The sequence below is a fragment of the Mus musculus genome, chromosome Y (assembly GCF_000001635.26).
Source record: "Mus musculus strain C57BL/6J chromosome Y, GRCm38.p6 C57BL/6J".
Taxonomy (NCBI): domain Eukaryota; kingdom Metazoa; phylum Chordata; class Mammalia; order Rodentia; family Muridae; genus Mus; species Mus musculus.
Genome location: NC_000087.7, coordinates 59,805,867 through 59,950,045, shown reverse-complemented (window position 1 = coordinate 59,950,045; position 144,179 = coordinate 59,805,867). Strand labels below are relative to the sequence as shown.

Below are 144,179 nucleotides of genomic sequence, written 5' to 3'. Positions count from 1 at the left end.
AATGCGTTCGCAGCTTCTAACGAGATGATCATGTGGTTTTCGTTTTTAAGTTTGTTATATACTGGATTACATTGATGGATTTCCGTATATTGAACCATCCCTGCGTCCCTGGGATGAAACCTACTTGGTCAGGATGGATGATTGTTTTGATGTGTTCTTGGATTTGGTTAGCAAGAACTTTATTGAGGATTTTTGCATCAAAATTCATAAGTGATATTGGTCTGAAGTTCTCTATCTTTGTGGGGTCTTTTGTGGTTTAGGTATCAGAGTAATTGTGGCTTCATAGAATGAGTTGGGTAGAGTACCTTCTGTTTCTATTTTGTGGAATAGTTTGTGCAGAACTGGGAGTAGATCTTCTTTGAAGGTCTGATAGAACTCTGCACGAAACCCATCTCGTCCTGGGCTTTCTTTGGTTGGGAGACTATTAAGGACTGATTTTATTTCTTTGGGGGATATCGGGCTGTTTAGATCATTAACCTGATCTTGATTCAACTTTGGTACCTGGTATCAGTCTAGACACTTCTCCATTTCTTCCAGGTTCTCCAGTTTTTTTTGAGTATATCCTTTTGTAGAAGGAACTGATGGTTTTTTGGATTTCTTCAGGATCTGTTGTTATGTCTCCCTTTTCATTTCAGATTTTAATAATTAGAATGCTTTCCCTGTGCCCTCTAGTGAGTCTGGCTAAGGGTTTGTCTATCTTGTTGATTTTCTCAATTAACCAGCTCCTCAATTGGTTGATTCTCTGAGTAGTTATTCTTGTTTCTACTTGGTTGATTTTGCCCCTGAGTTTCAGTATTTCCTGCCGTGTACTCCTCTTGGGTGAATTTGCTTTCTTTTGTTCTAGAGATTTTAGGAGTGTTGTCAAGCTGCTAATGTATGCTCTCTCTAGTTTCCTTTTGGAGGCACTCAGAGCTATAAGTTTTTTTCTTACAAATGCTTTCATTGTGTCCCATAAGTTTGGGTATGAGGTGGCTTCATTTTCATTGAACTCTAAGAAGTCCTTAATTTCTTTCTTTATTCCTTCCTTGACCAAGATATCATTGAGAAGAGTGTTGTTCAGTTTCCACGTGAATGTTGGCTTTCTATTATTTATTTTGTTGTTGAAGATCAGCCTTAGTGCATGGTGATCTGATAGGATGCATGGGACAATTTCAATACGTTTGTATCTGTTGAGGCCTGTTTTGTGATCTATTATGTGGTCAGTTTTGGAGAAGGTACCATGAGGTGCTGAGAAGAAGGTATATCCTTTTGTTTTAGGATAAAATGTTCTGTAGATATCTGTTAGATCCATTTGTTTCATAACTTCAGTTAGTTTCACTGTGTCCCTGTTTATTTTCTGTTTCCTTGATCTGTCCATTGGTGAAAGTAGTGTGCTGAAGTCTCCCACAATTATTGTGTGAGGTGCAATGTGTGCTTTGAGCTTTACTAAAGTTTCTTTAATGAATGTGGCTGCCCTTGTATTTGGAGCATAGATATTCAGAATTGATAGTTCCTCTTGGAGGATTTTACCTTTGATGAAAATGAAGTGACCCTCCTTGTATTTTTTGATGACTTTGGGTTGTAAGTCAATCTTATCAGATGTTAGGGTGGCTAGTCCAGGTTGTTTCTTCATACCATTTGCTTGTGAAATTGTTTTCCAGCCTTTCATTCTGAGGTAGTGTCTATCTTTTTCTCTGAGATGTGTTTCCTTTAATCAGCAAAATGCTGGGTCTTGTTTGTGTAGCCAGTTTGTTAGTCTATATCTTTTTATTGGGGAGTTGAGACCATTGAAATTAAGAGATATTAAGGAAAAGTAATTGTTGGTTCCTCTTATTTTTGTTGTTATAGTTGGCATTCTGTTTTTGTGGCTGTCTTCTTTTAGGTTTGTTGAGGGATTATCTTCTTGTTCTTTCTAGGGCAAGATTCCCTTCTTTGTATTTTTTTTTCTGTTATTATCCTTTGAAGGGCTGGATTTGTGGAAAGGTAATATGTGAATTTGTTTTTGTCATGGAATACTTTTGTTTCTCCATCTATGGTAATGGAGAGTTTGGCTGGGTATGGTAGCCGTGGCTGTAATTTGTGTTCTCTTAATGGCTGTATAACATCTGTCTAGGCTCTTCTGGCTTTCATAGTCTCTGGTGAAAAATCTGGTGTAATTCTGTTTGACTTGCCTTTATAAGTTACTTGACCTTTTTCCCTTACTGCTTTTAGTATTCTATCTTTATTTAGTGCATTTGTTGTTCTGATTATTATGTGTAGGGAGGAATTTCTTTTCTGGTCCAGTCTATTTGGAGCTCTGTATGCATCTTGTATGTTCATGGGCATCTCTTTCTTTAGATTTGGGAAGTTTTTTTCAATAATTTTGTTGAAGATATTTGCTGGTCCTTTGAGTTGAAAATCTTCATTCTGATCCACCCCTATTATCCATAGGTTTGGTCTTCTCATTGTGTCCTCGATTTCCTGGATATTTTGAGTTAGGATCTTTTTGCATTTTCCATTTTCTTTGATTGTTGTGCCGATGTTCTCTATGGGATCTTTTGCACCTGAGATTCTCTCTTCCATCTCTTGTATTCTGTTGCTGATGCTCAAATCTATGGTTCTTTTTTTCTTTCCTAGGGTTTCTATCTCCAGTGTTGCCTCACTTTGAGTTTTCTTTATTGTGTCTACTTCCCTTTTTAGGTCTAGTATGTTTTGTTCATTTCCATCACCTGTTTGGATATGTTTTCCTCTTTTTCTGTAAGGACTTCTACCTGTTTGATTGCGTTTTCCTGTTTTTCTTTAAGGACTTGTAACTCTTTAGCAGTGTTATCCTGTATTTCTTTAAGTGAGTTATTAAAGTCTTTCTTGATGTCCTCTACCATCATCATGAGATATGCTTTTAAATCTGCGTCTAGGTTTTCGGATGTGTTGGGGTGCCCTGGACTAGGCGAAGTGGGAGTGCTGGGTTCTGATGATGGTGAGTGGTCTTGGTTCCTGTTAGTAAGATTCCTACATTTACCTTTCACCATTTGGTAATCTCTGGAGTTAGTTGTTATAGTTGACTCTGTTTAGAGATTGTTCTTCTGGTGATTCTGTTACCGTCTATCAGCAGACCTGGGAGACAGACTCTCTCATCTGAGTTTCAGTGCTCAGAGCTCTCTCTGCTGGCAAGCTCTCCTCCTACAGGGAAGGTGCAAAGATTATCTTGTGTTTGGACCTCTCCTGGCTGAAGAAGTGGGCCCAAAACAGGACCTTTTCCAGAAGCTGTGTTGCTTGACAGGTCCCAGAAGCTGTCAGCTTCTTTGGTGCACACTCTCACCTGTGCAGACTAAGTTGCTAAGTTCGGTGGCGTCATAGAACCAAGGTGGCATCCGCTGCTCCTGAGGCTGAGGCCTTCCGAACCAGGCAGATACCTGTCCTTTGGTTGGGAGGCTGGCTGGCTTTCTATGGCCCGAAAAGGGTGCTGCCTCAGCGGTTCTGTGGCTTGGCCTGTCCCAGAAGCTGTCCGGTTCTGTGGTGCACTCTCTTACCTGTTCAGATTAATTTCCTAAGTTCGGCATAGTCCCTGAACCCCCACTATTATAATTAAGGCTGCTGTAAACACTGAAGGTTTACTCATGATATGGTAGAGCATTTTGGGGGTATATGCCCAGAAGTTGTATATATGAACATTCAGATAGACTTATTTCCAATTTTGTGAAGAAATGCCAGAATATTTTCCAGATTATAGAATCTGGAAAACACTTTGCAATCCCACTAGCAAAGATAAAGTGTTCTTTTTTATCTACATTTGCTCTAGCAGCTATTTTCACCTGACATTTTGGTCTCAACCATTCTGATTGGTTTAGGATGGAATCTCAGCGTGGTTTTGATTTGTATTTCACTATAAATGAGGATGTTGAACATTTCTTTAGTTGCTTCTCAGGCTTTTGAGATTCCTAAATTGAGAATTTTGTTTAGCTCTAGAGCTCATTTTTTCATTAGAATGTGTTTTTTTTTTTTTTTTTTGGTGTCTAGCTTCTTGAATTCTTTGTATATTTTGAATATTAGCCCTCGATCAGATGTAGGGTTAGTAAAGATCTTTTCTCCATTACTAGGTTGCCATTTTGTCCTATTGACAGTGTCCTTTGCCTTACAGAACCTTTTCAGTTTCAGAAGGTCCCATTTGTTAATTGATCAAGATATGCTTTCAGACAGGAACATGGCATGACTGTCCTAAAAGAGGCTATGCCATCAACTGACTGAGACAGATGCAGATATTTACAGCCATCCATTGGTCTAAACCCAGGAACCCTATGGAAGAGTTTGATCAAAGACTGAAGGAACTGAAGGGAATTACAACCCTATAGGAAGAACAACACCATGAAAAAACTAGATTTCCAGAATTCTCAGGTACTAAGCAACCAACCAAAAAGCATACATGTACTAGTCCATAACCGCTACTATACATATGTAGCAGAGGATAGCATTGTCTGGCCTCAGTGCGATGAGGATGTGTGCTTGTCCTGTGGAAGCTTTATGTCCCCAGAAAAGGGGAATTCTAGAGATGTGGGTGGGAGAGTAAACTTTTAGAGAGAGGACGGAAGTGTGGTAGGTTCCTCATGGAGGGAGTATGCTGAAGAGGATCACATTTGAAATACAAATAAATAAAATAATTAGTAAAATGGATAGTATGACATAGTTTAGAATATCTTCAAAACAGGAGCATGAAAGTAATTGGATATAGGAAGATAAATTTAATTTTAAAGATTTTAGGTATGGTAGTCAAAATTCTTTAAAGAAAAAACTGAAATAATTATTTGTGTGTGTGTGTGTGTGTGTGTGTGTGTGTGTGTGTGTGTGTGTGTGTGTGTGTGTGTGTGTGTTTGTAGAGGGACTTATACACTGTGGTCCAGCCCAGGTATTTAAAAATAGATGTCTATAGAAAGAAAGTCAAGGAATCCAATAGATCTTCTGTCCACAAGACTGAATTTCCCAGATGTTCTTCAGTGTATGTTGGGCTCTCAAAGAAATATACTCTGAAACCTTCAAAAGAACAAGCATACCTGTGAGAATGAAGACAAGCAGGCAAAAACCAAATGGGTCTTCTACCTGCTTTACATAGGCTAGCACAAGAATATGTGTCCCAGAGTGAGGATAGGTTTTTAGACCTCAAATGAGGAAATGAACCAAAAATCACTTATATCCAGTGCTTTTCACTTTTAGTTAATTCAATATTCAGTAAAGTTAACAACTAAGACTAGCAATGACAAAGGTAGAAGTCATAGAAGTAATATGCCTGGCAACCTATCTCCTATATAACAACCAAATAGACAAGTAATAAAATTCAGACAAATAAGCTTTATTCAATAATAAAATATTGGGAAGACAAACAAGGGAATAGGTGTTGCAAAGTCTATCTTACAGTTTAAACACAGTGTACACGTTTAAACAGGAGGTGATATATTTATGCCCACAACTGACATGTTAACTCAGTGCCTGTTCTATGGTCAAAGTTGTCCATTTAGTGTGAAAATTTTACTCAGAAGCAATTTATGCCTCTAGCTGTCACCATAGCTTCAGTCTTATTATGATTTGAATATATAATATTTTGAATAGTCTAATATATTTAAACAGTTGGTCTCCAGCTGGAGACAGTGTTTGGGAAGGTTATGGAACATTTAGGAATGTTTTTTACAAACATTTCACATATTGTTCTATAATGAATATTAGGAAAAAATCCAATATATCAAGAAAAGAAAGAAAAAGAAACACAAGTCTAAGTGGATCAAAGAACTCCATATAAAACCAGAGACACTGAAACATATAGAGAAGACAGTGGATTAAAGCCATTAAGATATGGGCACAGGGGGAAAATTCTTGAACAGAAGAGCAACGGCTTGTGCTGTAAGATCAAGTATCCACAAACCGGACCTCAGAAAATTGCAAAGCTTCTGTAAGGAAAAAGACACTGTCAATAACACAAAAGACCACCAATAGATTGGGAAAGGATCTTTATCTATCCTAGATCATATATGAGACTAATATCCAATATACATAAAGAACTCAGGAAGATGAATTCCAAAGAATCAAATAACCCTATTAAAAATGGGGTACAGTGCTAAACAAAAAATTCTCAACTGAGGAATTCAGAATGTACGAGAAGCAAAAAGATGTTCAACATCCTTAATCATCAGAGAGATACAAATCAAAACAACCTTGAGATTCCATCCACCTCACACCATTCAGAATGGCTAAGATCAAAAATTCAGGTGACAGTAGATGCTGGTGGGGAATGGAGAATGAGGAACACTCCTCCATTATTGGTGAGATTACAATTTGATACAACCACTCTGAAAATCAGTGTTGTGGTTCCACAGAAAATTGGACATAGTAATACAGGAAGATCCAGGAATACCACTCCTGGGCATATACCCAGAAGATGTTCTGAAGAATAAAAAATTAATTACTGAACTCTTCCTCACCCCAGAGCCCGACCCCTCCCATCTAGAGAGTGTTCCCAGAATGCTCCTGAACTCCTCACCCCAGAATGCATTCCTGAACTCCTCACCCTAGAGTTCGAACCCTCCCAAATAAAAACTGTTCCAAGAACATTTTTGAGATAAGGGCCTCCTGGAACAACCTCAGAATGAACCAGATACATTGCCAAATAATAGGACATGACCCCTTAGTTACGTAGAATACCTTGGCAGAACCCCTTGTCCCTTGGCAGAACCCCTTAGTTACATAATCTTGTACTTTCCCTGCCCCGCTCTCCCCCCTTGAGTTTTCCTATATAAGCCTGTGAAAAATTTGGCTTATCGTCGATTCTCCTCTACACCACTAGGTGTATGAGTTTCGACCCCAGAGCTCTGGTCTATGTGCTGCTTTCATGCTGCTGCTCTATTAAATCTTGCCTTCAACATTTTGAGTTCGGTCTCAGTGTCTTCTCGGGTCCGCGGCTGTCCCGAGGCTTGAGTGAGGGTCTCCTTTCGGGGGTCTTTCATTTGGGGGCTCGTCCGGGATCAGCGCGACCACCCAGAGACCCTAGACCCACTTTAAGGTAAGATTTTTTGACCTGTCTTGGTCTGGTGTCTGTGTTCTGTTTCTAAGTTTGGTGCGATCGCAGTTTCGGTTTTGCGGACGCTCAGTGAGACCGCGCTCCGAGAGGGAACGCAGGGTGGATAAGGATAGACGTGTCCAGGTGTCCACAGTCCGTTTACCCTGGGAGACGTACCAGGAGGAACAGGGGAGGACCAGGGACGCCTGGTGACCCCTTTGGAGGCCAAGAGACCATCTTTGGTTGCGAGATCGTGAGTTCGAGTCCCACCTCGTGCAGAGGGTCTCAATCGGCCGGCCTTAGAAAGGCCATCTGATTCTCTGAGTTGCTTGTGGTCGACGCGAAGTCGCCGCCGCTTTTGGTTTCTTTTTTGTCTTAGTCTCGTGTTCACTCTTGTTGTGTCTACTATTATTCTGGAAATGGGACAATCTGTGTCCACTCCCCTTTCTCTAACTCTGGAGCATTGGAAGGAGGTGCGGGTCAGAGCCCACAACCAGTCGGTGGAGGTCAGAAAGGGTCCGTGGCAGACCTTTTGCACCTCCGAGTGGCCGACATTTGGAGTGGGCTGGCCACCAGAAGGTGCTTTTGACTTGTCACTAACTGCCGCCGTCAGGCAAATTGTTTTTCAGGAGGAAGGGGGTCACCCTGATCAGATCCCCGACATTGTGACCTGGCAGAATCTCGTCCAATTCCCACCTCCGTGGGTCAAGCCTTGGACCCCAAATTCTTCGAAAATGACGGTTGCGGTTGCTCAGTCTGATGCAGCCGGAAAGTCCAGCCCGTCAGCTCCCCCCAAGATTTATCCAGAGATTGACGACCTCCTCTGGATGGACTCCCAACCTCCCCCTTATCCACTGCCCCAGCAGCCACCTGCAGCCGCCCCACCACAGGGACCAATAGCGAGAGGGGCACAGGGACCGGCGGGGGGGACTCGGAGCCGACGAGGCCGAAGCCCCTGGGAAGAAGGGGGGCCGGATTCAACAGTTGCCTTACCACTTAGAGCACATGTGGGAGGGCCAGCGCCAGGACCCAATGATCTCATTCCTTTATAATACTGGCCTTTTTCCTCTACTGATTTATATAATTGGAAAACTAACCACCCTCCTTTCTCAGAGAACCCCTCTGGGCTTACTGGGCTTCTTGAGTCACTTATGTTCTCCCATCAACCCACTTGGGATGATTGTCAGCAGCTTTTGCAGGTTCTTTTTATCACAGAAGAAAGAGAAAGAATCCTGATGGAGGCGAGAAAAAATGTTCTGGGAGAGGACGGCACACCCACTGCCCTCCCTAACCTCGTGGACGAGGCTTTCCCCTTGAACCGCCCCAACTGGGACTACAACACCGCGGAAGGTAGGGGACGCCTCCTTGTCTATCGCCGGACTCTAGTGGCAGGTCTCAGAGGAGCCGCTAGACGGCCCACCAATTTGGCTAAGGTAAGAGAGGTCTTGCAGGGGCAGACTGAACCACCCTCAGTCTTCCTTGAGCGTCTAATGGAGGCATATAGGAGGTACACCCCTTTTGACCCCTTGTCAGAGGGGCAGAGAGCCGCTGTAGCCATGGCCTTCATTGGTCAGTCCTCTCCCGACATTAAGAAAAAGCTGCAAAGGCTGGAGGGGCTCCAAGATCATACGCTCCAAGATTTAGTAAAAGAAGCAGAGAAAGTCTATCATAAGAGGGAAACAGAAGAGGAGAGGCAGGAGAGAGAGAAGAAAGAAATAGAGGAGAGGGAAAATAGACGGGATCGCCGTCAGGAGAGAAATTTGAGTAAAATTTTGGCCGCAGTTGTGAATGATAGACAGTCAGGAAAAGGTAAAACAGGGCTCCTGGGCAACAGGGCAGTGAAACCGCCAGGTGGCAGAAAGATACCACTGGAAAAAGACCAATGCGCCTATTGCAAAGAGAAAGGACACTGGGCTAGAGATTGCCCTAAAAAACGGGAGCGATCCAAGGTCCTGACCCTAGAAGAGGATTAGGGAAGTCGGGGCTCAGACCTCCTCCCTGAGCCTAGGGTAACTTTGTCCGTGGAGGGGACTCCCGTCAACTTCCTGATAGACACCGGAGCAGAGCATTCAGTACTCACTAGCCCCCTAGGCAAGCTAGGCTCTAAAAAGACCATGGTGATTGGAGCCACTGGTAGTAAATTTTACCCCTGGACGACCGAACGAGCCCTACAGATAAACAAGAACATAGTGACCCATTCCTTCCTGGTGATACCTGAGTGTCCTGCTCCCCTCTTGGGGTGCGATCTGCTAACCAAACTAAAGGCTCAAATCCAATTTACTTCAGAAGGCCCACAAGTAAGCTGGGGAAAAGCCCCCGTTGCCTGCCTTGTCCTCAACACAGAGGAAGAGTATCGGTTGCATGAAGAGCAACCCAAAAATGCAGTCTCTTCAGGCTGGCTAACTGCATTCCCCAATGTCTGGGCAGAACAAGCAGGAATGGGGTTGGCTAAACAAGTGCCTCCGGTTGTGGTAGAACTTAAAGCTGATGCCACCCCCATCTCGGTAAGACAATACCCCATGAGCAAGGAAGCTAGGGAGGGCATCCGGCCTCATATCCAGAGGTTGCTAGACCAAGGAGTTTTAGTGGCCTGTCAGTCCCCCTGGAATACACCACTTCTGCCTGTTCGAAAACCAGGGACTAATGACTATCGCCCGGTGCAAGACCTCCGGGAAGTTAACAAAAGGGTCCTGGACATTCACCCCACAGTCCCGAACCCGTACAATTTATTAAGCTCTCTCCCACCTGAGAGAACATGGTATACAGTCCTAGACTTAAAAGATGCCTTCTTTTGCCTGCGCTTGCACCCTAAGAGTCAGCTCCTGTTTGCCTTTGAATGGAGGGACCCAGAAGGCGGACAGACTGGTCAACTAACCTGGACTAGGCTACCACAGGGGTTCAAAAATTCCCCCACCCTGTTTGACGAGGCCCTCCATCGGGATCTCGCGCCTTTTCGCGCTTGAAACCCTCAGCTTACCCTACTACAATATGTGGATGATCTCTTGGTCGCGGCAGCCTCGAAGGAGCTGTGTCAGCAGGGAACTGAGAGGCTCCTCGCAGAACTGAGTGACTTGGGGTATCGAGTTTCGGCTAAAAAGGCACAAATTTGTCAAACTGAGGTAACCTACCTGGGGTATACCTTCCGAGGGGGTAAAAGATGGCTCACAGAGGCCCGGAAGAAGACTGTTATGATGATCCCATCGCCAACTACCCCACGGCAGGTACGTGAGTTTCTGGGGACTGCTGGCTTTTGTAGACTCTGGATTCCAGGCTTTGCAACCCTAGCGGCACCTCTATATCCTTTGACTAAGGAAGTGTTTCCTTTTGAGTGGAAAGAAGAGCACCAAAGAGCTTTTGAGGCTATCAAATCGTCTCTAATGACTGCCCCCGCGCTAACATTACCTGACTTGACTAAGCCTTTTGTCCTATATGTGGACGAGAGAGCGGGCGTAGCCAGGGGAGTGTTGACACAAGCACTGGGACCCTGGAAGAGACCTGTAGCCTATTTGTCAAAGAAATTAGATCCCGTTGCTAGTGGATGGCCCACATGCCTGAAAGCTATTGCGGCAGTGGCCCTGCTGATTAAAGATGCTGACAAATTGACAATGGGACAACAGGTGACTGTTGTAGCCCCTCATGCCTTGGAAAGTATTGTGCGGCAGCCACCTGACAGATGGATGACAAATGCCCGAATGACACACTATCAGAGCCTGCTGCTAAATGAGCATGTAACCTTTGCGCCCCCTGCCATCCTCAACCCAGCTACCCTTCTCCCTCTAACAAATGATTCCGTCCCAGTACATCAATGTACAGACATCCTCGCTGAAGAAACTGGGACCAGAAGAGACCTGACTGACCAACCCTGGCCTGGAGCTCCCAGTTGGTATACGGACGGCGGCAGTTTCCTGATAGAGGGGAAGCGAAAGGCTGGAGCTGCGGTGGTGGACGGGAAAAAGGTAACTTGGGCAAGCGCTTTGCCTGAAGGAACGTCGGCACAAAAGGCTGAACTTATAGCGCTTATACAAGCCCTCCGAGAGGCTAAAGGTAAAATCGTTAACATCTACACTGACAGCCGCTATGCTTTTGCTACCGCACACATCCATGGGGCCATCTACAGGCAGCGAGGGCTATTGACCTCGGCTGGTAAAGACATTAAAAACAAAGAAGAAATTCTGGCCCTGTTGGAAGCCATACATGCACCTAAGAAGGTAGCCATCATCCACTGCCCCGGCCACCAAAGAGGAGAAGACTTGGTGGCCAAGGGCAACCGAATGGCAGACTCAGTGGCAAAACAAGTTGCTCAAGGGGCCATGATCTTAACTGAAAAAGGTGATCCGCCCAAAAGCCCTGAGGATGAGAGGTATAACATAAAAGAGCTATTGTGGACCAGTGATCCCCTCCCATACTTTTTCGAAGGGAAAATAGAATTGACTCCTGAAGAAGGAATAAAATTTGTGAAAGGACTACACCAATTCACCCACCTGGGAGTTGAAAAAATGATGAGACTAATTAAAAATTCCCGATACCAAGTCTCCAACCTGAAGTCAGTGGCTCCAAAGATTATAGACTCCTGCAAACCATGTGCATTCACTAATGCGACTAGAGCCTACAAAGAACCTGGAAAGAGACAACGGGGAGACCGTACTGGAGTGTATTGGGAGGTAGATTTTACTGAAGTTAAACCTGGAATGTATGGTAACAAGTATCTGTTAGTATTTGTAGACACTTTTTCAGGATGGGTTGAGGCGTTTCCCACTAAAACTGAGACTGCCCAGATTGTGGCCAAGAAGATCCTTGAAGAAATCCTGCCAAGATTTGGAATCCCTAAGGTAATCGGGTCCGATAATGGACCAGCCTTTGTTGCCCAGGTAAGTCAGGGCTTGGCCACTCAGTTGGGCATCGATTGGAAATTATACTGTGCTTACCGCACTCAAAGCTCAGGACAGGTAGAGAGGATGAATAGGACCTTAAAAGAGACCTTGACTAAATTAGTCATTGAGACCGGCGGGAAAGACTGGGTGACTCTCCTCCCTCTTGCGCTCTTCCGAGCCCGAAACACCCCTGGACGTTTCGGGCTCACTCCTTTTGAAGTTCTGTATGGAGGACCTCCCCCCTTAATGGAAGCTGGTGGAACATTGGTTTCCGACTCTGACCCTGTCTTACCCTCCTCTTTGCTTATTCATTTAAAGGCCCTAGAAGTGATTAGGACACAGATTTGGGACCAACTGAAGGCAGCCTATACCCCAGGGACCACCGCAGTACCCCACGGGTTCCGAGTTGGAGACAAAGTCTTGGTCAGACGGCATCGAACCGGCAGCCTCGAGCCACAGTGGAAGGGACCCTATTTGGTGTTACTGATAACCCCTACTGCGGTAAAAGTTGACGGGATTGCCTCCTGGATCCACGCCTCCCACGTCAAGAGGGCCGCCAGTCAAGATGAAGAAAACCATGAAGACGATTGGACAGTGGCAGCCACTGACAATCCTCTTAAGCTTCGTTTGCGCCGCAGGCGCCACCCTGAGCCTAGGGAACCATAACCCTCATGCTCCAATTCAACAGTCTTGGGAAGTGCTTAATGAGGAGGGAAACATTGTGTGGGCAACCACTGCAGTCCATCCCCTCTGGACTTGGTGGCCTGATCTCACACCTGACATCTGTAAGTTAGTGGCAGGATCCCCCAAATGGGACCTCCCCGATCATACCGATCTTAGTAACCCACCCCCTGAAGAGCGGTGTGTCCCAAACGGGATAGGGAGCACATATGGGTGTTCGGGGCAGTTTTACCGAGGTAATCTTAGAGCTGCACAATTTTATGTTTACCCTGGTCAGGGTCAGAGCAAAAGGCTTCAACGAGAATGTGGAGGGGCATCAGATTACTTTTGTGGTAAATGGACATGTGAAACGACAGGGGAAGCTTACTGGAAGCCCTCCTCTGGCTGGGACCTAATCACGGTAAAAGGAGGAAGTGACTATGATAAGTCAAACGAAGGAGAAAGAAACTCCTATAAATATCCAGAGAATGGGTGCACTTTTGAAAACAGCCCCCCAGGACCATGCAAAGGTAAATGCTGCAACCCCCTACTTATAAAGTTCACCGAGAAAGGGAAACAACACCGTCTAAGTTGGCTTAAAGGAAATAGGTGGGGTTGGTGAGTATACATTCCACCAAGAGATCCTGGGTTCATTTTCACGATCAGGCTGACAGTGAGAGACCCGGCGGTGACACCCGTTGGGCCTAACAAGGTCCTTATAGAACAGGGCCCCCCGTCGTACCGGCTCCCCCAAAGGTCCCAGCCGTACCAGCTCCACAGCCCAACTCAGTGGTACCCTCCCTAGGGACTAATACTCCCCTCATAAAGCCTACCTTGGCTTCCCCACCACCCCTAGGTACAAAGGACTGTCTGGTCAGTCTAGTCCAGGGAGCTTTTTTAGCTTTAAATAGAACTAACCCTAATATGACTCAATCATGCTGGTTATGCTATACCTCTAGCCCCCCTTATTATGAAGGAATAGCTCAGATCAGAACTTATAATATCACTTCAGATCATTCTCAATGTCTTTGGGGAGAAAACAGAAAGTTGACTCTAGCAGCAGTTTCCGGAAGAGGGCTTTGTTTGGGCCAGGTACCTCAGGATAAAGGGCACCTCTGTAATCAGACCCAGAACATCCAGTCTAGCAAAAGTGGTCAGTATCGAGTGCCCCCCTTAGACACAGTATGGGCTTGCAATACCGGTCTCACTCCTTGTGTGTCTATGTCTGTTTTTAATAGTTCCAAAGATTTCTGCATTTTGGTTCAGCTTATTCTTAGACTCCTGTATCATGATGATAGCTCCTTTTTAGACAAATTTGAGCATCGGGTCCGCTGGAGAAGAGAGCCCGTTACCTTAACTTTGGCAGTTCTATTAGGATTAGGAGTAGCGGCTGGAGTAGGTACAGGAACCGCTGCCTTAATTAAGACCCCCCAATACTATGAAGAACTACGTGCAGCTATGGATGTTGATCTTAGAACTATAGAACAGTCTATAACCAAATTAGAAGAATCTTTAACTTCCCTGTCCGAAGTGGTGCTACAGAATAGAAGGGGATTAGACTTATTATTCCTTAAAGAAGGAGGACTCTGTGCTGCCCTAAAAGAAGAATGTTGTTTTTATGTTGACCATTCAGGAGTAATCAAAGATTCTATGGCCAAACTTAGAGAACGCCTAGATATACGTAAAAGAGAAAGAAAAAGCCAACAAGGATGGTTCGAGAGCTGGTTTAATAAGTCCCCTTGGCTCACCACTCTATTCTCCACCATAGCAGGACCTTTGATTACTCTTATGCTTTTGCTTACTTTTGGCCCCTGCATCCTTAATAAGTTAGTAGCTTTTATTAGAGAAAGGATAAATGCAGTACAGGTTATGGTACTAAGGCAACAATATCGGGGCCTTCAGGAGGAGAAAACTCGCTCTAAGATTAGAGCTATCTCCTAAAAGAAGTGGGGAATGAAGAATAAAAAATTAATTACTGAATTCTTCCTCACCCCAGAGCCCGACCCCTCCCATCTAGAGAGTGTTCCCAGAACGCTCCTGAACTCTTCACCCCAGAATGCATTCCTGAAATCCTCACCCTAGAGTTCGAACCCTCCCAACTAAAGACTGTTCCAAGAACATTTTTGAGATAAGGGCCTCCTGGAACAACCTCAGAATGAACCAGATTCATTGCCAAATAATAGGACATGACCCTTAGTTACGTAGAATCCCTTGGCAGAACTCCTTGTCCCTTGGCAGAACCCCTTAGTTATGTAAACTTGTACTTTCCCTGCCCCGCTCTCCCCCCTTGAGTTTTCCTATATAAGCCTGTGAAAAATTTGGCTGGTCGTCGATTCTCCTCTACACCACTAGGTGTATGAGTTTCGACCCCAGAGCTCTGGTCTATGTGCTGCTTTCATACTGCTGCTTTATTAAATCTTGCCTTCATCATTTTGAGTTCGTTCTCAGTGTCTTCTTGGGTCTGCGGCTGTCCCGAGGCTTGAGTGAGGGTCTCCTTTCGGGGGTCTTTCAGTTCCAACTTGTAATAAGAACACATGCTCCACTATGTTCATAGCAGCCTAATTTATAATAGCCAGAAGCTGGAATCTCTCACCTCCCAGGTCTCTGGTGCATTATAGGGTATCCTTGAAACATCCTATTTCCCGAGTTTGCCTATTTCCCTTATTTCTGCTGGCCCTCAAGGCTTCAGTCTTTTTCCCTTATACAATACCAGATCAGAATCCATCCCCTACTCTACCTCTTTCCACTTTTTCTCCCACGTTCGTTCTTCGCTCCCAACTTGTGGTTGATTTCTTCTCCCTCCCAATTAGGACCGAGGCGTCTTCCCTTGGGTACTTCAGCTTGTTGAGCTCTTTGAGTTCTGTGGACTGTATCCTGTGTATTCTGTAGTTTTTGTTGTTGTTTGTTTGGTTTGGTTTTGTTTGGTTTTGGGTTTTTGGCTAATATCCATTTGTTAGTGAATACATACCATGAATGTTCTTTTGTGTCTGAGTTACCTCACTAAGCATGGTATTTTCAGGTTCCATCTGTTTGCCTATTAATCTCTGGATGTCCTCATTTGTTGTTGTTGTTGTTGTTGTTGTTGTTGTTGTTTGTTGTTGTTGTTGGTGGTGGTGGTGGTTTTGGATTTTTTTTTTGATGTCCTCATTCTTAATAGCAAAGTATGTTATGCTCTGGGTCCACAGGAAACCCAGATGAGCCCAAGAATTGCAAACTCTACTGAAACTCACAAAAAAAGTCTTATTTTCAAGTTCAACCTTGGTTTACCCAACTAGCATTCACTGCATGAATGTTGGCAAGTGACCCTGAATCCAAAAAACATTGGGTTTATATACAGTATTGGAATTGTGTAAATATTTATAGAAAAGGTGACTAGAAGGTGTAATCGTACTGAAGTGGGAGGGGGTATTCAGTGTCTGTTCAAGGACTAAGTTTATGGCCCGTTTTATCTGTCTATGGGCTGACATCTGCTTACCTTTTACTTTTTCCATGGTGTCCCTTGAGCTTGCTTTTTCTCTAAGGTCTCAAGGATAGGTACTTGGAGTTCTTTCCAACAGGAGTTTTGGTTTTTGCACACACAGAGGCAGAGAGATTGTGTCCTCATTATGGGCCCTGTCATTGTAACTCTAGGGGAGGAAGAGGCAGCCTAGTCTGCTGCAGGAGGATGCAGCACAGAAACCATCTGTTTGCTATCTGCATTGCCGCAGGGGAAGGAGGACAGGGGAAAGGAGGATGGGAGCCTCTGTCTGTACAACACTGAAGTCTCTCTAGTATTAGTAATCTGTGGGTTACAACATTCTCCCCTCTTTTTGGTGACGCTAGAGGCCAATCATGTGCTCTTTATAGGCCTAAATCATCTGTGCTAACTGGTTTGTACTGGGACCTCATCACCATCAGTTGAATAGTCCCTAATCTCTGCTTTATATACTGAATAAGCTTTTTAATTATGCATGGCCCAAATGTGAGCAGCAACAAAAAAATTACAAGGGACCCTGTAATTGTGGAAATGAGAGTAGTTAACCGTGGGGAATTATCAAATAGGGAATGATGACAGCTTTTGGAGTTTTCTTGTTCTCTTTGGCACCTCTCTATGCTTTCTCTAACCTTAGCTAGTGATTCTTTGATGCCAGAATGATTTACATAAAACCAACATTCTTTGAATACATCAACACACAAGCCTCCATGATGCAAGAACACAAAGTCTAACCCTTGTCTGTTCTGTTCAACTACCTCAGCCAGGGAATCTACATTTCACTCTAGGTGTGCAATGGATTTTTCTAAGCATTGGCTGTCTTGATCTGTATCTAATTTAAGGCTGTATAGTTATTCTCTTACAATGTTAGGGCTGCTATCCCAGTGCCTGCACCAGGTAGCCCTGCTCCCAAAATTATAGCCAACATTAGGGAAATAGTTTCTCTCTTCTGTCTTTTGAGGTCTCCCCCAACATGCCCTATTAGATTCTTCAGCACTATTTCCTCTGAATAACAGGTTATGCATGGCACCAATTGGACTAGAATAGAGAACTCCTTTGTGGTAGGGGAATTAAGAACCTCTCCATTCACACACAGAGTCAACTCTGTTGAAAAGGCCCACCATGCCTGTACGGGTGAAATAACATATTTGGAATGCACCATGGGCGTATTTTGGTTACAAATATGTTGATGTGACAAGGGAACTTTTCCCAGGAACATACCAGGCAGGTCCTCTGTCCTGATATGGTCTGTATGGTTAAGGTTCTGCCTTTTTGGGACCATATGCATGCAGTGTCTCTCTTGGACTCATTATATTTAGACATAAATCCAACACCTTCATAAGAAGGGTTTCTGGCATAATAACACAGCCAGCAGAAGATGGTTAGCTCTGGTTGGGAACTGGTCAAAATATGAAAGGTTTTTAGCATCCATGACCAGAGCAGATCTACGGGGGGGCGGGGAGCCTGCTGGGGAAGGACTGGGAGGTCAACAAACACTGGTTTGGGAACAGACTTTGGCATAGGTTTTTCAGGGCAAGACCTCTTGGTATAGGTTTAGTGTTTGCCAGAATTCGGTTTGGTCCTACAGTCACATTCAGGTGGTTTACTATTGGTTTTATCAGGAGCCTAATTGTGAAAATGAGTTTGAGGATTTTTCCCCCCAATAATATAAAATCGGAGGCCCCAAGGTTTCCCAGTTTCCCAGCCCTTTTCCTGCTTTCCTAGGCTGGTAAACTTAAGTTGAACTTAAGATTCCCTCCCCTGTAAGGTGACTGTGATAAGATCTTCCTTTGATACCTTCCATCCCGATGTTTCACAACCCTATAAAGCATAATAGAATTGTTCTGGGTCCCCATATGCCACAGTTCTCTTTTCCCCAGACATATAAAAAAGTCTCCTTAAGTCTACTTAGTGTATGAATGTTGTAGAATCTGTTGGGTGTCAGGCCATGAGTTATGAGCCAGCCGGCACAGATCAAACGTTAAATATGGAAACCATGACATCCCAAGTGGCTTTTCTTTATTAGCCAGTTGGGCCCAGTAACCCATTTCAGGATTCTCAATTGTCCTAATCAAGTCATAAGGCTGCTGCGGGTGTTTGATCTCTGAATGGAGACATGGACTGGGAACAGCAGCACATGCAGTCAGTAAACACAGCAATCTTAGGACCTAGTTAATTTTAACATGGAGGGATGAATAGGACTCCAGCTCTTTTAATAGTATGAAAAGTGATCATTGCAGAAAACAAGGATGAACCAGTTTTGTGATACCTCAGTTCTAGGATTGTCATAGACTTAATAAAAAATGAAAATTTAGCACCAAATATGTGGAAACTAATGAGGGCAGGGGAAGGAGGGGTAGGGAGGATAGCCCACATCTGGCCAGAGTTCCTCCTATGCTCTGGGCAGGTGGACTTGGGAGAGCTGCTAACCCTCACAGCTTCTCTACTGCCTTCCCTTACATGAATGTGTTCATTTTTTCCTCCCCTTTCCATCTCCCACCTAGTTCTCACTCTCTCTCTGTCTCTCTGTCTCTCTGTCTCTCTGTCTCTCTGTCTCTCTGTCTCTCTGTCTCTCTCTCTCTCTGTCTCTCTCTCTCTCTGTCTCTCTCTCTCTCTGTCTCTCTCTCTCTCTCTCTCTCTCTGCCTTGTGTGATTTCTTTCTTCTCCCTTACAACTGTGATTGAAGCATTCTCACTTGGACCCTTCTTGTTTTTAAGTTTGTTGAGTTCTGTGGATTGTATCCTAGAAAATCTGTACTTCTTTGTTTAATATCCTCTTATTACAGTTCATTTTTCTTTGAGATTTTATTTGTATTCGGAACAAGAACAGTGTTACATTAATGATAAAAATGATAAAATGTTGAATAGATTCACAAAAAGAAATCTTAGTAATTTACTGTTTATTTACTATTACCTGGACGTTTTAATAATTATCATAGAGTATAAAATAAAATGTGAATGTGAGAAAGAAATTTAGAGAACGAATTGGAGGGTAAGGATGGAAGGTGTCGAAATTTGGATTTTGTTGTTATGAAGAGACACTATGAACACAGTAATTCCTATAAAGCAAAGAATGTTGCTGGGGCTGACTTACAGTTTCAGAGGTTAATTTAATTATTGTCTTGCCGAGAAGCATGGTAGTTTTCAGGAAGATCTTTTGTTAGAGCCGGAGATGAAGCCAAGAGCTATAAATCTTCATCCACAGCCAGCAAAAAGAGGCTGTCTACACACTGACCAGACATGAGCATATATGATCTCAAAACCTTCCTCTAGTGACAGCCTTCCTTGATTGAGCAGCAGAGTAGAGCTGGCCCTAGATTTGGGGCTTTCTGATCAGCTGCCTGGTGGGCATGGACATGGGTACCTGGTCCTGCCTCTTGTGTGTTGTGCAGTTGTTTGGACAAAGGAGAGACCCCTTCCCTTCCTTTTGCCCTCACCAACCTTGGCAGGAGAGCTGTCCCTGATGGGGTCATGAGCCCAATCACCTCTTGCAGCACTTGGGAGATTAGGCCATGCACCTCATCTGAGCAGCAGGGAGGGAGTTGGCCCTGGTTTGGGGGGTTACTGGTGAGCATGGTCAGAGGGAGTGAGAATTAGAGACCTGGCTCCATCCCTTACCTGCTGAAGCACTGTAGAGTATGACCCCTCTACCTTGTCTGGGCAGCACAGTAAAGCTGGCTTTGATGGCAGGGGCATAAATGAGAGAGCACTGAGGGTATGGTAGCATGAAAGTAGTTTCTGCCCGTTGTTGGCTGCAACTTTGGAAAGGGAAGCTTGGGAAGGGCAGGAAAGCTCTCCCAGATGGTGGTAGTGTGGCAGAGCTGGTGGTCTGGTTAGCCAGATCCCTCTCAGGCCCAGATCCTGGGGTTTGAATTGCGCCACCACAACATTGACCCCCATTGGTGAACTGCTGAAGTATATTAAAATGGCCACCCTACAGATCCCATACTACAGGATCTCCATGACAAAGGGCAACAACAGGATATCTGAGAGGAGTTACAGTTATGCATTAGTACTGATAGTATAGTAGAAGGCAGAGACCTCTTAAGACTCATTAAAATGAACAACTTGGAAACAAAGAAGTGTAGATAAAAGGACACACTTAGGGATATACACTGTGACATTACAAATTCCACAATGAGATTCTTATTCTGTTGGGGTGGTTGCAATGGTGGAAGCAGGATACAAGGTGATGAGGAGATAAGTGGGACTGGGTGCATGATTTAAAACTCAGGAAGATCAAACAAAAAGTTTGAAAAAGAGTACCAACTTTTCAAACCATTATTCATTTCTATGTTAAAGGGAAAAATTCAAACATACTCAAGGGTATATAACTATCTTCATAATATAAAAAAAAAATAGTAACTTTTCTGACATCTAGGTTTCTACCCTAAAAATTGAACTAAAATCCTGTAAACATGACATTTTGTGAGTTAACTGATATTTTATTTTGAAGAGTTATAGTAAGCTATATGTTTAGAAATAAGTTAGGTACGTGCACACGTGTGTGCATGTGCATGTGTGTGCGGACACACACACACAAATACACACAAGCTTATACACATAATCCTGGATATATGGTATATATAAGTCATGATTTTTTTTTCTTTTCAGGAAATTAGCAACAAAACTGAATATTTTAAACTAATTTATTAATAGTTTATTCTTCTTTCTCTTACAAATTCTACGGTGCAGATACCTATATCCCAGCTAATATTTTTCTTGTAAATATCTAAAACAAATCTTGCTGGTGTGGTAGTTAATACTCATAGCTACAGCCATACTTGGAAGACTAAGACATGAGGCCTTTGAGTTAAAAAAACAGCCTAAGGTAATTGTTGAGATTCTGTTTCAAGACAGTAAAATATGCACAAATATTTCATTACACAATATTTTAAATATTAGCAAGATAAATATTTATGTTACTATTTTAATTTGTTTACATATGTGTGGTTCATAATAAAAATGTCAGTGTTCAAATACAATTTTCTTTACTGATTTTTATTTTGGGCGTTTCAGTTTGCATAAACATTTTCAAAGTAGAAGAAGCCTTATGAAACAAAACCTTGAAACATCTGTTATTTCTCCTAAATTATACGTCCCTACTGAATATTCGTAAAAGGACGGAATATCTCAAGCTTAATTATTTAATCTTCAATTTTTGTTTTAGATTAATTTTATATATGCAGAAACATTGTCAGGATAGAGTTCTCATATACCATTTATCTATTTTTTTCTTTAATAGTAATATTTTAAATAACCATAGTACATTTCTGAAAGTAACATCACTACTATACTACTTGCTAAAGTATAAAGTATAAAGAAATATGAAGAATGTCTTTATGCCACGATACACCAAGAAAGTAAATCCATAGTCAGCTAAACTATACATAGGCTAAACAAAACTAGATATAGACCTTTATGTTATGGGCAGTAGAGACGGTTCAACTGGTGAAGTGTTTCCTGCCAACCCTGACAGCCTGAGTTTGACTCTTATGTCCTATATTGTAGAGAAATAAAAGTGACTTCTGATGTCATCTGACCTATACATGCACACAATGGCATTTCTTCACAGGCATGTGTGTGTTCACATGCACACACACACAAACACACACACACACACACACACACACACACACCATCTCCACCACCACCACCACCACCATACCACACCACACAACCGAGGGGGAGGGATGGAGAGAGAGATGAAGGAAAGGAGAGGGAGAGACAGAGAGAGAGATAGAGACAGAGACAGAGACAGAGACAGACAGACAGAAACAGAGAAAGAGGAAGGGAGAGAATACTTTATTATCTCTCTTTAAAAAATATATTTAGTCTCGACAGGTTTTCCCGTTCCCTTTGTGGGAGTATTTTAGCTAATGCCATCCTTCTGGAGTCCTGGGAAGCTCTTGCTTTGTTGGCATCTGGGACTTTCTGTTTTTTACCACCAGTTCCTCATCCCCCAGTTGCTATACACCCCTGTTCAATGTCCTGACCCTCTGAACAACTCTCCTGTCTTCTCCCATACCTGATTCTTCCCCTCTATTTCTGATCCCCCTTTTCTCTTCTTCACAATTCCCTCCCATCATCTACGTCCCTTGATTATTTTGTTCCCCGTTTTAATTAGGATGGAAGCATCCACTCTTTGGTCTTACTTCCTCCTGAAGTTCATGTAGTTCCTGAGTTGTATTGTGGTTATTCCACACTCTATGCCTAATGCCAGTGGTGAGGCAGGAGTGGGTAGGTGGTTGGGGGATCACCCTCATAGAATCAGGGTAAAGGGAGATGGGATATAGGGGTTCTAGGTGGAAAAAATGGAATGGAGATGACATTTGAAATGCAAATAAGTAAAGTGTCCAATTAAAAAAAAAGTATTTAGAAACAGTGTGAATAAGAATGGCCCCCATAACGTTCATATATTTGAATAAGTACTGAGTAACATTATTGAAAGAGTAAGCAGGTATGGCCTTGTTGGAATAAGTATGACCTTGTTGAAATGGGTATAACATTTTTGGAAGTATTGACACTGGATATTATTTTGATATTTCAAAATGTTCATTACAAGACCAGAGTTTCTCTCTTCTTTCTACCTGAAGATTTTCTCGCTACTGCTCAATTAACATGTCTGTCTACATGCTACTGCACTCCCACCACAGTAAGAATGAACTAAATCTCTGAAACTGTAAGCAAGTCATGATTAAATGGTTTCATTTTACAATATTTTCCTGGTGATGGTATCTTGTATTAATAGTACACTTATTAAGCCATATGCTCTCACTACATAGCTCAAATTTCCTTGGAAAGTATGATTTTTCTGCATTAGCCTACTGAATACTGCAAATAAAAATTATGTCTTACCAATACCAGTTATTTTCCCCTATTGGAACAGACTAGTCTAAAGATCTCGTGTAGAAAATTATTTTCTCCACAAAAATTTCATTTTTTTAACAACTTCACTAACCATTACTATCTCTCATTTTAAATTCCATCTTAAAAATAATTTTGTAAAATAATTAGTAATGTCAAAACTATCTTCCATTCACTTTCCTACTCTGTTTATTTTCTTATTCTGTGTAATGCTTAAGACAAATATTCATGTAAATTCTGATATGGTATAATTCAACATGTGAGGCATTAACCAAAGGGGAAAATGGTCCATGATCAAGCACTTACCTTTGCTAAACCTCTAATCATTAATAGATCCTTATGATATCTTGTTGAAATTCATAGCTATCATAAAGCTCTAAAACTAGAAGAATTTTATTATTTGTCTGTGTTCACAAAAGAGTATTTAAAGAGATGTCTTAGTAGTTAACTGAAATTTTTAATGAATCACAAGGGCAGAGTTTGAATTTACAGCATCCATATTGTTCATACAGCAACAATTTGGGCAATGGGTGTAGAGATATGATTCAAATTTACAAGGGGATATTAGCAAGACTATTGTTAGAGTTTGCTGGCTTCAAATATAGCCAAATCCTGGGATGTATAACTCCAGAGGAGACACCCCACCCCAACCTTCCTGGACTGCTTGGTTCATAACGCTTTCTCTTTGCACCCTCACAAAGTTCAAATACACTCACAGAAAGACACACACATACAATGCATACATACATATATACCATCATACATACACATAATACACCCTATTTCGGATAAAAAAAGACACAAGTTAAGGGCTTCTCAATGATCTCTCTGTTAAAATATAGTTCACTGCTAAAACATTTTATCACATAAGATATCTTATGGTTATCTTCATTGTGGGAATAATCATATGTTATATTTTGCATCAATTTTAAATGCATCAATTCACACAATAAAATCAGACTTCTTTTTTATTTTTTTTTAATTTTTATTCATTCATTTATTTATTTATTTATTTATTTATTTATTTATTTATTTATTTATTTATTTATTTATTTATTTTGGTTTTGTGAGACAGAGTTTCACTCTATAGTCCTGGCTGTCCTGGAACTCACTTTGTAGACCAGGCTGGCCTCGAACTCAGAAATCCACCTGTCTCTGCCTCCCATATGCTGTGAATAAAGGCGTGCACAACCATGCCCAGCATAACATTAGACTATTTATTTAGTCTTCAATAACATGCATGAAAAATGAAATGAAAAATAGTTATTAATGTTGTTTTATGACAGTTAACATTTTAAATTAAGCTAGTATTTAAGGTACAGATGGGAAACATATTCTCAGACAATTAATAACATGTTACAAAAGATTTTATCTATAAATTCCAATATAAGAACTTCTAGAAAAGACATCTTGTCTTAAAGAAATACTATTCTTGAATTGGAGAGATTGCTCAGTGATTAGGAGTGATAGCCAGTACTCTTCCAGAGAAAACATTTATTTCTCTACACATTCTTTGTTAGTTGAAATCATCCATGATTCCAGTTTCAGGGGGTCTGATCCATGTACAAGACATGTAATCTGGTGGTGGGTAGTTCTTAGGAACTCTAGAAAGTCCCAGAGAGCTGGGATGTGAGAGGCTCCCGGAACTAGTTGGTGATCTTAGCTGAACTGCCCAACAGTGGGGAGATGGAACCTGGAAAGACCACCTCCAGTTAATAGGCAGGGCCCCTAGTGTCTCTAACAACAACTGACTGAGACACATGCAGATAATTACAGTTAATCATTGGACGCATACAGAAGAGTTAGAGAAAAGTTTGAAAGAACTGAAGAAGATGACAACCCCATAGGATTACCAATAGTGTCAATTAACCCAAACTCCCAGGAAGATCTGAGAGAGTAAGTCACCAGCCAAAGAGCATACTTGGGCTAGTCTATGGCATCTGGCACATATGTAGCAGAGTACTGCTTTTTCCAGGCCAGTGGGAAACGATAGACTGAATCCTGGAGAGACTTGATGCATCATGGATGCTGGTGTGGGATATGTTGAGGTGAGATGGGGTGGATGGCTTGTGCAACACCCTCTCAGAGGAAATGGGGAAGAAGAATGGGTTGAAGAACTGTAGGAAGTGGGATCAGGAGGTGGGATATTTGGAATGTAAATAAATTAAAATAAAATACAAACTTACTGCAACATCAATAGCTAGTCAAGTCATTGCTTTCTTCATACTTGTCAGCAGTGTTGATGTTATGAAAATTTTAGAGAGAATATGATTTCATCAAATGCATCCGTGTCTCAAAGGAAGACATTCCAATTTTGGCATACTATTTATAACTCCAAAGATAAGCTAACATTTTAGTGTGGGCTTTAGACTGCTCATTGTCACATGATTTCAAATAATATTTTATAAATAAATATTTCACTAAGTTGTGAAATTACACTTTTATTTATCAAATGCTGTCTATTTTAATGTTTTGTGTGACTCTGAATCTTATGTTGACTTCTATCCCATTGTCACTATTTTTTCTACAGTCTCATGCAACACTAAACAAATGAGAAATTAAAATTTTCACATCCCTACTTTTAAAAAGGTTTTTGTTTCATAGCTTCATTGACCTTAATGTTGTTGAAACTTTGATGGTTTTCTCTATATTATTTTCTGGTTTTGCCAATAAAGCATATTAATTAGGTTTATTTACCCAATAGTTAACTTAATTTTAATTTGTCTTTTTGTATTTATCTTCTAGCCATTCTAATCCAAAAGTTGTTAATCCAATCAAAACATGTTCATGCTTGCATCTCATGCAAACAAATATTATTTTTAATTTCTAGGTGCAGTATTTATAGTCAAGTGTTTGGACTGACTGTGGGTAAAGTTAACTGCCTTGACAGCCAGAAGTCCTTACTAACAAAGTTTTGGCCTTAGTGGAAAAGTTTTATCTTAGTTGAGATTTCTGTGGGAAAAGTTGAGGCCTCTGTAGGAAAGTACTAGTCCCAGTTAAGAACAAATAGCTATAGATATTGTGGACAGGTACTTAGCAACCCACTCTGTTCTGTTCCTCCTGCTGAACTTTTTTTTACCTAGTCAATATCCTGCTTTGGGGAACAGGTGCATTCCCCCAGAAACAAAGTGATTTCGCATCATTTTCACTCCACATTTCCTGTTTCTATGGGTATAAAACCTGCCTGGGAAAAACAAAATTTGTCAGCTTGATCAGGTTTTTTTTTGTTGTTATATTTTATTTTTTTTGTCTTGCTGTCCATTCTTTGTATTTCTTGTTCCCCATTCTCTCCTTAGGTGGTTTTTCAAATCCTGTTCAATTGTTTCATGGGTCAGGACAGTCGAGATTCAAGAATGCTCATGGTAAAAAGAAATTCTAAATGTTACTGAAGGACTCACTCATCTCTAAGCTAAAAGAAAAAAAAATTACCCTAATTCCTTCCAGGGCTGTGTCTAATGAACATTAAGATATTTTTCTACCAGATGCAGAATATAAAAATTCCTTCAACATATTAAAAACATTGTAGTTATTTGGTGAGTATATTGATGATTTTAATATTCTTACACATCATTGTCATTCACAAATAACAATTTAACAAAGTAAGCTTCTGTTGAATAATGCCTTGCTATGTAGTGTAAGAGGTAGCATAAGATTTTAAAATTTGAAAAAAAGTGATTCAAAAAGCTTTAGTGTAGTAACCAATGGATTTAAATATTAGTATTATAAAAACACTCAGTATAAAAATCAAATCCAGTTTCCTTCCAGTCATCTACCATCTCTAATTATTATTTCAGGCTCTGAAATTCAGCATGTGATCTAATCCCAGAGGCATAAAATAAAGACTATAATATCTTAAAATAGTATTGATGTATATGAGATACAGAATCTATAGTAAGTATAATTGTTACTTCACTTATGCTTAATTTTATTAAGGCAATATTTTCTGATAGCAATCATACTTATTTTTATAATTTAGTAATTTTAATAAAGAGTTATTTAATTTTCATATTGGTAATGTCAGTTTTGAATTGATTTACCAAATCAGTTGAATTGTAACTATTTACCAATATTGGAAGATAACTAAATGTTTACATTATTATATTAGTTATTTCATAGTTGGAATGAACACATATCTGTAATGAGATGGTCTCTTAGAAAAAAGAGATGTTATAACTCTAACAACAAATTTGTTCTTATTCTTAAGTGGAGAAAACTTATTTATTAAGTTTCATAAAAATATGGTTTCCTCTTCATTCTCTTCCAGACAAAATGGTGTTGAACATAAGAATTCACAAGACTGTGGTAGCACAAGTTCAAGATAGATGAGATCCCAACAATTTGATGGGAAAATGGACATAGACTCTGTTCTAAATTGAGACCCGCAGGCATATGGAAGAACATTTTTTTTTCTGATGGAATATTGCTGTGCATATCAACCACATTCCATAGTTGACTAATACCTACAGAGAGTTGACCAACACATGTTTTTTTTGTGGACTTCTTTGATGTTGTTTGTTTTGGCTTTTTCTCTCTCTCTCTCTCTCTCTCTCTCTCTCTCTCTATCTATCTTTCTCTCTCTCTCTCTCTCTCTCTCTCTCTCTCTCTCTCTGTGTGTGTGTGTGTTTTGTGTGTGTGTGTGTGTGTGTGTGTGTATGTGTGATTTTCTGAGTATTTTTGATTTCATGATTTTTTTTGTTGATTCAGGCTTTTTTGCTTTTTTCATTTAGAGAGAGAAAGAAAAAGAGAGAGAAAGAAAGAGAAAGAGCATTAAATTGGGTGGGTATGATGGTTGGAAAAAATCTGGGAGGTATTCAGGGATGGGACACATGTTCAAAATATATTGTATGAAAAATTGTTAATAATAATAATCCAAATTACTTTATCCTAATCTCTCTCTCTCACACACACAATACACATGTAGTTATGTATACCTTTTTAAATTCCCACAAATCATCATTGCAAAAAAAACCTCTTAAGTTCTTAGAGCAGCAACAGGCAGTTCATCTCATTTTTTGACTCACCATGTTATCCCTCCAAAAGTACAGTAAATTCTGTTATTTAAACTCTTTGTTCAAATTAATGAGCTTAATTTTCTGTCAGACATAATTATCTCTATAATCTGGGCTTAGACAAAAATAGCATAATATATGTAACAGGATAGGGTGTTGTCTTAGTCAGGGTTTTTATTCCTGGACAGAACATCATGACCACGAAGCAATTTGGGGAGGAAAGAGGCATTTATTGGCTTACATGACCAAGGAGGTCAGGTCTGGAACTCAAACAGGTCAGGAAGCAGGAGCTGATGCAGAGGCCATGGAGGGATGTTCTTTACTGTCTTGCTTCCCCTGAATTGCTCAGCCTGCTCTCTTATAGAACCAAAGACTACCAGCCCAGAGATGGTCCCACCCACAAAGGGCCTTTCCACCTTGTTCATTAATTGAGAACATGCCTTAGAGTTGGATCTCATGGAGGCATTTCCTCAACTGAAGCTACTTTCTCTGTGATGACCCCAGCTGTGTCAAGTTGACATAAAACTAGCCAGTACAGGTGTATATACTATAAAATCTGCAAGATAATATGTTTTTTCAAGGGTTGGAGATTTTTAAAGATATTTTGGTTACTTTGGATTTGTAAGAACTTGACTGAATATTATAAAATTATTTACCAGAACATCTTATCTTCTCAGGGTACACTTAAGATGTGAGTCAAGCTCTATAAAGTAGAGAGCATATCAAATACTCGAAATAGTTTAAAGCACAGCACGATCAACTTGAGTTTTCCAGCAAACAGAAATGAATTCTTTTAAACTGAATTTGCTTTTATTTTATTTTATTTAATTTTATATTATTGAATTTGGAAAAAAAATATTTTTAGAAAGAAGGTGTTTATCATTAATCCCCTTGAGTTAAGGCAACATTAAATGGAGAATGGAGGCTAGAAAATGTAAGCCATATTGAGAGAATGTGGATGTCTGTGGACAAAACATTTCATTGTGCATACATTTTATGTTTTTTAACATCTTATGTTCATATTTTTAATCACAAAGTCACAAGTCCTTGAAATGGAACTTTGTACAATGAAGTTCATATCAAAAATATATATGTTGAATTTGTTTAAAACTAAAATTAACATACCTTAAAATTGGGAATCATTAAAAACTTTGGGAACTCTGTATGTTTTATAATCGCCAATGATACTAGTGTTGATGAAACATGGTCAAACTTTTCAGATACATTAACTGTAGATATGATGTTAAAGCTATTGTCCAGTGAAACTAGGTTACCTCTTGGGCCAGTCATGAAATTTAGTGGCAATGTCTACATTTTTCTAAATTTAATATATGAAAGATGCAATACTAAGAGAGTCTTTAAGAACAGCTGAGGCCAAGAGCTGTGTGACAGAGTTTGAATCCTGGCAAAGAAGCCCCAAGAGGCTGTTGCATGAAGTAAGTTTAATCTACTGTAGAGATTCCAGAGTATTAGAAAGGCCAGGATGATGGGACATGATCTAATGTCTGGACAAGGACATCTGGAGGTGAGAAATGGAATCAGTTTAAATGCTGAGAAAATCTGTGTGTGCTGAAGATAGCATATGTAGAGGAATTGGGACACCAAATCTGATTTCTCCATGGAAAGCCCCAGAAATGGAGGATTTCCTTTCTCTGCTTGATTTTGGCTTTTTGTATAATCATCACTTATTTTTATTTTGTGATAAGAATTTTTACATTATTCTATTATGCATAACAATAAAATAATTTTCTACAAGATATAACAATACATTTTTTGATGTGGTAAAGTTTTTAAAGACTATGAGGACTTTTAAATTTGAACTGTATTTTGCATTACTAAACACACCGAGAACTTTGGAAATAAGTGTTTGTAGGTTATGTCTAAAACATAATGTGATGTGTCTATGTGACAGGTTAAAAATGAATGAAGCTGTGATGGTTAATGTTATATACTTAACACAATATAGAATTGCCTGGGAGGGAAATCTGAATGAAGGATTGTCTATACAACTTAGTCTGTGAGCATGGTTGTGGGCCTGCATCTTGATTACTTTTAATTTCTACGAGAACTTCCCTTGTTGTGGCACCATTATGTACGATGGGGATTCTGGAGTGTATGAGAATAAAGAAAGCAAATTAAGCTCTAGTAACCATACAAACATCAATTCCTTGATCTCTACTCTTGACTTGTGTCAAGTTTCTGCTACTTCCTGTTGCACTGATGCCCCAACAGTGATGGATTATAGTCTGAATTTGTGTGTAAAATAAACTTTCATTTACCTTGTTTTGGCCAGGATACCTACAGAAAGTTATAAGGTGCTAACCTTCTTAATGCAGTTCATGCTTGCCTCAATCTTTCAATACTACTCCATTTTCTCTTCCTCAGTGCTAGTTTTTTTTATAAGCCTAATATAATATGACTGAATAAATTTTCTTTTCATTTTTAAAACACATTTATTATTATTATTATTATTATTATTATTATTATTATTATTATTATTATTATTGCTACTACTACTACTGCTACTACTACTACTACTATTATTATTATTATTATTATTATTATTATTAATTATTATTATTACTACTACTACTACTACTATTATTACTATGTGGTAGCATATCTGATTTAGAGCACATGTGGAAGTCAGAGCATCACTTTGCTGAATGCAGTTCCCTCTTTACATTCATGTATGTTCTGAGAATGGAATGAAGGCCATCACAATTGCTTAGCAAGTGCTTTATTTGTTTAGCAACTCATTAATCTCCCATTTTGTGTTTCTTTGTTTTTGATATTGTTTTTGTTTTTGTTTTGTTTTGTTTTGGACTCAGAACCTCCCTATGTAGCTCAGCATTGCATTGAACTTACACTCATCCTCCTGTCTTTCACGTACATAGATAGTAGGTATGCATTATCATGACCAGTGAAGTTCATTATTTCTATGCTCTATCTGGCCCACCGTGAACATTCAGTACTTGGTATTCCATATGAGGTACATTGGCATACTAACTTGCCTTAGTTAGGGATTGTATTTAGGTGATAAGACATCATGAACAACATCAACTGGGAGAGAAAATGGTTTGGTTCATAATTCAGTTTGTAATTCATCATACATGAAATTCACACCAGAAACCTTAGACTGGAATTTGGAACAGGTAAGACCTGAAGTAGAGGATATGTAGGAAAATTCCATACTGGCATAGTCCCCATGTTTTGATCATCCTACTTTTTTTTTATAGCATCCAGTACCATCAGTCCAGAGCTGATACTGCCAACTGGGATATCCTTCCATAGCAATCATTAATAAAATTCAACAAAGCCTTTTCCAGGCAAAAGTTTGGTGGGGTTATTTTCTCAATTGAAATTCAATATTCTCAAATGGCTCTGGCTTATGTGAAGTTGATATTGAATTAGACAGCGGAGGACTTTAATGAATACAACCATAGGCATGATGTATTAAGTGTGAGAAATGTTGTCTTGGACTTATCCTTAACAGGAAGGCTTGCAGCTGCCGAAGTAGATTTGGTAGAGTACTTTATTCTCATGCATGAAGCCTTGTGTTTTATCTCTAAAACTGCATCAAGTAGGGCATGCTGGTACATCTCTTTAATCCTAGCTGTTCTGGAAAATGAAAGCAGGAGGATCAGTGTTTCATAGTCATATTGAGCTATTAAGTGAGATAAAGGGCAGTCTGAACTATATGAAATATGTATCGAAAGCAAGTAAGGATTATAATAATATATAATACCAACACACAAACAAAAGCCAGCTTATATCACATGAGACTGTGACTCTCTCAGTTTTATTTAAGCCTCCACTTACATAATCCAATAGCTCTACCATCGAATTCTATCCACAGTTATCCAGTGGACCTCATGGCAGTACATGTCTAGGGTGTAATTTATTTTTTTTTCATTTATTAGGTATTAAGCTCATTTACATTTCTAATGTTATACCAAAGTCCCCCATACACACCCATCCCCACTCCCCTACCCAACAACCCCCTTTTTGGCCCTGGCGTTCCCCTGGATTGGGGCATGTAAAGTTTCAAATCCAATGGGCCTCTCTTTGCAGTGATGACCGACTAGGCCATCTTTTGATACATATGCAGCTTGAGACAAGAATTCCGGGGTACTGCTTAGTTCATATTGTTGTTACAATTATAGGGTTGCAGTTCCCTTAGTTCCTGGGTTGATTTCTCTAGTTCCTCCATTGGGGGCCCTGTGGTCCATTCAACAGCTGACTGTGAGCATCTACTTCTGTGTTTGCTAGGCCCTGGCATATTCTCACAAGAGACAGCTATATCTGGGTCCTTTCAGCAAAATCTTGCTAGTGTATGCAATGGTGTCAGCATTTGGAAGCTGATCATGGGATGGATCTCTGGATATGGCAATCACTAGATGGTCCATCCTTTCTTCACACTTCCAAATTTTGTCTCTGTAACTCCTTCCATGGGTGTTTCGTTTCCTATTCTAAGAAGGGGCAAAGCGTCCACACTTTGGTCTTCGTTCTCTTGAGTTTAATGTTTTTAGCAAATTATATCTTATATCGGGTATCCTAAGGTTCTGGGCTAATATCCACTTATCACTGAGTACATACCGTGAGCGATCTTTTGTGATTGGGTTACCTCACTCAGGATGATGCGCTCAAGGTCCATCCATTTGGCTAGGAATTTCATAAATTCATTCTTTTTAATAGCTGAGTAGTACTCCATTGTGTAAATGTACCACATTTTCTGTATCCATTCCTCTGTTGAGGGGCATCTGGGTTCTTTCCAGCTTCTGGCTATTATAAATAAGGCTGCTATGAACATAGTGGAACTTGTGTCCTTCTTACCTGTTGGGGCATCTTCTGGATATATGTCCAGAAGAGGTATTGCTGGATCTTCTGGTAGTACTATGTCCAATTTTCTGAGGAACCACCAGACTGATTTCCAGAGTAGTTGTATAAGCCTGCAATCCCACCAATAAAGGAGGAGTGTTCCTCTTTCTCCACATCAGCGCCAGCATCTGCTGTCACCTGAATTTTTCATCTTAACCATTCTGACGTGTGTGAGGTAGAATCTCAGGGTTGTTTTGATATGCATTTCCCTGATGATTAAGGATGTTAAACATTTTTTCAGGTGCTTCTCTGCCATTTGGTATTCCTCGGGTGAGAAATCATTGTTCAGTTCTGAGCCCCATTTTTTAATGGGGTTATTTGATTTTATAGGGTGTAATTCATTTGGCTAGTGGCTCTGAGTCACCTAATTTGTGGAAGACTAGCAGATTTCATACTTTGGTTATGAGGCACCTCTTTTAAGTACATTCAACTCAAACTTCCTATAAACTGATAGATAAAGCAAAGTATTTTTCCCTATTATTTAAGTTTGTGTGTGTGTGTGTGTGTGTGTGTGTGTGTGTGTGTGTGTGTGTGTGTGTGTGTGTGTGTTGGTACGTATATATGTATGTAAGTCAATGCACATGCCCACATGTGCCAAAGGCCTCCTGAAGCTCAAGCTAAAAGTGACTGTGAGCTACCCAACGTGAGTCCTGTGCAAGAGCAATACTCACTCCTCATTACTGACCACTCTAAACTCAAAGTGCTTTTATTTCCTTGCAACCGAATCTAGCCCCTAAGTATAACTCTTAAATTATTTTTGTTTGAAGAAATTCTTTTTATACTTTCTGGTACTGATAGTCCTTGTACTTCTGATATTGCTCATGATTCAGTCTCCATAGTACAGGATTCATAAAGATAAACTACTGTTTCCAGTAATTTCCTATTTTCAGACAGGTTGTCATATAGCCTAGGCTGGCCCCAACTTAGTATGTAACCAAGGATAGCTTGGAATGTCCAAACCTTCCAATACTAACTTGTTCCATGCAAACCATTCTATTTTTTTAAAGCAACCATAGAATAAATACTATTTTTTGACAAATTTCTCTTTATAAAAGTTCAATTCAACTAAAGACTATGTCATGTATATTCGACCTCGTTTGTAATCATGTAAAGAATTCTTTGACAAACTATATAAATCTGTTCCTGTGACAGTTATGACCTCTATTCTATATCATGAAAGAAATATCTGTGCAGAGGGGTTTTACTTCACCAAAGTGGACAAATATAAATTTTATTAACTATCTTTTCAGAGTTATTTATTATCAGCTATCTTTGTCTGGGCATCTCTAAGGGCTAAAGTTTGATGTCTTGCTTTATCTATATATTATTCAGTATTATGTTAGGGATATTATATACTTATTATAACTGACATACATTGTTCTGATAGATTTTCAAAATTAAAGTTTACAGACAGATAGATAGATAGATAGATAGATAGATAGATAGATAGATAGAAATATAGATAGATAGATAGATAGATAATCTTGTTTAGAAAATTAATTGTATTTCAAAGTAGGGTTTTATTCTGTTCTACCAAATAGAAGGTCTAATTTTTTTTTTATATTGACTCAGTTAAGACTTATTGTAAATCATAATTCAATTAAAATATACAAATTGCCTGCATATGTAACTGATTCTTTTCCATACTGTTAAACATAATAAACCATAAAGTACATTTCTAAAACTCTGTGCAAAACTTCTGAATTTCCACAACAAATGCAAATCAAATTTTAAAATCTCATTAACATTTACTTAAAGTAGAAAATACCTTTCTGTTACTCGCACCAAGCAAGTGAAAGATCTGTGTGACAAGAACTTCAAGTCTCTGAAGAAAGAAATTGAAAATCTCAGAAGATGGAAAGACCTCGCATGCACATAGGTTGGCACGATTAATTCAGTTAAAATGGTCATCTTGCCAAAAGCAATCTATAGATTCAGTGAAATCACAATCAAAATTAAAACTCAATTATTCATAAAGATAGAAAGAACAATTTACCAAATCATCTGGAATAAAAAAAAAATCCAGGATACGGAAAAACTATTCTCAACAATAAAAGAACTTCAGGGGGAATCATCCTTGACCTCAAGCTGTAGAATAGAGCAATAGAGATAAAATTATATGCTAATGATACAAAGACAATGACTTCATTAAATACACAGGCAAATGGAAGGATATAATATATATCATCCTGTGTGAGGTAACACAATCCCAAAATTACAAACATGGTACACACTCACTGATAAAGGGATATTATTCTAAAAATTCAGAATATCCAAAATGTAATTCACAGACCACATGAAGTCAAGCAGAAGGAAGATGAGAGTGTGGGTGTTTCAATCCCTCTTAGAGTGGGGAACAAAATACTCCTTGGAAAAAATATGGTGACAAAATGCAGAGCCGAGACTGAAGGAATAACTATCCATTGTTTGCCCAACCTGTGGATCCATCCCATATACAGACACCAAACCCAGTCACTATTGTGGATACCAACACGTGCTTGCTCTCCTGAGAAGCTCAGCCATTTCTTGGCAAGAAAAGAGGTTGATGCTCACAGACAACTATCAGACTGATCATGGGGTCCCCAGTAGATGAGTTATAGGAAGAACTGAAGGAGCTGAATGGGTTTGCAACCTTATAGGAAGAACAACAATATGAACCAACCAGACTGTCCAGAGCACCCAGGGACTAAGCACCAACCCATGGTTCCAGGTGCATATATAGCAGAGTATGACCTTGTCAGACATCAGTGGGAGGAGAGGTTCTTGGTCCTGTGAAGGCTTGATTCCCCAGTGTAGGCATGTACCAGGGTGGGGAGGGTAAAATGGGTGGATGGAGGAAGACCCTCATAGAAACACAGAGAGGGAAAATGGAATAGGGATTATCTGTGGCGAAACAAAGAAAGGACTAATATTTGAAATGTAAAGAAAGATAATATCTACTAAAAATAAACAAATAAATAAATAAATAGATACATAAATAAATATAAAAATAGTTTAAAAATACTACGTATAAAAAGAATAATTCACTATGATGTCATACAGTATATTAACTATTATTTCCTAATATAGAAATTATGCTAATACTATATAGTTTAAAAAAAATTATATATATAAATGGACCTTCAAATTTTCCCAGAAGATTTTGTACTGGAAATCTATAAAGAAATTAAAGTTTTAAAAAGTAAGAATGCAGATGTTAGAGTTTGATGGCTCAGCTTTTGACCTACAGGCATGACAATGAGAATTTGACCCACACCACTATACCCTCCAAGAAATCCATTAAAATTAAAGATTAATCATACATAATTATTGTTTGGAATATACATCATATGCAAAATATTAATGCAGATTACTTGCTATACAATCAATTATACTTTGATTGAAATACACTAAGAAGGAAATAATAAGTTTGAACATATTACAGTGTATCTCCAATTACTTCTTCAGAATTTGCATTCTAATTATCATTAGTTACTGGAGATTCTGTTCTTGGTTGGTAATACAACAAGATATATAAACAATTTTTTTTTTTGCAATTATTAATGAAATACTTTTCGCCTGACTGGACTTATATATTAATGCTACACAAAGAAGCTCTGGATTCAATCTTCAACAATAAATAATAAATAAATAAAAAATAAAATTTAAGTATAAAAAATATAGAAGACATGTTTTCCTTAGGCCCCAGTAAATTTGTCAGGCTGAGTACTTCATTTTCAAGGCCAGTCCAAACTGCACATATGCTTTGAGATAATACTGAGATATAGAGTTAGAGCTTACCTTCCTATATCAAAACAACACGTACATAAACACAGCCTTCCCTGAATTATGTCTGAAGTACCAGCTCTTTGGAGGTTGAGAGGAGCCTCTGGATTTGGAATCAATTTGGGGCCTTTATATGCAAATTTTGAAAATCTGGCCTTTCAAAACCAGGTAAAAGAAAATGAGGACTGGTCTTCAGTTTGTTTTTAATGAATTCCTGGCTGGCAGCAGCAGTACAGAAAAGGATCTATTCTGTTTCCCCCACTAACTGACCCCCAGTTTACTCATAACTCACATACCCAGGCCACAAGAATACTTGTAGGGTCTACAATTCCCTAGCCTTCCTGCTTTCTGCTAGGTGATAATCTGTTCAATCTCCTGCCCATAGCAGAAAAAGTTCTCTGTTTTTCTTGGGTAAAGTGTATTGTGAACCCAAAGCATTAACCACAGGAGTCCAATGAGGGTCACATGCTCTCCTTTCTCCTTTAGTGACACCTCCATCCCTCCACCATCATCCCACTGGGACCCCCAGCTGAACCAGGATTAACCATCTTTCAACAGTTCACTGACTCCCTCCACAGAGACTTCTCCCTACCATGCTTCCTCAAGAACTTTACTTCCTCAGGAACTCAGCTTCCTGGCCACCACAAAGCATACTGAGTAACAGGGTTTGGACAGCAGGAAAACAATCTTAGCCAAGCCCATTGCAGATGCAGATTGGCCCTGTTTACACATTCCTACAAAGGGTGAGAGTGGATTTATCAGTCATCTGTCATCACAGTAGCAAAAAGGAGGTAGTATTATAGCTTCCACTACTACTAAGAGTTTTTTCCATTTCTCAAGTTTGCAGTGCTAACTTGAAAGTAAGAAAAAAAAACAAAACAAAACAGACAAACAAACAAAAAAAACACCAAAGAAGTCTCTCCTACTTTGTTTTAGTTGAAGGGACTGTCATGTGTAATTCTAAATTGTTTTATTTATTACCAAACATGTTTTTGCACGTTTGTATTTTTGCATGTCTGGTGTTTATACAACATGCATGTCTGGTGCTCTTAGAAACTAGAATAGGATGGCAAAATCCCCTGGATCTTGAATTAAACATTCTTGTGAGCCATTATGTGGGTCCTAGGAACTAAACCTTGGTTCTGTCCAAGAGCAACAAGTGCTCTTAATGTCTAAGTCATCTTTCATTCCCTGCCCTGTGTGTGTTTTAAAGTATGTTGGATCATTTCTCTCAATAGATGTTTAATTTTACTATACAGTGGAGATAATAAAAATATGACACTTTCTTAATATTTTCTATTTCTAGAAAAGAAATAAAAACACCATAATTTGAATACATTGTGTAAATCGTAAAAAGAGTTTCAGCAAAAAACGATGTGTATACATTTCAGTATATGTGTGCATAAGGAAGTTAGAAATAGACAACTGTTTTATCCTTAATTAAATTCCAACTATTTTTTTTTTATGAGACAGGGTTTCTCTGTATAGATCTGTTTGTCCTGGAACTCACCCTATATACCAGGGTGGCCACAAACTCAGAAATTTCCCTGCTTTTTCCTCAAAATTGCAGGTATTAAGGCATGTGCCACCACTGTCTGAAACAACTTAAAAGTTGAGACAGGATATCTATGAATCTGCAGCTCAAACGCCACTAGCCTGGCTAGCCAGTCATCTGTATCCACCTACTCAGCACTGGCCTAGAGAATGTACTTTAACGTGGATTCTAGACCCCCATCTTAATTCCATATAATTTCAAGGAAAGCAATTTATCAAAATAACCATCTCTGTAGACCCCTTGTGAGATTTGTTCTACTGTAGTCACTACCATTATAATTTTATTTTTCTATTGCTCTAATCATGCCTAAGTTTAGGCTCCTAAATTGTTTAATGCTGTTTTTGCTTATTTCCTTACAATAGAAAATTGGTTTTCTTGCTCAGTTTACATTATACAGTTAATTGGGTAAACAAACTTGTCAGATTCATATTTCACTCATATTTCATTTGTGAGACTTGTTGCTGTGTTTAGTTTGATTGTTAGGGTTTTTTTTTTAATTTGGTTGGTTGTTTGAATTTTTTTTGTTTGCTTGATTATTTGGTTGCTTTTTTTAATTTTTTTTGTTTTATTATTTGTTTTGTTTTGTTTTGATTTTTCCACAACTGAAGATGAAACTCATAACTTTTACTTGGTGCTTTACCACTGAGCTACATCTCCAGGTAAACATTACTTCTAAATGTTGGGTGAAAAGTCATCTGTATGTGTTTTAAGGAAAACTATGATTTCTGTGAAACCTAAAATTATTCCCCTATGCTATAGTGTCTATAGAGATGTAATGCCCTCTTCTGGCCTCTTCAAAAATCAGGCAAATATCTCCAAAAACACATACTTCCAGATATATCCAATATACTGTCTAATTCATCTTTTAGAAGAAAGAACAATAAAAGACTAAAGCATGAAATATAGTGGAAAGCTAGTGTAAGTCACCCCAAAGCTGGGCCTATGCTCAAGTCCCAGGATGAGCTGGCCAGCACCCCAGAAACTCGAGAGGAAAACCACACCTGATGCAAACTGCAAGAGGTTTTATTGTCAGCAAGCTGAGGATGAAGTCCTCCACCATGCAGGTCAGGGCAGATTGACCCTGAGCAGTGACAGTAGAGGGCTTTTAACAGCTAGCTGAGGAATTGGGAGGAGTTGGGAGGAGAGTTGGGAGAAGTTGGGAAGAGTTGGGAGGTGTTAGAAAGAGAGTTCTTTTCTTCTGGGTGTCCTTGCTGAAATTTACAAGGCAGGAGTAGGGAGTGAAATCTTTCTGAATTTTTATCTTATTGTCCTTGGCACAGGAAGGGAGGTATCTCTGGTTGTAAAGTATAGAAAGAAAAAGCCTTTTGTTGCCTATAGAGAAAAAGAGGTTCTTTCTAGCTGTATTTTCAGAGATCAGGGAAAACAAGCTTGGGGAACATCTAGAGGCTTTACCTTCCTGGGAGAAACACTTTAAGTTGGGGTCACACATTCCCCACTCCTTCTAGTATAGAGTTCTTATCTTAGAAGTGGGAAAATTAAACCTCTGGCCCAGTTGTCAATAAGGCCAACATGAGTTTGCATCTTTAGAATTTGTAACATTGAGAGCCTCAGAAGCCCCTCAAATGAGACTAGAGAGTCTCTAGTCAGTGGTAGCAGGAAGGGAGGAGGTTCCTCTGCAGTGTCTTCAGAGTGTGAGCAGGGCCAGGCTAGTGGACCTCTGTATGGTCAGGATGGGTAACCAGGCACATGCTGGAGGGATCTGGGATCAAGGTTCCTGGAACAATAGTGCCAGACCAGGACAGGATCCCCTACTTGACTTTTATGTGGCACTGTGGTCAGTTCCTGGTTCGTTCCTTTTTTTTTTCCCAGCAATTTCCAGGTGTCCTTTTCAAACCAGTTCTAAGGCCTTCAAGTGAGCTAGAAGGGGTTGGGAAAAAAGAAACATCAGGGTCACACATTCTCCCTGCTTCTGTTAAGTGGGGCAGTCTCCCATGGTGAATTTCAAAGGGTGTAAGCTTAAATTTTCCTGGGGTGTTCTGTACTTGGAACAAAGTGAAGGGAAGGAGAGTTGTCCAGTCTTTTCTTCAGTCTCTAAAGCCAATTTATTCAAGGTTTCTTTTAATGTTCTATTCATCTGCTCTTCCTGTCCTGAACTCTGGGGTCTATAAACACAATGTAACTTCTGATTGATCCACAATTGTCTGGCTAACTCTTGACTTACTTTGGTAACAAAGGAGGGGCCATTGTCTGAGGAAAGTACCTCAGGGATGCTGAATCTTGGAAAAATTTCCTCTAATATCTTCTTTGCCATGATATTGGAGGTCTCTTTCTTAGTGGGGAAGGCTTTACTCAACCTGAAAAAGTGTCTATAAAAACTGATATATATTTATTACTGTACTTGGCTTATTTTACTTCAGTAAAATCTAATTTTCAGTATGCTTCTGGACAATTACAGCTTAGCCACCTTCCAGGGGTGTTCTTGTTGTGTCTGGTATTGATGCGGACCCAGGATTGGCATTTATTTGCACTATCTTGAGCAATGTCAAATATTTTTATAACATAGTAGTTTGAGCTCTTAACAGTTTCTTTGAGCTTCTCATTTCCCAAATGTGTGAGCCTGTGCAGACTGTCTACATATTGTTGCCCTTTTCTGGTGGGCAGGTAATAGCAACCATCCTGGGTCTTATCTACTTCCTGAGGAGAGTACCCACATATCTCAGGTACTTTGCCAATTAGTTACTGATCTTCTGATTTCATTTAAAGCCTGTGTCTTTGAGTTTATAATGGTCTTTAAGTTCTTTATTTTTCTCGTAGAGCCACCTGTTTTTCAGCCAGGTAAGCCATCTGATTTCCTTTCCCTCTGGCATCAAGTCCTTTCTGGTGACCAGGACAATGTATGGTGGCTAGTTTTTTTTTTCGTTTTTGTTGTTGTTGTTTTGTTTTGTTTGTTTTGTATTTGTTTTTGTTGTTGTTTTGTTTTGTTTTATTTTGTTTTTTGTTTTGTTTTTGTTTTGTTTTGTTTGTTTTGTGGTTTTTTTAAATTTATTTTCAAGTTTTGGCTTCTAATAAGCTCAAAAAATTTTTTAATTATTAATATCTTTTCCAGCAGAAGTGAGTAGCGCCCGTTGCCTGTAGATTGTCCCACATATGTGAGTGGTGGTGATAACTTACCTGCTGTCTGTGTAGATATTGTTGTATTTCTCTTTTGCCAGCTGCAAAGCTTGTGTGAGTGCAATTAGATCTGCTCTCTGGATTATTGTCCCTTTAGGCAAGGTGCTGGTGGGGATGGTTTGTTTTCCATTGCCCAGTGCTGCCCCTGCCTTTTACTTACCTTTAACCAAAAACCTGCTATCATTCTTGCACCAGTTGGGGCAGTCTGGCCATGGCTGATCAGTGAGTTCTTTCTTAGTTCCTGTTTCTTCTGCAAGGATGCCCATACACTGGTGCTCTGGTAGGGATTTGTAAGCTTCTGACAGCAAGGTGGCAGAATTCAGGATAGCAGTGGGTACAAACTGCACTCTCAGTCAGTAAGAGGTTCTGATAATGGGTCATGTGAGATTTAGTCATCCAGTGATCAGGCGGTGGTCTACTGATGCTTTCTAAGGCACGGATCTACCACTATCATTCCTTGACCTAGAGTCAGTTTATCAGCTTCTCTGAGAAGTACGGCCAAAGCATCGATAACTTTTAAGCAAAATGGCCATCCAGTGGATACTGGGTCTAGTTTTTTATTTGTTTGTTTTTTTGTTTTTTTGTTTTTTTGTTTTTTTTTGTTTTGACCAGTATTCCACAGGTTGTTTTTATGGCTCCAGAGCTTAGATCAGAACCCCACTTTCTTTTCCTGCTCATTCCTCTATATAGAGTGACAGGCTTAGTCAGGTCTTGCAGGGTTCGGGCTGGTACACTAAGCAAGGCCTTTTTTAATCTCTTTAGAGGCCTACTGGTGTATGGGGGTCCAAGAGAAAGTCCCAGCCTCTTTAGTAAAGGGGTAGAGTGTGGCTGCCAGAGTGGCAAAGCTTGGAATCTAGAGTCTACAAAACCCAGCCATTCCCAAAAATTCTCTCACCTGCTTTAAGGTTGTTGGGATGGGGATTTGAGTTACAGTCTTTTTCCAAGCTTCTGTCAGCCACCATTTCCTTTCCCTGAGACCATAACCCAAATAGGTTACTTCTGTCTGGCAATTCTGTGCTTTCTTAGCAGATGCCTGGTATCCCAACTCGCTCAAATCTGCCAGTAATTTTCAGTTCCCAATCTCCACCATTTTTCGGTGGTGGCAGCAAGAAGCAGGTCATAAACATAATGAAGAAGAAAAACTTGGGGGATTTCTGACCTGAACAGTGCCAAGTCCGAGTGGAAGGCTTCAAAAAAGAGAGTAGGAGAGTTCTTGAATTTTTGAGGTAAATGTCTCAAAGTTAGTTTGTCCAGCCTATCCCTAAAATGGGTCTCTCCACTTGAAAGCAAAGATTACCTGACTCATGGGATGTAGTTTTAGGCAGAAAAATGTGTCCTTCAGGTGCAGGACTATATAACAATGTCTGTCAGGGTGGAGAGAACTAAGTAGATTGTAGGAGTTAGGGACAGTAGGATGAATATTTCATACTCTTTCGTTTACTTTTATTAAGTCTTGTACTGGAGATAAACATTAGTGCCTGAATTTTTAACTGGTAGTAATGGAGTATTCCATGGAGATTGACAAGGGACCAAAACACCTAGTTCTATGAGCCTTTGAATGTGAGGTCTGATGCCCTCTTGGGCCTCTCTGCTCATGGGGTATTGTTGTACCCCAATAGATGTCACACCAGTTTTCAGCTTCACAATGATGTGGGGGACAATGTTGCCTCTCCCATACCTTCCAACTCTGCCCAGGCTTGAAGATAATCTCTCTAACAAGGTCATTCTAGAACTTTTCTCGATGTGGCTTGAGGCTCATATAATCTATATACTTCTAATTTTAAAACTAAAATTATATAGAGAGGGGCTTATCAAGAGATTGAATTTTCTTCCAAAGAGAAGCTTATTTGGGCTTTTAATGTGATAGTAAGTCTCTATCCAACAATGGCATTGACATCCAAGAATGTTGAGGAAGGAATGAGTTACTTGGCTTCTTCTTAAATTAACTTTCTTATCAGTGGTCCAAGTGTATGGTTTCTGATCAGTAGTCACAATTACTACGTTTTTTGTTTTGTTTTGTTCTTTTTTTGTTTTTTTGTTTTTTTTTTTTTTGGTGGTGTTTTGTTGTTGTCTTTGTTGTTTTTGTTGTTGTCCTTCAATTTCTCCAGTGGCTCTTTCAGGACTGAAATCTCTGCTCTAGTATCAATAATGAAATCTGTGGGTGTCCCCTCCACAGTTAGGATTGCCCCAGGCTTGGGGAGGGGTCTGAGCCCTGACTCTCCTAGTCATCATCTTTTAGGGGAAAAACCTTGAGCTGTCTGGTATTTGTTTCTTTTTTGGGGCAGTCTCTTGCCCAGTGTTCCTTTTCTTTATAGTATGTTCATCGGTCCTTATCTAGAGGTTGTGGAGATCCTCTGGAGTTCTTAGGTCTTCTCAGCCCTGTGTTACCCAGGTACTCTTTCTGCGTACTTTGTCTCCCTTTTCTATAAACTTCTTTATCACCTGTGAATACAACCACAAACCTACTTACATTTTTTTCAAGGCTTCTATCTTGTCTATTTTCTCTTTACTCAGCCACTCTCTTTTTTCTTTGTCTTTTTTATTCTTCAGTCTCAATCTATTTTTAATGTAGTTTATTAGGTATTTTCCTCATTTACATTTCTAACACTATCCCAAAAGTCCCCCATACCCTCCCCCTCCCCCACACTCCTACCCACTCATTACCACTTTTTGACCCTGGCAATCCCCTGTACTGGGGCATAATTAGTGTGCATGCCCAATTGGGCTCTTTCCAGTGATGGCCTACTAGACAATCTTTTGATACATATGCAGCTACAGTCAAGAGGTATGGGGTACTGGTTAGTTCATAATGTTGTTCCACCAATAGCATTGCAGATCCCTTTAGCTGCTTGGACATTTTCTCTAGCTCCTCCATTGGGGGATCTGTGATCCATCCAATAGTTTACTGTGAGCATCGACTTCTTTGTTTGCTAGGCCCTGGCATAATCTCATAAGAGACAGCTATATCAGCGTCAATTCAGCAAAACCTAGCAAGTGTATGGAGTGGTGTCAGTGTTTGGAGACTGATTAGGGGATGGATCCCTGCATATAGCAATCTCTAGATGGTCCATCCTTTTGTCTAAGCTCCAAACTTTGTCTCTGTAACTCCTTCCATTTGTGTTTTGTTTCCAATTCTAAGAAGGGGCAAAGTGTCCGCACTTTGGTCTTCGTTCTTCTTGACTTTCGTGTGTTTGGCAAATTATACCTTATATCTTGGAGGTATTCTAGGTTTCATGGCTAATATCCACTTATTAATGAGTACATATCATTAGCATTCTTTTGTGATTGAGTTACCTCACTCAGGATGATGCTCTCCGGGTCCAACCATTTGCCTATAAATTTCATAAACTTATTCTTTTTAATAGCTGTACTATTAGTAGTAGAACTCCATTGTGTAAATGGACCACAATTTTGTAATTATTTTCTATGGAGGGCATCTGGGTTCTTTCCAGCTTCTGGCTACTATAAATAAGGCTGCTATGAACATAGTGGAGAATGTGTCTTACTAGTTGGAACAGCTTCTGGATATATGCCCAGAATTGTATTGTGGGATCCCCTGGTAGTACAATGTCCAATTTTCTGAAGAATCGCCAGACTGATTTACAGAGTTGATTTAAAAGCTTTCAATTCCATCAACAATGGAGGAGTTTTCTGCTTTCTCCACATCCTTGCCAGCATCTGCTGTCATCTGAATATTTGATCTTAGCCATTCTTACTGGTGTGAGATGGAATTTCTGGGTTGTTATGATTTATATTTCACTGCTGATTAATGATGGTGAACATTGTTTCAGGTGCTTCTTAGCCATTTGGTATTCCTCAAGTGAGAATTCTTTCTTTAGCTCTGAGCCCCGTTTTTTAATGGGGTTATTTGATTTTCTGGAGTCCTCCTTCTTGAGTTCTTTATATATATTTGATATTAGTCCCCTATCTGATTTAGGATAGTGAAAGATCCTTTCACAATCTGTTAGTGGCCTTTTTGTCTTATTGAAGGTGTCTTTGCCTTACAAAAGATTTGCAGCTTTTTGAGGTCCCATTTGTCAATTATAAATCTTCCAATACAAGCCATTTGTCTTCTATTCAGGAACTTTCCCCTGTTCTCATATCTTTGAGGCTTTTCCCCATTTGCTCCTCTACAAGTTTCAGCGTCTCTGATTTTATGTGGAGCTCCTTGATCCACTTACATTTGACCTTAGTACAAGGAGATAGGAATGGATTGATTCACAGTCTTCTACATGATAACCACCAATTGTGCCAGCACCATTTGTTGAAAATGCAGTCTTTTTTTCCACTGGATGCTTTTAGCTCCCTTGTAGAAGATCAATGGACAATAGCTGTGTTGGTTCATTTCTGGGTCTTCAATTCTATTTCATTGGTCTACTTCTGTGTCACTATATCAGTACCATGCAGTTTTTATCACAATTGCTCTGTAGTACAGCTTTGGGTCAGGCATGGTGATTGCACCAGAGGTTCTTTTATCCATGAGAAGAGTTTTTCTGTCCTAGGTTTTGTTTATTGCCAATGTATTTGCAGATTGCCCTTACTAATTCATTGAAGAATTGAGTTGGAATTTTAATGGGGATTTTATTGAATCTGTAGATTTCTTTTGGCAAGATGGCCATTTTTACAATGTTGATACTGCCAATCCATGATAATGGACTTTCTTTCCATCTTCTGAGATCTTCTTTAATTTGTTTCTTCAGAGACTTGAAATTCTTATCAAACAGACCTTTCACTTCCTTTGTTAGAATCATGCCAAATTATTTTATATTATTTGTGACTATTGAGAAGGGTGATGTTTCTCTAATTTCATTCTCAGCCTGTTTATTCTTTGTGAAGGGAAAGGCCATTGACATGTTTGGTTAATTTTATACCCAGCTAAATCACCGACGTTGTTTTTCAAGTTTAGGTTTTCTCTGGTTGAATTTTTAGGTTCACTTATATATGCTATCATATCATCTGCAAAAAGTGATATTTTGAATTCTTCTTTTCCAATTTGTATCCCCTTGGTCTCCTTTTGTTGTCAAATTGCTCTGTCTAGGACTTAAAGAACAATGTTGAATAGGTAGGGAGAAAGTGGGCACCCTTGTCTAGTCACTGATTTTAGTGAGATTGCTTCCAGCTTCATACCATTTCATTTGATGTTGGGTACTGGTTTACTGTAAACTACTTTTATCCTGTTTATGTATGGGCCTTGAATTCGTGATCCTTCCAAGACTTTTATCAAGAATAGGTTTTGGATATACTTAAATGATTTCTTTGCATATAATGAGATGATCATGTTTTTTTGTCTTTGAGGTTGTTTATATAATGGATTATGTTGATGGATTGCCATATATTAAACCATCCCTGTATACCTGGTATAAAACCGACTTGGTAAGGATGAATGAAATTTTTAATGTGTTCTTGGATATGATTAGTGATAATTTTACTGAGTATTTTTGTTTCTTTATTCATAAGGGCCATGTTCTGAAGTTCTTTATCTTTGTTGGATCTTTCAGTGGTTTAGGTATCAGAGTAATTGTGGCTTCATAGAATGAGTTGGGTAGAGTACCTTCTACTGCTATTTTGTGGAATTGTTTGTGCAGACCTGGAATTAGATATTCTTTGAAGGTCTGATAGAACTCTACATTAAACCTATCTGTTCCTTTTTTTTTTTTTTTTTTTCGGTTGGGAGACTATTAATGCCTGCTTCTATTTCTTTAGGGCACATGAGACTGTTTAGATCATTAACTTGATCCTGTTTTAACTTTAGTACCTGATATCTGTCTAGAAATTAGTCCATTTTGTCCAGGTTATCTGGATGTGTTGAGTATAGCCTGTTGTAGAAGGATCTGATGGTGTTTTGGTTTTCTTCAGGATCCGTTTTTATGTCTCCCTTTTCAATTCTGATTTTGTTAATTAGAATGCTGTCTCTGTGCCTTAAGGGATGCTAGCTAAGTGTTTATCTATCTTTTTGATTTTCTCAAAGAACCAAATCCTCTTTGGTTGATTAATTAAGGAGTTCTTCTTGTTTCCACTTGGTTAATTTCACCACTGACATTGATTATTTCCTTCCATCTACTCCTCTTGAGTGAATTTGCTTTCTTTATTCTGGAGATTTTTCATGTGTTTTCAAGATGCTTGTATGTGCTCTCTCTGGTTTCTTTTTGGAGGCACTCAAATCTATGAGTTTCCCTCTTAGTAATGATTTCATTGACTCTTATAAGTTAGGGTATATTGTGGCTTTATTTTCATTAAACTCTAAAATGTCTTTAATTTCTTTATTCCTTCCTTGACCAAGGTATCACTGAAAAGACTTTTGTTCATTTTCAACGTGAATTTTGGCTTTCCATTATTTATGTTGTTATTGAAGATCAATCATCCTAAGTCCTTGGTGGTCTGATAGGATGCTTTGGACAATTGCAATATTTTTTATCAGTTGAGGCCTGTTTTATGACCAATTATATGGCCAATTTTGTAGAAGGTACCATGATGTGCTGAGAAAAAGTTATATCATTTTGTTTCAGGATAAAACATTCTGTAGATATCTATTAAGTCCATTTGTTTAATAACTTCTGTTAGTTTCACTGTGTCCCTGTTTAGTAACTGTTTCCACGATATGCCCATTGATAAAAGTGGTTTGTTGAAGCCTTCGACTATTATTGTGTGAGCTGCAATGTGTGCGTTGAGCTTTCTTTAATGAATTGGATTGCCCTTGCATTTGGAGCATAGATATTCAGAATTTAGAGTTCCTCTTGGAAGATTTTAACATTGATGAGTATGAAGTGTCCTTCTTTGTCTTTTTTGAAAACTTTAGGTTAAAAATCAATTTTAATCGATATTTAAATGGTTACTCCAGCTGATTTCTTCAGACCATTTGCTTGGAAAATTATTTTCCAGCCTTTCACTCTGAGATAGTGTCTGTCTTTTTCCCTGATATGGGTTTCCTGTAAGCAGTAGACTATTGGGTCCTGTTTTTGTAGCCAGTCTGTCAGTCTATGTCTTTTTATTGGCGAACTGAATCCATTGATATTAAGAGATATTAAGGAAAAGTAATTGTTGCTTCCTATTATTTTTGTTGTTAGAGTTTGCATTCTGTTCTTGTGGCTGTCTTCTTTTTGGTTTGTTGAGGGATTACTTTCTTGCTTTTTCTAGGGTGTGGTTTCTGTCCTTGTATTGTTATTTTTTTTTTCTGTTATTGTTCTTTGAAAGACTGGATTCATGGAAAGTTAATGTGTGAATTTATTTTTTTCATGAAATAATTTGATTTCTCCATCTATGGTAATTGAGAGTTTGGCTGTGTATAATAGCCTGGGCTGGCATTTGTGTTCTCTTAGTGTCTGTATAACATCTGTCCAGGATCTTCTGTCTTTCATAGTCTCTGGTGAAAAGTATGGTTTAATTCTGATAGCCCTGCCTTTATATGTTACCTGACCTTTTTCCCTTACTACTTTTAACAGTATATCTCTATTTAGTGCATTTCTTCTTCTGATTATTATGTATCAGGAGGAATGTATTTTCTGGTGCAGTCTATATGGAATTCTGTAGGCTTCTTTTATGTTCATGGGCATGTCTTTCTTTAGGTTTGACAAGTTTTCTTCTATAATTTTTTGAAGATATTTGCTGGCCCTTTAAGTTGAAAATCTTCATTCTCATCAACTCCGATTACCCGTAGGTTTGGACTTCACATTGTGTCCTGGATTTCCTGGATGTTTGAGATAGGATCTTTTGCAATATGTATTTTATTTGATTGCTGTTCCAATGTTCTCTATGGAATCTTCTGCACCGGACATTCTCTCTTCCATCTCTTGTATTCTGGTGCTGATGCTCACATCTACAGTTCCAGATTTCTTGCCTAGGTATTCTATCTCCAGTGTTGCCTTACTTTGGGGTTTCTTTATTGTGTCTACTTCACTTTTTAGGTTTTGTATGGTTTTATTCAATTCCATCACCTCTTTGGTCATGTTTTCCTTCAATTCTTTAAGGGTTTTTTTGTGCTTCCTCATAAGGTCTTCTACCTAATTAGCAGTGTTCTCCTGTATTTCTTTAAGTGAGTTATTAAAGTCATTCTTGATGTCCTCTACCATCAACCTGAGATATGCTTTTAAATATGGGACTACCTTTTCGAGTGTTTTGGCGTTTCCAGGCCAGGGTGAGGTGGGAGTGCTGTAATTCTGATGATGGTGAGTGGTCTTGGTTTCTGTTAGTAAGATTCTTATGTTTGCCTTCCATCATCTGGTAATCTCTGGAGTTAGTTGTTATAATTGTCTCTGGTTATATCTTGTTCCTCAGTGATTATGTTAGCCTTTATCAGCAGACCTGGGAGACTTGTTTTCTCCTGAGTTTCAGTGTTCAGAGTACTCTCTGCAGGCATGATCTCCTCTTGAAGAGAAGGTGCCCAAATATCTGGTGTTCGAACTTTCCTCCAGGCAGATGTTGTGATCCACTCACTAGAGATACTAAGATCCCATGGAGAGTCCTGTGGGGACCTTTGGGTTGTCCACCAACTCTGCCCCCAAGGTGCCCAGTGCTCTCCTGGACTGGAAGGGATTTGTGACCCTGGTCAGACCTCTTTCTCTGCTTCCCTAATTAATGCAGTCTCAGGTACTGCGTGATAGGATTGGAGCAGAAGTTGATTTCCACTCACCAAAGGTCTTAAGATCTCGTGGATGATTCTGTGAAGACCTTGGGGCTGTCCTCAGACTCTGCGCAAAATGTTGCCCAGGTGCTGGTACAGACCAGAGGGACTTGTGACCATTGTCAGGCCAGTTTTTCTGCTTCCCTAAATAATGCAGTCTCAGATCCTGTGAGATTGGATTGGAGCAGAGGTTGTGTTACATTCATGAGAAGTCTTATAATCCTATTGAGGGTCTTTTGGGGACCTTAGGGGTATCTGCAGACTCCCGAGCCCAATGTGCCCTGGTGCTGGCTTGTCAGTCCCTCTCTTATGGTACACTTTCTCTGCCTCCTTAAACAGATGTTGTAAAGATAATGTTTTCAGACTCTCTAGACGCTGTAACCTTTTCCTAATGTCAGAAGAAGTCTGCCCTATAGAAGCCATGACACCTGTCACCTGCTGGCATGCTGAAGGAGGGTCAAAGGTAGTGTAACACTTCTATACCTTTAAGAGGTACTCTAAAAACACTGCTGAGGGCTCCTTTTTCACTTGTACGATCTCTCTTACCTTGGCCAAATTGGTGGGGCACTTGCCAGCTCCTTTCCGTCCTATTATCAGAGCCCAGCAGAAAATTGTCAATTGCTCCATAAGGTCAGTCCTGTCAGGACATGTCAGAGGGAAGGCTGCATCTATTTCATTCAGAAGTTTTATTGGTAGTCATATGGCCCCAGCATGCTCTTTCTTTCCTCTCAGAATCCTCTCCTTCTCCTCTGTGGTGAAAGAACCTGTAAAAATTGATTACAGTCATCCCAAGTAGGCTGAAGAGAGAATATGAGAGATTCCATTAGATTAGCAAGGCTAGAGGGGTTTTCACAAAGGAGGGTGTGATTTGCTTTCCAGTTATTTAGATCAGAGGAGGTAAAAGGCCATTACTGAAGGGGCTGCAGTTGTCTGCGGTCCGCTGGATGAGAGTCATAAATACATAAAGGCAGTGCGATAGTTGAATCTGGTCCCTCTGGGCTTTGAGCTCGCTGGTCTTGGGCTTTAGCAACTGGTCCCTCCTCTAATATCTAGTGGCACCCTGTTGAGAGTTCTTGGGGGGACCACTTGGAAATATGCTGTGCCAATTCTATGCCTGCTTGGATGCTGCCATGTCCCACCTTGGTGATAATGGACTGAACATCTGAACCTGTAAGCTAGCTCCAATTAAATGTTGTCCTTTATAAGGCTTGCCTTGGTCTTAGTGCCTGTTCACTGCAGTAAAACCCTAAGACAGCATCTTTAGAGCCTCTGTGTCTAAGAAAGTTAACTTTGGGTATTTTGTTTGTTTGCTTTCCTATCATACAGGTTCTTTGTGTATATTATGTTTTCTGGTTTGGGGTTTTGATTAGATGGAGTATGTGAATGTGTGTTTCTGTTTCTCTATATTTGTGTGTGTGTGTGTGTGTATGTGTGTGTGTGTGTGTGCATTTGTTTATTTTCTTTGGTTATTTTGTCCTATTCAGTTAGTTTGGTTTATTTCATTAGTATTCTTTAGATAACTATTTGTTTCCGAAAAAGTGACAGACAGTAGGAATCTGGATTAGAGGAGAAGAGGGAAGGAACCTGAAGGAGTAACTGTTAGGGGAAACTGTAATCAGAAAATACATCTCAAATATAGCTTCCCCTCCTTCCTCTTCTTGAAGTTTTTCCCAGGAGCTCACCTTCCCCAATGCATTCCTCCTCTCTTTCTCTTCAGAAAAGGAGAGACCTCCCATGGATATAAAACTGCCTTGTCATATCAAATTACAGACTAGGAAAATCCTCTCCTATTAAAGCTAGAAGAGGCAGCTCAATCAGTTGAAAATGTCTCAAAGGCAGGCAACAGAGACAGGGAGAGACTGTTCTCACATTGTTAATGGTTCCACATGAATCCCAGGCTACATAAATTTTAAGTATGTGCCAAGGGCCAAGGTCATTCTCATGAATGCTACCTTGTCTCAGTGTCTGTGTGGCCCCATGAACTCAGGTAAGTTGATTCTGTGAATTTTCTTGTGGTTTCCTTGACCTCCTTGACTCCAGTAAACCTTCTTCCTTTTTCACAGATTCCCTAAAGTCAAATGAAACTTTGGCTGTGGTTCTTGCATATGCCTCCATCAATTGCTAGTTGAAGTCTTTCTCATGACATTTATGCTAGACTCCTATTTGCCAGTATAGCAGAACATTGTTAACAATATCAAGGATGTGCTCTATTTCTTATCATATGTCTCAAGCTGATCCAGTCATTGGTTGGCCATTCCCTCAATATTTGTTCTAACTTGACCCCTGCACATCTTGTAGGCAGGAGAAATTGGACGATGAAGTTTTTATAGTAGGACTGGTGTCCCATTCCCTCCTTTGAAAATCTTGCCTGGCTACAGGAGATGGACATTTCAGGCTTCATATTACCCATTGCAAGGAGGGTTAATTACTGTTACCCTCAATTCACTGTCTTAGATTCTGAAGAATTTCTATTTCTGTAGGTTTCTAGCTCATTCCAGAGATGAATTCCCCCAATCCAGTTTTCTCTTCAAGTACTCCCTCCCTCAATTCTTTCCCCTCATGATCCTTCTGGTTTGCATCCAAACACCAACTCTTGTCCAGTGCTAGTCCCATGTCCAATGAAAATGCCTAGACTATATTCCAATCTTAGTGAGATATCATTTTTGGCATCTTTGGATTACAACATGGTTATCCTTTATAATCAGTACCAACTTATATGTGAATATGTACAATGTTTGCCTATGTGGGTCTAGGTTACCTCACTCATGGTGATAATTTTTTGTGCCATCTATTTTTTTGTACAAATTTCAAATTGTCTTTGTTTTTAATAGCTGTGAAGTATTCCTCTGTGTAAGTGTACCACCTTTTCTTTATTCTTTTTTTGATTGAGGGATATCTAGGTTGTTTCCAGTTTCTGGCTATTATGAATAATGTCTCTATGAACATAATTGAGTAAGTACTCTTATGGTGGTAGGATGGAGTTTCATCTTGGTATATACCTAGGAGTGTTATAGCTGGTTTTTTTTTTGTTTGTTTGTTTTTTTGTTTTTTGTTTTTTTGATACAATTACTCCCAATTTTCTGAGACGACACCAAATTTATTTCCAAAGTTGTTGTACAAGTTTACATTTGTACCAGCAATGAAGGAGTCTTCCATTACTTCCACAACCTCAACATAATGTGCTGTCCTTCCTTGACTTTTTTGATAACTTTGTTTTGGACGTTGATTTTGTTTGATATTAGAATGGCTACTCAAGGTTTTTTCTTCAGACCATTTGCTTGGAAAATTGTTTTCCAGCCTTTTACTCTGATGTGTTGTCTGTCTTTGTCCCTGAGGCAGAAAGTGATTTCATTTAAGTCTTACATATTAGCCATTCTGATGTTTGTAAGATAAAATCTCAGAGTCATATCATTTTGCATTTACTATATGACTAAGGATAATGAACATTTCTTTAAGTGCTTCTCAGCCATTAGATTCCTCTATCAAGAATTCTTTGATTAGCACTGTTCCCCATTTTTAATGTATTATTTGCTTTGTTGATGTTTAATTTGTTGAGTTCTTTATATATTTTGGATATCAACATTCTGTCAGATATAGGGTTGGTTAAGCCATTCTGTAAGCTGACATATTGTTCTATTGGCAGTGCCCCATGCCTTACAAAATATTTTCAGTTTAATGAGGTTTCATTTATCAATTGTTGATCTTAGTGGCTGAACTACTAGAGTTCTGTTTAGGAAGTCATCTTCTGTGCCAAAGATTTCAAGGTTATTCTCCACTTCCTCTTTTATCAGATTTAGTATATCAGGGTTTCTTGATCAGATCGTTGATCCATTTGGACTTGACTTTTGTGCAGGGTAATAGACATGGATCTACTTGTAGTATTCTACAAGAAGATATCCATTACTACCAGCATCATTTGTTGAAAATGTTTCATCTATTCCACTGTAGAGTTTTGGCGTCTTGTTAAAATCAAGTGTTCATAGGTACGGATTCACTTTTGTGTCTTCACATCAATTTATTGATCAACCTATCTGTATTTATGCCAATACCATGCAGTCTTTATCGCTTCTTCTCTGTAGTACAGCTTGAAACCGGGGGTAGGGAACTGGGGGAAGCCAACAGAAAGTTCTATATTCCAGGAAACAAGAGGATCACATGACCCTACGGGGATGACATTAGGTGAAATCCCCAACAAAGGGGAGAGAGTACCTGTAGAAACCATATCCAGAGGTTAGGAATTGCGTCTGGTTGAAAGATGGGTCCCCTACCATTTTCAAAAATTTTGACCCAGAATTGTTCATGTTGAAAGGAAATACAGGGACAAAGAGTAGAGCATAGTCTGAAGGAAAAGCCATTCAGAGCCTGCCCCAAATGGGGATATATCCCATATGCAGCCACCAAGCCCAGGCACTATTGCTGATGCCAACAAATGCATGCTGAGAGGAGCCTGATATAGATGTTTCCTGAGAGGCTTTGCCAAATCCTTACTGATACAGATGTGGATGCTTGCAGTCCACCATCAGAATGAGCTTTGGGACCCCAAAAAGAAGTTAGGGGAAGGACTGAAGGAGCTGAAGAGGTTTGTAATATCATAGGAAAAACAACAATATCAACCAACCAGACTCCTCAGAGCTCTCAGGAACTGAAGCTCCAACCAAATAAAACACATGGAGGGACCCATGGCTCCAGGTGCACATGTAGCAGAGGATGGCCTTATCTGGCATCAATAGGAAGAGAGATTGTTTATAGGAAGTATACTGTTTATTTTCTGTTAATTTTGCATCATGTCACTTATGTATACTACTGTATCTGAATAGCAATAGTTTGACTTTTTTCTTTTCAATTTGTATAGCTTAATCTTCTTCCTTTCCTTATTGTTGTTGCTAAAACTTCAGGTGCTATACAGAATAGATACAGAGAATATATACTTTTATCATATTATTGCTTTTTAGGGAATATTTTTTTCTCTCCATTTAATTTGATATTGGGTGTCAGCTTTCAATGTATTGGCTTTATTATGTTCAAGCATGTGACATGTATCCCTCATCTCTTTAAGAATTTATCATCAAAGAGTGTTGGATTTTGTTGGAGTCTTCTTCAACATTGACTATGATAAACTTCTGGTATTTTTTCCTTTTAGTTTGCTTACATGGTAGATTACAGTGAAAGAGTTTGGTATGTTGATCCATCCCTGCATATGTAAAATGAACTCTACTTCATCATAGGGGTGATATTTTTCATATATCTTTGAATTCTGTTTACACGTATTTTATTGAGTATTTTTAAATCGATGTCTATAAGGGCAATTGGTCCGAAATTCTCCTTCTTTTTTGAGTCTTTGTGTGACTTAAGTCTCACATTGACTGTATTCCCATAAAGTAAATTTTGTCAATTTTCATTCTGTTTTTATCTAGTGAAATAATTTGTGTATCAGTATTAGCCCTTTTTTGAAAGTATGGTATAATCCTGCTCTAAAACCATCTGACCTTATCTGGTTTTGTTTGGGAGATATTAAATGATAGGTTATATTTCCTTTGGCTATAGAACTATTCAAGTTGATCTTGATTCAGCTTTACCAAATTGTATCTATTGAGAAAATTGTCCTTTTTATTTTTTCTATTTTGGTTTTCCATGTTTCTCGAGTACAGGGTTTGAAGTGAAACCCAATGATCTCGGTGTCTGTTGTTATGTCTTCCTCTTCATTTCTAATTTTGTTAATTTGTATGCTTTCGCTCTCTTTCTTTTAGTTGGTTTTGAAAAAAGTTTTGTCCATCCTGATGATTTCCTCAAAGAACCAAATATTTGTTGCCTGTTTCTTTGTCTTGTTCTCTTTGATTTTTTTATTGATTTTAGTTTTGATTTTGATAATTTCCTGCTGTCTATTTATCTTTGGTGGCTGTGCTTCTATTTGAACCAGAGCTTTCTGACATGCTGTTAATTGGTGAGTATGAGATCTCGACAATTTCTTATGAAGACATTCATAACTATGAAACTTCATCTTAGGTCTGTTTTCATTGTACCCCATTTACTTGGAATTTTGTGCAATTCATTGAATTCCAGAAAATCTTTAATTCCTCTTTCCTTTTTAAATTTCCTTATAATTGCCCTGATGGTTGAGAGCTGATGGCTTCTGGAAGCTTAAAACTTTCTGGCTTATTTTGTGGTTAAATTTGCCCACTTTTGATGATTAATACCTGTGGTTTAATAGTGGAGTATTGATTTAGAACACAATCCCTTCCCTGCTCAGTGCTAAAAGTTCTTTAACCTTGTGTAGCCAGAGAAATTCACATTCACAAGAAAAAGTACTCGCTTCAAAAGAAGGCTTTAGACTTTATTTCTAGGAGAGAGAAAAAAGGGGTACCTATTTTCTATTGTATTCAATTCTCACACTTTCTCAGAATACATGATCATATGGTATTCCAGGCTTCTATTTTATAAAAGGTACTATCAAGTTCACAACAATACTACAAGTCAATAAATCAAATAAGGAATGTCAGGAAGAATGTTTACTTGCAAGTCCATTGTGATTGGTTATTAATTGTATATTCATTAGCTGCTAGTAACTCCACAAGTTCATATAAGTTTTAACAAAATTTTATGTCAAGGGTGTCAATCATATGCCTAGTGTCTCATTCATTTTGAAGTTTTATACAGATAAATCTAGTCAATATTTTATCTTTTGTCTTTGAACGTCCTAGAAATTGTTCATTCTCAGTTTGTGAAAATACTTATCAGATAATGCATTCACATCTATCATAGAAGGATTAGTTTCTCTGATTATAAATTTGTTTTAAGCCTGCATTTTATCCTAATGCAATTAGTCTTTGACACAAGAAGTCTTACAGTACTTCAACTGCAGCTTTTCAATAAAGAGCTCAAAATTACTTATGTACATTTGGTAATTCTATAAAATTATATAAAGTCTTAAGAAATCATTAATTTACTTACATAGCATTACTACAAGAGAGTATATGTGTGTTGATCTGCATCCAATAGGATGGGCTATATGCCAGGGAAAATTATACTCTAGAATACTTAGAGGTAAGATCGATTCCTCAAATGAAATGTATGAAGGCCTTGCAATTCAGAGATCCATCACATCTGTCCAAAATGTTGGACAATCTTCAGAAAGTCACTCATTACATTTTCTATCTCCTAGCGAATTTTTTCATTCCTTATTGTTTCTATTTCCACTTTCAGGTCTTAAATAGTTTATTCAATTACTTCACCTGTTTCATTGTGCATGCCTCTATTTCTTTAGGGGACTTATGTAGTTCTTCTGTAAAGACATCTACCATCTCCATAAAATTGGATTTAAGATCATTTTCTTGTGCTTCATTTATGATGGAACAGCCAGAGTGTTCTACAGTAAGGCATCTGTGGCTAAGTGCTGTCAGGTTTCCCAAATTGTTGTAGAGTGTGTTCTTAGATTGTTCTCTAGCTACTTGAATTTTGAGATTATTATAGGTTTATGTATTGATTTCTACATATGTAATTGTCAGATACATGGATTTTTGTTTTGATTTGTTGATGTTTTTATTCCCTTGGTCTCTGTTTCCTCCAGGTTTTCTGGTCTTAATGCCTTGGGGTTCTAGTGACCAGGAAGTCTTCAGGTCCAGGAGGGTGTCTTTGCTGAGAGTTTTGTGACTCCTCTGTCTTCTGAGGTTTTGGGTGTCAACATTACCTCTGGGTTCCATAGGTGGGGCCTCCAAAATAAAAAAAAAAAAAAAGAAAAAAAAAGCAGAGATCTTCAGCTCAAGTTGTGAGAAGGAATATGGAGTCAGGTCATGGGTTGCACTTTATAGTTGTTCAAAATACTTGAAGGGGAGTTGGTGAGCCTAGAGCCTAGAGTGGAATGTTACCTGGGGTGCCTGAAGTTGGTCTAGACTTTTTATTTATAATTTCAGCAAACATCCATGTTAATCAAAGGGTGTGTAGAAATTATTGTGTGTAAAAAAAATGCCACAGAACTTGAAAAGTACACGATGAGAACTTATAAATTTGTCTTGTTACTTTATGAATCTTCCAGTCTTATTTCTATTACTACAATAAAATGCTCTAAACAAACCATCTTAGGGAGAAAGGCTTAATTTGGCTTGTAATTAGAATTTACAATTTGCCACTTTTCATCTAATGAAAGTTGCCTAGGCAGATGGTCACATGTCTGCATTCAGAAGGATTGAGAAATGAGTATATCCTTGTATGTTCTTGTGACTTAGCTACTTTTTTCATTCACAGAAGTGTCCACAGCCCAAATAAAAAATAAAAAATTTTGTCAACTATAATCAGGGTGAGTGTTCCTACATCAACTAATAATTAAAACAAACGTATGTCAGTCGTTTTTGTTTTTGTTTTTGTTTTTGTTTTTCAAGCCAGGGTTTCTCTGTATAGCCCTGGCTGTCCTGGACTTCCTTTTGTAGACCAGGCTGGCCTCGAACTCAGAAATCTGCCTGCCTCTGCCTTCCAAGTTATGGGATTAAATGTGTGCACCACCATGCCTGGCCCATATGTCAGTCTTATCCACACAATTTTGATTGCTTTATCAACTGATTCTAGTGTGTGTCAAGATGACAATTAAAAGTAAACACCACAACAGACAATAAAGAAACACATTAACAGATGATCTGAAAAACAAAATAAGTATGGTTTGGGGGCTTCTTTGGATGGGAACAATCTCATTTGGCTCAAATATTTGAGTACTTGATCCTATGTTAGTGTAAATTTTTAGGAATAATTAGTTAATATAACCTTGTTGAAGAAGTTGTGTCACTGTGGGTGGGATTTGAGATGTAAAAGCTTTTACCATTCCTGGTTAGATTATTCTGTCTGCCTTCAAATTGTTATCCCAATGCCATGTGGGTCTACTTGCTGCTATGCTTTCCATTATGATGACCATGGATTCCAAGCCGCTGAAACCAAGAATAAACCCCTAATAAACTCTATTTGTAAGCTGTTTTTGCCACAGTGTCTTATTGTGACAACAGAAAAGTAATTAAAACACTCTAATTCACCTATTTTCTACTTTATGAAATATGTCTTCTATAGTACAATGAGTTTCATGGATCAATAGGGTAAATTGTACTACAAGTTTATTAACTTTTCAATGGCAGTGATTCTTGGTTGTTTTTTTTTATTAATATTCATTTGAGAGCATGCAGAATACATAGGCAGTGTTCTGTAATATTTGTAAAATTTGTATTACCTTTCTTTTATTAAGGTGTATGTCACAAATATGTCTTATACATGTTTTTTATGTATAAATAATAATGAACTGATTAAAACTATTGAAATATCATCTATTACTTGATACAGTTATGGTATTTTATAATGACTTTAAAGAATATTGACAATTAACTCACTGTGTATGTTTATGATAATATTAAGTATAACAAGTACAAAATTCATTAGTTCTCTGGAACTTATTTTTTATTTTATTCAGTGTAACAATATTGTTATGTATAAATCATAAATGGCATTTTTCTGTTTACTGCCCCAATGATTTGCACTCCCTTATGAAAATAACTCACAGAATTTTTATATTTTGTTATGCTTTAAACAGTGTAACAGTTGGGCCACTTTCTAGCCTCTATGTGGTTAATCAACCTCCCACTGACAATCCTGGTTATTACCTACTAACTTCTTTGTGTTACTTTTGTTGCCCTGGAACCAGAGAACTGCCAAACTGGGTCACACTCTTCCAGCACATTCTTCATTTTATTTATTTATTTATTTATTTATTTATTTATTTATTTATTTATTTATTTATTTATTTATTTATAATTAATTAATTAATTAATTAATTAATTAATCTTGAATCTAGACATGTTGCTCCAGGTGTTTATCATCTGTGCTCGAGGTGTTTATCATCTGGTAGCATTGTTGGAATTGTTTATCTATACTATCTTATAAATAATGATACTTTGATTTCTTCCTTTCTAATTTGTATCTTTTTGATCCTCTTCAGTTGTCTTATTCCTCTAACTAGAATGTCAAGTACTCTATTAAATATATTTGCAGAGACTGAACAGCCTTTTCTTGTTCCTGATTTTTGCTGAATTATTTTGAGTATTTATCAATTTAATTTTTTTATTACGTATTTTCTTCAATTGCATTTCCAATGCTATCCCAAAAGCCCCCCCCCACTCCCCTACGCACCCATTCCCATTTTTTGGCCCTGGCATTCCCCTGTGCTGGGGCATATAACGTTTGCCTGACCAATGGGCCTCTCTTTCCAGTGATGGCCTACTAGGTCATCTTTTGATACATATGCAGCTAGATTCAAGAGCTCTGGGGTACTGGTTAGTTCATAATGTTGTTCCTCTGATAGGGTTGCAGATCTCTTTAGCTCCTTGGATACTTTCTCTAGCTCCTCCATTGGGGGCCCTGTGATCCATCCAATAGTTGACTGTGAGCATCCACTTCTGTGTTTCCTAGGCCCCGGCCTAGTCTCACAAGGGACAGCTATATCACCATCCTTGCATCAAAGGCTTGCTAGTGTATGCACTGGTGTCATCGCTTGGAGGCTAATTATGTGATGGATCCCTGGATATGGCAGTCTCTAGATGGACCATCCTTTTGTCTCAGCTCCAAACTTTGTCTATGTAACTCCTTACATGGGTGATTGTTTCCAATTATAAGAATGAGCAAAGTGTCCACACTTTGGTTTTTGTTCTTCTTCAGTTTCATATGTTTTATGTATTGTACTTTATATCTCGCTATACTAAGTTTCTGGGTTAATATCCACTTATCAGTGAGTACATTTCATTTGAGTTCTTTTGTGATTGGGTTACCTCACTCAGGATGATGCCCTCCAGATCCAACAATTTGCCTAGGATTTTTGTGAATTCATTCTTTTTAATAGCTGAGTAGTACTCCATTGTGTAAATGTACCAAATATTTTGTATCCATTCCTCTGTTGAGGGACATCTGGGTTATTTCCAGCTTCTGTCTATTATAAATAAGGCTGCTATGAACATAGTGGAGCATGTGTCCTTCTTACCGGTTGGGACATCTTTGGATATATGCCCAGAAGAGGTATTGCAAGATCTTCCAGTAGTACTATGTCCAATTTTCGGATGAACCGCCAGACTGATTTCAAGAGTGGTTGTACCAGCTTGCAATCCACATCCTCGCCATCATCTGCTGTCACCTGATTTTTCATCTTAGCCATTCTGATTGGTGTGACATGGAATCTCAGGGTTGTTTTGATTTGCATTTCCCTGATGATTAAGGATGTTGAACATTTTTTCACGTGTTTCTCAGCCTTTCAGTATTCCTCAGGTGAGAATTCTTTTTTCAGCTCTGAGCACCATCTTTTATGGGGCTATTTGACTTTCTGGAGTCCACCCTCTTGAGTTCTTTTTATATATTTGATATTAGTCCCCTATCTGATTTAGGATAGGTAAAGATCCTTTCCCCCACTTTCTCCTCTATAAGTTTCAGTGTCTCTGGTTTTATGTAAAGTTCCTTGATCCACTTAGATTTGACCATAGTACAAGGAGATAAGTATGGATCGATTCACATTCTTCTACATGATAACAACCAGTTGTGCCAGCACCAATTGTTGAAAATGCTGTCTTTCTTCCACTGGATGGGTTTAGCTCCCTTGTCGAAGATCAAGTGACCATAGGTGTGTGGGTTCATTTTTGGGTCTTCAATTCTATTCCATTTGTCTACTTGTCTGTCTCTATACCAGTGCCATGCATTTTTATCACAATTTCTTTGTAGCAAAACTTTAGGTCAGGCATGGTGATTCCACCAGAGGTTCTTTTATCCTTGAGAAGAGTTTTTGCTATCCTAGGTTTTTTGTTATTCCAGATGAATTTGCAAATTGCTCCTTCTAATTTGTTGAAGAATTGAGTTGGAATTTTGATGGGGATTGCATTGAATCTGCAGATTGCTTTTGGCAAGATAGCCATTTTTACAATGTCGATCCTGCCAATCCATGAGCATGGGAGATCTTTCCATCTTCTGAGATCTTCTTTAATTTCTTTCTTCAGAGACATGAAGTTCTTGTCATACAGAATTTTCATTTCTTTAGTTAGAGTCACGCCTAGGTATTTTATATTACTTGTGGCTATTGAGAAGGGTGTTGTTTCCCTAATTTCTTTCTCAGCCTGTTTGTCCTTTGTGTAGAGAAAGGCCATTGACTTTTTTAAGTTAATTTTATGTCCAGCTACTTCACTGAAGCTGTTTATCAGGCTTAGGGGTTCTCTGGTGGAATTTTTAGGGTCACTTATATATACTATCATATCATCTGCAAAAAGTGATATTTTGACTTCATCTTTTTCAATTTGTATCCACTTGATCTCCTTTTGTTGTCGAATTGCTCTGGCTAGGACTTTAAGTACTATGTTGAAGACGTAGGGAGAAACTGGGCAGCGTTGTCTAGTCCCTGATTTTAGTGGGATTGTTCCAGCTTCTCACCATTTACTTTGATGTTGACTACTGGTTTGCTGTAGATTGCTTTTATCATGTTTAGGTATGGGCCTTGAATTCCTGATCTTTTTAAGACTTTTATCATGAATGGGTGTTGGATCTTGTCGAATGCTTTTTCCGCATCTAATGAGATGATCATGTGGTTTTTGTCTTTGAATTTGTTTACATAATGGATTATATTGATGGATTTTCCTATATTAAACCATCCCTGCATCCCTGGGATGAAACCTACTTGGTCAGGATGGATGATTGCTTTAATGTGTTCTTGGGTTAGGTTAGCAAGAATTTTATTGAGGATTTTTGCATCGATATTCATAAGGGAAATTGGTCTGAATTTCTCTAACTTGTTGGATCTTTCTGTTGTTTAGGTATCAGAGTAATTGTGGCTTCAGAGAATGAGTTGGGTAGAGTTCCCTCTACTACTATTTTGTGGAATAGTTTGTATAGAACTGGGATTAGATCTTCTTTGAAGGTCTGGTAGAACTCTGCACTAAACCCATTTGATCCTGGGCTTTTTTTGGTTGGGAGACTATTAATGACTGCTTCAATTTCCTTAGGGGATATGGGAATGTTTAGATCATTAACTTGATCCTGATTTATCTTAGGTACCTGGTGTCTGTCTAGAAATTTGTCCATTTCATTCAGGTTTTCCATTTTTGTTGAGTATAGCCTTTTGTAGAAGGATCTGATGGTGTTTTGGATTTCTTCAGGATCTGTTGCTATGTCTCCCTTTTAATTTCTGATTATGTTAATTAAGATATTGTCTCTGTGCCCTCTAGTGAGTCTAGCTAAGTTTTTATCTATCTTGTTGATTTTCTCAAAGAACCAACTCCTCGTTTTTTTTAATTCTTTGAATAGTTCTTCTTGTTTCCACTTGGTTGATTTCACCCCTGAGTTTGATTAATCCTGCCCTCTACTCCTCTTGGGATAATTTGCTTCCTTTTTTTATAGAGCTTTTATATGTTTTGTCAAGCTGCTAGTATGTGCTCTCTCCCGTTTCTTCTTGGAGGCACTCTGCGCTATGAGTTTCCCTCTTAGAAGTGCGTTCATTGTGTCCCATAGGTTTGGGTATGTTGTGGATTCATTTTCATTAAACTCTAAAAAGTCTTTCATTTCTTTCTTTATTCCTTCCTTGACCAAGGAATCATTGAGAAAAGTGTTGTTCAGTTTCCAAGTGAATGATCAGCCTTAGGCCATGGTAGTCTGAGAGGATATATGGAATACCATCAATATTTTTGTATCTGTTGAGGCCTGTTTTGTGACAATTATATGGTCAATTTTGGAGAAGGTCCTGCAAGGTGCTGAGAAGAAGGTATATCCTTTTGTTTTAGGATAAAATGTTCTGTAGATAATCTGTTAAGTCCATTTGTTTCATCACTTCTGTAAGTTTCACTGTGTCCCTGCTTAGTTTCTGTTTCTCAGATCTGTCCATTGATGAAAGTGGTGTGTTGAAGTCTCCCACTATTATTGTGTGAGGTGCAATGTGTGGTTTGAGCTTTACCAAAGTGTCTTTAATGAATGTGGCTGCCCTTGCATTTGGAGCATAGATATTCAGAATTGAGAGTTCCTCTTGGAGGATTTTACCTTTGATGACTATGAAGTGTCCCTCCTTTTCTTTTTTGATAACTTTGGGTTGGAAATCGATTTTATCCGATATTAGAATGGCTACTCCAGCTTGTTTATTCAGATCATTTGCTTGGAAAATTGTTTTCCAGACTTTCACTCTGAGGTAGTGTCTGTCTTTTTCCCTGAGATGGGTTTCCTGTAGGCAGCAGAATGCTGGGTCCTGTTTGTGTAGCCAGTCTGTTAGTCTATGTCTTGTTACTGGGGAGTTGAGACCATTGATATTAATAGATATTAAGGAAAAGTAATTGTTGGTTTCTTTTATTTTTGTTGTTAGGGTTGGCATTCTGTTCTTGTGGCTGTCCTCTTTTTGGTTTGTTGAGGGATTACTTTCTTGCTTGTTCTAGGGCATGATTTCCGTCCTTGTATTGCTTCTTTTCTGTTATTATCCTTTGAAATGCTGGATTTGTGGAAAGATAATTTGTGAATTTGGTTTTGTCGTGGAATACTTTGGTTTCTCCATCTATGGTAATTGAGAGTTTGGCCAGGTATAGTAGCCTGGGCTGGAATTTGTGTTGTCTTAGTTTCTGTATAACATCTGTCTAGGCTATTCTGAGTTTCATAGTCTCTGGTGAAAAACCTGGTGTAATTCTGATACGAATACCTTTATTTCTTACTTGACCTTTCTTTCTTACTGCTTTTAATATTCTCTCTTTATTTAGTGCATTTGTTGTTCTGATTATTATGTGTCATGAAGAATTTCTTTTCTGGTCCAGTCTATTTGGAGTTCTGTAGGCTTCTTGTATGTTCATGGGCATCTCTTTCTTTAGATTTGGGAAGTTTTCTTCAATAATTTTGTTGAAGATGTTTGCTGGTCCTTTGAGTTGAAAATCTTCATTCTCATCCACTCCTATTATCTGTAGGTTTGGTCTTCTCATTGTGTTCTGGATTTTCCTGGATGTTTTGAGTTAGGATCTTTTTGCATTTTGCATTTTCTTTGATTGTTGTGCTGATGTTCTCTATGGAATCTTCTACACCTTACATTCTCTCTTCCATCTCTTGTATTCTGTTGCTGATGCTTGCATCTATGGTTCCAGATATCTTTCCTAGGTTTTCTATCTCCAGAGTTGCCTCACTTTGGGTTTTCTTTATTTTGTCTACTTCCCTTTTTTATGTCTAGTATGGTTTTGTTCATTTCCATCACCTGTTTGCATGTGTTTTCCTGTTTTTCTATAAGGAGTTGTAACTCTTTAGCAGTGTTCTCCTGTATTTCTATAAGTGAGTTATTAAAGTTCTTCTTGATGTCCTCTAACATCATCATGAGATATGCTTTTAAATCTGGGTCTAGCTTCTCGGTTGTGTCGGGGTGCCCAGGACTAGGTGGCATGGGAGTGCTGCGTTCTGATGATGGTGTGTGGTGCTGATTTCTATTAGTAGGATTCTTAAGTTTGCTTTTGCCATCTGGTATTCTCTGGAGCTGTGCAGGATACACTTGGCAGGGTCCCAGAACTAAGATGTCTGTTGCCAATACTCGGGCAAAGGGCTCCCGTGCCAGGCAGATCCCAATCCTCAGAATTCTTAAGATGGCCTGGCTGGTGTTGTGTGTATCTGGCTATAGTTAGCCGACTGTGTGCCCTAGCTACCCTGGTGCTGCTCGGACCAAAAGGGGCTTGTGCCCCTACTCAGACCTGGTTTTTGCTTCCCTGACTAACGCCGTGTCAAGTCCGGCGAGATTGGATTGGAGAAGATGCTTATTTCCACTCACCAGAGGTCTTAAGATCGCTTGGCGGGTGTTGTGGGTAGCTAGTGGTAGTCAGACGTCTGTGCGCCCTCTCCAGCACCTTCAAATGCTAGCTATGACTCCTGCCCTCCACTATTCTCAGGTATGGCATTTCACCTCTTCTTCTCCCAGCCTGATGGATCTCCTTTGTACTACTTCCTCTCTGTTTTAAGCACTGGAACCTTAAAAGTCCTACCTCTGTCTGCCCTGGCCAGCCATTACCTGGTTGAATCTTCATTTACCAATCAAAACCAACTCAGAGCAGAATCCCTCAGTGTAGTACATGCAGAAAATTATAATAAAAGCAGCATTAGGTCAAACCCACTACAATTCAGTTCATAATTTTTATAAAGGCCACTGACTTTATTAATCTAAAATTTGTTATAAATAGCGACTGATTTATTTTTTTGGCAAAAAAGGAACCAAATTAGTTACTTAATATCAAGTGACCAGCTGTGAATTCACATGAAAGAACAAAGGAATTTGAAAGATGAATGGAAAATAAACAACTGAGCCAAGAAGAAAAACTGAATCCAAATTTGATGGTGAGGAATGTCCAGAGCCAATTCAGCCAGTGTTGCAAAACTTTAAATATTCAGAAATTGGCCACAGCAGATACTTCTGGAAAAGAAACAGCAAAATAAAAATGAATAAAAGAGATAGGTAGATTTTTTTTTCAGAAAGTAGAATCTAAATTCTAAATATTTCATCTCACCAATGAAATGACAATTAATACTTCGAGAATTTTAGAATTCATTCTAAACGGAGAATACAGGGATAGTTGGTAATTTTTATTTCCTTTCTACATACAATATAGAAATATTATATCTATATTAGGCTTAGAGTCAGAAAAACTTGGGAAACAATATAGATAATTAATATTCATCTCTAGAAGTCAGACAGGTAAAAAACAAAGTCAAAATAACACAAATGGCAAATCTAAGAAAAGCAACAGTGTAAATTCAGCATGTGCTCAGAAATGCAAATATGATATTTAAAAAATTCCACTCTTTATTATGAACAATGAATATAAATACCAGAATTTCACCTTTAAGAAAAATCACATGGATAATACAAGTTAGAAGGAAACTGCACACCTCAAGCATAACAAAATTCATTATATATATTTATACACACACACACACATAAATATGTAGTCTGAGCCAGAAATGCAATCTCTTACTGTTTGAATCAGTTACAAAGATATTTTCATCACATAGATTCTCTCTTAAAGAAGAGAAAAATCCATTACATCATTTACATTTCTCTGGATGCTCAACCTGAGTCCATCTTGAGATGTGTTTTTTTTTTTCTTCTTCTTTACAGATTGAGCTACAGTGCAGATTCAAAAATCATAGGAATTGTAATTCTGAGTCACTGGAGTAATCTTATGCAGGAAGTTTGAGTAAAATAATCTATAACTTAGAGGAATGAACATGTCACAAACTTTGTAGAACATTTAAATGTGTTCTATGGAAGACATGGTGGTTGGTAGTTCTATTCTCAGGGGTAGAAATGATACTACTAGATGGCAGTTTATTGCTAAGGACAGTACAGTACAGAAGTCAACAAAACCATATATAGTCCAACATATACCAAAGAAATTCAATGAAACATAAGATAATATTCTGAAATAATAATACAAAAAGTATAATATCTTGAAGTAACTGAAAAAAAATTATAGGAATATATTACCTACATATTTAAATGAAGGGAATAAAAGAAAACCAATATAAGAACTCTTGTTCTTGAAATGTGGTAATGGTATCATGGCAGGGAAAGTACCATAAAAGTCCAGGACTAGATGGATTTAACAATGAGTTCTACCAGACTACAGAATTTCTTTTGTAAATGTAACTACATTGTGTTTCTCTGTATATACTTTCATTTCTGTGGTTGCATACGTCACATCATGAACGTGCAGGTCATGGGACAACTTTCAGAAGCTGTTTCTCTCCTTCCAAAAGTGGTTTCCAGGTTTGCAAACTTAGTAGAAAAAACTTTCATACTGCATTAAAAAAATCACTATAATCAAATTGGACCTACATCAGAGATATGCCCTCATAATCATAATTTACCACACATGAAACAATAAAATAGAATACCTATGCTATCTATCACACTGCTGTTGGGCATTTCGTCTAATGTCATCCTCATTTGGTCCTGAGAGCCTCCCACAACCATGCTGTCTGGGATTTAGTAGTGGTTCTTTCCATTCCCCACGTCACACTACTAGATATTTCTATTCATTCTCTTGGCCCTCAGGGCTTCTTTCCTGTCTCCCTCATACCAGATATTGCCTCCTTTTCTTCCCTCCACCTTCCCTGTTTCACACATGTCCCTCCATACCTCTTCCACCAATGATTATATTGTTTCATGTTCTAAGTGAGAATGGAGATTGAAGCATCCACATTTGTGCTTTCCCTCTTCTTAAACTTCATATGGTCTGTGAATTCTTCATGGATATTCTGAACTTTTTGGGTAATATCCACTTATCAGTGAGTACATACCATATATTCATACATATCTCCTTTGGTGTCTGGGTTACTTCACTCAGGATGATATTTTCTATTTCCATGCATTTTCCTGGAAAGAAAAACAAAAACAAAACAAAAAATTGATATCCTCATTTTGAATAGCTGAGTGGTCTTTTTTGTTTGTTTTTGTTTGTTTGTTTGTTTTGTTTTTTGTTTTTGTTTTTTCGGGATAGGATCTCCCTATATGGCCCTGGCTGTCGTGGAAATCACTCTGTTGACCAGGCTGCCCTTGAACTCAGAAATCTGCCTGCCTCTTGAGTAGTCTTTCACTGGGTAAATGTACCACATTTTCTGTATATATTTTTCATTGAAGGGCATCTGGGTTATTTCCAGCATTCTGCTATTATAATTTTTTTCTTTGTTTAATGGTACAACCACTTGTTTTTATTTCTTAAAATTACAAACTGCTCCTTTGGTGAAATTTATGGTCAGTTCTTTTTTTTTTTCCATTTTTATTAGGTATTCAGCTCATTTACATTTCAAATGCTATACCAAAAGTCCCCCATAGGAAGCCCCCCCTCACTCCCTTAACCACCCACACCCCCTTTTTGGCCCTGGCATACCCCTGTACTGGGGCATATAAAGTTTTCAAGTCCAATGGGCCTCTCTTTGTAGTGATGGCCGACTAGGTCACTTTTTAATACATATGCAGCAAGAGACAAGAGCTCCGGTGTACTGCTTAGTTCATATTGTTGTTCCACCTATAGGGATGCAGTTCCCTTTAGTTCCTTGGGTGTTTTCTCTAGTTCCTCCATTGGGGGCCCTGTGGTCCGTTCAATATATGACTGTGAGCATCCACTTCTGTGTTTGCTAGTCCCTGGCGTAGTCTCACAAGAGACAGCTATATCCATGTCCTTTCAGCACAATCTTGCTAGTGTATGCAATGGTGTCAGCATATGGAAGCTGATCATGGGATGGATCTCTGGATATGGCAATCACTAGATGGTCCATCCTTTCGTCACACTTCCAAATTTTGTCTCTGTAACTCCTTCCATGGGTGTTTTGTTTCCTATTCTAAGAAGGGGCAAAGTGTCCACACTTTGGTCTTCGTTCTCTTGAGTTTAATGTGTTCAGCAAATAGTATCTTATATCTTGAGTATCCTAAGTTTCTGGGCTAATATCCACTTATCAGTTAGTACATATTGTGAGAGTTTCTTTGTGATTGGGTTACCTCACTCAGGATGATGCCCTCCAGGTCCATCCATTTGGTTTGAAATTTCATAAATTCATTCTCTTTAATAGCTTTGTAGTACTCCATTGTGTAAGTGTTCCAAATTTTTTGTATCCATTCCTCTGTTGAGGGGCATCTGGGTTCTTTCCAGCTTCTGGCTGTTATAAATAAGGCTGCTATGAACATAGTGTAGCATGTGTCCTTCTTACCGGTTGGGGCATCTTCTGGATATATGCCCAGAAGAGATATTGCGGAATCCTCTTGTAGTACTATGTCCAATTTTCAGAGGAACCGCCAGACTGATTTCAGGAGTGGTAGTACAAACCTGCAATCCCACCAACAATGTAGGAGTGTTCCTCTTTCTCCACATCCTCACCAGCATCTGCTGTCACCTGAATTTTTCATCTTAGCCATTCTGACTGGTGTGAAGGTGGAATCTCAGGGTTGTTTTGATTTGCATTTCCCTGATGATTAAGGATGTTGAACATTTTTTCAGGTGCTTCTCTGCCATTCGGTATTCCTCAGGTAGGAAATCTTTTTTTTTTTTTTTTTTTTTAAGTTTTAACTATTTTTACTCAACATGAGACAGAACAACAGTTGTTCAGACAACAAAACAAAAACAGACACAAATTGACACATGGACAGACTGGTGCATCAAACACAGACAATACAGAGAGGGTAGAGAACTTGATGTAACCAGAATCAGACTGGTGCATCAAACACAGACAATACAGAGAGGGTAGAGAACTTGATGTAACCAGAATTATGGATGTCTCCTGTATGGGCCAAAGAGAAAGCAGTACATCTCCAAATTTCCTTCTGTTCCTGGGAGAGCTACAAAATCTTTTTTTCTTCTCTCTTGGTCTCTCTTTCTCATGTCATTTGTATATCTAGCATCTCCCACTCACCACCCACTTTTGTATTTTACTCTTTTTATTTGATTTTATTATTTTAAGCTTTTAAAAGAATGTAATTTTTGTTTGAGTTGCCTTATTCTGTGCTCTAGTTCACATTCATGTCTGCCTTTGATTTTATTATTTCTTACTATAACTTTTGTTTTTATTTTTTTTCAAGGACTTAAAGAGCAACCTTAGATTATATATTTCAGAAATTTATGATACTTCTTTTTCTTTTTTTTTTCTTTTCCATTTTTATTAGGTATTTAGCTCATTTACATTTCCAATGCTATACCAAAAGTCCCCCATAGCCACCCACCCCCTCTCCCATACGCATACACTCCCCCTTTTTGGCCCTGGCGTTCCCCTGTACTGGGGCATATTATTTGTTCAGTTCTGAGCCTCATTTTTTAGTGGGGTTATTTGATTATATGGAGTCTACCTTCTTGAGTTTTTTATATATATTGGATATTAGTCCCCTCACCGATTTGGGATAGGTAAACATCCTTTCGCAATCTGTTTGTGGTCTTTTTGTCATATTGAAGGCATCTTTTGCCTTGCAGAAACTTTGCAATTTTATGAGGTCCCATTTATCGATTCTGGATCTTACAGCACAAGCCATTGCTGTTCTATTTAGGAATTTTTCCCCTGTTCCCATATCTTCGAGGCTTTTCCCTACTTTCTCCTCTATTAGTATCAGTGTCTCTGGTTTTATGCGGAGTTCTTTTATCCAATTAGATTTGACCTTAGTACAAGGAGATAGGAATGTATCAATTCGCAATCTTCAACATGATAATATCCAGTTGTGCCAGTACCCTTTGTTGAAAATGCTGACTTTTTTCCACTGGATGGTTTTAGATTGCTTGTCAAAGATCAAGTGACCATGTGTGTGTGTGTTTTTCTTTGGGTCTTCAATTCTGTTCCATTGATCTACTTGTCTGTCACTATACCAGTACCTTGCAGTTTTTTATCACAATTGCTCTGTAGTACAGCTTTAGGTTGGGCATGGTGATTCCACTAGATTTTCTTTTATCCTGGAGGAGTGTTTTTGTTATCCTAGGTTTGTTGTTATTCCAGATGAATCGGATGATATCTCTTTCTAATTCGTTGAAGAATTGAGATGGAATTTTGATGGGGATTGCATTGAATCTGTAGATTGTTTTGGCAAGATAGCCATTTTTACTATATTGATCCTGCCGATCCATGATCACGGGAGTCCTTTCCATCTTCTGAGACCTTCTTTACTTTCTTTCTTCAGAGGCATGAAGTTCTTTTCATAAAGATCTTTCACTTCCTTAGAGTCATGCCTAGGTATTTTATAATATTTGTGGCTATTGAGAAGGGTGTTGTTTCCCTAATTTCTTCCTCAGCCTATTTGTCCTTTGTGAAGAGAAAGGCCATTGACTTGTTTGAGTTAATTTTATATGCAGCTACTTCACTGAAGCTGTTTATCAGGCTTAGGAGTTCTCTGGTGGAAATTTTAAGGTCCGTATACATATTGTGATATCATTTGCAAAAAGTGATATTTTGACTTCTTCCTTTCCAATTTGTATCCCCTTGATCTCCTTTTGTTGTCTAATTGCTCTGGCTAGGATTTCATGTACAATGTTGAATAGGTAGGGAGAGAGTGAACAGCCTTGTCTAGTCCCTGATTTTAGTGGGATTGATTCAAGCTTTTCACCATTTACTTTGATGCTGGCTACTGGGTTGCTGTAGATTTTTTTTATCATATCTAGGTATGAACCTTGAATTCCTGATCTTTTCAAGACTTTTATCATGAATGGGTGTTGGATTTTTTCAAATGTGTTCACAGCTTCTAACGAGATGATCAAGTGGTTTTTGTCTTTGAGTATGTTATATACTGGGTTACGTTGATGGATTTCTGTATATTGAACCATCCCTGCGTCCCTGGGATGAAACCTACTTGGTCAGGATGGATGATTGTTTTGATGTGTTCTTGGATTTGGTTAGCAAGAACTTTATTGTGGATTTTTGCATCAATATTCATAAGTGATATTGGTCTGAAGTTCTCTATCTTTGTGGGGTCTTTTTGTGGTTAAGGTATCAGAGTAATTGTGGCTTCATAGAATGAGTTGGGTAGAGTACCTTCTGTTTCTATTTTGTGTAATAGTTTGTGCAGAACTGGGAGTAGATCTTCTTTGAAGGTCTGATAGAACTCTGCACGAAACCCATCTCGTCCTGGGCTTTTTTTGGTTGGGACACTACTAAGGACTGCTTTTATTTCTTTGGGGGATATTGGGCTGTTTAGATCATTAACCTGATCTTGATTCAACTTTGGTACCTGGTATCTGTCTAGACACTTCTCCATTTCATCCAGGTTCTCCAGTTTTGTTGAGTATAGCCTTTTGTAGAAGGAACTGATGGTTTTTTGGATTTCTTCAGGATCTGTTGTTATGTCTCCCTTTTCATTTCAGATTTTATTAATTAGAATTCTTTCCCTGTGCCCTCTAGTGAGTCTGACTAAGGGTTTGTCTATCTTGTTGATTTTCTCAAAGAACCAGTTCCTTGATTGGTTGATCTCTGAGTAGTTCTTCTTGTTTCTACTTGGTTGATTTTGCCCTTGAGTTTGATTATTTCCTGCCGTCTACTCTTCTTGGGTGAATTTGCTTCCTTTTGTTCTAGAGCTTTTAGGTGTGTTGTCAAGCTTCTAATGCATGCTCTCTCTACTTTCCTTTTGGAGGCACTCAGAGCTATGAGTTTTCCTCTTAGAAATGCTTTCATTGTATCCCATAAGTTTGGGTATGTGGTGGCTTCATTTTCATTGAACTCTAAGAAGTCCTTAATTTCTTTCTTTATTCCTTCCTTGACCAAGATATCATTGAGAAGAGTGTTGTTCAGTTTCCACGTGAATGTTGGCTTTCTATTATTTATTTTGTTGTTGAAGATCAGCCTTAGTGCATGTTGATCTGATAGGATGCATGGGACAATTTCGATATGTTTTATCTGTTGAAGCCTCTTTTGTGATCTATTATGTGGTCAATTTTGGAGAAGGTACCATGAGGTGCTGAGAAGAAGGTATATTCTTTTGTTTTAGGATAAAATGTTCTGTAGATATCTGTCAGATCCATTTCTTTCATAACTTCTGCTATTTTCACTTTGTCCATGTTTACTTTCTGTTTCCTTGATCTGTCCATTGGTGAAAGTAGTGTGTTAAAGTCTCTTACAATTATTGTGTGAGGTGCAATGTGTGCTTTGGGCTTTACTAAAGTGTCTTTAATGAATTTGGCTGCCCTTGCATTTGGAGTGTAGATATTCAGAATTGATAGTTCCTCTTGGAGGATTTTACCTTTGATGAAAATTAAGTGACCCTCCTTGTATTTTTTGATGACTTTTGCTTGTAAGTCAATCTTATCAGATGTTAGGATGACTACTCCAGGTTGTTTCTTCATACCATTTGCTTGGGAAATTGTTTTCCAGCCTTTCATTCTGAGGTAGTGTCTATCTTTTTCTCTGAGATGAGTTTCCTGTAAGCAGCAAAATGCTGGGTCTTGTTTGTGTATCCAGTTTGTTAGTCTATATCTTTTTATTGGGGAATTGAGATCATTGAAATTAAGAGATATTAAGGAAAAGTAATTGTTTGTTCCTCTTATTTTTGTTTTTAAAGTTGACATTCTGTTTTTGTGGCATTCTTCTTTTAGGTTTGTTGACGGATTACCTTCCTGTTTTTTCTAGGGCAAGGTTCCCTTCCTTGTATTTTTTTTGTTTGTTTGTTTCTTATTATCCTTTGAAGGGCTGGATTTGTGGAAAGGTAATATGTGAATTTGTTTTTGTCATGGAATACTTTTGTTTCTCCATCTATGGTAATTGAGAGTTTGGCTGGGTATGGTAGCCATGGCTGGAATATGTGTTCTCTTAGTGTCTGTATAACATCTGTCCAGGCTCTTTTGGCTTTCATAGTCTCTGGTGAAAAATCTGGTGTAATTCTGATTGACTTGCCTTTATAATTTACTTGACCTTTTTCCCTTACTGCTTTTAGTATTCTATCTTTATTTAGTGCATTTGTTGTTCTGATTATTATGTGTAGGGAGGAATTTCTTTTCTGGTCCAGTCTATTTGGAGTTCTGTATGCGTCTTGTATGTTCATGGGCATCTCTTTCTTTAGATTTGGGAAGTTTTTTTCAATAATTTTGTTGAAGATATTTGCTGGTCCTTTGAGTTGAAAGTCTTCATTCTGATCCACCCCTATTATCCGTAGGTTTGGTCTTGTCATTGTGTCCTCAATTTCCTGGATATTTTGAATTAGGATCTTTTTGCATTTTGCATTTTCTTTGATTGTTGTGCCGATGTTCTCTATGGGATCTTCTGCACCTGAGATTCTCTCTTCCATGTCTTGTATTCTGTTGCTGATGCTCAAATCTATGGTTCCTGATTACTTTCCTAGGGTTTCTATCTCCAGTGTTGCCTCACTTTGAGTTTTCTTTATTGTATCTACTTCCCTTTTTAGGTCTAGTATGGTTTTGTTCATTTCCATCACCTGTTTAGATGTGTTTTCCTGTTTTTCTTTAAGGACTTTAACTCTTTAGTAGTGTTCTCCTGTATTTCTTTAAGTGCGTTATTAAAGTTCTTCTTGATGTCCTCTACCATCATCATGAGATATGCTTTTAAATCTGCGTCTAGGTTTTCGGATGTGTTGGGGTGCCCTGGACTAGGCGAAGTGGGAGTGCTGGGTTCTGATGATGGTGAGTGGTCTTGGTTCCTGTTAGTAAGATTCCTACGTTTACCTTTCACTATTTGGTAATCTCTGGAGTTAGTTGTTATAGTTGACTCTGTTTAGAGATTGTTCTTCTGGTGATTCTGTTACTGTCTATCAGCAGACTTGGGAGACAGACTCTCTCCTCTTAGTTTCAGTGCTCAGAGCTCTCTCTGCTGGCAAGGTCTCCTATTAAAGGGAAGGTGCACAGATTATCTTGTGTTGTACTTCCTCCTGGATGAAGAAGTGGGCCGAAAACAGGACCTTTTCCAGAAGCTGTGTTGCTTGGCAGGTCCCAGAAGCTGTCAGCTTCTGTGGTGCACACTCTCACCTGTGCAGACTTAGTTCCTAAGTTCGGTGGAATCCCAGAACTAAGGTGGCACCTGCTGCTCCTGAGTCTGAGGTTTTCCGAACCAGGCAGATACCTGTCCTCTGGTCGGGAGGGTGGCTGTCTGTCTGCTGTCCGAAAAGGTTGCTGCCTCAGCGGTTCTGTGGCTCCCCCTTTCCCAGAAGCTGTCTGGTTCTGTGGTGCACCCTGTCATCTGTTCAGATTAATTTTCTAAGTTCTGCATAGTCCCTGAACCTCCGCTATTATAATTAATGCTGCTGTGTAAACACTGAAGGTTTACTTATGATATGGTAGAGCATTTTGGAGTATATGCCCAGAAGTTGTATATATGAATATTCAGATAGACTTATTTCCAATTTTGTGAAGAAATGCCAGAATATTTTCCAGATTATGGAATCCGGAAAACATTTTGCAATCCCACTAGCAAAGATAAAGTGTTCTTTTTATCTACATTTGCTCTAGCAGCTATTTTCACCTGACATTTTGGTCTCAACCATTCTGATTGGTTTAGGATGGATTCTCAGCGTGGTTTTGATTTGTATTTCACTATAAATAAGGATGTTGAACATTTCTTTAGGTCCATCTCAGGCTTTTGAGATTCCTAAAATGAGAATTTTGTTTAGCTCTAGAGCTCATTTTTTCGTTAGGATTTTTTTTTTTTTTTTTTTTTTTTTTTTTGGAGTCTAGCTTCTTGAATTCTTTGTATATTTTGAGTATTAGCCCTCGATCAGATGTAGGGTTAGTAAAGATCTTTTCTCCATTACTAGGTTGCCATTTTGTCCTATTGACAGTGTCCTTTGCCTTACAGAACGTTTTCAGTTTCAGGAGGTCTAATTTGTTAATTGACCAAGATATGCTTTCAGACAGGAACATGGCATCACTGTCCTAAAAGAGGCTATGCCATCAAATGACTGAGACAGATGCAGATATTTACAGCCAGCCATTGGTCTAAACACAGGAACCCCTATGGAAGAGTTTGAGCAAAGACTGAAGGAAGTGAAGGGAATTGCAACCCTATAGTAAGAACAACACCATCAAAAAACTAGATTTCTGAGAATTCTCAGGTACTAAGCCACCAACCAAAAAGCATACATGTACTAGTCCATAACCCCTACTATACATATGTAGCAGAGGATAGCATTGTCTGGCCTCAGTGCGATGAGGGTGTGTGCTTGTACTGTGGAAGCTTTATGTCCCCAGAAAAGGGGAATTCTAGAGAGGTGGGTGGGAGAGTAACCTTTTAGAGAGAGGAGGGAAGTGTGGTAGGGGCCTCATGGAGGGAGTATGCTGAAGGGGATCACATTTGAAATATAAATAAATAAAATAATTAGTAAAATGGATAGTATGACATAGTTTAGAATATCTTCAAAACAGGAGCATGAAAGTAATTGGATATAGGAAGATAAGTTTAATTTTAGAGATTTTAGGTATGGTAGTCAAAATTCTTCAAAGAAAAAACTGAAATAATTGTGTGTGTGTGTGTGTGTGTGTGTGTGTGTGTGTGTGTGTGTGTGTGTGTGTGTGTGTTTGTAGAGGGATTTATACACTGTGGTCCAGCCCAGGTATTTAAAAATAGATGTCTATAGAAAGAAAGTCAAGGAATCCAATAGATATTCTGTCCACAAGACTGAATTTCCCAGATGTTCTTCAGTATATGTTGGACTCTCAAAGAAATATACTCTAAAACCTTCAAAAGAACAAGCATACCTGTGAGAATGAAGAAAAGCAGGCAAAAACCAAAGGGGTCTTCTATGTGCTTTACATAGGCTAGCACAAGAATATGTGTCCCAGAGTTAGGATAGGTTTTTAGAGCTCAAATGAGGCAATGAATCAAAAATCACTTATATCCAGTGCTTTTCACTTTTAGTTAATTCAATATTCAGTAAAGTTAACAACTAAGACTACCAATCACAAAGTTAGAAGTCATAGAAGTAATATGCCTGCCAACCTATCTCCTATATAACAACCAATTAGACAAGTAATAAAATTCATACAAATAAGCTTTATTCAATAATAAAATATTGTGAAGACAAACAAGAGGATAGGTGTTGCAAAGTCTGTCTTACAGTTTAAACACAGTGTACATGTTTAAACAGGAGGTTTTATTTATTATTTATTTATGCCCACAACTGACATGTTAACTCAGTGCCTGTTCTATGGTCAAAGTGGTCCATTTAGTATGAAAATTTTACTCAGAAGCAATTTATGCCTCTAGCTGTCACCATAGCTTCAGTCTTATTATGATTATTATTATATTTGAATATATAATATTTTGAGTAGTCTAATATATTTAACTAGTTGGTCTCCAGCTAGAGACAGTGTTTGGGAAGGTTATGGAACATTTAGGAATGTTTTTTTGCGAACATTTCACATATTGTTCTATAATGAATATTAGCAAAAAATCCAATACATCTAGAAAAGAAAGAAAAAGAAGCTCAAGTCTAAGTGGATCAAAGAACTCTATATAAAACCAGGGACACTGAAACTTATAGAGAAGAAAGTGGATTAAAGCCATTAAGATATGGGCACAGGGGGAAATTCACAAAAATTCTTATTTTCAAGTTCAACCTTTGTTCGCCCAAATAGCATTCACTGCATGAATGCTGGCAAGTGACCCTGAATCCAAAAAACATTGGGTTTATATACAGTATAGGAAGTGTGTAAATATTTACAGAAAAGTTGACTAGAAGGTGTAATAGTCCTGAAATGGGAGGGGTAATGAGTGTCTGTTCAAGGACTAACTTTATGGCCAGTTTTATCTGTCTGTGACCTGACATCTGCTTACCTTTTACTTTTTCCATGGTGTCCCTTGAGCTTGCTTTTTCACTAAGGTCTCAAGGATAGGTACTTGGAGTTCTTTCCAGCAGGAGTTTTGGTTTTTGCAGACACAGAGGCAGAGAGAATGTGTCCTCATTATGGGCCCTGAAATTGTATCTCCAGGGGAGGAAGAGGCAGCCCAGTCTGCTGCAGAAGGATGCTGCACAGAAACCACCTGTTTGCTATCTGCATAGCCGCAGGGGAAGGGGGAAGGGGGAAAGAAGATGGGAGCCTCTGTCTGTACAACACTGAAGTCTCTCTAGTATTAGTAATCTGAGGGTTACAACATTCTCCCCTCTTTTTGGTGACGCTAGAGGCCAATCTTGGACTCTTTATAGGCCTAAATCATCTGTGCTACCTGGTTTGTACTGGGATCTCATCACCATCAGTTGAATAGTCCATAATCTCTGCTTTATATACTGCAAAAGCTTTTTAATTATGCATGGCCCAAATGTGAGCAGCAACAAAAAAATTATAAGGGACCCTGTAATTGTGGAAATGAGAGTAATTAACCATGGGGAATTATCAAATAGGGAATGATGCCAGCTTTTGGAGTTTTCTTGTTCTCTTTGGTACCTCTCTATGCTTTCTCTAACCTTAGGTAGTAATTCTTTGATGCAAGAGTGATTTACATAAAACCAACATTCTTTGAATACATCATAACACAAGCCTCCCTGATGTAGTAACACAAAGTCTAACCCTTGTCTGTTCTGTTCAACTACCTCAGCCAGGAAATCTACATTTCACTCTAGGTGTGCAATGGATTTTTCTAAGCATTGGCTGTCTTGATCTGTATTTAATTTAAGGCTATATGGTTATTCTCTTACAATGTTAGGGCTGCTATCCCAGTGCCTGCACCAGGTAGCCCTGCTCCCAAAATTATAGCCAACTTTAGGGAAATAGTTTCTCTCTTCTGTCTTTTGAGGTCTCCCCCCAACATGCCCTATTAGGTTCTTCAGCACTATTTCCTCTGAATAATAGGTTATGGATGGCACCAATTGGACTAGAATAGAGAACTCCTTTGCAGTAGGGGAAATAAGAACCTCTCCATGCACTCACAGAGTCAACCCTGTTGAACAGGCCCACCATGCCTGTTCAGGGGAAATAACATATTTGGAATGCACCATGGGCGTATTTTGGTTACAAATATGTTGATGTGACAAGGGAACTTTTCCCAGGCAGGTCCCCTGTCCTGATATGGTCTGTATGGTTAAGGTTCTTCTCTTGGGATCATATGCATGCAGTGTCTCTCTTGGACTCATTATATTTAGACATAAATCCAACATCTTCATAAAAAGGGTTTCAGGCATAATAACACAGCCAGTAGAAGATGGTTAGCTCTGGTTGGGAACTGGTCAAAATCTGAAAGGTTTTTAGCATCATTGACCAGAGCAGATCTACAGGGCCGGGGAGCCTGCTGGGGACGGACTGGGAGGTCAACAAACACTGGTTTGAGAACAGACATTGGCATAGGATTTTCAGGGCAATACCTCTTGGTATAGGTTTAGTGTTTGCCAGAATTCTGTTTGTTCCTACAGTCACATTCAGGGGGTTTACTATTGGTTTTATCAGGAGCCTAATTCTGAAAATGAGTTTGAGGTTTTTTCCCCCCAATAATATAAAATCGGAGGCCCCAAGGTTTCTCAGTTTCCCAGCCCTTTTCCTGCTTTCCTAGGCTGGTGAACTTAAGTTGAATTTCAGATTCCCTCCCCTGTCAGGTGACTGTGATAAGATCTTCCTTTGATGCCTTCCATACCGATGTTTCACAACCCCAAAAAGCATAATAGAATTGTTCTGGTTCCCCATATGCCACAGTTCTTTTTTCCCCAGACATATAAAAAAGTCTCCCTAAGTCTACTTAGTGTATGAATGTTGTAAAGTCTGTTGGGTGTTAGGCCATGAGTTATCAGCCAGCAGGCACAGATCAAACGTTAAATATGGAAACCTTGACATCCCAAGTGGTTTTTCTTTATTAGCCAGTTGGGCCCAGTAACCCATTTCAGGATTCTCAATTGTCCTAGTCAAGTCTTAAGGCTGCTGCGGGTTTTTGATCTCTGAATGGAGACATGGACTGGGAACAGCAGCACATGCAGTCAGTAAAAAACGCAATCTTAGGACCTAGTTAATTTTAACATGGAGGGATGAATAGAACTCCAGCTCTTTTAATAGTATGAAAAGTGATCATTGCAGAAAACAAGGATGAACCAGTTTTGTGATACCTCAGTTCTAGGATTGTCATAGATTTATTAAAAAATGAAAATTTAGAACCAAATATGTGGAAACTAATGAGGGCAGGGGAAGGAGGGGTAGGGAGGATATCCCACATCTGGCCAGAGTTCCTCCTATGCTTTGGGCAGGCAGACTTGGGAGAGCTGCTAACCCTCACGGCCTCTCTCCTGCTTTCCCATACCTGAATGTGTTCATTTTTTTCCACCCCTCCCATCTCCCACCTAGATTTCTCTCTCTCTCTCTCTCTCTCTCTCTCTCTCTCTCTCTCTCTCTCTCTCTCTCTCTCTCTCTCTCTCTCTCTCTCTCTCTCTCTGTCTGTCTCTGCCTCGTGTCATTACTTTCTTCTCCCTTACAAGTGTGATTGAAGCATTCTCACTTGGACCCTTCTTGTTGTTAAGTTTCTTGAGTTCTGTGGATTGTATCCTAGGAAATCTGTACTTCTTTGGCTAATATCCTCTTATTACAGTTCATTTTACTTTGACATTTTATTTGTATTCGAAACAAGTACAGTGTTACATTTATGATAAAAAAGATAAAATGTTGAATAGATTCACAAAAAGAAATCTTAGTAATTTACTGTTTATTTACTATTACCTGGATGTTTTAATCATTATCATAGAGTATAAAATAAAATGTGAATGTGAGAAAGAAATTTAGAGAACGAATTGGAGGGTAAGGATGGAAGTTGTCGAAATTTGGGTTTTGTTGTTATGAAGAGACCACAGTAATTCCTATAAAGCAAAGAACTTTGCTGGGGCTGACTTACAGTTTCAGTGGTTAATTTCATTATTGTCTTGCCGATAAACATGGTAGTTTTCAGGAAGATCTTTTGTTAGAGCCAGAGATGAAGCCAAGAGCTCTAAATCTTCCTCCACAGGCAGCAAAAAGAGGCTGTCTACACACTGGCCAGACATGAGCATATATGATCTAAAAACCTGCCTCTAGTGACAGCCTTCCTTGATTGAGCAGTAGAGTAGAGCTGTCCCTAGATTTGGGGCTTTCTGATCAGCTGCCTGGTGGGCATGGGCATGGGATACCTGGTCCTGCGACTTGTGTGCTGTGCAGTGGTTTGGACAAAGGAGAGACCCCCTTCCCTCTCTTTTGCCCTCACCACCGTTGGCAGGAGAGCTGTCCCTAATGGGTTCATGAGCCCAGGAATAATGTCCCAATCACCTCTTGCAGCACTTGGGAGATTAGGCCATGCACCTCATCTGAGCAGCAGGGAGGAGCTGGCCCAGATTTGGGGGGTTACTGGTGAGCCTGCTCAGAGGGAGTGAGAACTAGAAACCTGACTCCATCCCTTATCTGCTGTATCACTGTAGAGTATGACCCCTCTCCCTTGTCTGGGAAGCACAGTAAATCTGGCTTTGATGGCAGGGGCACAAATGCGAGAGCACTGAGGGTATGGTAGCATGAAAGTAGTTTCTGCCCCTTGTTGGCTGCAACTTTGGAAAGGGAAGCTTGGGAAGGGCAGGAAAGCTCTCCCAGATGGTGGTAGTGTGGCAGAGCTGGTAGTCTGATTAGCCAGATCCCTCTCAGGCCCAGATCCTGGGCTTTGAATTGCCCCAACACAACATTGACCCCCATTGGTGAACTGCTGAAGTAGATTAAAATGGCCATTATACAGATCCCATACTACAGGATCTCAATGACAAAGGGCAACCACAGGATATCTGAGAGGAGTTACAGTTATGCATTAGTACTGATAGTATAGTAGAAGGCAGAGACCTCTTAAGACTCATTAAAATGAACAACTTGGAAACAAAGAAGTGTAGATAAAAGGGCACACTGTGGGATATACACTGTGACATTACAAATTCCACAATGAGAATCTTATTCTTTTGGGGTGGTTGCAATGGTGGAAGCAGGATACAAGGTGATGAGGAGATAAGTGGGACTGGGTGTATGATTTAAAAATCAGGAAGATCAAACAAAAAGTTTGAAAAAGAGTACCAACTTTTCAAACCATTATTCATTTCTATGTTAAAGGGAAAATGTCAAACATACTCAAGGGTATATAACTATCTTCATATTATAAAAAAAAAAATACTAACTTTTCTGACATCTAGGTTTCTACCCTAAAAATTGAACTAATATCCTGTAAACATGTCATTTTGTGAGTTAACTGATATTTTATTTGGAAGAGTTATAGTAAGCTATATGTTTAGAAATAAGTTAGATACCTGCACACGTGTGTGCATGTGCATGTATGTGCGGAAACACACACACAAATACACACAAGCTTATACACATAATCCTGGATATATGGTATATAAATCATGATTTTTTTTTCTGTTCAGGAAATAAGCAACAAAACTGAATTTTTTTAACATATTCTAATTTATTAATATTTTATTCTTCTTTCTCTTAGAAAATCTACGATGCAGATACCTATATCCCAGCTAATAGTTTTCTTGTAAATATCTAAAACAATTCTTGCTGGTGTGGTAGTTAATACTCATAGCTACAGCCATACTTGGAAGACTAAGACATGAGGCCTTTAAGTTAAAAAAACAGCCTAAGGTAATTGTTGAGATTCTGTTTCAAGACAGTAAAATATGCACAAATACTTCATTACTCAATATTTTAAATGTTAGCAAGATAAATATTTATGTTACTATTTTAATTTGTTTACATATGTGTGGTTCATAATAAGAATGTCAGTGTTCAAATAAAATTTTCTTTACTGATTTTTATTTTGGGCGTTTCAGTTTGCATAAACATTTTCAGAGTAGCAGAAGCCTTATGAAACAAAACCTTGAAACATCTGTTATTTCTCCTAAATTATACGTCCCTACTGAATATTCATAAAAGGAAGGAATATCTCAAGCTTAATTATTTAGTCTTCAATTTTTGTTTTAGATAAATTTTATATATGCAGAAACATTGTCAGAATTGTGTCCTCATATACCATTTATCTATTTTTTCTTTAATAGTAATACTTTAAATAACCATAGTACATTTCTGAAAGTAACATCACTACTATACTACTTGCTAAAGTATAAAGTATAAAGAATTATGAAGGATGTCTTTATGCCAGGATACACCAAGAAAGTAAATCCATAGTCAGCTAAACTATACATAGACTAAACAAAACTAGATATAGACCTTTATGTTATGAGCAGTAGAGATGGTTCAAGTGGTGAAGTGTTTCCTGCCAACCCTGACAGCCTGAGTTTGACTCTTATGTCCTATATTGTAGAGAAATAAAAGTGACTTCTGATGTCATCTGACCTATACATGCACACCATGGCATTTCTTCACAGGCATGTGTGTGTTCACATGCACAAACACACACACACACACACACAAACACACACACAGACACACACACATCATCTCCACCACCACCACCACCACCACCACCATACCACACCACACAACCGAGGGGGAGGGATGGAGGGAGAGATGAAGGAAAGGAGAGGGAGAGACAGAGACAGAGACAGAGACAGACAGACAGAAACAGAGAAAGAGGAAGCGAGAGAATACTTTATTATCTCTCTTTAAAAAATATATTTAGTCTCGACAGGTTTTCCCGTTCCCTTTGTGTGAGTATTTTAGCTAATGCCATCCTTCTGGAGTCCTGGGAAGCTCTTGCTTTCTTGGCATCTGTGACTTTCTGTTTTTTTACCACCAGTTCCTCATCCCCCAGTTGCTATACACCCCTGTTCAATGTCCTGACCATCTGAACAACTCTCCTGTCTTCTCCCATACCTGATTCTTCCCCTCTTTTTCTTCTCCCCCTGTTCTCTTCTTCACAATTCCCTCCCATCATCTACGTCCCTTGATTATGTTGTTCCCTGTTTTAATTTGGATGGAAGCATCCACTCTTTGGTCTTACTTCCTCCTGAAGTTCATGTAGTTCCTGAGTTGTATCGTGGTTATTCAACACTCTATGCCTAATGCTAGAGCGGTGAGGCAGGAGTGGGTAGGTGGTTTGGGGATCACCCTCATAGAATCAGGGTAAAGGGAGATGGGATATAGTGGTTCTAGGTGGAAAACATGGAATGGAGATAACATTTGAAATGCAAATAAGTAAAGTGTCCAATTTTAAAAAAAAGTATTTAGAAACAGTGTGAATAAGTATGGCCCCCATAAGGTTCATAGATTTGAATAAGTACTGAGTAACATTATTGAAAGAGTAAGCAGGTATGGCCTTATTGGAATAAGTATGACCTTGTTGAAATGGGTATAACATTTTTGGAAATATTGACGCTGGGTATTATTTTGATATTTCAAAATGTCCATTACAAGACGAGAGTTTCTCTCTTCTTTCTACCTGAAGATTCTCTCGCTACTGCTCAATTAATATGTCTGTCTACATGCTACTGCACTCCCACCACAGTAAGAATGAACTAAGTCTCTGAAACTGTAAGCAAGTCATGATTAAATGGTTTCATTTTACAATATTTTCCTGGTGATGGTATCTTGTATTAATAGAACACTTATTAAGCCATATGCTCTCACTACATAGCTCAAATTTCCTTGGAAAGTATGATTTTTCTGCATTAGCCTACTGAATACTGCAAATAAAAATTATGTCTTTCCAATACCAGTTATTTTCCCCTATTGGAATAGACTAGCCTAAAGATCTCGTGTAGAAAATTATTTTCTCCACAAAAATTTCATTTTTTTAACAACTTCACTAACCATTACTATCTCTCATTTTAAATTCCATCTTAAAAATAATTTTGTAAAATAATTAGTAATGTCAAAACTATCTTCCATTCACTTTCCTATTCTGTTTATTTTCTTATTCTGTTTAATGCTTAAGACAAATATTCATGTAAATTCTGATATGGTATAATTCAACATGTGAGGCATTAACCAAAGGGGAAAATGGTCCATGATCAAGCACTTACCTTTGCTAAACCTCTAATCATTAATAGATCCTTATGATATATTGTTGAAATTCATAGCTATCATAAAGCTCTAAAACTAGAAGAATTTTATTATTTGTCTGTGTTCACAAAAGAGTATCTAAAGAGATGTCTTAGTAGTTAACTGAGATTTTTAATGAATCACAAGGGCAGAGTTTGAATTTACAGCATCATTATTGTTCATATAGCAACAATTTGGGCAATGGGTGTAGAGATATGATTCAAATTTAGAAGGGAATATTAGCAAGACTATTGTTAGAGTTTGCTGGCTTCAAATATAGACGAATCCTGGGATGTATAACTCCAGAGGAGACAACTCACCCCAACCTTCCTGGACTGCTTGGTTTATAACGCTTTCTCTTCACACCCTCACAAAGTTCAAATACACTCACAGAAAGACACACATACAATGCAGACATACATATATACATACATACATACACATAATACACCCTATTTCGGATAAAAAAACACAAGTTAAGGGCTTCTCAATGATCTCTCTGTTAAAATATAGTTCACTGCTAAAACATTTTATCTCATAAGATATCTTATGGTTATCTTCATTGTGGGAATAATCATATGTTATATTTTGCATTAATTTTAAATGCATCAATTCACACAATAAAATCAGACTTCTTTTTTATTTTATTTAATATTTATTTATTTATTTATTTATTTATTTATTTATTTATTTATTCATTTATTTTGGTTTTGTGAGAGAGAGTTTCACTCTATAGCCCTGGCTGTCCTGGAACTCACTTTGTAGACCAGGCTGGCCTCGAACTCAGAAATCCACCTGCCTCTGCCTCCCATGTGCTGGGAATAAAGGCGTGCACAACCATGCCCAGCATAACATCAGACTATTCATTTAGTCTTCAATAACATGCATGAAAAATGAAATGAAAAATAGTTATTAATGTTGTTTAGTGACAGTTAACATTTTAAATTAATCTAGTATTTAAGGTACAGATGGGAAACATATTCTCAGACAATTAATAACATGTTACAAAAGATTTTATCTATAATTTCCAATTTAAGAACTTACAGAAAAGACATCTTGTCTTAAAGAAATACTATTCTTGAATTGGAGAGATTGCTCAGTGGTTAGGAGTGATAGCCAGTATTCTCCCAGAGAAAACATTTGTTTCTCTACACATTCTTTGTAAGTTGAAATCATCCATGATTCCAGTTTCAGGGGGTCTGATCCATGTACCAGATGTGTAATCTGGTGGTGGGGAGCTCTTAGGAACTCTAGAAAGTCCCAGAGAGCTGGGATGTGAGAGGCTCCTGGAACTCGGTGGTGATCTTAGCCGAACTGCCCAACAGTGCGGAGATGGAACCTGGAAAGACCACCTCCAGTTAATAGGCAAAGCCCCTAGTGTCTCTAACAACAACTGACTGAGACACATGCAGATAATTACAGTTAATCATTGGACGCATACAGAAGAGTTAGAGAAAAGTTTGAAAGAACTGAAGAAGATGAGACCCCCATAGGATTACCAAGAGTGTCAATTAACCCAAACTCCCAGGAAGATCTGAGAGACTAAGCCACCAGCCAAAGAGCATACTTGGGCTAGTCTATGGCATCTGGCACATATGTAGCAGAGAACTGCTTTTTCCAGCCCAGTGGGAAACAATAGACTGAATCCTGGAGAGACTTGATGCATCAGGGATGCTGCTGTGGGATATGTTGAGGTGAGATGGGGTGGGTGGCTTGTGCAACACCCTCTCAGAGGAAATGGGGAAGAAGAATGGGTTGAAGAACTGTAGGAAGTGGGATCAGGAGGTGGGATATTTGGAATGTAAATAAATTAAAATAAAATACAAACTTACTGCAACATCAATAGCTAGTCAAGTCATTGCTTTCTTCATACTTGTCAGCAGTGTTGATGTTATGAAAATTTTAGAGAGAATATGATTTCATCAAATGCATCCGTGTCTCAAAGGAAGACATTCCAATTTTGGCATACTATTTATAACTCCAAAGATAAGCTAACATTTTAGTGTGGGCTTTAGACTGCTCATTGTCACATGATTTCAAATAATATTTTATAAATAAATATTTCACTAAGTTGTGAAATTACACTTTTATTTATCAAATGCTGTCTATTTTAATGTTTTGTGTGACTCTGAATCTTATGTTGACTTCTATCCCATTGTCACTATTTTTTCTACAGTCTCATGCAACACTAAACAAATGAGAAATTAAAATTTTCACATCCCTACTTTTAAAAAGGTTTTTGTTTCATAGCTTCATTGACCTTAATGTTGAAACTTTGATGGTTTTCTCTATATTATTTTCTGGTTTTGCCAATAAAGCATATTAATTAGGTTTACTTACCCAATAGTTAATTTAATTTTAATTTGTCTTTTTGTATTTATCTTCTAGCCATTCTAATCCAAAAGTTGTTAATCCAATCAAGACATGTTCATGCTTGCATCTCATGCAAACAAATATTATTTTTAATTTCTAGGTGCAGTATTTATAGTCAAGTGTTTGGACTGACTGTGGGTGAAGTTAACTGCCTTGTAGGCCAGAAGTCCTTACTAACAAAGTTTTGGCCTTAGTGGAAAAGTCCTAACTTAGTTGAGATTTCTGTGGGAAAAGTTGAGGCCTCTGTAGGAAAGTACTAGTCCCAGTTAAGAACAAATAGCTATAGATATTGGGGACAGGTACTTAGCAACCCACTCTGTTCTGTTCCTCCTGCTGAACTTTTTTTACCTAGTCAATATCCTGCTTTGGGGAACAGGTGCATTCCCCCAGAAACAAAGTGATTTCGCATCATTTTCACTCCCCATTTCCTGTTTCTATGGGTATAAAACCTGCCTGGGAAAAACAAAATTTGTCAGCTTGATCAGGTTTTTTTTTGTTGTTATTTTTTATTTTTTTTTTGTCTTGCTGTCCATTCTTTGTATTTCTTGTTCCCCATTCACTCCTTAGGTGGTTTTTCAAATCCTGTTCGATTGTTTCATGGGTCAGGACAGTCGAGATTCAAGAATGCTCATGTTAAAAAGAAATTCTAAATGTTACTGAAGGACTCACTCATCTCTAAGCTCAAAGAAAAAAATTACCCTAATTACTTCCAGGGCTTTGTCTAATGAACATTAAGATATTTTTCTAACAGATGCAGAATATAAAAAAATCCTTCAACATATTAAAAACATTGTAGTTATTTGGTGAGTATATTGATGATTTTAGTATTCTTACACATCATTGTCATTCACAAATAACAATTTAACAAAGTAAGCTTCAGTTGAATAATGCCTTGCTATGTAGTGTAGGAGGTAGCATAAGATTTTAAAATTTGAAAAAAAGTGATTCAAAAAGCTTTAGTGTAGTAACCAATGGATTTAATTATTAGTATTATAAAAAAACTCAGTATAAAAATCAAATCCAGTTTTCTTCCAGTAATCTACCATCTCTAATTATTATTTAAGGCTCTGAAATTCAGCATGTGATCTAATCACAGAGGCATAAAATAAAGACTATAATATCTTAAAATAGTATTGATGTATATGAGATACAGAATCTATATTAAGTAAAATTGTTACTTCACTTATGCTTAATTTTATTAAGGCAATATTTTCTGATAGCAATCATACTTATTTTTATAATTTAGTAATTTTAATAAAGTTATTTAATTTTCATATTGGTAATGTCAGTTTTGAAATGATTTACCAAATCAGTTGCATTGTAAATATTTACCAATATTGGAAGATAACTAAATGTTTACATTATTATATTAGTTATTTCATAGTTGGAATGAACACATCTGTAATGAGATGGTCTCTTAGAAAAGAGAGATGTTATAACTCTAACAACAAATTTGTTCTTATTCTTAAGTGGAGAAAACTTATTTATTAAGTTTCATAAAAATATGGTTTCCTCTTCATTCTCTTCCAGACAAAAGGGTGTTGAACATGAGCATTCACAAGACTGTGGTAGCACAAATGAAACCTTTACAAGTTCAAGATAGATGAGATCCCAACACTTAGATGGGGAAATGGACATAGACTCTGTTCTAAATTGAGACCCTCAGGCATATGAAAGAACATTTTTTTTTTCTGATAGAATATTGCTGTGCATGTCAACCACATTCCAGAGTTGATTAATACCTACAGAGAGTTGACCAACACATGTTATTTTTGTGGATTTCTTTGATGTTGTTTGTTTTGGCTTTCTCTCTCTCTCTCTCTCTCTCTCTCTCTCTCTCTCTCTCTCTCTCTCTCTCTCTCTCTCTCTCTCTTTCTCTCTCTCTGAGTGTGTGTGTATATGTGTGTGTGTTTTGTGTGTGTGTTTGTGTGTGTGATTTTCTGAGGCTTTTTGATTTCATGATTTTTTGTAGTTGTTGATTCAGGCTTTTTTGCTTTTTCATTTAGAGAGAGAAAGAAAAAGAGAGAGAAAGAAAGAGAAAGAACATTAAATTGGGTATGATGGTTGGAGAAAATCTGGGAGGCATTCAGGGATGGGACACATGCTCAAAATATATTGTATGAAAAATTGTTAATAATAATAATAATAATAATACAAATTACTTTATCCTAATCTCTCTCTCACACACACACACATTACACATGTAGTTAAGTATACCTTTTAAATTCCCACAAATCATCATTGTAAAAAAAAACCTCCTAAGTTCTTAGAGCAGCAACAAGGCAATTCATCTCATTTTTTGACTCACCATGTTAACCCTTCAATACTACAGTAAATTCTGTTATTGAAACTCTTTGTTCAAATTAATGAGCTTTATTTTCTGTCAGACATAATTATCTCTATAAACTGGGCTTAGAAAAAATAGCATAATATATTTAACAGGATAGGGTGTTGTCTTAGTCAGGGTTTTTATTCCTGGACAGAACATCATGACCACGAAGCAATTTGGGGAGGAAGGAGGGATTTATTGGCTTACATCACTAAGGAGGTCAGGTCTGGAATTCAAACAGGTCAGGAAGCAGGAGCTGATGCAGAGGCCATGGAGGGATGTTCTTTACTGTCTTGCTTCCCCTGGCTTGCTCAACCTGCTCTCTTATAGAACCCAAGACTACCAGCCCAGAGATGGTTCCACCCACAAAGGGCCTTCCCACCTTGTTCATTAATTGAGAACATGTCTTAGAGTTGGATCTCATGGAGACATTTCCTCAACTGAAGCTCCTTTCTCTGTGATAACCCCACCTGTGTCAAGTTGACATAAAACTAGCCAGTACAGGTGTATATACTATAAAATCTGCAAGACAATATGTTTTTTCAAGGGTTGCAGATTTCTAAAGATATTTTGGTTAATTTGGATTTGTAGGAACTTGACTGAATATTATAAAATTATTTACCAGAACTTCTCAGGGTACCCTTAAGATGTGAGTCAAACTCTATAAAGTAGAGAACATATCAAATACTCGAAATATTTTAAAGCACAGCACGATCAACTTGAGTTTCCCATCAAAGAGAAATGAATTCTTTTAAACTGAATTGGCTTTTATTTTATTTTATTTTATTGAATTTGGAAAAAAATATTTTCAGAAAGAAGGTGTTTATCATTAATCCCCTTGAGTTAAGGCAACATTAAATGGAGAATGGAGGCTAGAAAATGTAAGACATATTGAGAGAATTTGGATGTCTGTGGACAAAACATTTCATTGTGCATACATTTTATCTTTTTTTAATATCTTATGTTCATATTTTTAATCACAAAGTCACAAGTCCTTGAAATGGAACTTTGTACAATGAAGTTCATACCAAAAATATATATGTTGAATTTGTTTAAAACTAAAATTAACATACCTTAGAATTGGGAATGATTAAAAAGCTTTGGGAACTCTGTATGTTTTACATTCGCCAATGATACTAGTTTTGATGAAACATGGTCAAACGTTTCAGATACATTAACTGTAGATATGATGTTACAGCTATGGTCCAGTGAAACTAGGTTACCTCTTGGGCCAGTCATGAAATTTGGTGTCAATGTCTAATTTTTCTAAATTTAATATATGAAAGATGCAAAACTAAGACAGTCTTTAAGAACAGCTGAGACCAGAACTGTGTGACAGAGTTTGAATCCTGGCAAAGAAGCCCCAAGAGGCTTGCATGAAGTTATGAAGGTAAAGTTTAAGCTACTGTAGAGATTCCAGAGTATTAGAAAGGCCAGGATGATGGGACATGATCTAATATCTGGACAAGGACATCTGAAGGTGAGAAATGGAATCAGTTTAAATGCTGAGGAAATCTGTGTGTGCTGAAGATAGCATATGTAGAGGAATTGTGACACCAAAGCTTATTTCTCCATGGAAAGCCCCAGTAATGGAGGATTTCCTTTCTCTGCTTGATTTTGGCTTTTTGTATAATCATCACTTTCTATTCCTAATACTTATTTTTATTTTGTGATAAGAATTTTTACATTATTCTATTATGCATAGCAATAACATAATTTTCTACAAGATATCACAATACATTTTTTGATGTGGTAAAGTTTTAAAGACTATGAGGACTTTTAAATTTGAACTGTATTTTGCATTATTAAACACACAGAGAACTTTGGAATTAAGGGTTGGTAGGTTATGTCTAAAACATAATGTGATGTGTCTATCTGAAAGGTTAACAATGAATGAAGCTGTGATGGTTAATGTTATATACTTAAAACAATATAGAATTGCCTGGGAGGGAAATCAGAATGAAGGATTGTCTATACTACTTAGTCTGTGAGCATGGTTGTGGGCCTGCACCTTGATTACTTTTAATTTCTATGGAAAGAACTTCCCTTGTTGTGGCACCATTATTTATGATGGGGATTCTGGAGTGTATGAGAATAAAGAAAGCAAATTAAGCTCTAGTAACCATAAAAACATCAATTCCTTTATCTCTACTCTTGACTTGTGTCAAGTTTCTGCTACTTCCTGTTGCACTGATGCCCCAACAGTGATGGACTATAGTCTAAATTTGTGTGTAAAATAAACTTTCATGTATCTTCTTTTGGCTATGATACCTAAAGAAACTTATAAGGTGCTAACCTTCTTAATGCAGTTCATGCTTGCATCAAACTTTCAATACTACTCCATTTTCTCTTCCTCAGTGCTAGTTTTTATATAAGCCTAATATAATATGACTGAATAAATTTTCTTTTCATTTTTAAAACACATTTATTATTATTATTATTATTATTATTATTATTATTACTACTACTACTACTACTACTACTACTATTATTAATATGTGGTAGCATATGTGATCTAGAGCACATGTGGAAGTCAGAGCATCACTTTGCTGAATGCAGTTCCCTCTTTACATTCATGTATGTTCTGAGAATGGAATGAAGGCCATCACAGTTGCTTAGCAAGTGCTTTATTTGTTTAGCATCTCATTAACCTCCCGTTTTGTGTTTCTTTATTTTTGATATTATTTTTGTTTTTGTTTTGTTTTGTTTTGGACTCAGAACCTCCCTATGTAGCTCAGCATTGCATTGAACTTACACTCATTCTCCTGTCTTTCACGTACATAGATATTAGGTATGCATTATCATGACCAGTGAAGTTCATTATTTCTATGCTCTATCTGGCCCACCGTGAACATTCAGTACTTGGTATTCCATATGAGCTACATTGGCATACTAACTTGCCTTAGTTAGGGATTGTATTTAGGTGATAAGACATCATGAACAACATCAACTGGGAGAGAAAATGTTTTGGTTCATACTTCAGTTTGTAATTCATCATACATGAAAGTCACACCAGAAACCCTAGACTGGAATTTGGAGCAGGTAAGAACTGAAGTAGAGGACATGTAGAAAAATTGCATACTGGCATATTCCCCATGTTTTGATCATCCTACATTTTTTTTATAGCATCCAATACCATCAGTCCAGAGCTGATACTGCCAACTGGGATATCCTTCCATAGAAATCATTAATTAATAAAATTCAACAAAGCCTTTTCCAGGCAAAAGTTTGGTGGGGTTATTTTCTCAATTGAAATTCAATATTCTCAAATGGCTCTGGCTTGTGTGAAGTTCATATTGATTTAGACAGCAGGGGACTTTAATATTTACAGCCATAGGCATGATGTGTTAAGTGTGAGAAATGTTGTCTTGGACTTATCCTTAACAGGAAGGCTTGCAGCTGCCGAAGTAGATTTGGTAGAGTACTTTATTCTCATGCATGAAGCCTTGTGTTTGTTCTCTAAAACTGCATCAAGTAGGGCATGCTGGTACCTCTCTTTAATACTAGCTGTTCTGGAATATGAAAGCAGGAGGATCAGTGGTTCATAGTCATATTGAGCTATTAAGTGAGATAAAGGACAGTCTGAACTATATGGAATATATCTCGAAAGCAAGTAAGGATTATAATACTATATAATACCAACACACAAACAAAAGCCAGCTTATATCACATGAGACTGTGACTCTCTCAGTTTTATTTAAGCCTCCCTTTACATAATCCAATAGCTCTACCATCGATCTCTATCCACAGTTTACCAGTGGACCTCATGGCTGCACATGTCTAGGGTGTAATTTATTTTTTTTTCCATTTTTTTATTAGGTATTTAGCTCATTTACATTTCCAATGTTATACCAAAGTCCCCCATACCCACCCACCCCCACTCCCCTACCCACCTACTCCCCCTTTTTTGGCCCTGGCGTTCCCCTGTACTGGGGCATATAAAGTGTACAAGTCCAATGGGCCTCTCTTTGCAGTGATGGCTGACTAGACCATCTTTTGATACATATGCAGCTTGAGACAGGAGCTCCGAGGTACTGCTTAGTTCATATTGTTGTTACACCTATAGGGTTGCAGTTCCCTTAGTTCCTGGGGTGCTTTCTCTAGTTCCTCCATTGGGGGCCCTGTGATCCATTCAATAGCTGACTGTGAGCATCCAGTTCTGTGTTTGCTAGGCGCTGGCATAGTCTCACAAGAGACAGCTATATCTGGGTCCTTTCAGCAAAATCTTGCTAGTGTATGCAATGGCGTCAGCATTTGGAAGCTGATCATGGGATGGATCCCTGGATATGGCATACACTAGATGGTCCATCCTTTCGTCACACTTCCAAATTTTGTCTCTGTAACTCCTTCCATGGGTGTTTCATTTCCTATTCTAAGAAGGGGCAAAGTGTCCACACTTTGGTGTTCGTTCTCTTGAGTTTAATGTTTTTAGCAAATTATATCTTGTATCGGGTATCCTAAGGTTCTGGGCTAATATCCACTTATCACTGAGTACATATTGTGAGAGATCCTTTGTGTTTGGGTTACCTCACTCAGGATGATGCCCTCAAGGTCCATCATTTTGGTTAGGAATTCATAAATTCCTGCTTTTTAAGAGCTGATTAGTACTCCATTGTGTAAATGTACCACATTTTCTGTATCCATTCCTCTGTTGAGGGGCATCTGGGTTCTTTCCAGCTTCTGGCTATTATAAATAAGGCTTCTATGAACATAGTGGAGCATGTGTCCTTCTTACCGGTTGGGGCATCTTCTGGATATATGCCCAGAAGAGATATTGCTGGATCTTCTGGTAGTACTATGTCCAGTTTTCTGAGGAACCGCCAGACTGATTTCCAGAATGGTTGTACAAGCTTACAATCCCACCAACAACGGAGGAGTGTTCCTTTTTCTCAACATCCGCGCCAGGATCTGCTGTCACCTGAATTTTTGATCTTAGCCATTCTGACTTGTGTGAGGTGGTATCTCAGGGTTGTTTTGATTTGCATTTCCCTGATGATTAAGGATGTTGAACATTTTTTCAGGTGCTTCTCTGCCATTCGGTATTTCTCGGGTGAGATATCATTGTTCAGTTCTGAGCCCCATTTTTTAATGGGGTTATTTGATTTTATAGGGTGTAATTTATTTGACTAGTGGCTCTGAGTCACCTAATTTGTGGAAGACTAGCAGATTTCATACTTTGGTTATGAGGCACCTCTTTTAAGTACATTCAACTCAAACTTCCTTTAAACTGATAGATAAAGCAAAGTACTTTTCCCTATTATTTAAATGTGTGTGTGTGTGTGTGTGTGTGTGTGTGTTTGTGTGTGTGTTTGTGTGTGTATGTGTTGGTACGTACATATGTATGTAAGGAAATGCACATGCCCACAGGTGCCAGAGGCCTCCTCAAGTTCAAGCTAAAGGTGACTGTAAGGTAACCAATGTGAGTCCTGTCCAAGAGCAATACTCACTCCTCATTACTGAACACTCTAAACTCAAAGTGCTTTTATTCCCTGGCAACATAATCACGCCACTAAGTATAACTCTTAAATTATTTTAGTTTGGAGAAATTCTTTTTATACTTTCTGGTACTGATAGACCTTGTACTTCTGATATTGCTCATGATTCAGTCTCCAAAGTACAGGATTCATAAAGATAAACTACTGGTTCCCCTGTAATTTCATATTTTCAGACAGGATGTCATATAGCCTAGGCTGGCCCCAACTTAGTATGTAACCAAGGATAGCTTGGAACTTCTAATTCTTCCAATACTAACTTGTTCCATGCAAACCATTCTATTTTTGAAAGCACCCATAGAGTAAATATTATTTTTTGACAAATTTCTCTTTATAAATGTTCAATTCAACTAAAGACTATGTCATGTATATTCGACCTCTTTTGTAATCATGTAAAGAATTATTTGACAAACTATATAAATCTGTTCCTGTGACAGTTAGGACCTCTATTCTATATCATGAAAGAAATATCTGTGTAGAGGGGTTTTACTTCACCAAAGTGGACAAATATAAATTTTATTAACTATCTTTTCAGAGTTATTTATTATCAGCTATCTTTGTCTGGGCATCTCTAAGGGCTAAAGTTTGATGTCTTGCTTTATCTATATATTATTCAGTAATTATGTTAGGGATATTATATACTTATTATAACTGACATACATTGTTCTGATAGATTAGAATAGAGCCTGGATAGCTATCTCAATATATTTCAAAAGCCCAAGTACACATATTTCAGGGATTCATATCTAGGGGCTACACAAATTAAGTACAGGACTGAAAAATATTATTTCTGATAATTAAATCAATGGAAAACATATTCTCACAAAAATATACTTACATATTTTTACTATATTTGTTTGTAATCGTTCTTAGCTAAAAGCAGGTGTTTTATCTGGGAATTGGTCAAAGAACTGGTGTGTCTAGTGCATAGATTATTTCTCAGCAATTAAAAAACAATGAGTACTCCCACCTTATCCTCTCTTTCTCCATTTATTGTTCTCCCTCTGATACACAGACACAAAATTTTCAATCAATAGGAACTCCTCTGGAAGTATCAGGAAAGTGCTACACACTACAAAACAAGCATTGGGTAATTTCCAGGCCAATACTCTCATTTTAATTTTGTAGGGAAAAGAAAACTCCCTTAGATACCTTAAAGAGGCAGAGACTCACCCCTTCTAAACATAGGTAGAATAATAGGTGACTGTTGATAAATATTCTGGAGCAAAGCAGCAAGTGAGAAATAGGAAGAGAAGGAAGAGGAGAAAGGAGAGAGAAAGAAAGAGAGAGAGAGAGAGAGAGAGAGAGAGAGAGAGAGAGAGAGAGAGAGAGAGAGAGAGAATGTACTCAAAAGAAAGAAACCTTTAAAAGCCAGTGTTCATTTAGAATTTATTTATTTATTTATTTATTTATTTATTTATTTATTTATTTATTTATTTATTTATTTATTCATTTATTTATTTATCTTTTTTGATTTATTTAATCTTTTCTTCATACTCCAGGTGTTATACCCCTCTAGGTCCCCCCTCCGATTATTCCACATTCCATACCACTGCCGACCATTTCCACAAAATTGTCTTCAACCCCCACCTCACCAGAACTACCCAAGAGACTGTCTGTGGCCTCCAATCTCTTGAGGGTTTGGTGCATCTTCTCTGACTAAACCCAGACCTGGCAGTCCTCTGCTGTATGTGTTTTTGGGGCATCATGTCAGCTTGTATATTCTGCCTGATTGGTGGCTCAGTGTCAGAGAGGTCTTGGAGATCCAGGTTAAATGAGACAGCTGGTCCTCATATAGGGTTGCCCTCCTCCTCATCTTCTTCCAGCTTTTCCCTCATTGAACCAGAGGGATCAGCAGCTTCTGTCCATTGGTTGGGTGTAAATATCTGCACCTGACTCTTCCAGTTGCTTTTTGGGTCATTCGGGTACAGTCATAATAGGCCACATTTTGTGAGCACTTCATAGCCTCAGTAGTAGTGTAAGGCCTTGGGGCCTTTCCCCAAGCTGGGCCCCACCTTGATCCTTTCACTGGACCTCATTTCCATCAGGCTCTTCTCTGTTTTTGTTCTTGAAGTTCTTTTTGACAGGAATAGTTCTGGGTCAGAGCTTTTGACGTGGGATGGCAACCCCATCACTCACTTCATGCCTTCCTTATCTTTCTACTGGATGTGGATTCTACAAGTTCGTGCTCCCCATCTACAAGTTCATACTCCCCACTGTAGGGCATTTCATCTAAGATACCTCCATTTGAGTCCTGAGAGTCTCTCACCTCCCAGGGCTCTGGTACATTCTGGGAGGTCCCCAACCCCATACCTCCACAGTTTGCCTGTTTTCATTCTTTCTGCTGAACCTCAGGGCTTCAGTTTTTTTTTTTTCTCTACCCAATACCTGATCATGTTCTTCTCTAGTACTCCTGGTCCCCATCCCCACTTGAGACCCTCCCACCACCCCCACCCACTCTGTGATTTCTTTCTTCTCCCTTCCAAGTGGGATTGAGGTGTCCTCACTTGGGACTTGTGGCTTGATAACTTTTTTAAGTTCTGCGGAATGAATACAGGGTGTTCTGCACTTTTTTGGTTAATATCCACTTATTAATGAGTATATACCATGCATGTCCTTTTGGTTCTGAGTTACCTTACTCAGAATGATATTACGAGTTACATCCATTTGCCTGAAAAACTCAGGATGTCTTTGTTTCTTAATAGCTGAGTAGTATTTCATTGTGTAAATGAACCACATTTTCTGTATCCATTCTTCTGTTTTGGGACATCTGGGTTATTTGCAGCTTCTAGCTATAATAAACAAGGCTGTTATGAACATAGAAAAACATGTGCCTTGGGGCATGGTGGGACATCTTTTTGGTATATGCCCAAGAGTGGTACATCTGGGTATTCAAGTAGACCTATTTCCAATGTTCTGAGGAATCTCCACACTGATTTCCAGAGAAGTTGTACCTGCTTCCGTCCCACCAGCAGTGGAGGAGTGTTCCTTTTTCTCCACATTTTCACGAACATGTGCTGTCATCTGAGGTTTTGATCTTAGCCAATTTGATTGGTGTAAAGTACAATCTCAGGGTTGTTTTAATTTGAATTTACCTGAGCACTAAGGACTTTAAACATATCTTTAAGTGTTCCTTAGACATTTTAGACTCTTCTGTCTTGACATCTCTATTTAAATACATACCCCATATTTGATTGGTTTATTTCGTTTCTTGAGTTCTTTATATATTTTGGATATTAGCCCTTTATCAGATGTGATGTTAGTTAAGATTTTTTTCTCCAGTCTGTAGGTTGATGATTAGTCCCATTGCCTATATGGTTTGCTTACAGAAGCTTTCCAGTTTCATGAGGTCACATTTATGAATTCATGATCTTAGAGCATGAGCCATGGGAGTAGTTTTTAGGACATTTCTTTCTCTGTGTCAATGAGTTTATCTTCTATTAGATTCAGTGGATCTTATTTTATGTTGATAATCTTGTTCAACTTGAAACTGAGCTTTGTGCAAGGTGATAAGTATGGATTTATTTTTATTTTTCAACATACAGACTAAAAATTAGAACAGCACTATTTATTGAAAATCCTTTCTTTTTTCCATCACATATATATATATTGCTTCTTTCCAAATATCAAGTGTCTATAAATGTGTGGTTTTCTTTCTGGTTCTTCAGTTCTAGTCCACTGATCCATCTGTCAGTCTCTGTATCAATACCATGTAAGTTTTTTTTTTTTTTTTTTTTTTTTTTTTTTTTTTTTTATCACTACTGCTCTATAGTAGAGTTTGAGGTCCAGGATTGCTCTGAGCCAGGATAGTAGTGGAGTCACAGAGTAGGACCCTGGCAATGGCTTTAAACTCGAAGTGACTCAGGGCTTTCTAGCTCTCAAATTGTACTGAAATGCTGATGATAACTTCTAAAAAGTACTTGGTTTTTCTGAGGGTAGGCTGGCTTAGGTGATTAACACCTGTAGCCTAACAGAGGAGGATTAATCAATGCATCTTTTTTCTAGCTCAGCAGGAATTGCTGGGCTCTAACTTTGAGCCAAAAAGCCAGATGTCACTGGAAGAGAAGGAATTTAGAGAAGTGATTATAGAAGTTATTATTAAGTTATAAAAATATTTTTATGAAAGTTATATAAGTGCAAAAGCAGAAAGATCCTAAGTGCAGAAAGGGAAAAATTATTCTTAGTGGGTAAAAGGGAAAAAAAATAGTCTAAGTGGAGAAAGGCAAAAAAAAACAAAAAAAAAAAACCTTCTCTCTCGATTTTCCTCGCCTCTTTGTCCTCAGCACTTATACATATTTCAGAATACATGACCACATGTTACAAAGTTCATCAACTGTCTCAGGTCAACAGGTTCACTGAAGGTATCAAACCATAACTATGATATTAGAGAAGTTTTTTATAGGTAAACCCAATAAATATTTTATCTTTTACCCTAGAACCTATAATAAATCATTAGTTACGTTCTGATGACCTTTGGTTAATTGTTATCCAACCTCTTGGAATGTGCTCTGAGTAGGAGAAAGCCTAGTAAGTATCTAAGAACAATTAGCCAGTGACACTAGGAAAACTGGCAGTTCTCATTGCAGTTTTGACTATCAGAAAAGGCCCTAATAGCCCTTTTATTTTGGGAAGAATTTTATTGAGTATTTTTGCATTGATATACCTAAGAGAAGTTGGTCTGAAGTTGCCTTAATCTAGAATCATTTCACCAATAAAAACAAATAGACTAACAGACTGGCTATATAAACAATACATTTTCTGCATAAAAGAAACCCACCTCAGGGACAAAACCAGATACTACCTCAGAGTAAAAGGCTGGAAAATAATTTTCTTAGCAAATGGTCTGAAGAAATAAGCTGGAGTAGCCATTCTAATATAGAATAAAATCAATTTCCAACCCAAAGTTATCAAAAAAGACAAGAAAGGACAGTTAATGATCATGAAAGGCAAAATCTTCCAAGATGAACCCACAATTCTGAATATCTATGTTCCAAATGCAATGGCATCCACATTCTTTAAAGAAACTTTAGTAAAACTCAAATCACTCATTGCACTGCACACCATAATAGTGGGAGACTTCACAACCTACTCTTATCTATAGAAAGATCTGGGAAAGAGAAACCAAACAGAGACACATTGAAGATAAAAGAATTTATGAAACAAATGGATTTAATAGATATCTACAGAACATTTTACCCTAAAACAAAAGGATATAACTTCTTCTCAGCACCTCATGGTACTTTCTCCACAATAGACCATATAATCAGTCACAAAACAGGACTCAACAAAAATATTGAAATTATCCCATACACCCTATCACATCACCATGGAGGAAGGCTGATCTTTAATAACAACATAAATAATAGGAAGCCAACATTCATGTGAAAGCTGAACAACACTCTACTCAATGATAACTTGGTCAAGGAAGAAATAAAGAAATAATTAAACACTTTTTAGAGTTTAATGTAGATGAAGGGACAATATACCCAAACTTATGGGACACAATGAATGTAGTCCCACAAAGAAAACCAACAGCTCTGAGTGCCACCAAAAAGAAACCAGAGAGAGCACACACTAAGAGCTTGACAGCACACCTAAAAGCTCTAGAACAAAAGGAGGCAAATTTACAAGGGGGTGTAGAGAGCAGAAAATAATCAAACTCAGTGCTGGAATCAACCAATTGGGCACAAAAAGAACTATTCAAAGTATCAACCAAACAAGGAGCCTGTTCTTTGAAAATAGTATCAAGATAGATACACCCTTAGCAAGACGAACTTGAGGGCACAGTGATAGTATCCTAATTAACAAAATCATAAATGAAAAGGGAGACATAAGACCAGAACCTGAGGAAATCCTAGGCATCATGACATCCTACAACAAAAGGCTATACTAAACAAAACTGGAAAACTTGGACAAAATGGACAATTTTTTAGACAGAAATCAGGTACCAAAGTTAAATCCAGATCAGAATATAGATCTAAACAGCCCCATATCCCCTAAAGAAATAGAAGCAGTCACTAATAGTCTCCCAACCAAATAATGCCCAGGAACACCCACATGGGTTTAGTGCAGAGTTCTATCAGACCTTCAAAAAAGAACTAATTCCAACTGTTGTCAAACTATTTCACAAAATAGAAACAGAACGTACTCTATTCAATTCATTCTATAGAAGCCACAATTACTCTGATAACTAAACCATATAAAGTCCCAACATAATAGAGGACTTCAGACCATTTTCCCTTATGAATATTGATGCAAAAAATATTCAATAATGTCCATGCAAACTGAATCTAAGAACATATTACAAAGATCATCAATAATGATAAAGTAGGCTTCATCCCAGGGATGCAGGGATGGTTTAATATAAGGAAACACATCAACGTAATCCACTATATAAGCAAAATCCAAAACAAAAACCGCATGATCATCTCCTTAGATGCTGCGAAATTATTTAACGAAATCCAACACCCATTCATGATAAAAGTCATGGAAAGATCAGGAATTCAAGGCCCATACTTGAACATAATAAAAGCAGTATATAGCAAAACAGTAGTCATCATCAAACTAAATGAGGAGAAACTAAAACCAATCCCACTAAAATCAGGGACTAGACAAGGCTGCCCACTTTCTTCCTATCTATTCAATATAGCACTTGAAATACTAGCCAGAGCAATTGGACAACAGAAGTAGATCAAGGGAGCACCATGGTCCCTGGCCCCGGGGGATTCTGCAGACACCCGCAAGGACCCACACAGGATCCTCCACGGGATCCTAAGACCTCTGGTGAGTGGAACACAGCGCCTGGTCCAATCCAATTGAGCAGGACCCTAGACTGCACTTTATTATTATGTACATCAGATAGGCATGTGTGTGTGTGTGTGTGTGTGTGTGTGTGTGTGTATGTGTGTGTTTGTGTGTGTATGTGTGTGTGTGTGTGTGTGTGTATGTGTGTGTGTGTGTGTGTGTGTGTGTGTGTTCATATAAGCGTGTAGGTATATAGCACTTGTGACCAGAGGAATGCAATCATGAAGTATCTTTCTTTATGTCTCTCTGCCATTTTCCTATGATGCAGTGTGTTGATTAGAATATATTTTGCCCATGGGATGTGGCACTATTACAAGGTTTTGGCTTGTTTGAGGAAGTGTATCATTGTGTAGGCTTGCTTTTATGTAGTGCACAATCTCTGCCCAGTGACAAAAATTGATCCTCTTCCTTGCTAACTGTGGCCACAAGCTTCATCATTGTTGCCTTCAGACTAAGATATAGACCAATTAGTTCCTTCCCCAGCACCTCCTCTTCCTGGATGCTGCCATGCTTCCTACCAAGATAATAATGTACTGACCCTCTGAATCTGTAAGACAACCTCAATTAAATTTTCCCTATAAGAGTTTCCTGAGTCATGATGTCTCTTCACATCAATGAAACCCTGTTGAACATAGGCAGTATGTTAGCCTGATTTTTAATGCTTACAAGATAATTGCAACCATCATGCAAGCACAAAGTGAAGATGATGAATGAGTTTCTGTATTCTTTGAACTTCTGAATTTTTGAATGAATGTGGGGATTGGGAAAATTAGAAAGTTATGTAAAGGAGAAAGAGAGGATGCAAAGACCTTTTGGGCTCCTGCCACTTGCTTTTGCATTCAATATTTCTATTTTAAAACAACACCAACAACTAAAACAACCAACGACAGGGCATCCATACAACAGATTTACAGAGAAGACACCAAAGGACATTACATTCTTGTAAATCATTTTTCAGCTAATGTCTGGTGTATTGAGCCTAAGGATTTTACTGTCAAACCCTGATGATTAGTCACTTGATTGTATCCCCTAACACAATGATGAATGACACTGTGGTCAATAGGACAGTTAACATGTATAAATACATTGCTTTTCACACAGTCAGTTTGAATTGTTACTATATTTCCCAGTTTTTTTTTTTTTGCATTTTATCTCCATTAGTGTGTTGTTTTCAGCCCTCACTTGCTACATAGAAAAAGGAATCTTTTACAATATTTTTCATTTAGGGTGCACAATGGAACCTAAAGACTAATTCAGTAAATTTCAAAGTAGAGCTCTCTGTTCTCTTTACAAAATTGAAATTAAACTGTTTTCAAAAATATTTTGCAGTTGTGTGGCTTAGTTTAATTAAGATTGGGGGGGGGGTATTTCTCCCACAGTCTCAGTTGTATCAAACTGGGAAAACTGTCTAGAAATGTTGTGGAACCTTTGTGACTGTGCCCTAGCAGAAGTAGATGCGTGGGGCAAGAAGGAGGGAGCTGGGTGGTTCTGAACTAAATCTTGGACTCTAAATCCAAACAAATGTGAGATGGGCACATTCAGGCTCTCAATGCCACAGATGAACTTGTTGTTTCCTCCTATGCTGTCTTTATCATGTCAGTCTGTCCCTGGTGAATGTTTGCCATATACATCTCTTCCTGAACATTGATTGTGTCAGGAGTTTTGACAACTTGACTTAAAAATAAGTATTGTAAGTGTACATCTGTCTCTCCACCTCTCCCCCTTCCCCCTCCGTCCCTCCGTCCCTCCGTCCCTCCGTCCCTCCGTCCCTCCGTCCCTCCGTCCCTCCGTCCCTCCGTCCCTCCGTCCCTCCGTCCCTCCGTCCTTCCCTCCCTCCCTCCGTCCCTCCCTCCGTCCCTCCCTCCCTCCGTCCCTCCCTCCGTCCCTCCCTCCGTCCCTCCCTCTCTCTCTCTCTCTCTCTCTCTCTCTGTGTGTGTGTGTGTGTGTGTGTGGGTGTGTGTAGGTGTGTGTGGGTGGCTGTGGTGTCAAATATATTGCTGTCAATTTTGCCTTCATGTATTTTTTTAATGTGTGTGTGTGGAATGATTTTTCACATTAAAAATTATTCTCACTTTTCATAAATTTCAGCGCAATCTTCACTTTTAGGGAGGTAAGCTTCCAAATGGCTTTTTCTCTGGAACTCAATAAATTGGAATGCTCCATAGCTTTATGACCTGGATGAGAATTGTCAATAGGTTCCCAGTGATGCTGTGGGGCCAAACTTAAGATCTATGCACCAGCTAGAGGAGCCTCTGTGTTCTTTGAGCCCTGCATTTGGAGAATAACTATGAATTGTTGTACAGTTGGCTCTAGCATAGAGACTCTTTTTTTTAAAATTGTTTTCTCTTTTTCACTAGATGCCATTCACTAGAAAGTCCTTCCACATGGAAACTACTGACCATATTGAATGGTAGAGAAAGGAGATTCAGAGTAAATTATAAATGAAGAAAACAAAAGTTACAGCCCTATAACTGATACTCCCACAGCTAAAGATGTGTGGAAGCATGGAGAATGTTGGAGGACTTGCAAAATTTGGTTGGATCTCATTCCTCCTCAATGCTCACATAATTTAGTACTTAATATCCTCATGATTTCATAGATATATTTTTCTAAATACTTCTTAATTAAGTTGTGTGAATGTGTGTAACTCTGTGAATGTCTCTGTTCATGTCTCTCTTTCCATGTATATTTTTCTCTGTCTCTGTGCCTACTTGTGTGTCTCTGTGTGAATGTTTATGTGCATGTTTCACTCTGTATGTCTAAGTTTCTCTTTCTTTCTGTTTCTGTCTGTCTATCTATGCCTCTCATCTCTTCTCATTTCTTCTCCTTGTTTACCTTCTTCTTCTATTTTTTTCTTCTTTGCCTTATCCTTCTCCTCCTTATTCTTCTCTCCTTCTGCTTCTCCTTTTCCTTCGCCTTCTCCTCCTACTCCTTTTTCTTCTTCTTCTTCTTCTTCTTCTTCTTCTTCTTCTTCTTCTTCTTCTTCTTCTTCTTCTTCTTCTTCTTCTTCTTCCTCTTCTTCTTCCTCTTCTTCTTCCTCTTCTTCTTCTTCTTTCTTATTCTTCTTCCTTCTTCCTTCTTGTTCTTGTTCATCTTGTTCTTGTTCTTCTTGATCTTGTCCTTCGTCTCCTTCTTCCTCCTTCTCCTTCTCCTCCTTCTCCTTCTCCTTCTCCTTCTCCTTCTCCTTCTCCTTCTCCTTCTCCTTCTCCTTCTCCTTCTCCTTCTTCTTCTTGTTCTTCTTCTTCTTCTTCTTCTTCTTCTTCTTCTTCTTCTTCTTCTTCTTCTTCTTCTTCTTCTTCTTCTTTGCCTTTGACTTTTCCTTCTTTCATTCTCCTTTTCTCCTTCTCTCCTCCTTATTTAACCTTCTCCTTTTCTACTTCTCCAAGTCCTCCTTCTTCCTTTTGCTCTTCCTCTTCCTCTTCTTTTGTTCTTCTTCCTTCTCCTTCTCCTCGTCGTCGTTCTGCTCCACCCATTCCTCTTCCCTTCCTTCTTCTCCTCTTCCTCTCCATATTCTTCTCCTTCTCTTTCTTTTTCTCCTTCTACTTTTTCCACTATCTCACCCTCCCTCACTCCCTCCTACCCTTACCCTACCGTCCCTGATGCATTCACAGATTCTCCTCCTTTACTACTGGTCATTTGAATTTTGTCTTGCCAAGCTATGAAAACAAGGATGGTCTCCTGAGGCATCCCCTGTTGCTGGTCTTTTCCATATGTCTTTTCAATTGTACTTTCACTGTTTTCCCAATTTCTTCTAAGATCATTTTATCCCACCCCACCTCCATGCCTTGATTTCTTATGGTGGGAGTCTCCAGAGTTTCAAACTCACATCCTCTCTGCTGGTGTTCTGCCTGAGAAACCACAAAATCTGGAGGCTAGAGTTAAATTTGATCATTGAGCTTGAGGCATTGTGCTATGTACAAAATGCCTGGTCTCCAGTCATGCTGAAGTCCTTAAACCTGATGAAACCTAATGGGTCGTAATTTTCATCAACATGGGAAGGAATGCATTTCCTCAGTATTTGTGGAACCCTGGCTGCTGGAAAAGTTACCAAACCCACAAGCACTCCCGCCCAGCAGTGGCTAATGGCTAACAGTCACATACAAAATGACCAAAGGTTCTGATCTTCAGGTTAGATAACTTCCTGTTACCTAGCAACAGCAAGATAACAAGCCCAATATATGAGAGGCTACTTGGCCCTACATCAGTCTCTCCCTCCCTCCCTCCCTCTCTCTCTCTCTCTCTCTCTCTCTCTCTCTCTCTCTCTCTCTCTCTCTCTCTCTCTCTCTCTCTAACTTTTACAATCCTTACTCTCTTTAAACTTTTACCTCTTTCTCTAAGTGTTCACCTTTCTTACTCTCTAACTTGCTTTCTGTCCTTCCTTCTATGTCTTTCCCCATCTCTCCTTTTGGCCATGGCAAGTCTAACAATCTTTTTACTCTTTGTTTTTCTCCCTGCTGTCTAAAATAAAGCTCTAAAACATTAGACTGTCTATGTTTTTTAAGGCCCAATAAGGGATGCCAGAGACAAAGAATCTGGTACCATTGTCTTCCCCTAGTTCACGCCCATCGTGTAGTGTCAGTGGATTTACACAGCCAGATGCACAACCAGGGATGCATGGTAAGTATCCTTCACTCCTCCCATGTCAGCCTTCACAGAGCACAGAACCTTCTTCCGTCCATGTTCTCTCTCACCTCACCAACTTCCCCTACACACACAGTTTCACACTGGACACTTAACATTACTACGAATTTTTAAAATGTAACTGCATTTAAATTTAAAAATCATTTCCTCATTTGTGTTGGTAACAATCCAATGCTTAACAGATATTTGTTAGTAGTGCTTACCTGTTGGCATTAATACCATGAACTTCTTATTAATTCTGGTGCTATGTGATTTTTTTTTCCAAGCAAGATGAGGACTTGAACAATTTCTGAAATCATGTTTTTGGACTCACAGCACTTACGTGATGTAGTTCTAGTTTCCCAGAGACTTCCAGTATCTGTGATGAGCCATGAACTTGGGACATCTGCAGCATGACCCAGAGTTTCATTGGGCTGAGCAGAGAGATCCCAAGATTTGATTGCTTTCTCTGTCCAAAGTATATAATATGCGATGAAATTACAACTGCATAGTGGTTTTTATTACTCTGTGTTATTATCATTTCAAATCCTCTTAGTTCTTGGCTGAGTTGCTAAATGATACCTTGTTCTGTGAACCAGCTGCCACTTTTGTTCTAAAGAGATTTGATGGATCTTTTCAGCTTTCCTAGTTCCATTTACTTAGAAAGGTAGCTTCTCTCTGAGGTTATGGTCTCAGATGTTGTTGGATGTTTCAAACCTTCCCTGGAATGTCTGGGACTCTGCAGAAAAGGAACTAAGACTTTTGAAACAAAAGCGAGGAACTACTTGGTGTCTTCTTCTTGTCTTGTGAAAATTCTGAGATCCATTCTTACAACTGGAAATATTCAAACACATTAAAAGTATTCTACAATGAGAAAATCAACTGCATTATAATCCTGATACTTACTGACACATGAGTTATAAGGATGTTCTTTATTAAAAAATCAATTAGTTCTTAAACCCTTTATTTCGTTCTAGAACACATTTTCCCCCTTTTAACAGCTGAAAAATCTATTTTACTTCAATTTCATTTTTAAAAATCCATATTATTTTAAAAATTTTAGTGATAATTGTAATAAGTATCTATAAAGTGTGGCAGATGGATCATGCCCCCTCTTTCTGTGGCTAATGGAGTGTTATTTTAAAAAAATTCTTCCTAATGAACATCTATTCTTGTTGTTGTTTTTGTTGTTGTTGTTATTGATGTTGTTAGAGGTTATTACTTGACTTTAGGAATGTTTAATGCTAATGAGGGTCTTATTGTTCTCCAGATGTCTCCTTTCACCCTCCCCAATATATATAATATATATATATGTTTGTAAAAATGTGGTGAGTCCCTGTATGCACATTATCAAATGTTTCTGATTCAACTTGTGCACAAAGCAATCTAGATTCTGTCTTTTTACATTGGTGTTCCTTTGCAGGGAAATGAAATACCAAAGCCTCTCTGAAAGTAAGGATTTTTCAAAAGTCTCATTTCCTTGGGAATTCTAAATAAAAGTTAATATTCATTTTGGAGAATGTATTATGAGCTTGTCAAGGGCATTTGAATATGAATTTCTTTCCTCTTATGTTTATTTTTCCTTGGTGACTTGAAGTGGAAACTACTCACAGGAAAAAAAAAGAGGTATCTAAAACTACTTCTCATTATCTCACTTTCTTTAAATTGAGATTTCTGATGTTGAAGAGGAATGAAGTGAGTGTGCAGATTTTGTCCACATAACTCCTAAAACAAAGAGTCATGTTCCACAAACACATGTATTCGACACCAAAATGAAATTGCATGGGTCCTGGCTGAATCTAAAGTCCCTGTAAATGAATGTGTGTGTGTGTGTGTGTGTGTGTGTGTGTGTGTGTGTGTGTGTGTGTGTGAATGTTTCCATGTGTGTGTGTCAGTGACTCAGTATATCTAGGTATATATGTACATGTGTGTGTTTGGATTTTATTGCTGTAAACAGACATACTTACCAATGCATGTTTTATTAGAAAACCATTTAATTGGGGCTGGCTTACAGGTTCAGAAGTTCAGTCCATTATCATCAAGGTAAGAATATGGCAGGATCCAGGCAGGCATGGTTCATTTGGAGCTGAGAGTTCTACATCTTCTTCTGATAGCTGCTTGAAAATGAATAGCTTCCAGGCAGTAGGCAGAGGGCCTTAAAGTCTGTTCCCACAAAACATCAAATATGTTTTTGAGTGTTTATGTGAGTATTAGTATGGGTTTTATTGCCATGAAGTGTCACCAGGATCATAGTAAATCTTGAACACTTTGTAACTTCTTTTCAGAGGTTTACTCCATTATTGTCATGGCTGGAAACATGGTAGCCTTCAGACAGACAAAGTGCTGGAGAAGGAGATGAGTTTTAGGTCTTGATATACAGGAAGCAGATGGAGACTGTGTCAAACTGGGAATTGCTTAAGGACAGCAGAACTCCAAGCCTACCACCACATTGTTACATTTCTTCCAACAAGATCACACCAACTCAACAAAAACACATATCCATCAGTGTCCCAACTACTCCACCAATGTCACACCTCATGAACCTATTTCACACCTCCTGAGAGTGCCACACCTATTGGCACTATTTATTTGGGCCCATTAACACTATTCTTAAAACTGTTCAATGGACAAAAGGTAACTTTAATGAAAGAAATAAAGAATGTTTCAAAAAATAAACAGGAGTATGTATGTCTTGGTTACTGTTCTATTGCTGTGAGAGACATCATGACCAAACCAAATTATAAGAGGAAACATTTAATTGTGTTATTAGAGTTCCAGAGGGCAAGTCCAGGATATCATGGTAGACACCATGGCAACACAGAGGCAAAACATGTAGAGCAGTAGTTGAGAGCGAACAACATATGATGGAGATGGCAGAGAGTAATGAAAGAGAGAGAGAGAGAGAGAGAGAGAGAGAGAGAGAGAGAGAGAGAGAGAGAGAGAGAGAGAGAGAGAGCCTGATGGGTTTTTGATATTTCAAGGCTCTGTGACAACTCACCTTTAATAATAAAACAACTCCTAATTCATTCTAAACAGCCCATCACCTGGAAAACTAACACATTTGAACGTGTGATCATTTGTGGCCCACAATTACATCTTCACTGTTTTATGAGAATGAGGTAACACATAAATTTAAGTCTGGAATTTCCAGGGAATACACAGGCTTAAATGGTACATAGGTATGTTGGGAGTCAGATGTTTGGAGGAGAGCCAGGGAACAGGCCATGGGGAACTTTTTTGATGGTCATCTGGGGCACTCAACAGAGACCTCCAAAGGATCACAGGATTCATCACAGGCAAGGAGTGCTCAGGGAAAGCACTCAGGATCCAAGCCCCACTATATATTATCTCACAGTATACTCATTTTCTCTTTTAAATTACTCTTTGACCTGATCGGCTGGCTATTTGTTAAGAAACCAAAGAACCTAATGTGGATATGCCCAATTTAAACTATTTGCAGAAAATTTCTATTCTTCCTGTGTCTCCTGCTTCACATTTTGAGAACTTCATCTTAGAATTCATTTATTCCTCAGTGTCCTCTACTCCTTTTTGTGTCCTTTATTGTATTTAAAGGTAACCATCAATTTAATCTTTCTTAACTTCTTCCTGGTCTCTTTTCTGCATGTTAATATTGGATTTCTTAAAAAGATATCTTTTTTTTTCTTTTTTTTTCCATTTTTTATTAGGTATTTAACTCATTTACATTTCCAATGCTATACCAAAAGTCCCCCATATCCACCCACCCCCACTCCCCTGCCCACCCACTCCCCCTTTTTGGCCCTGGTATTCCCCTGTACTGGGGCATATAAAGTTTGCAAGTCCAATGGGCCTCTCTTTCCAGTGATGGCCGACTAGGCCATCTTTTGATATATATGCAGCTAGAGTCAAGAGCTCCGGGGTACTGGTTAGCTCATAATGTTGTTCCACCTATAGGGTTGCAGATCCCTTTAGCTCCTTGGCTACTTTCTCTAGCTCCTCCATTGGGAGCCCTATGATCCATCCATTAGCTGACTGTGAGCATCCACTTCTGTGTTTGCTGGGCCCCGGCATAGTCTCACAAGAGACAGCTACATCTGCGTCCTTTCAATAAAATCTTGCTAGTGTATGCAATGGTGTCAGCGTTTGGATGCTGATTATGGGGTGGATCCCTGGATATGGCAGTCTCTACATGGTCCATCCTTTCATCTCAGCTCCAAACTCCGTCTCTGTAACTCCTTCCATGGGTGTTTTGTTCCCAAATCTAAGGAGGGGCATAGTGTCCACACTTCAGTCTTCATTCTCCTTGAGTTTCATGTGTTTAGCAAATTATATCTTATATCTTGGGTATCCTAGGTTTGGGGCTAATATCCACTTATCAGTGAATACATATTGTGTGAGTTTCTTTGTGAATGTGTTACCTCACTCAGGATGATGCCTTACAGGTCCATCCATTTGGCTAGGAATTTCATAAATTCATTCTTTTTAATAGCTGAGTAGTACTCCATTGTGTAGATGTACCACATTTTCTGTATCCATTCCTCTGTTGAGGGGCATCTAGGTTCTTTCCAGCTTCTGGCTATTATAAATAAGGCTGCTATGAACATAGTGGAGCATGTGTCCTTCTTACCTGTTGGGGCATCTTCTGGATATATGCCCAGGAGAGGTATTGCTGGATCCTCCGGTAGTACTATGTCCAGTTTTCTGAGGAACCGCCAGACTGATTTCCAGAGTGGTTGTACAAGCCTGCACTCCCACCAACAATGGAGGAGTGTTCCTCTTTCTCCACATCCTCGCCAGCATCTGCTGTCACCTGAATTTTTGATCTTAGCCATTCTGACTGGTGTGAGGTGGAATCTCAGGGTTGTTTTGATTTGCATTTCCCTGATGATTAAGGATGTTGAACATTTTTTCAAGTGCTTCTCTGTCATTCGGTATTCCTCAGGTGAGAATTCTTTGTTCAGTTCTGAGCCCCATTTTTTAATGGGGTTATTTGATTTTCTGAAGTCCACCTTCTTGAGTTCTTTATATATGTTGGATATTAGTCCCCTATCTGATTTAGGATAGGTAAAGATCCTTTCCCAATCTGTTGGTGGTCTTTTTGTCTTATTGACGGTGTCTTTTGCCTTGCAGAAACTTTGGAGTTTCATTAGGTCCCATTTGTCGATTCTCGATCTTACAGCACAAGCCATTGCTGTTCTGTTCAGGAATTTTTCCCCTGTGCCCATATCTTCAAGGCTTTTCCCCACTTTCTCCTCTATAAGTTTCAGTGTCTCTGGTTTTATGTGAAGTTCCTTGATCCACTTAGATTTGACCTTAGTACAAGGAGATAAGTATGGATCGATTCGCATTCTTCTACACGATAACAACCAGTTGTGCCAGCACCAATTGTTGAAAATGCTGTCTTTCTTCCACTGGATGGTTTTAGCTCCCTTGTCGAAGATCAAGTGACCATAGGTGTGTGGGTTCATTTCTGGATCTTCAATTCTATTCCATTGGTCTACTTGTCTGTCTCTATACCAGTACCATGCAGTTTTTATCACAATTGCTCTGTAGTAAAGCTTTAGGTCTGGCATGGTGATTCCGCCAGAAGTTCTTTTATCCTTGAGAAGACTTTTTGCTATCCTAGGTTTTTTGTTATTCCAGACAAATTTGCAAATTGCTCCTTCCAATTCGTTGAAGAATTGAGTTGGAATTTTGATGGGGATTGCATTGAATCTGTAGATTGCTTTTGGCAAGATAGCCATTTTTACAATGTTGATCCTGCCAATCCATGAGCATGGGAGATCTTTCCATCTTCTGAGATCTTCTTTAATTTCTTTCTTCAGAGATTTGAAGTTTTTATCATACAGATCTTTCACCTCCTTAGTTAGAGTCACGCCAAGATATTTTATATTATTTGTGACTATTGAGAAGGGTGTTGTTTCCCTAATTTCTTTCTCAGCCTGTTTATTCTTTGTATAGAGAAAGGCCATTGACTTGTTTGAGTTTATTTTATATCCAGCTACTTCACCGAAGCTGTTTATCAGGTTTAGGAGTTCTCTGGTAGAATTTTTAGGGTCACTTATATATACTATCATATCATCTGCAAAAAGTGATATTTTGACTTCCTCTTTTCCAATTTGTATCCCCTTTATCTCCTTTTGTTGTCGAATTGCTCTGGCTGATACTTCAAGTACTATGTTGAAAAGGTAGGGAGAAAGTGGGCAGCCTTGTCTAGTCCCTGATTTTAGTGGGATTGCTTCCAGCTTCTCTCCATTTACTTTGATGTTGGCTACTGGTTTGCTGTAGATTGCTTTTATCATGTTTAGGTATGGGCCTTGAATTCCTGATCTTTCCAAAACTTTTATCATGAATGGGTGTTGGATCTTGTCAAATGCTTTTTCTGCATCTAACGAGATGATCATGTGGTTTTTGTCTTTGAGATTGTTTATATAATGGATTACATTGATGGATTTTCGTATATTAAACCATCCCTGCATCCCTGGAATAAAACCTACTTGGTCAGGATGGATGATTGCTTTAATGTGTTCTTGGATTCGGTTAGCGAGAATTTTATTGAGGATTTTTGCATCGATATTCATAAGAGAAATTGGTCTGAAGTTCTCTATCTTTGTTGGATCTTTCTGTGGTTTAGGTATCAGAGTAATAGTGGCTTCATAAAATGAGTTGGGTAGAGTACCTTCTACTTCTATTTTGTGAAATAGTTTGTGCAGAATTGGAATTAGATCTTCTTTGAAGGTCTGATAGAACTCTGCACTAAACCCATCTGGTCCTGGGCTTTTTTTGGTTGGGAGACTATTAATAACTGCTTCTATTTCTTTAGGTGATATGGGACTGTTTAGATGGTCAACTTGATCCTGATTCAACTTTGGTACCTGGTATCTGTCCAGAAATTTGTCCATTTCGTCCAGGTTTTCCAGTTTTGTTGAGTATAGCCTTTTGTAGAAGGATCTGATGGTGTTTTGGATTTCTTCAGGATCTGTTGTTATGTCTCCCTTTTCATTTCTGATTTTGTTAATTAGGATTTTGTCCCTGTGCCCTTTAGTGAGTCTAGCTAAGGGTTTATCTATCTTGTTGATTTTCTCAAAGAACCAACTCCTCGTTTGGTTAATTCTTTGAATAGTTCTTCTTGTTTCCACTTGGTTGATTTCACCCCTGAGTTTGATTATTTCCTGCCGTCTACTCCTCTTGGGTGAATTTGCTTCCTTTTTTTCTAGGGCTTTTAGATGTGTTGTCAAGCTGCTAGTATGTGCTGTCTCCCGTTTCTTCTTGGAGGCACTCAGCGCTATGAGTTTCCCTCTTAGAAATGCTTTCATTGTGTCCCATAGGTTTGGGTACGTTGTGGCTTCATTTTCATTAAACTCTAAAAAGTCTTTAATTTCTTTCTTTATTCCTTCCTTGACCAAGGTATCATTGAGAAGAGTGTTATTCAGTTTCCACGTGAATGTTGGCTTTCCATTATTTATGTTGTTATTGAAGATCAGTCTTAGGCCATGGTGGTCTGATAGGATACATGGGACAATTTCAATATTTTTGTATCTATTGAGGCCTGTTTTGTGACCAATTATATGGTCAATTTTTGAGAAGGTCCCGTGAGGTGCTGAGAAGAAGGTATATCCTTTTGTTTTAGGATAAAATGTTCTGTAGATATCTGTCAGGTCCATTTGTTTCATAACTTCTGTTAGTTTCACTGTGTCCCTGTTTAGTTTCTGTTTCCACGTTCTGTCCTTTGAAGAAAGTGGTGTGTTGAAGTCTCCCACTATTATTGTGTGAGGTGCAATGTATGCTTTGAGCTTTACTAAAGTGTCTCTAATGAATGTGGCTGCCCTTGCATTTGGTGCGTAGATATTCAGAATTGAGAGTTCCTCTTGGAGGATTTTACCTTTGATAAGTATGAAGTGTCCCTCCTTGTCTTTTTTGATAACTTTGGGTTGGAAGTCGATTTTATCCGATATTAAAATGGCTACTCCAGCTTGTTTCTTCAGTCCATTTGCTTGGAAAATTGTTTTCCAGCCTTTCACTCTGAGGTAGTGTCTGTCTTTTTCCCTGAGATGGGTTTCTTGTAAGCAGCAGAATGTTGGGTCCTGTTTGTGTAGCCAGTCTGTTAGTCTATGTCTTTTTATTGGGGAATTGAGTCCATTGATATTAAGAGATATTAAGGAAAAGTAATTGTTGCTCCCTTTTATTTTTGTTGTTAGAGTTGGCATTCTGTTCTTGTGGCTGTCTTCTTTTTGGTTTGTTGAATGATTACTTTCTTGGTTGTTCTAGGGCGTGATTTCCGTCCTTGTATTGCTTCTTTTCTGTTATTATCCTTTGAAGGGCTGGATTCGTGGAAAGATATTGTGTGAACTTGGTTTTGTCGTGGAATACTTTGGTTTCTCCATCTATGGTAATTGAGAGTTTGGCCGGGTATAGTAGCCTGGGCTGGCATTTGTGTTCTCTTAGTGTCTGTATAACATCTGTCCAGGCTCTTCTGGCTTTCATAGTCTCTGGTGAAAAGTCTGGTGTAATTCTGATAGGCCTTCCTTTATATGTTACTTGACCTTTCTCCCTTACTGCTTTTAATATTCTATCTTTATTTAGTGCATTTGTTGTTCTGATTATTATGTGTCGGGAGGAATTTCTTTTCTGGTCCAGTCTATTTGGAGTTCTGTATGCTTCTTGTATGATCATGGGCATCTCTTTTTTTATGTTTGGGAAGTTTTCTTCTATTATTTTGTTGAAGATATTAGCTGGCCCTTTAAGTTGAAAATCTTCATTCTCATCAATTCCTATTATCCGTAGGTTTGGTCTTCTCATTGTGTCCTGGATTACCTGGATGTTTTGAGTTAGGATCCTTTTGCATTTTGTATTTTCTTTGACTGTTGTGTCGATGTTCTCTATGGAATCTTCTGCACCTGAGATTCTCTCTTCCATTTCTTGTATTCTGTTGCTGATGCTCGCATCTGTGGTTCCAGATCTCTTTCCTAGGGTTTCTATCTCCAGCGTTGCCTCGCTTTGGGTTTTCTTTATTGTGTCTACTTCCCCTTTTAGTTCTAGTATGGTTTTGTTCATTTCCATCACCTGTTTGGTTGTGTTTTCCTGCTTTTCTTTAAGAGCCTGTAACTCTTTAGCAGTGCTCTCCTGTAAATCTTTAAGTGACTTATGAAAGTCCTTCTTGATGTCCTCTATCATCATCATGAGAAATGTTTTTAAATCTGGGTCTAGATTTTCGGTTGTGTTGCGGTGCCCAGGACTAGGTGGGGTGGGAGTGCTGCGTTCTGATGATGGTGAGTGGTCTTGATTTCTGTTAGTAGGATTCTTACGTTTGCCTTTCGCCATCTGGTAATCTCTGAAGCTAGCTGTTTTAGTTGTCACTGTTAAGAGCTTGTTCTTCAGGTGACTCTGTTAGCCTCTATGAGCAGACCTGGAGGGTAGCACTCTCCTTAGTTTCAGTGGGCAGAGTATTCTCTGCAGGCAAGCTCTCTTCTTGCAAGGCAGGTACCCAGATATCTGGTGTTCGAACCAGACTCCTGGCAGAAGTTGTGTTCCACTCACTAGAGGTCTTAGGATCACGTGTGGAATCCTGTGTGGGCCCTTGCGGGTGTCAGGCGACTCAGCTGGCAAGGTAGCCGGGGCTCGAGTGGAGTGGAAGGGACTTGTGCCCCAGATCAGGCCCGGGTAGCCTGCTTCCCTATGTACCGCAGTCTCAAGTTCCGCGCGATTGGATTGGGGCAGGCACTGTGATCCACTCACCAGAGGTCTTAGGGTCCCGTGGGGAGTCCTGTGTGGACCCTTGCGGGTGTTGGGCAAGACTCTGCTGTCAAGGTAGCCCGGGGCTCGAGTCACGAGTTGAGCGGAAGGGACTTGTGCCCCAGATCAGGCCCGGGTAGCCTGCTTCCCTATGTACCGCAGTCTCAAGTTCCGCGCGATTGGATTGGGGCAGGCACTGTGATCCACTCACCAGAGGTCTTAGGGTCCCGTGGGGAGTCCCGTGTGGACCCTTGCGGGTGTTGGGCAAGACTCTTTAAAAAGATATCTTAATGAGAATAGAGAGATGACCATGTTGTCAAGAGCATTTTTGTATCGCAAAAAAACAGGATTTGTTTTCTTGAATTCATATCCAATGGTTAACAATCAGCTTTAATGCCAGCTCCATGGGATCTGACAACTCATGTCTCTGTGGTCACCTATACTCTCAAGCTTATGCCCTATTCCCACCCATATAAATAAAGATAATAAATCTTAAATGAGAGACAAGTTTCATTTGGTTTCATTATTCAAATGAAACCTTATTTTGTCTGATTTCTGAGTCTCTTTGGATCAGTTTTCTGGGTTGCACTTTGTGTAACAAGTCCACATTCCTTTTTCCTATCACTCTTTCCCCAACTTGTTGTTTCTCCCTCAGACTTCATACCAGAGATTCTATCTATGTCCTGTCTTTCTCCCCTTCTTCCTAAAAATCCATCTTTTGCTGCCATCCCTGCTCCTCTAAGTCATATCTCCAATTCCTTGCTCACTATGCAGACCACAGAAGCTAAGTCCTGTCCATTTTAGCCTGTGTGATATTAGATGTATGCACTGTTCACAGCCTGAGTTGCAACTTTCATCTTCCTTTGATGTTCTTTCCACCATAGTCCATCTCTTCCAACAAAGTGTTCACTAAAAGCATGTCATGTCACACGTACTAATTTTTAGAACAAAACAAATTTTATTGACAAAGATACTGAGGTTGTCAAAGACCCATAGGTACCCAACACAGGAAAACAAACATTTTTTTTTCAATCCTATAAGTTTACATTTCTGTACTTTGTGATTTTTTTCAATTTAAGTGATATTTGACACCAGAGTATAGACATAGATATGTAGGTCACCAAGAAATTTGATAAAGTACACGGTAGGATTGGCTAGATCTTTGTAAACAACCTTTCCGAACTTTTTGGATCCATCATCTCTGGTGTACTGCACCCAGGTACCTATTAAGAAGTCATTTTCATCACCTGATCTCGCCTCAGCCAGAGGGGTCTCTGGAATGATGTGGAGGTTACCTTCCTTGTAGTCATCCAGGAGCTGATAAACGTAGAGGACTGGATCATTCTTGTAGGAAATGTAAAAATAGTCCTGTAAGAATGGCACCTGGGCTAGCACCATCCCACTCCAGTTGTCCTCAGAGCCATCTTTCCCCTCAAATTTGTGTTGTACCTTTCTGCCAACCAGGGCTCTGGCGAGGTGGACATCCCTCACCTGAGGAAAAACTACTTTGTGAGGCAAGACCTTAATATTTAAAATCCTCTCATCGCTGTGGAGCTCCTGTCCGTAGACACTGTCAATTCCGTCGTACTTCACCAAATAAAGAGAAGGGTTTGTTGGCAGTTGCCCTAGAATGATGGCCTTCCAATGGGTGACAGGCTCATTACCTTCCTTCCACCCGTGAGAAATTCTGCAGCCAACAATATTCCCCAGGGCCTGGGAAGAAGGCTTCCTCCTACTCTTCTTCTTGAGTGATATCATGCTCAGACTCTTCAGAGGTGTTGTCTTCTACCTGGCTGTAGACCTGTTGTGCTAGATCACACTGTCTTGTGGCTTCCATTCTCTTCAAATATCATACTTGCCCATTGCCTGGGACTGAAGATCTTGCCTGTTTAAACCAGACACAATGCTGTTGCCTCTGTCATATATATGAATTCCTGATGGTCAATGGATATGGGTTGGGAGTGAATGCTGGACCAAGACTCTTCTCTAAGAGAACTTCTGAGAAGGTGAAGAAGACTATGCTAAACAGTTTTGAGCTCCTAAAATTAATTTTATAAAAATAAGAAGTTAATAAGTCAGCCATGGTGGTACACACATTTAATCCCAGAACTCAGAAGTCAAGGACAGGCAGATTTCTAAATTAGAGACCAGACTGGTCTACAAAGTGAGTTCCAGGGCAGCCAGTGCTATAGAGAGGAACCCTGTCTCAACAACAACAACAACAACAAGTAAAAGAAAACAAACGAAAATCAAACGAAAAACAAACAAAACAGAAATACAAACAAAAAAATAATAAAACAAACAATCAAATGGAGAAGTTAATAGGAAGTGGTGGTGACCCATAACTTTAATCATAGTACTCAAGAGGCAGAGTGAGGCAGACCTTAGTGAGATAAAGGCTAGTCTGGTCTACACAGTGAGTTTCCTGACAGCCAAATCTAAACATACAGAAACTCAAATAAAATTAACCAAGCAAGCAAACAAACAAACAAAGAAACAAAGAAACAAGGGAAACAAGGCAATAAAAATAGTGTAATTAACAAGTAATTCTCTAGAGCTCAGAATAACATACTCAGATCAACATTTATTTCTTCAGCCCTGAGTTAATTTGCCTCTGATGAGTATCCTCTCCTTGAATTTCTATGTCAATTTAGGTTGTGCTATGACTATTACCCCCAATGATCAAGAAGAAGAGAAAAAAAAAAGGGCCAGAGGGGTCACCATGACTCTCTTGTACTTGTAAGTTCTGAGCTAAGTCCTTGTATTCACAAATATCTTCCCAGGGACACAGCACACCACTGTCCTTCTTTATTGTTTCTCCTGACCCAGCTTCGGAATTATTTGATGAAGCCATTGCATCACTGAACTCAAGAACATCTCAACAAGTTGAGGCAATATCAGCCATTTAGCACTAATATTTTCTAACGTACACATGGACAAAGAGGAGCTTTGGCATTTTAGTGGAATTGTGATCTAGATATTGTTAGCAAGGATAATAAATTCAGGACATAAACTAACCTAGACCAATCATTTCCCTTGCTAATAAACATGGGGAAAGTAGAATGTACAGCAACTCACTGTAGGAGAGAAAATTTTTAGCTTTCTGTAGCTATGAGGGTCCAAACTACTTCATAAATGTACTTACCCATAGAAAAATATCCTAGATTTTATCTATCTCCTGATTCAGATTCTATCTCCTGATACAGACCAGGCACCAAAAGCCTGTGGGAAAAAAAATGACCTTGCTTTGACACACCACTGTGAAGATAGTGAACTCACCTTCAATGGATTCTAGAGCCTCCAAGTGGAATAGATGCACAACCTTCAGCCAGTGCTCTGTGACATCACCCTAGTTCAGCTTACATCATAGAACATCAGGCTGGTTCCTTCCCTAGTTACACTCATAAACGTTCAGCATCTCGACTTTACCTTTTCATATGGCCTCCTAGAAATAATAAATGAAATCCCAACTGAAAGGCCTGATGATCTGAGTAATATTCTGCCAAAGAATTTCACCCTTGCATTGTTTTTATTGTTTGGTTGTTGGATTTTTATTTATTTGTTTGGTTTGTGTTTTGTTTTGTTTCATTTTTGTTTTTATTTTCGTTCTGAGAAAGTCTTCGGTTTCTGACTTGACAACATCCATGGTGGTTATTTTTCACGTTCCAACCTTTCCCTTGGTTATCTTTAAGCTGTGCTTCTTATCATAAATATTGCCTGACTCTTTGAGGCAGCACACTGGATAGCACACCAATTTTCACTTTATGAAAACCCACAGTTAGAGGAGGACTATTTTTATGCAAATATAGCTGGAATTTGACAGGTTTAAATGACATGTATTGAAACCAATGGCAATCATGAATTATGGATTCTTTGGAAAGTAAGAGGACAACATAGATCTTGGGCATGCTTACTAAGTTGTGATAAAATTAAAACAAACCTGATATCTCCCAGTCATATTTTAAAGGTTTTTAAAATTTACCAGCACTTCTGATTATAAGGAATTTCATAGTTTAAATGCAGTAAAACAGGATGAAATAGATGAGGTAATTTTACTTTTGAAATATGTGTAGACAGAATACTGGACACAGGTACGTATAAAATTTACTTACAAATTAGAGGACACTTTAATTGTCCATGCCACATAGATCTTCAGTTCTTCAAAAAAAAATCCTTTTCAGTACCTTCCACGGTCCCCACCACACCCTGTACATCATCTTCATATGATATGATACTATCCATAAAGAGCTAGATCCTTCAACAACAGTCATCAAAAAAAAAATCATTCCTTAAGGTGTGGCCACAGGCCAATGTGATGGGTGATCATTATCTGAGATTCTATCTTCCCAGGATGATTTAAGTTCACAAAAAAAATCTAAGAAGGACCACTACATATCCATATCATCAATTCATCAATATTGATTGCCTCACCGTATGAAACATACATGCTATGGAATGAATTTAGATGTCAACTACTGGATGAATGCCTTAAAAATGAGAGGCAGAAAGAGAGAGAGAGAGAGAGAGAGAGAGAGAGAGAGAGAGAGAGAGAGAGAGAGAGAGAGAGAGAAATATATTTCTCATCTATGTGTATTAGTGCAGGGCTTTGTTTTCAAAAAAAAATGGATGGAACGGTAAAATACTATATATTAGGTTAGACAAGTAAAACTCAAAATGACAATTGTGAAAATATAAATTTCATAAGGGATATTAAAAAATAGGAGGTATTTTGGAAGAGTAAGCGCAGCAGCAGGGGGGAGATTTGATAGCAATGGAGGATAGTGGGGAGGATGAAGATGGTAAAAGGACACTATAAACCTGTGCAAAGGGTCACAGAAAAGGCCTGCGACTTGTACACTTAAAAAAACACTGGTATAAACTAAGAGAGTCCAAATAATATTTTGATTAAATTGGGGATTTTAGCTTCAAGACACTATAAAATGTATTTGTATTTTTCTACTCACGTGTGGTTCTTGCTATGTTGAACATGATATGGGTGACAGGATATGGTAAGGTGCTTCAATGTTTGTGTATCATTTATCATCAAATGCACATGTCACTCAGTGAGCTGCAAGGCTATCACAGGGAAGGAGGTATCTAAAGATCTTAAGTGTACTTGACGTAGGGAGAATAATGCCCCCACACTACTATAGATGTTGAAATAATCACATGTGTTTCCCAAAATAATTTTCTGAAGATTAATCCCCAGGTGTGAATATATTTGGAAGAAATTGAATGGGTCAGGAGGGATATGACCTACATATAAAAATAATTTAATAATGCTGTTATAGAAAAGGATTAATTATGAAAGGGAGTTTGGTTCCCTCTTTTCTCTTTCTAGCCCATTGGATTCCTCTGTGATGACATCATCTCACAAGAATTCACTCATTTGCTGATGGTGTGTTCATCTTTGAATATACAGACTCCTGAAAAGGGTCATACAAAATATGCTTCAGTATATACTAGACAATTAGTGTCATTTTGTTTGGCAATACAACATGTATGATTATACCTCAGAATCATGAGCAACTGGGCCATATGGGAAATATAATTAGTATATTTCTGCTGGCTGAAGATCAGATGTGTTGAGTGTTATCATGTGTGCTGTTCATGAGAGGAAGCAGGATAGATGGTGAGTATAGATCAGAGAGGAACATCCAAGGAGGACACTATGTAAGGAACCCTAGGAAGAGCACCATCACTGCTTTTAGCTAGTAGACATATTTTTAGAATCCCCACTTTCTAGGGTGGAAAAGAAAACGGTATTACTCTAATTTACTAAGTATGGTCATTTGATACATCAGTGATCATCACCAAGGTGAACAGGTGTTGACAGAAGTTTGGGGACTCAGGAGAAGCCTGTTCTGGGAAAACCCATTGCCTTCAAAGTACGGAGACTTCTGACCAGCAACACTGGATAAACAGTCTACATTGGCAGCAGTATCCCCATTATGTCCAAATTAGTGGTTTTCAAACCATGGAATGTGACTCCTCTGAGTGTTCAAACAACTCTTTCACAAGTGTCACATATCATATATCTTGTTTATAAGATATATACTTTACAATTAATGACTATAGCAAAATTATATTTATGAAGTTGCAATGAAGTAACATTATTGTTGTGGAGCTGTATATTAAAGATTCACAACATTTTGAAGATTGAGGACCACTATTCCTGACTTCTCTAAATCATGCCTGTCACTATGGGCTGGAGGAATAATCCCCTTTATTCAATCAGTCAAACGTAGAAAAATCAAAACACTACCCAATAGTTATGAAAGTTAAACATCTATTGTACCACAGTCTATAAGCAGGGCATGCTGGCATCTTAGACAAATGAGATCAAAATGAAAATCACTGTGACCAAATGAGAAGCAGAGGAGAATAACTAGTACCCTAGTGGTGACATAAGTGGGTATTAGCCCAGACACTTAGAATATCCAAAATACAAGTTACAATCTTCAAAACATATGAAACTTAAGGAGATTGAAGACCAAAATGCTGACACTGTGCCCCTTCTTAGAATTGGGAACAAAACACCCATGGAAGGAGTTACAGGGACAACCTTTGGAGATGAGTCAAAAGGATGGACCATCTAGAGACTGCCATTCCTAGGGATCCATCCCATAATCAGCCTCCAAACACTGACACCATTGCATACACTGGCAAGATTTTGCTGGAAGGACCCAGATTTAGCTGTCTCTTGTGAGGCTATGCCATGGCCTAGCAAACACAGAAGTGGATGCTCACAGTCAGCTATTGGATGAATCACAGAGACCGAAATGGAGGAGGTAGAGAAGGTACCCAAGGAGCTAAAGGGGTCTGCAATCCCATAAGTGGAACATCACTATGAACTAAAGAACCCCCCCCAGAGCTTATTTTTCTAGCAGCATATCAGAACTCATGTTTCTAGCTGCAGTTGTATCAGAAGATGGACTAGTTGGTTATCATTGGAAAGAGAGGCCCATCAGTCTTGCAAATTTTATATGTCTTAATTCAGGGGTATGCCAGGGTCAAGATGTGGTGGTGGTGATGGGGGTGTGGTTGAGGTGGGTATGGGGGGACTTTTGGGATAGTATTGGAAATGTAAATGAAAAAATACCTAATTTTAAAAAAAAATGAGGAAACCATTGTCAGAACCACCAGCAAGAATTTTAAATAACTGCCCTAAAGTCTGGATTTAGGATTCCTCGAGAATCTTCCAAAACAAAAGGCAACGCAGAATCTTGCTGAAGTAATTGGAGAAACAAGAGAAAAGCAAAGGAGAATTCATCACATAAAAACAGACAGAAGAAGTAGGAATAAAGACATATTTGGGCAAGATGAATAGTGAAGTAGAGATTAGAGCAAGCAGAAAGGACTGAGGAGATAGCTCACTGCTTAGGCCCACTGATTGCTTTTGCACAGGACCAGGGTTCAATTTCTAACATCCACATGGATGTTCACAACCACCTGCAATTCTAGTTCTAGACGATCTGATGACCTCTTTGGACAACACACACACACACACACACACACACACACACACACACACACACACACACACACACACACACATATACTCACCCACAGAGAAAAAAAATCATTTAGAAAACAATTACAAAAACAAAAAGGAGTCAAGTATAATTTTATTCCCCTTTTTCACCAGCACTCAGAAGCAGGCTAAACTCTGTAAGTTGAATGACTGCCTAGCTGATAGGTGTGTTTTCATAATTTTATTCTTCTTTTTTTTTTTTTTTTTTTGGATTTTAGGACTATTTCAGTATTTGTTTAAAGATTCTAGATTTTTTTTTTATTTACTTTTTCTAATGTTTTAGGATTTTTTCGGCTTTTTAGTATTTTACAGTTTTCAGGTTTTTTTTTTTTGGGGGGGGGTGCAGGAGGGTAAAGCCCTTTGGGTTATTTAGAGTTTTAGGGTTTTAATGGTTTTAAATTTGGGAGGTTGTTTTGTCCTTACAAGTTTTTTGTTTGTTTGTTTGTTTGTTTTTGGTAGGGTTGAGGTTTATTTTTATTTTATTTTATTTATTTATTTATTTATTTATTTATTTATTTATTCATTCTTTATTTATTTATTTATTTATTTATTTTGGCTCTTGATTTCTCCTAGAAATTTAAGGTATTTCAGGGTTTTAGGGCTTTTTAGTGATTATAAATAATGTTAGGATAATTGTACTTTTTTGTGTATTTGTTCTTCTTTTTGTTTTGATTTGTTTTGTTTTTGTTTCTTTTTATACTTTTAGTGTTTTATAGGGTTTTAGGATTTTGTAAGGGTTTTTTTGTTTTCTTGTGTGTGTGTTTGCTTTTTTTTAATGGGTTTAGGATAACTTTTATATCTTAGGATTTTAGTTAATGTTTCAGGGTTTTGTAGGTATTTGGGGGGGGTTAGGATTGTTTTTATAGTCTCAGGATTTTAGTTAGGGTTTCAGGGTATTGTACGTTTTTTGTTGTTGTTGTTTGTTTGTTTGTTTGTTTTTGCTTTTTTTGAGCGGGTTTTCAAGTTTTTTTTTTTTTTTGAGTTTCAGAGTTTTGATGTGTTTTTAGAACTTTTTAAAGGAACTTTTTTTAGGGTTTTACAGTTCTTTTGGGTCTTTTTCCTGTTGTTGAGATTGTTTTAGAATTTTAGGGTTTTTCTTTATTTTTTAGTTTTGTTTTGTTTTGTTTTTTAATTTAATTAAGGAATTTTTAAAAATTGTTTTAAGCATTTTTTTAATAAGGTTTGTAAAATGATTTTCTTTTCCAGTGTTTTTGGCGATTTTTTAAGGCAGTAAAATTTGTAGTTGTTGGGGTTGTGGTTTTGTACCTTTTCATTTTCTTTTTTTTTTTTTTAATTGTTTTTTTATTGTCTCATTAGGGATCTAGACTTGTAGAGTTTTTGGATTTTTTTTACGGTTTTATAATTTTTTTACGGTCGTTTTAGAGTTCTTCTGTTTTCTTATATAGAATTTTAGGGTTTTAAAAATGTTTATTAAGAATTAAAAAAATAGCTTTTTTGGGTCATTTAGTGTTTGTTTAATAATTATAGGGTTGTTAGGGTTTTAGGTTTTGCTTTATTGTTTTAGGGTTTTTTTTTACGTTTTTTAAATGATTTTAGGGTTGTTTTCAGTGTATTTGGCGAGATTTTTTTTAAGGCTTAGTGTGGTTATTGTTGTTCTTTCCTTGTTTGTTTGTTTGTTTTTTTGTGGTAATGCTTTTATGTTTTTTTGGTCTTTGTAGACATCTAGAATTTTTTTGTTGATTTTTTTGTTTGTTTTTCTTTAGGGTTTTAGGCTCTATTAGTTTTATTTTTTCAAAAATTTTATGTTTTTTTTTGTTTGTTTGTTTGGTTTTTTAGGGTTTTTTTGTTTATTTAAACCTTCAAGTTAATTTTCTTTTCTCTTCTTTTTTCTTTTTTATTTTTTAGAGTTTTTAGGGTCTTAAGGTTCTGTCTCTAAGAACATAGAAACTGAACCTATTGCTTTTAGATTATTTATAAAATGTATTCCATTCTGAAAATAAGAAACACTATGAAGTCATGTTTGTTCATTTGAGTGTATGTCCCCAGGAGCTATAGATTATGTGTGCCTATTGCAGAGCGCTACAATATGTCCTGACCATACAGATTTAATTGTCACATCATGAAAGTTCAAGAACTATAATATAAAGCTGTATCTATGTATCCTAGTTTATTCATCTTTCAAACAAATATAGTAGAAATGTCACAGAGGGCAGAATTTATTGATCATGATTTCGAAAAAGGACCTCAAAAGTCATTAAATCAAGTATCTTATACAAGCCAAACTCTACCCATCTATCCAGTTCACTCCTGTAAGAATAATTGCACCTGGGTTTTGGTTAATTCTTATTAAATTCTCCAGTTAAAAAAGGTCTTTATTAGCCCCCTTCCAGCTTAGTGAAAAACTCCATTCACTCTCCTTCTGAAAGCAAAAGCATTTTTCTTTCACACACTATGTTAATTTTACAACATTTGCCCCTTGATGGTTTCCATTTCCACAGTTGTGTTTGCCATGACTCAATATTTCATCTCTATTCAGACAACTCTTCTCATATACCACAGGTTAATACACAAAGGCTCATTTGTGAGTCATGCCAAGAAAGCGGAATGAACTTGGGGGATACAGAAGAGGCAAAGACAAAAGAGCAACAGAAGTATCATTAAGCTGGATACTACTCTAGAATACTGCATGCTATTCATGTATCCTGGGAATCCAGAAATTCATCTAGACTGGACCCTAGTTATCCATTGAAAGGATGTAGTCGGAAGCTTAGCCTATTAACTGGCAGCTCCCATAGCTTTGAACCGATCCAATGATTTTTATCTTCCACACACCACCCAGTCGTATCCAAGCTACATTCCCTGTCACAGGCAAAAGTCCGGAAAAAGAAAAGAAACTACTGTACTGTGTGCTAGGGTAGTGCTCCTAGAAGGTATTGGCAAACTGCACTGAATCTATTGCCACAACTGCAAAGGTATGTTGCACAGGCAATCCAAGGATCACCATGCTTCCCATTTTATCTCTCCAGTCTATATATCCACTCCCAACTCTACACACTATGCTCCTAATCCTAGGGATCATTTAGAGGTCTCATAAATACCACCATGTATAACCCCAGAAGATGAGAGATGTTTGAAGCACATCGATAGATTTTAAGTCTGACAATTGTTGATGTCATCAAAACAATTTTCTGAGCTGTGTTGTGCTTTTGTCAAACGATGGGGCTAGAATGGCCCTGCCAAGATCTAAAGCAGAAATAATAGTTTTTTATTTGTTTGTTTGTTTGTTTGTTTGTTTTTCTATTATTATATTGGAACATGCCATCATCAATTGCACTGCCTCAGTCTAAAATACGAGGTGATACTTACAGTTATTTGCTGTAATCTCTAAAGTCAGGGCAAGGCAACTCCTGTGATTCTCCAAGCCTTACTTCTTACCAGTTCTAGGCTATATGCTGTCAGGATAATGTTCTAAACAGGGAATTCTATGGATATCCAGATTTCAATAGTTTTCACTTCAAAAAATATAGTTAAAAAATTCCAAATGTACATTTATTTTCGTATTTCTGGTCAACATTTTCCTACTGAAGTGACAGAAATATTTACTATTTTTATATCTTTATACTAACATTATATTTCTGTTTAATTTGTAGGGGACAGGTTTATTTGAGACAGTCCTACATTACTCATGCTGAACTCATACTCACTATGTAGCTATGGACAGTCAAAGGACTTGATCCTCCTGCATTCAACTGCCAAGTGCTGGGATTACAGATTACAGGACCATAGCTATTAAAAGATTTTCTATGACTGATAAAAGAGGTGAGGATTTGACTTTAGGATTTCGGTATTTTTCTAATTGTAGTCATAGTTTATATTGAATAGTCATTAGGTGAAAGGTAACAGAGATTCTGGTCTTTCAGATTTCTACTCATTAGTAGGTTAGTTAATACATTTAAATATCTGCTAAAAATGTCATGGCATACAGGAGAACAGTAGTTTAAGATCTTGCCTAGGGTGGTTTCTTATGTTTAAAAGATTCAGTAAATAGGAGTAGATTTATGAGTTTAACATGAATGAGCATGTCTTATCTAATTTGCCAATGTTATACATAATACTACAAAACATAAATTTTAAGTTTTTAGAATTATTTTCCTCAAAACATATATATTTTTGACCAAATGAGCTAGAATTACTCATAACAAATATTTAATATTATAAAAAGCCTAAATTTTTGTTGAAATAAAATGAAACTTGTTCTGTTGAATTTATTGTAGTCTGTTATTTTGATAAGTATTTCTGAGGTTTTTAGAGATCTAAAGACAAAATATTCAGTGTATTTTTTTATGATAATTTCCAAGTAAGTTAGTATACTGAGACTAGGCTGGTAAGCCCAATGCCCACACTACAAAGAGGTTCTAGCTTTTGGTCTGTAAATGACTACAATGTTTTTTGCCATGCTATGAAAGGTTTAAAAATTGCCTTCATTTGGAGTATTTATTTAATTTTTATCTGTAGTCCCTATCTCTTTCCTGAACTGACTCATAATGGCAGGACCCTCCATGTATTTCGCAGGCAGAAAATGATCTCCTGTTCATTTCAAATTGAATAGCCCCCAAACAATTAACCAACCAAATTAAAAAAAAAATTGTTAATATGGTAATTGCCTCAGATCTTACTTGGAAACCATTTGATGACTACAGTGATTGTTATATTAATGGGGAAATGATCTAAAATAGTTTGGTGATATTCTTCCACAGGAGTATTTTGCCAGGGTTGTTAGGAAAGTTTTTTCCATACACTTTTTTTTTTAATAAATAGGGACTAAGTTTAGGATTGTAAAAACTAATTTGCTAGTTTGAGTTGGTTTTCTAAAATAAACGATAGAGTCCAGATGACAACAGTAAGTAATCTTTCTCTATCTTTCAAGTATACCTGAGGCTGACATATTGTAAAAGCTGGTAATCCTCTCTTCATCTCTCAGCAAATGTCGGCCTCTTGGAAATTTATGATCTCGTCTCCATTAAAATTCTTAGTGGTTTTCATTGGTATAGTATATGATCATACCTCTCTGATTTACAATTCAGTAGGACTAAAACAGAACCAAAAATAGTTAGATAATGAGAATTAATTTAGTTTCATGTGTCAAACACAAGGCTGGTTTCTCCCTTCCTAATTGATACATAGGTATACAAGGTTAATTATGAAGTTATTTATTATACCAACCACTGTTTTTTCTTGTTCTTTATTGAATTTCTTTTTTTTACCTTTAAAAATTTTTATTATTATTATTTTTTTCCATTTTTTATTAGGTATTTAGCTCATTTACATTTCCAATGCTATACCAAAAGTCCCCCATATCCCCCCCCTCCACTCCCCTGCCCACCCACTCTCCCTTTTTGGCCCTGGTGTTCACCTGTACTGGGGCATATAAAGTTGGCAAGTCCAATGGGCCTCTCTTTCCAATGATGGCCGACTAGGCCATCTTTTGATACATATGCAGCTAGAGTCAAGAGCTCCGGGGTACTGGTTAGTTCATAATGTTGTTCCACCTATAGGGTTGCAGATCCCTTTAGCTCCTTGGCTACTTTCATTGCTCCTCCATTGGGAGCCCTATGATCTATCCATTAGCTGACTGTGAGCATCCACTTCTGTGTTTGCTAGGCCCCGGCATAGTCTCACAAGAGACAGCTACATCTGGGTCCTTTCAATAAAATCTTGCTAGTGTACACAATGGTGTCAGCATTTGGATGCTGGTTATGGGGTGGATCCCTGGATATGGCAGTCTCTACATGGTCCATCCTTTCATCTCAGCTCCAAACTTTGTCTCTGTAACTCCTTCCATGGGTGTTTTGTTCCCAAATCTAAGGAGGGGCATAGTGTCCACACTTCAGTCTTCATTTTTCTTGAGTTTCATGTGTTTAGCAAATTATATCTTATATCTTGGGTATCCTAGGTTTGGGGCTAATATCCACTTATCAGTGAGTACATATTGTGTGAGTTCCTTTGTGAATGTGTTACCTCACTCAGGATGATGCCCTCCAGGTCCATCCATTTGGCTAGGAATTTCATAAATTCATTCTTTTTAATAGCTGAGTAGTACTCCATTGTGTAAATGTACCACATTTTCTGTATCCATTCCTCTGTTGAGGGGCATCTAGGTTCTTTCCAGCTTCTGGCTATTATAAATAAGGCGGCTATGAACATAGTGGAGCATGTGTCCTTCTTACCAGTTGGGGCATCTTCTGGATATATGCCCAGGAGAGGTATTGCTGGATCCTCCGGTAGTACTATGTCCAATTTTCTGAGGAACCGCCAGACTGATTTCCAGAGTGGTTGTACAAGCCTGCCATCCCACCAACAATGGAGGAGTGTTCCTCTTTCTCCACATCCACGCCAGCATCTGCTGTCACCTGAATTTTTGATCTTAGCCATTCTGACTGGTGTGAGGTGGAATCTCAGGTTTGTTTTGATTTGCATTTCCCTGATGATTAAGGATGTTGAACATTTTTTCAGGTGTTTCTCTGCCATTCGGTATTCCTCAGGTGAGAATTCTTTGTTCAGTTCTGAGCCCCATTTTTTAATGGGGTTATTTGATTTTCTGAAGTCCACCTTCTTGAGTTCTTTATATATGTTGGATATTAGTCCCCCTTTATTGAATTTCTGTACACCCACATACAACTTCTGAAACATATTTTTATACTGCTCATATAATTTGTTGTTGATCATGTCCCTGTAAAGTAAAGTAATGAAAGCAGTCAAATTTATACAAATAGGAAAAGAACGCTCAAAAAAATTAAATTGTTCTTTTCATACAATAAAAAGAAAAATAGCAGTAAAAAATCATCAAATGGGAAGTAATTACAGATTTTTTTCCTAAGAGATTATCAGAGAAGTTTTATTTCATGTTTTAGATTTTCAAAATTAAAGTTTACAGACAGATAAATAGATAGATAGATAGATAGATAGATAGATAGATAGATAGATAGATAGATAGATGATAGATAGATAGATAGATAGATAGATACATAGATAATCTTTTCTAGAAAATTAATTGTATTTCAAAGTAGGGTTTTATTCTGTTCTACCAAATAGAAGGTCTAATTTTTTTTCCTATAATGTCTCAGTTAAGACTTAGTGTAAAACAATTCAATTAAAATATACAAATTGCCTGTATATGTAACTGATTCTTTTCCATACTGTTAAACATAATAAACCATAAAGTACATTTCTAAATCTTTGTGGAAAACTTCTGAATTTCCACAACAAATGTAAATCAAAATTTAAAATCTTAATAACATTTTCTTAAAGTAGAAAATACTTTTCTGTTACTCGCACCAAGCAAGTGAAAGATCTGTGTGACAAGAACTTCAAGTCTCTGAAGAAAGAAATTGAAAATCTCAGAAGATGGAAAGACCTCCCATGCTCATAGATTGGCAGGATTAATTCAGTAAAAATGGTCATCTTGCCAAAAGCAATCTATACATTCAGTGAAATCTCAATCAAAATTCAAACTCCATTATTCATAAAGATAGAAAGAACAATTTACAAAATCATCTGAAATAAAAAAAATCCAGGATATGGAAAAATTATTCTCAACAATAAAAGAACTTCAGGGGGAATCATCCTCGACCTCAAGCTGTAGAATAGAGCAATAGAGATAAAAATATATGCTAATGACAAAAAGACAATGACTTCATTAAATACACAGGCAAATGGAAGGATATAAAATATATCATCCTGTGTGAGGTAACCCATTCCCAAAATTACAAACATGGCACACACTCACTGATAAAGGGATATTATTCTAAAAATTCAGAATATCCAAAATGTATTTCACAGATCACATGAAGGTCAAGCAGAAAGAAGATGAGAGTGTGGGTGTTTCAATCCCTCTTAGAATGGGGAACACAATACTCCTTGGAAAAAATATGGAGACAAAATGCAGAGCAGAGACTGAAGAAATAACTATCCATTGTCTGCCCAACCTGAGGATCCATCCCATATACAGACACCAAACCCAGTCACAGTTGTGGATACCAACACGTGCTTGCTGACAGGAGCCAAATATGGCTATCTCCTGAGAAGCTCAGGCATTTCTTGGCAAGAAAAGAGGCTGATGCTCAAAGACAACTATCAGGCTGATCATGGCGTCCCCAGTAGATGGGTTACAGGAAGAACTGAAGGAGCTGAATGGGTTTGTAACCTTATAGGAAGAACAACAATATGAACCAACCAGACAGTCCAGAGCACCCAGGGACTAAGCACCAACCCATGGTTCCAGCTGCATATATAGCAGAGTATGACCTTGTCAGACATCAGTGGGAGGAGAGGTTCTTGGTCCTGTGAAGGCTTGATTCCCCAGTGAAAGCATGTACCAGGGTGGGGAGGGTAAAATGGGTGGATGGAGGAAGACCCTCGTAGAAACACAGAGAGGGTAAATGGAATAGGGATTATCTGGGGTGAAACAAAGAAAGGACTAATATTTGAAATGTAAAGAAAGATAATATCTAGTAAAAATTAAAAAAATAAATAAATAAACAAATAAAATAAAAATAGTTACAAAACACTACATAAAAAAGAATAAATCACTATGATGTCATACAGTATATTAACTTATATTTCCTAATATAGAAATTATGCTAATTCTATATAGTTTTAAAAAATTATATAACCAAAAATGTACCTTCATATTTTCCCAGAAGATTTTGTACTGGAAATCTATAAAGAAATTAAAGTTTTAAAAAGTAAGAATGCAGATGTTAGAGTTTGATGGCTCAGCATTTGACCTACAGGCATGACAATGAGAGTTTGACCCACACCACTATACCCTCCAAGAAAACCATTAAAATTAAAGATTAATCATACAGAATTATTGTTTGGAATATACATCATATGCAAAATATTAATATAGTTTACTTGCTATACAATCAATTATACTTTCATTGAAATACTTACACTAAATAGGAAATAATAAATTTGAACATATTACAGTGTATATCCAATTATTTTTTTAGAATTTGCATTCTAATTATCATTAGTTACTGGAGATTCTGTTCTTGGTTGTTAATACAACAAGATATATAATTTTTTTTTTTGCAAATATTAATGAAATACTTTTCGCCTGACTGGACTTATATTTTAATGCTACACAAAGAAGCTCTGCATTCAATCTTCAACAATGAAAAAATAAATAAATAAAAAATAAAATGTATATATAAAAAATATAGAAGACATGTTTCCTTAGGCCCCAGTAAAGTTGTAAGGCTGAGTACATCATTTTCAAGGACAGTCAACACTGCACATGTGCTTTGAGATAGTACTGAAATATAGAGTTAGAGCTTACCTTCCTATACCAAAACAACACATACATAAACACAGCCTTCCCTGAATTATGTCTGAAGTACCAGCTCTTCTGAGGTTGAGAGGAGCCTCTGGATTTGGAAGCACTTTGGCACCTATATATACAAATTTTGGAAATCTGGCCTTTCAAAACCAGGTAAAGGAAAATGAAGACTGGTCTTCAGTTTGTTTTTAATGAATCCCTGGTGGGCAGCAGCAGTACAGAAAAGTATCTAGTCTGTTTCCACCACTAACTGACCCCCAGTTTACTCACAACTCACATCCCCAGGCCCCAAGAATACTTTTAGGATCTCCAATTCCCTAGCCTTCCTGGTTTCTGCTAGGTGATAATCTGTTCAATCCCCTGCCCATAGCGAAAAAGTTCTCTGTTTTTCTTGGGTAAAGTGGATTGTGAACCCAGAAGCATTAACCGCAGGAGTCCAATGAGGGTCACCTGCTCTTCTTTCTCCTTTAGTAACAGCTCCATCCCTCCACCATCATCCCACTGGGACCCCCAGCTGAACCAGGATTAACCATCTTTCAACAGTTCACTGACTCCCTCCACAGAGACTTCTGCCTACCATGCTTCCTCAAGAACTTTACTTCCTCAGGAACTCAGCTTCCTGGCCACCACAAAGCATACTGAGTAACAGGGTTTGGACAGCAGGAAAACAATCTTAGCCAAGCCCATTGCTGATTGTCCCTGTTTACACATTCCTACAAAGGGTGAGAGAGATATTATCAGTCATCTGTCATCACAGTAGCAAAAAGGAGGTAGTATTTTAGCTTCCACTACTACTAAGAGTTTTTCCATTTTTCAAGTTTGCAATACTTACTTGAAAGAAAGAAACAAAACAAAACAAAACAAAACAAAACAAAACAAAACAAAACAAAACAAAACACCAAAGAAGTCTCTCCTACTTTGTTTTAGTTGAAGGGACTGTCGTGTGTAATTCTAAATTGTTTTATTTATTTACCTAACGTGTTTTTGCACATTTGTATTTTTACAACATGCATGTCTGGTGTTTACACAACATTCATGTCTTGTGCTCTTAGAAACTAGAATAGGATGGCAAAATCCCCTGGATCTTGAATTAAAAATTGTTGTGAGCCATTATGTGGGTCCTAAGAACTAAACCTTGTTTCTGTACAAGAGCAACAAGTGTTCTTAATGTCTAAGTCATCATTCTTTTTTTTTCCATTTTTTATTAGGTATTTAGCTCATTTACATTTCCAATGCTATACCAAAATCCCCCATACCCACCCACCCCCACTCCCCTATCCACCCACTCCCCCTTTTTGGCCCTTGCATTCCCCTGTACTGGAGCATATAAAGTTTGCAAGTCCAATGGGCCTCTCTTTCCAGTGATGGTTGACTAGGCCATCTTTTGATACATATGCAGCTAGAGTCAAGAGCTCCGGGGTACTGGTTAGTTCATAATGTTGTTCCACAAATAGGGTTGCAGATCCCTTTAGCTCCTTGGCTACTCTCTCTAGCTCCTCCATTGGGAGCCCTGTGATCCATCCATTAGCTGACTGTGAGCATCCACATCTGTGTTTGCAAGGCCATGGCATAGTCTCACAAGAGACAGCTACATCTGGGTCCTTTCAATAATATCTTGCTAGTGTATGCAATGGTGTCAGCGTTTGGATGCTGATTATGGGGTGGATCCCTGGATATGGCAGTCTCTATATGGTCCATCCTTTCGTCTCAGCTCCAAACTTTGTCTCTGTAACTCCTTCCATGGGTGTTTTGTTCCCAATTCTAAGGAGGGGCATAGTGTCCACACTTCAGTCTTCATTTTTCTTGAGTTTCATGAATTTAGGAAACTGTATCTTATATCATGGGTATCCTACGTTTTGGGCTAATATCCACTTATCAGTGAGTACCTATTGTGTGAGTTCCTTTGTGAATGTGTTACCTCACTCAGGATGATGCCCTCCAGGTCCATCCATTTGGCTAGGAATTTCATAAATTCATCCTTTTTAATAGCTGAGTAGTACTCCATTGTGTAAATGTACCACATTTTCTGTATCCATTCCTCTGTTGAGGGGCATCTGGCTTCTTTCCAGCTTCTGGCTATTATAAATAAGACTGCTATGAACATAGTGTAGCATGTGTCCTTCTTACCAGTTAGGGCATCTTCTGGATATATGCCCAGGTCCTCCATTGTTGGTGGGATTTCAGGCTTGTACAACCACTCTGGAAATCAGTCTGGCGGTTCCTAAGTCATCTTTCATTCCCTGCCCTGTGTGTGTGTTTTAAAGTATGTTGGATCATTTCTCTCGATAGATGTTTAATTTTACTATACAGTGGAGATAATAAAAATATGACACTTTCTTAATATTTTCTGTTTCCAAAAAAGAAATAAAAACATCATAATTTGAATAGATTGTGTAAATCATAAAAAGATTTTCAGCAAAAAAACGATGTGTATACATTTCAGTGTATGTGTGCATAAGGAGGTCAGAAATAGACAACTGTTTTATCCTAAATTATATTCCAACTATTTTTTTTTATGAGACAGGGTTTCTCTGTATAGATCTGTTTGTCCTGGAACTCACCCTTTATAACAGGGTGGCCACAAACTCAGAAATTTCCCTTCTTTTTCCTCAAAACTGCAGGTATTAAGGCATGTGCCACCACTGTCTGACACAACTTAAAAGTTGAGACAGGATATCTCTGAATCTGCAGCTCACAAAAACCACTAGGCTACCTAGCCAGCCATCTGTCTCCACCTACTCAGCACTGGCCTGCAGAATGTACTTTTAACGTGGATTCTAGACCCCCATCTTAATTCCATATAGTTTCACAGAAAGAAATTTACCAAAATAACCATCTCTCTAGCCCCCCTGTGAGATTTGTTCTGCTGTAGTCACTACCATTAGTATTATTTTTTTTCTATTGCTCTAATCATACCTAAGTTTAGGCTCCTAAAGTGTTTAATGCTGGTTTTGTTTGTTTCCTTACAATAGAAAATTGGTTTTCTTGCTCAGTTTACATTATACAGTTAATTAAGTAAACTTTTCAGACTCATATTTCATTTGTGAGACTTGTTGCTGTGTTTTGTTTGCTTGTTAGGTTTTTTTTTTTTTGTTTTTCGTTTTTTTTTTTTTTTTAAATTTGGTGGGTTTGTTGAATTTTTTGTTTGCTTTATTATTTGGTTGCTTTTTGTTTTTTTAATTTTGTTTTTTTTTGTTTGTTTGTATTATTTTTTGTTTTGTTTTTTTTTTTTTTTTTTTTTTTGATTTTTCCACAACTGAAGATGAAACTCAAAACTGTTACTTGGTGCTTTACCACTGAGCTACATCTCCAGGTAAACATTATTTCTAAATGTTGGGTACAAAGTCATCTGTATGTGTTTTAAGGAAAACTATGATTTCTGTGAAACCTAAAATTATTCCCTTATGCTATAGGGTCTATAGAGATGTAATGCCCTCTTCTGGCCTCTTCAAAAAAGTTAAATATCTCCAAAAACACAAGAGGTTTTATTATCAGCAAGCTGAGGATGAAGTCCCTCCACCATGCAGGGCAGAGGAGTTTGACCCTGATCAGTGACAGTAGAGGGCTTTTAACAGCTAGCTGAGGAATTGGGAGGAGTTGGGAGGAGAGTTGGTAGAAGTTGGGAAGAGTTGGGAGGTGTTAGGAGGAGAGTTCTTTTCTTCTGGGTGTCCTTGCTGAAATTTACAGGGCAGGAGTGGGGAGTGAGATATTTCTGAATTTTTATCTTATTGTCCTTGGCACAGGAAGGGAGGTATCTCTGGTTGTAAAGTATAGAAACAAAAAGCCTTTTTGCTGGCTATAGAGAAAAAGAGGTTCTTTCTGGCTGTATTTTCAGAGATCAGGGAAAACAAGCTTGGGGAACATCTAGAGGCTTTACCTTCCTGGGAGAAACACTTTAAGTTGGGGTCACACATTCCCCACTCCTTCTAGTATAGAGTTCTTATCTTAGAATTGGGAAAATTAAACCTCTGGCCCAGTTGTCAAATAAGGCCACCATGAGTTTGCATCTTTAGGATTTGTAACATTGAAAGCCCCAGAAGCCCCGCAAATGAGACTAGAGAGTCTCTTGTCAGTGGTAGCAGGGAGAGAGGAGGTTCCTCTGCAGTGTCTTCAGAGTGTGAGCAGGGCCAGGCTAGTGGACCTCGGTATGGTCAGGATGGGTAACCGGGCACATGCTGGAGGAGCTGCTGGACTTGTATCTGGGATCAAGGTTCCTGGAACAATGATGCCAGACCAGGACAGGGTCCCCTATTTGACTCTTATGTGTCACTGTGGTCAGTTCCTGGTTCGTTCCTTTTTTTTTTTTTCAGCAATTTCGAGGTGTCCTTTCCAACCAGTTCTAAGGCCTTCAAGGGAGCTAGAAGGGTTTGGGAAAAAAGGAACATCAGGGTCACACATTCTCCCTGCTTCTGTTAAGGGGGGCAGTCCCCCATGGTGAATTTCAAAGGGTGTAAGTTTAAATTTTCCTTGGATGTTCTGTACTTGGAACAAAGTGAAGGGAAGGAGAGTTGTCCAATCTTTTCTTCAGTCTCTAAAGCCAATTTATTCAAGGTTTATTTTCATGATCTATTCATCTGCTATTCCTGTCCTGAACTCTGGGGTCTATAAACACAATGTAACTTCTGATTGATCCACAATTGTCTGGGTAACTCTTGACTTACTTGGGTAATGAAGGAGGGGCCATTGTCTGAGGAAAGTACCTTAGGGATGCTGAATCTTGGAAAAATTTCCTCTAATATCTTCTTTACCATGATATTGGAGGTCTCTTTCTTAGTGGGGAGGGCTTTACTCAACCTGAAAAAGTGTCTATAAAAACTGATAGATATTTATTACTGTACTTGGCTGGTTTAACTTCAGTAAAATCTAATTTTCAGTATGCCTCTGGACAGTTACAGCTTAGCCACCTTCCAGGGGTGTTCTTGTTGTGTCCGGCATTGATGAGGACAAAGGCTTGGCATTTATTAGCACTATCTTGAGCAATGTCAGACATTTTTATAACATAGTAGTTTGAGCTCTTAACAATTTCTTTGAGCTTCTTATTTCCCAAATGTGTGAGCCTGTACAGACTGGCTACATATTGTTGCCCTTTTCTAGTGGGCAGATAATATCAACCATCTTGGGTCTTAGCTACTTTCTGAGGAGTGTACCCACATATCTCAGGTATTTTGCCGATTAGTTCCTGATCTTCTGAGTTTATTCAAAGTCTGTGTCTATGAGTTTATAATGGTCTTTAATTTGTTTATTTTTCTCTTTGAGCCACCTGTTTTTCAGCGAGGTAAGCCATCTGATTTCCTTTCCCTCTGGCATCAAGGCATTTCTGGTGACCAGGACAATGTATGGTGTCTAGTTTTGTTGTTGTTGTTGTTGTTGTTTTGTTTGTTTTGTTTTTGTTTTTTTGTTGTTGTTTTATTTTGTTTCATTTTGTTTTTTGCTTTGTTCTTGTTTTGTTTTGTTTTGATGTGTTTTGTTTGTTTTTTGTTTTTTTGTTTGTTTTTTTAATTTACTTTCAAGTTTTGGCTTCTAAATAGCTCAAAATTTTTTTATTATTAATATCTTTCCCAGCAGAAGTGAGTAGCCCCCGTTGCCTATAGATTGTCCCACATATGTGAGTAGTGGTGAAAACTTACCTGCTGTCTGTGTAGATATTGTTGTTTTTCACTTTGGCCAGGTACAAAACTTGTGTGAGTGCAATTAGCTCTGCTCTCTGGGTTATTGTCCCTTCAGGCAAGGTGCTGGTGCAGATGGTTTGTTTTCCATTGCCCAGTGCTGCCCCTGCCTTTTGCTTACCTTTAACGAAAAACCTGCTATCATCCGGGCACCAGTTGGTGTAGTCTGGCCATGGCTGATCAGTGAGGTCTTTCTTAGTTCCGGTTTCTTCTGCCAGGATGCACATACACTGGTGCTCTGGTAGGGATTTGTAAGCTTCTGACAGCAAGGTGGCAGAATTCAGGATAGCAGGGTGTACAAACTGCACTCTCTCAGTCAGTAAGAGGTTCTGTTAATGGGTCATGTGAGATTTAGGCATCCAGCGATCAGGCGGTGGTCTAATGATGATTTCTAAGGCATGGGTCTACCACTATCATTCATTGACCTAGAATCAGTTTATCAGCATCTTTGAGAAGTGGGGCCAAAGCATCGATAGCTTTTAAGCACAATGGCCATCCACTGGACACTGGGTCTAGTTTTTTTGTTTGTTTGTTTGTTTGTTTTTTGTTTTTTTGTTTTTTGTTTCTTTTGTTTGTTTCTTTGTTTGTTTTTTTTTTTTTTTTACCAGTATTCCACAGGTTATTTTTATGGCCCCAGAGCTTAGATCAGAACCCCACTTTCTTTTCCTGCTCATTCCTCTATATAGAGTGACAGGCTTAGTCATGTCTTGCAGGGCTAGGGCTGGTGCACTAAGCAAGGGCTTTTTAATCTCTTTAAAGGCCTACTGGTGTATGGGGGTCCATAAGAAAGTTCCAGTCTCTTTAGTAAAGTGTTAGAGTGTGGCTGCCAGAGTCGCAAAGCTTGGAATCTAGAGTCTACAAAAACCAGGAATTCCAACAAATTCTCTCACCTGCTTTAAGGATGTTGGGATGGGGATTTGAGTTACAGTCTTTTTCCAAGCTTCTGTCAGCCACCATTTCCTTTCCCTGAGACTATAACCCAAATAGGTTACTTCTGTCTGGCAATTCTGGGCTTTCTTAGCAGATGCCTTGTATCCCAACTCCCTCAATTCTGCCAGTAATTTTTCAGTTCCCAGTCTGCACCATTTTTCGGTGGTGGCAGCAAGAAGCAGGTCATAAACATAATGAAGAAGAAAAACTTGGGGGATTTCTGACCTGAACAGTGCCAAGTCCGAGTGGAAGGCTTCATCAAAGAGAATAGGAGAGTTCTTGAATTTTTGAGGTAAATGTCTCAAAGTTAGTTCGTCCAGCCTATCCCTAATCTGGGTCTCTCCACTTGAAAGCAAAGATTACCTGACTCATGGGATGTAGTTTTAGGCAGAAGAATGTGTCCTTCAGGTGCAGGACTATATAACAATGTCTGTCAGGGTGGAGAGAAGTAAGTAGATTGTAGGAGTTAGGAACAGTAGGATGAATATTTCATACTCTTTCGTTTACTTTTATTAAGTCTTGTACTGGCAGATAAACATTAGTGCCTGGCTTTTTAACTGGTAGTAATGGAGTATTCCAGGGAGATTGACAAGGGACCAAAACACCTAGTTCTATGAGCCTTTGAATGTGAGGTCTGATGCCGACTTGGGCCTCTCTGCTCATGGGGTATTGTTGTACCCCAATAGAAGTCGCACCAGTTTTCAGCTTCACAATGATGGTGGGCACCCTGTTTGCCTCTCCCATACCTTGCATCTCTGCGCAGGCGTGAAGATAATCTCTCTAACCAGGTCCATTCTAGAACTTTTCTCGATGTGGCTTGAGGCTCATATAATCTATATACTTCTTCTAATTTTGAAACTAAAATTATAGAGAGAGGGGCTTATCAATAGATTGAATTTCCTTCCAAAGAAAGTTTATTTGGGCTTTTAATGTGATAGTAAATCTCTTCCCAACAATGGGGTTGACATTCAAGAATGTTGAGGAAGGAATGAGTTACTTGGCTTCTTTTTAAATTAACTTTCTTATCAGTGGTCCAAGAGTATGGTTTCTGATCAGTAGCCATGATTACTACGATTTTTGTTTTGTTTTGTTTTGTTTGGAGACTGATTAGTGGATGGATCCCTGCATATGGCAATCTCTAGATGGTCTATCCTTTTGTCTAAGCTCAAAACTTTGTCTCTGTAACTCCTTCCATGGGTATTTTGTTTCCAATTCTAAGAAGGGAAAAGTGTCCACAGTTTGGGTTTCATTCTTCTTGAGTTTCATGTGTTTGGCAAATTGTATCTTATATCTTGGGGGTATTCTAGGTTTCAGCGCTAATATCCACTTATTAGTGAGTACATATCATTACCATTCTTTTGTGATTGAGTTACCTCACTCAGGATGATGCTCTCCAGGTCCAACCATTTGCCTATAAATTTCATAAACTCATTCTTTTTAATAGCTGTACTATTAGTAGTAGAACTCCATTGTGTAAATGTACCACAATTTTGTAACCATTTTCTGTTGACATGCATCTGGATTCTTTCCAGCTATTGGCTATTATAAATAAGGCCGCTATGAACATAGTGGAGCATGTGTCTTACTAGTTGGAACAGCTTCTGCAGATATGCCCAGGAGAGGTATTGTGGGATCCTATGGTAGTACAATGTCCAATTATCTGAAGAACCGCCAGACTTATTTCCAGAGTTAATTTAAAACTTGCAATTCCACCAACAATGGAGGAGTTTTCTGCTTTCTCCACATCCTTGCCAGCATCTGCTGTCATCTGAATATTTGATCTTAGCTATTCTGACTGGTGTGAGATGGAATCTCAGGGTTGTTTTGATTTACATTTCACTGCTGATTAAGGATGGTGAACATTGTTTCAGGTGCTTCTTAGCCATTTGGTATTCCTCAGGTGAGAATTCTTTCTTTAGCTCTGAGGCCCGTTTTTTATTTGATTTTCTGGAATCCACCTTCTTGAGTTCTTTATATATATTTGATATTAGTGCCCTATCTGATTTAGGACAGTGAAAGATCCTTTCACAATCTTTTGGTGACCTTTTTGTCTTATTGAAGGTGTCTTTTGCCTTACAAAAGATTTGCAGCTTTATGAGGTCCCATTTGTCAATTCTAAATCTTACAATACAAGCCATTTTTCTTCTATTCAGGAATTTTTCCCTGTTCCCATATCTTTGAGGCTTTTCCCCACTTTCTCCTCTACAAGTTTCAGTGTCTCTGATTTTATGTGGAGCTCCTTGATCCACTTACATTTGACCTTAGTACAAGGAGATAGGAATGGATTGATTCACATTCTTCTACATGATAACCACCAATTGTCCCAGCACTATTTGTTGAAAATGCAGTCTTTTTTACACTGGATGGTTTTAGCTCCCTTGTAGATGATCAATTGACAATAGGTGTGTGGGTTCATTTCTGGGTCTTCAATTCTATTCCATTGGTCTACTTCTCTGTCACTATATCAGTACCATGCAGTTTTTATCACAATTGCTCTGTAGTAAAGCTTTGGGTCAGGCATGGTGATTGCACCAGAGGTTCTTTTATCCATGAGAAGATTTTTTGCTATCCTAGGTTTTGTTTATTCCCAATGTATTTGCAGATTGCCCTTTCTAATTCATGGAAGAATTGAGTTGGAATTTTAATGGAGAGTTTATTGAATCTGTAGATTTCTTTTGGCAAGATGGTCATTTTTACAATGTTGATACTGCCAATCCATGATAATGGATGATCTTTCCATCTTCTGAAATCTTCTTTAATTTCTTTCTTCAGAGACTTGAAGTTGTTATCATACAGATCTTCCACTTCCTTAGTTAGAATCACACCAAAGTATGTTATATTATTTGTGACTATTGAGAAGGGCGATGGTTCTCTAATTTCCTTCTCAGCCTGTTTGTTCTTTGTGAAGAGAAAGGCCATTGACATGTTTGGTTAATTTTATATTCAGCTATTTCACCGACGTTGTTTTTCAAGTTTAGGTGTTCTGTGGTGGAATTTTTAGGTTCACTTATATATACTATCATATCATCTGCAAAAAGTGATATTTTGAATTCTTCTTTTCCAATTTGTATCCCCTTGGTCTCCTTTCATTGTCAAATTGCTCTGCCTAGGACTTCAAGAACAATGTTGAATAGGTAGGGAGAAAGTGGGCAGCCTTGTCTAGTCACTGATTTTAGTGGGATTGCTTCCAGCTTCATACCATTACATTTGATGTTGGGTACTGATTTACTGTAAATTGCTTTTATCCTGTTATGCCTTGAATTCCTGATCCTTCCAAGACTTTTATCATGAATGGGTTTTGGATTTACTTAAATGATTTCTTTGCATCTAATGAGAAGATCATGTGGTTTTGTCTTTGAGTTTGTTTATATAATGGATTATGTTGATGGATTGCCATATATTAAACCATCCCTGTACACCTGGTATAAAACCTATTTGGTAAGGTTGAATGAAATTTTTAATGTGTTCTTGGATATGATTAGGGATAATTTTACTGAGTATTTTTGTTTCGATATTCATAAGGGCCACTGTTCTGAAGTTCTTTATCTTTGTTGGATCTTTCTGTGGTTTAGGTATCAGAGGAATTGTGTCTTCATAGAATGAGTTGGTTAGAGTACCTTTTATTGCTATTTTGTGGAATTATTTGTGCAGAACTGGAATTAGATATTCTTTGAAGGTCTGATAGAACTCTGCATTAAACCCATCTGTTCCTGGGCTTTTTTTTTTTTTTTGGTTGGGAGACTATTAATGCCTGCTTCTATTTCTTTAGGGTATATGGGACTGTTTAGATAGTTAACTTGATCCTGTTTTAACTTTGTTACCTGGTATCTGTCTAAAAATTTGTCCATTTTGTCCAGGTTATCCTGTTCTGTTGAGTATAGTGTGTTATAGAAGGATCAGATTGTATTTTGGATTTCTTCAGGATCTGTTTTTAATGTCTCCCTTTTCAATTCTGATTTTGTTAATTAGGATGCTGTCTCTGTGCCTTAAGGGATGCTAGCTAAGGGTTTATCTATCTTGTTGATTTTCTCAAAAAACCAGCTCCTCTTTGGTTGATTCTTTAAGTAGTTCCTCTTGTTTCCACTTGGTTAATTTCACCCCTGAGTTTGATTATTTCCTTCCATCTACTCCTCTTGAGTGAATTTGCTTCCTTTATTTTGGAGATTTTTCATGTGTTCTCAAGCTGCTTGTATGTGCTCTCTCTGGTTTCTTTTTTGAG

At 38.3% G+C, this 144,179-nt stretch overlaps 1 protein-coding gene across 1 annotated transcript; it reads right to left on the bottom strand.

Annotated features, from left to right (window-relative positions):
• Window positions 1–117,464: 117,464 nt before the first annotated feature.
• On the bottom strand, window positions 117,465–119,812 carry Gm21843 (predicted gene, 21843). Its single transcript, NM_001373910.1, has 2 exons — window positions 119,672–119,812; window positions 117,465–118,565 (listed from the first exon to the last, which is right to left on the bottom strand). Exon 2 carries the CDS (start codon window positions 118,282–118,284, stop codon window positions 117,601–117,603), a length of 684 nt encoding a protein of 227 aa, NP_001360839.1. The 5' UTR covers window positions 118,285–118,565; window positions 119,672–119,812; the 3' UTR covers window positions 117,465–117,600.
• Window positions 119,813–144,179: the final 24,367 nt, after the last annotated feature.

What these genes read in the sequence shown, in the direction of transcription:
- Gm21843 (NM_001373910.1), bottom strand. Translation starts at nt 118,284, where the DNA reads ATGATATCACTCAAGAAGAAGAGTAGGAGGAAGCCTTCTTCCCAGGCC.